This window comes from Gambusia affinis, linkage group LG20 (genome assembly GCF_019740435.1).
Source record: "Gambusia affinis linkage group LG20, SWU_Gaff_1.0, whole genome shotgun sequence".
Taxonomy (NCBI): Eukaryota; Metazoa; Chordata; class Actinopteri; order Cyprinodontiformes; family Poeciliidae; genus Gambusia; species Gambusia affinis.
In genome coordinates, this window is record NC_057887.1 from 17,796,432 (window position 1) to 17,914,580 (window position 118,149).

The window sequence follows — 118,149 nt, forward strand, 5'->3', positions numbered from 1 at the left end:
CATGCAGCTATAATTTGCATTCATGTAAAAGTGACGCATCAGCGCTTTTGTCTGCCAAGAAGTCTAGAGGTCTGTTTTTTGTATTTTTTCACTATTTAATAGAAAATGGCTTTCATTAACAGCGGCAAACCAAAAGGTGTTGACAGCGATGCACCGAACTTGTCAAGCCGATCACAGCCTGCTTTTGGAGCCGATCACAGCCTTTGCCTCCTGTTTCTCTAATTAGGCACACGCTGGAGGCGTCATAACAAACGCTGAAACAGGTTTGTCCTTGCCTAATCTGGGGGAACTCATTTTTAAGGTTATTATGCAAATCAATACTGTTTACAAACATGAAAGCCGAAGTCCCATTTTTGATGTGCCACATCGGTTTTCGAAGGCTTAAAGCCCCGGCTCGGCAGGTGTCATGTCAATAACAACCGGAGATCGATCAGAGCCGGCGTCTGAGGGGGATTGGGACAGCGGGGCCTTGAGGTGCGGAGGGACGGGGCTGGGGGTGGATTTTCATCAGCTAAACACTCAGCCACAGACAGGACACAGCTTTAAATCTGCTTTGGGTGGACGCTGGAAAGATAACATGGCCATTGTTGTTCTAAAGCACAACAACATGACCTGCTATTTATAGTATTTTTGAGATCTAAACATTAAAATCGTTTTGTTTTTTTTAAGATCATACAACTGAAAGCACAGTCCCAAAGCTCCTTTATGTGTCTCCATTTTACAGTAGAAGGAAGAACTTCAAAGTCTGTGGACAGAAACAGAATAAAAACTGGATTTGGAAGGAAGTTTGCTAAAACTACTATTTTTTTTTTTTCTATGAATTTAACATGCCTGCTTCATTATCTAGTAAATTAGATTTTTTTTAAGTGATATTTCACATAGTAAATTATTTAGGTAAGGTAAGACAATTTAGCACATTTTCAGGAACAAGGCAGTTCAAAGAAAATATAAAGAAAACAACAAACCAAAAGAAAGACAAAAAGATAAAAACCACATGTTGGTTCCCCGTGTTTAATAAGAATAAGCTGTTTATAATTTATAAACTAGAAGGGGTTTCTCTGGATTAGATTAGTGAGAAATTTAAGGTTGAGTTCTAGATTAGTAAAAGTAGATGTTGGTTCTCCGTGTTTGATTCTTATTATTTCTAAGTTTGTTCTAAATTTGTAAACTAACAAGATTTTTACTCCGATATTAAATGTATAAAGCTAAATGTTGGTCTAAAGTAATAAGTCCTCCACAATTTATAAAAGCAGATAAATGTTGGTATAAAGGGGAAAACACTCTAAGAAATCATTTTTTACAGAATCACTGGCAGCAAAATGATTTAACTTTCTGCTCTTGATACTTTTCCTGAATCTGTCATGCTCTTGGCCTTACTGCAGGTTTTCTAGGATTTACATCTGAGGTCAGATGGATTTATGTTGAATTTGTGCCTAGTGAACTATTGAATCATTATCCTGCTAAAAGACCCAATGAGAACCTATTTTCAGTCTTTTATTTAAATATATTCTGGTGTTTCAAAGACTTTAGGATGCAATGTAATCCATCCACAGCATCACAGATCCTCTACCATGCTTAATCATTTGTGTGAGGGTTTTTGTCCCCTTTATTCCTCTTTTGTTTAATACCAGAGTCACAATTCATCTTCACTAAGAACATGGCTCCAGTTAAAGTCACATTTGACTTTAAGGAATGAAGAAAAGACTTTCTTCTGACATCATTCATGCCGCTTAAAAGTTGTTGGTAAACCCAAAGATGCTGTTTTTGCAGCTCTCAAACAGCAGAGTTTGGACAGCGATTAGGATAGTAAGAATCATATTTACGGTCCATGGTGGCAAGGAAACTTGAAATCTCATCCAACCTTGTTTGTTGCAGCACAAAGTGGGGCAAACAAATTTTTAATCATTGCTTTGGTGCAGAAGTTCAGAAAAGAAGCTATTTTCTTATATTCTAAAGATCAGCACACTTCTGCCTTACACAAACAGCATTTTCTGTTATCTTTGCCATTTTGAAAAATGTCTAAGGATCCAAATTCAGGAGCTGCATTATCTGAAAGCTGGTTGTGTCACAGAAATGCGGTGGATTTCCTCTAAATACGGTCCACAAATGTGTCGTCCTTTTCCTGGATTCAAAGAAAGGGTGGGGTAGATCATTCACAGCCCACCCTATCCCAAGATTCATTGTTGTTCTTGAAACAATGGCGGACAAAGTGGTTTACATAATTATAATTTCTAACTAATGAAAAAAATCAGAAAGATCTGAAACTCCATTTTTACCAGTTTAGTGTTTAGTATCATCACTAGATGTGATGATACTAAACAGCTATTTTCTTAGCTGTTTTCTTGACCTTTACCATCTGCAAAGGTAAAGGTCGTAATAAATCTGAATGCTAGGTCGTCAAATCAAACCAGTCTTTGTGGTCCCTCGAAGGACCTATGTGTCACATCATATTTATACCCCATGGAAACGGAAAGGCATGAATTAAAAGTTCCTAGACACTCAGATCAAGTTTAAAATATTGAGAATAAAATGGAATTTTAATTGTATTTTATTTGGAATTGTTAGTGGTAAAATGTGTTTCTCTTTCTCTGTGGAATATAAAATGATTTTTATAGCATCTTTATCATGATTCCCACTCTGCTTTTAAGACCTAAAAAACAAAGAGGGAACTTGAACAATTTACAAACGCAACTGGTACAAACTGGGGCTCCAAACTTTCCTTTTATTGAATTGCTGGACTTTGCTTCAGCTGTCAGTCCTGAACAGTAAACATCTTTCATGACTTTTCCACCACCAAGCAGAATTCCACAAGAGCAAAGTCGTTTTTGATCTCTGATGCGCCACAATGTGCCGCTGCCTGTCACATGTACTCATCAACAACATACATCCCTGATCAACACATGGGGCAAGCTGTGCGAACGAAAGCGCAGCCTCTCCTTCTCAGTGTCAGACGTAGCAGCCTTTAGCCTTCAGAAGTTCAAAGCTCAGATGGTTAAAGAGAGCTGTGTTGTCTGTCCTTCCTGGCTCTAATATGTTGGCTCTATTTTTTATTCCAAAAGGCCAAAGGGATTTGTTAGTTTCTTTATTTTAAATTAAAATCAAAAGCATAAAAAAAAAAAAAACTGTCGTTGCTAAACTGGCTTTAAAGTTACAGCGGCCTAAACAGAAAACAGAAAATGCAGAGTTCTCCAAACTCAAACGCGGCCGTGGTTTTTAGTTTCTCGCTGCTTTTTCGCCCCAACAACTCAGGTCAACTTCAAATCTTTGGCTTTCTCCAGTGATTCCCGTCCAACAATTCATTTATCCCGTAATTTATTCATACATTTATTTGATGCTGTGCTCAATAGCATCTGACCTCAGTGCCCCACCATCCGGCTTTCCCTACTGAGGAAGAGCAAAAGCGGTCCCTACAGAGTGAGGGAACGCAGGTCGGAGGCAGAGTTTCCTTTAGGAGGGGGCAGCGGCCAATTCTCACAATGCAATAGTGTTAAGCGGGTAATCACAACATGGTAGTGGTGTAGCTGCTGGGGTCACGCATGTCGATGAATGTTAAGGAGGAACATTTTAAAGGCCTTCAGAATTACCTCTTGTATCAAAAAGTGACCTTTAGCAGACACTTCGACATGCTGCGATGATCAGAATTACAATGTGTTCAGCTTTAGCCAAGTTTCAGATCATGATGTACCATTCTGTCAACATAAATTAAAGTTTGGACACTGCAACATCGCACGCCAACAGACTAAACTTTATAAATCTGCTGCAAAACTAGGACCATTAATGTGTCTGATTTGAAAGTGAAAGTCAACTTTTCTTGTAGTAGTTTTTTAGCAGCTTGGATAAAATGTTTGTGTGTTGCATCTTGGAAAAGATGGAGCAAAACCTTCAAGATGAAACTTTACCCACTGTTTTCTGCTTATAGAGAAAAGTAAAATAAAGCTTCTCCTACTCATTCAGGGAGATTCGAGGGTTTTCCCAGATCAACAGGGATCTACACTCAGACCGTATTTTGTTTTAAATACACCTATTTCATTTCTCAAGCAGCTTAATGCATTTAGGCTTCTAGACATGGTGAAGATCACTTCTTGATATTCAAATTGAGTTTCAGAACGAACGGCTTTTGAGGAAAAAAGAGGAAATACTCAATGGGCGGCAGCTGAGCAGACAGGAATACCTGGAGCAGCTTTTTTTTTTTTAAATGCTTCTACTGGATTACAGTTTCATACCCACCAAGGTTCACTCCATCGTTAAACATGTAAAGCTCATTTTAGGTACTTTTTATCCAAATTGTTCTTCTTTTCATCATAAACTGTGAGCTCTTTCCTCACCGTAACTGACCAGAGTAGTGGCTGCTGGGTGCAGTTTGTATGACCGCATGTTGAGTTTTTTTCCCTCTGAATTTTAACTTAACTGGGAATTTTAAGATGGCTCTAGTCAGGAGTGTGAGAATAAATGAGTGATGGACTGTTTGCCTAATCCCAAAGATGTGTGGTTTGTGGGTTTTGTATATAAAAACTTAATAAAATAGTGAACTTTTAAAATCTGTACATTCCCACAGTGAAAAGATACAGGGCATAAAAACCAGTCTTATGCACCAAATGAGGTCTACTTGTATACGTACAATATAAAACATCCCTATAAAACATTGTAGATTTGTGTTTTAGCTTCCAGCATGGTTGTTTACTTGAATCTTTTTAATCATCTCCATCGTTATCTTTTAGCACCACAGCTAGGTTATCGTTTAGGCTTTGTATGCCTTTTAGACTTGATCTAAAAATCGAAAATATCATACTCCAATATTGCCTTTAAAAATAAAATATAAAAAGACTTACAGATCTATTTATATGATTCAGTGTCAGCTGGCTGTCTTACTTTTCTCCCCAGCAATCTGATGTTGAAATGCTACTGAAATTGGGGCTTTGGAAGTTAGAATACACACGGCTTTGCCTTCGATGAAAACTTTCGCTGTAAACTCGACGAAGCACCCGTGCGAGGAGTTCATCTGTTATCAGAGAGCGGGATAATTGTTGAAACAGGTGTAACTGTCGAGGTGTCAGCTCGTCTCTCTCTGTGTTCTGGTCCCCAAACCAACCTCCGCCTATGACTCCATCTCGCAAGTCTTTCAGACAACCTTGGTGTGATTTCTTGACAAAAGCGCGCTCGCTCTCAAGGTGCACTCGAGAGCGGAGTAGAAAGGGACAAAGACAGAGCCTCAGAGAAGACGGGAAAAGAGATGGATCTCGTCTCTAATTATGCAAGAAAAAGAGACTTTGTGAAGATAAAGTTGGCTGACACAAGGGCACACTGAGGGACACGCTCACTTTAGGAAGATTTTTCAAAGTGGGAGGCACAAATGGTTGTTTGCGCTATAAGCTATTGCTCCTAATTGGTACAAACTTAATGAATGCGGGGCGCTGTGTGCAGACAGATGCTTTGTGCAATGTGGCAGATTTCAGTGGCTGCGCATCTCTTTCCATCGCAGGAACATCAAGAAAAGAAGAACATTTGGCAGGTCACAAAATTATGCGAGGAAAAGGGGAAACCCAAGACGAAGAAAAAGAAGGAGGGAAAAAGTAAATAGTTGTTTATTTTTGTTGTTGTTGTTAATTTATGGGTGCCTATGAAAATGTGTAGAGTTATGTGTGTGTGTTTAGTAGTTCTCAAGTGTTTGCCTATTTGTCGAAGCCATTGCTTCTGTTTCGGCTTTCTTGCCTCGCCAGCTCTGTGGCTCTCAATTAGCGCACAGGCCTCAGGGACCTAATTAACCAGTTCAATTAATAAATTATTTTCTTAAAAATCCCATACAAGCCATTCTGACATTTGGGAACCACTCAGGAGTTGCTGGTTAGCGGAGGAAAAGGAAGAGAAAGAGGAAGGAATGATTAGCTTGTTTGCGATCTCTGCTTATCCCCCAGGTGGCTGATGCAGGCGACACAGTGGTGTGTGTGTCTGTGTGTGTGGCTGCATTGAGGGGAGCAGCCTCACAGAGCTGGGTCCCACAGCAGAGGGAGGCCCCCATGACCTTTTATCGAGTGTCCAATCAATAATGTGCGAGCGTCCATCTCTTTGAGTTGCAGCCTGAGCCGGAGCCTCTGAAAGCCCGCGGCCAGCAGCAAAGAGGGATGGGAACCGGCTACACAGTGGGCAAAAGAGTCCTTGGGGGGCCAGCAGTGGAACAGAACCAACAGCCTCATGTCATTTAGTCATAATGATGTCTTCCTTTAGTTGAAAAGGGATGGGGGAGTAAAGGCTGCAGGTGGGGGTAGCGTGTCAGAGTCAGCATCACTCCTCTTTTTGTCTTCGGTCCATCATCGTATTCTGCAGAAACATATTCTTTCTTTTGTCCTTCGTACAATCTCATTTATCTGGTCATATGTTCAGTCAGTCTGTAATGTACAGTCGTGTTGGAAAAAAAATCTACCAGATTTTTATTTCTACCCCGTAAATCATTTACTAGAAGGTGTAGTCGAGAAACAGAAAATCAGGAGACTCAAACGTTTTAGCATGCATGATTCTGTGGATTTGCTGATTAATTGAAAAGGGTGAGAAAGATGGGAACTGGAGTTTAAGACTTTGACTTGTGACTTCACTTTCATGGTTGGTCTGCGACTTATGCAACTGACACAGGCCACAACCCCAACAGCTCATCCACTGATGTTTATATTTTGCTTTGAAAGGTTGATCAATATTCCAGTGATGTCCATAATCAATAGGTTGCTAATTTATTAGAATCTGCTCATGTTAGCTGTAGCTTCAAAATACTGGTGTGTTTTCGACTGAAGGCTGCATTAAATGAGTTTGGAAAATATACTTAACTTTAGCTGCGTCCATCCGACTGCCATGTGACTTTTGAGAAAATTTTTAAAATGTCGCAAAAATAAAATTAAGCAAAATCGAAAGGTGCTTTCAGGAATGTGTTGCTAGTTGTAATTGTTCTGTCATATCAACTATTAATGACAATGTTACCTGCTGTCTGGAGACAAAGAGAAAGTAATGCAATTCTAAAACCTGCCGACGTTGGACACAGCTGATCAGTCATGTGAGGTAAATTTCCGCTTCATCAATATTTATTTGATTTATTCGTCTTTTGGAAAAGTCCAAACTCACCGAAAATTTTTTGCAAAATTGAGTAAGTAACTACAAATTTTGCGGTTTCCATCAACCTTTCGAAATCTGCATGTGAAAATCGTTGATGGAAACACTGCTTGTGACATTTTCTCACTACCAAGTCAGCAGCATCAATACAAGGATTTTTCTTTTCTGGTACAATTTCCTGTCTGTTGGTACATGATGAGAAGAGAAATAGTCACATCAAGAATAATGACATTTTAAATAGGGTGCATGTTTAACTCACACTTATTAAAGCCAGAAGTTGGGTTTTGTCAGATTATAGGTGGAGCTGCAAAGGGCACAAGCTTCAGGTCTTCAGTGTGAGCTCATCAAAGAGAAGATATCTGGCTACACTGCAAATGAATAACTTCAAAAATACGGCCGATTATGATTACCCATCAAAACAACCAATGCAACAACTGTGGGCTTACAAAAAGTTGCTGGGAACAAAGTGCCGTTCTCTCTGAAACTATGAGGAAGACGACATCATGTTGCTGGAGGAAATAAGTATTAAGGATGCCAAATTAACCAGGAACAATCCCCAGACTTTAATCCAGTAAAAGTCTGACCCTGTTATTTATTTTTTTTGAAAAGTCTAATATTTAATTTCCTCACTTTCTGTAGCGTAGTAACAAGTGTGATCAAATTTCCCCATGTTTCGCTCTAGAAGAGAAGGGACAGAATTCCTAATGCACTTGAGAGTAAGTAAATAAAAGCTACCATATGAACTTTACTCACTTTTTTTATTTCAAACAGAACCGTATATTCCCCTGTGAGCACCGTGGAACAGATGTGCTTGTTTAATTTGTCGCGTTATCTCCGAGTCCAGTTATTACAGGATCTGGTTGTCAGGCACTGATGGATCTGACTTTCATTAAACACTCACCAAACAGCCTTCCAACCAACTCCATTTGTCTCTAAAACATGCGATTTCTGACCATGAAATGCTCTTTTAGCAGACGAACGAGACTTGAAAGAACACAGCGAGAAATGATGTTTCCATTTTGTTTTCCTATAAAAATGTCAGTGAGGAGTCAATCACTTGAGTTCAAAGCAGCAGGGACAAAAAAAGAAAACGCAGTGATGATACTTGAGGTTCCCGCAGGCTGATTAAAGACTAAGATTAACCTGCAGGACTGTCACAAAGAGCAAAAACTGGTCCTTTGTATTATCTGCTAATGCACTATAATACCGTAAACATCTGCAACACTGCAAGAAGAGACTCAGCTGAGTCATAGAAGGATAGACAAAAGATAAAGTATTACATATACAGCAGACAAACAGAAAATACCTGGTGTAACAGCTACTGATATTTTATTTTTTATGTTGTTGCTAAAATTCAATTTTGTCTGCCAAATAGTTTGTTTTTTTTACATGAGACAGCCTAACAGTGCCTTAACATCTGATCCAACTTATCTTATTTTTGAAGTTGTATGTTGCCTTCACCCAGCAAAAGCTCATTTCCTGAGTCTTTTTTTTTTATCAGCTGAATGATTCAGGTCAAAGCTGAGTATCCTGCTCTGAAAATGATCAAAAACCGGGCAGCTAACATCAGAAAAGTAGCTAAGGTAAAACTGAAAACCTCAGAGAAGCGACGTCCTGATCCGTTTCAAAGTATTAGCTTGTGGTCTTAATCAAAGCAAGTTTAAATGAACGGTGTAGGTGTAGCTGCTGGGACTCAACTTCCACCATCTGTTGTGGTTTTACCCAAATTAGTGCATCTAGATTATCTTAATCCATCTTTGAGTGGCCTAAAAAGTGATACACGTATTTTTATTATTACTATTATAATTATTATTGACAGTTAAATTATGTGTTTATGTCTGTTAATTACCCAAGATTCACAATTTCATGCCTTGATAAGGTTTTCAGCAGTTTTTTCAATTTCTAATACTCAGGAGATTAAACTTTTCTTACGGTAATAAAGACTCATCTGGATGTCTCGATGATTACTAATCATGAAGCCATATCTAACGTAAAATTTTGGGTAAAGATCAGGGAAAAGGTCATTTATCAACTATTTCAATTTAAAAAAAGAAAAAAACTTCTCTACTTTTCAGTCAGACTTTATTAGTATTAGTTACTGAGACTTTATTAGTAAAAGTTTCAAATCACAGATTTTAGCAGTTTCACTATCCTCCTCACTGTGGATGTTTCTGAATTAAAGGTTGTGAACACATGAACACTTTTGTATGTGTTCATGCCACTGCAATACAATATTAACTTCGTTCCAACATTTTCTGCTAATAACTGCGGCTGAAAATTATTATTTTTTCCTCGTTTCTGTTGAGAATGCACAACTCATATGTCTAAGCACTAAACATGTTCTGACAGTCTTGTACCAAGATGTAGACGACGCACAAGTCAAATTGCTCTGACCTGTTTGTTCAAGCTAACTACCTTCAATGGAAGTCATCTTCATCACCAGTACACAGGAAATTTTTCAGCCTATTGATTGGTAAAAGCAAGGCGAGTATGAGTTAAAAGGGGATCTGAAGGTGGGCTGACAGAAGCAAGACACATGCAGGACCTCGAGACGGAGAGACTGCTTTTGTTCTCTGTCAGGTTTGACTGAGGCCTACTCCGCTCAGAGGTGACTGTTGCTCTCTCCACTGGCCTCTAACCCACCCCGGAGATCACTCCACTCAACTCCACTGCCTCCTCTTTGATGCAACCGAGGGGGGTTATTGTGTAAACATTTTGCAAGAGCATTCGAGCATCTTAATCTTCCATAAGGTGATCTTTGGAGTGGAGCAGCGCAGGGTGCCGATGTTCAGAGGAGCTCCCAGATGTAGAAAAGAAACGGAACGAAAAGAGGCAGAGGAAAAAAGAAGGGAGAGGAAAAAGAAGCAGGTTTGTGTACTTGCTAGAGTGCTGGGAGCTAGAGTTCACTACGGGGGCGTAAGTGTGTCAAGAAGAGCGCTTTTCCCCCGTCCGCAAGCCCCGGGCCCTCTCTGCAACATTAAAAAGCATAAACAGTCAATACTGAATGTAACTCAGAAAAAGAGCAAGAGAGGGAGCGTGGAAAAAAAAAGGAAACAAGTACGAGAACGCAAGGGTGTTTCAAGCGTTACACAACACAGTGAGATCAGAGGAACAGAGGCTGGGCTATGGTGTATAGTTGCAAAGCTTTCTGATGGTGGAAGGGAGCCTCTCCAAGTGAATCATTCATTGCGGGCGGCAGGGGTGTAAATACGAAGGGGAGGGTTGAAGGAGTGCGGGATCAAGGAAATGCACACCTGGTGCAAGACAGGGGTCAGATTGGACCCACTCAAAAGGAAAGGAAGCAGAAAAAGGGAGCGAGTTGTTTGGCATGCCTCCGTTTAGACAGCAGCACTGCTTCTGTTGGTGCGTTTGTGCAAAGCGGGACAGAATGGAGTAGGTAGAGGGGCGCATATGGTGGGAAGCTGCCTGTGCCGGTACGCATGCATGAAACACATGCCTCCCGTGCCGATGAGAGGAAAAAGGCTCGGATTGTTTGAAAAGTGAAAACACTTTGAAATATTCAACATTTTAGACTTCTTCCAGCTTCAAGATGTGAGGGTTTGTTTATCCGGGGCGCATTGTTCTCGCTCGTAAACTGCTCAAGAGTCTCAATCAGTCACTCCCTCTTTCTGTCTCTGACAGGGTTTTTTTCTGTTTGCTTTTTTCAAATATCTCCCAAACACTCAACACCTGGCTGGCTGACTTAGCAGCTGAAATCAGGAGAGAAGTGTGTGCATGTGTGTCTCAGACTTTTTTTAATCATCCATTCAGTCAGTCGTTACATAGTCAAACCAATGAATTCTTTCTCAGTAGTTTTTTCTTAATGGCATGTAGCTTCTAGGGGGCAGATTGGTGCTGAAAGACCCACAAGCATTTCATATTTAGCATCAGAAAGCATCTTGAATTGCATCCTTTTGGTCCAAATCTAGCCACCTTTCTGTTTGGTTAAGTTATTCAAACTTTGCATCTTTCTTCCAGTGATTATAAAATTCATTATTAAAAAAAAAAGAGATTTCTTTTGATTTTGCTACAGGAGATTTTAAGTAATATACTGGTCAACTTGCCTGATATTGCTTTCTGTGCAGGAAACCACAACTAGGAGTCATTTCTGCTGGTTGTTTCAACGCTGTTGCTTTTAGAAACCGAAAGTGAGCCAAAATACATCAGGTCAATAATCGCAGAACAGCCTTAAATAAATATAAACTACCCTGAACCACATTCAAGATGTTTATGCTTTTTATTTTCACGTTTTATTAAACGCAATCCCAGCTGCTTGGACAGGCGCCCCAGTGCCGTCCGTATACAATGCCAGATGAAATCTCACATTTCCTCGAGGATGTTTATAACAATTTCTGTCAATAAAAATTATAAAGTAAGTAAAGAATCTATAAAAAAAAAAACACTCTACACCAAAGCAATGCAAGACCATTAGGTTGTAATGATATGCAGGAGCCTGTTTGAGCTTAAGTGGAAACCTCGAGAATCAACTTTAACCTCCTGTAACATGTTTCACATGGAAGAATTATCTTCCATGTGAAACATATAGGAGAAAAGGAAGAAGAATAAGTGTTTTTTTTTTTTTTTTTAAAGGTTTTATTGGCTCTAGTGGCCTTTATTTGATAGTTAATTGACAGGAACATGGGTAATGAGAAAAGGGGGGAAGACATGCGGCAAAGGTCGCCAGGCTGGGAATCAAACCTGCGACGGCCGAGTCGAGGACTAAGGCCTCCTTATGTGGGTTGTGCTTAACCCCTGCGCCACCACAGCACATCCCAGAATAAGTGTTTTTGCCACAAATAAGGCCCCAACTACACTTTGGTTGCATAAGTCCAATTCAATTAAACTCTGGATAGTTTGGATTAAAAGGTTTGATTCATTTTGGGTGGCGTGTAATTAAACTCGGGTCCTCCTACTAACCTTGGTCTTGGCTCAGTTACAATGAACTTTGCAGTGGTTTGAATGCATATGTGAATGTCACGTGGACCAGAGGCCACTCCAACAGCAGGAAGCGAACTACGGCGCAGGACATTGTGGGTAAATATAACCAAAACAAATGTACTTGTCTGATGGTGATTATATTTACATAGACATTTGATCTCTCTAGGACTCGGAGGTTAGTAAGAGAAAATTAGTGAATGCCATCAAGTTCTGAAGTTCTGAAGACTCAATAAAGTCCATCGTCTGGAAATGGAAAGACTTTGGTACAACTGTAAACTTACCAAGTCATGACTGTCCGTCAGAGAATCAGTCAAGAGGTTTGCAGCGCACTCAACAACTAATGTAGCAAATGAACAATATTATCTAAATCAAATCAAATCTGTGGCTGGACTCCCACCCCGTCTGACGTCTGACAGCGCCTGAACTGCCTTGCAAAGAACGCACAAGAAAGGCGTTAAGCTGTAATTGCAGCCATGAATTTTATGAAGCATTGACTCAAGAGACCTGAATGGAAATGCCCACCACAAAAAATCTATTTCAGATTTTTGTATGTAAGAAATGGAGAAATCCTGTATCAGTTTCTTTCCACTTTTGCAAAATGCTGAACAATATGAAATTCTTTTGAGGCGCTTCAGCCAATTAGCTTTATGAAGGTTAAAATGTGTCTTTCTTTCTTTTTGCTGTATTGAACAATCTGTCAACTTAAAACCAACTTATCAAACTGTGGTTTGTGTGTGCAGTTAAACTCCTCAAATGTTTGCATTTTTGTTATTAAATAATAAAAAATATTTGAGATCAAGTGACATACATTAGATGTGACCTAAAACTTCAAATATGTATTTTTTTCCAAATAAACTGTGTCCCTTTTCACAATCATGTTCTCCTGGTTTACGGCTAAACAAAAAGTTACTTCACTGTAAAGTCGTGTTTGAGCCACTTTGCTGCCAGAGCTTCAGATTTTAAACATTTAGAGTTGGAAACAATATCTATGAAAAGTTGAAGAAAAAAAAAGTGATTTCAACCCCAATGGAAAGGCCTTTTCTTTCTGTTGTCAAACAGAATGACTAAACATGCTCATTCACATGCTCCCAGGGTAGGATGTTATTAATTTATCAATGTGCACACACACACACACACACACCCCTACAATGATTGACAATGGGATAAATTTTATTTGAATATGGCTGACATGAATTATGTAACTACAGAGACTGTCGGCTTTGTTGCCTCCCTCCAGCTCTTCGCTCTTCCTCCAAGATAACATACAGCTGATAATTTACAGTAGAATGCGTTGTGAAAGTATAAAGACAGATATGGCGGCAAACGCTCCCACAGAGAACAAGAAGCAGAGTTCTTCTGAGCAGAAGAGGGGAGAAGGTTGGCGTCGTGGCGAAGCTGCGGTGAGGTCGGCTGGCTGACATTTTTCGACACTTGGAAAGTGATTTTTCTCAAGTTCTGCTCTGATGGTAGTAGTGTGGTTACTTAGTGGACTGGGTCAGGCCAAAGGAAGAAAAAAAAAAAAGATAACACAACTGAGCACAAGTGAAAGAAACAGAAAAAATAAGCACAGCAACCCTCAGTATCTGATGTTGATAGCTGTGGCAAAATGCTGTCTTTGAAAGGCTTGAGGAAACAGACAATAGTATATTTTTTTTATTGTTGTTGCTGTTCTTCCAGGCGGCTAACATAAAAAAAAAAAACAGTCTGATTGGTCTGAAAAAGACTGTCAAATGTCAAGCAGATATCAAACAGCAGACATGTTTTCTTTTTTAAAAAAAGAAAAAGATCCCGGCAGAGGAGCAGCCTAACCTTTCAGCAGGTGAGAGTAAGCCAGTCAAGCCCATCATGAGCAACACTCCTCGCTCTTTTCACGGCTCTGATTCACATCTATCACTGTTGACACGAGTTGCTGAAATAAAGCGCTTCATTCTGGCGGTTTTTCAGTGTATCTTTTTGGTAGTTTGCAAGAGACAGGAACTGTGCAGGAAGTAATTTGACTATGAATAATCTTTAGGTTTTAGATCTAAAAATTACTTCAAGGGTTTTCTTCTTTACTCTCCCGTCTCATGTTTACATTTCCACATTGCTTGGAAAGATTTTCAAGATTGAGTCGTATTTTGGTGTTCCAGCTCTTGTCGCTGATGCCATTCTGCTCTTTCACGCTCGCACGCAAAAGCCAAGATGTCAACGTCCCTGATTTCTTTTCTTTTTTTTTCCCCCGAAGCGGCGAGACTTGTAGCTGCCCTTGTTTTCATGTGCCTCACTGAATCAATAATTACCGCTCAGTCACGCTGTTCAAACAAACTTATGCACAACTTCCACATGAACTTGTAGTTCTATTCTTGATATTCATCTGATATTATCCAGAGAGAGTATTTCTGTTTCCGTTTGTGCTCATTGCCGAGGGAGGCCATGGATCAGGTTGGAACAAGACGGGATTCAGAGACACTTCAGCAGACGGGCTGCGTCTGGAACTAAAGTCGCAATACAATGAAATCTGGGTGTGTAGGTTAATATCTACAGGAGGAAAATTATCTAAAACGTTTGTAACTACATAGAAAATTCAACATATCTTTACAGTGTTGTTCATATTGAGCAAATGTGAGCACGATGTGCAAAACATCAATGTGTGAGTTTTCTCCTGAAGTTTAGAGGTCCAAGTTTTCACATTTTTCTCAGTTGACGCTGCTAAGACTTGACTGGAAAGGTTTCTGAATCCTCCATCCATCTTACATCTTCCTCAGTTCAAATTTTCTTGCCAGGTTCTTTGCACGTTTTCACATTTATTTTGATGATTTATCTTTATTGATGAGCTCCAAGTGTACCATAGAGCTGTGCCTCAGGAATTTCCGGATTAACCTATTTGCTTTTTTTTTTTTGCTGAACGTGATTCCAAATTATTCACGGAAAAAAAAAGATAATTTGCAGATATTTTTCCATTGAACATATCTAAAATATCCAAAAGAAAATTCAGATTGAAGAGATGAAATACATGTGAGTAATGCCTAAAGAGTGAAGATAAAGAAATGTTAAGAGATGTTATCCGCCTGTAGTAACGCCAAGATGGTTTCCATTGTGGGTACTAATGCATTTTAAAGGATATTTGGTGCTATTAGTTGTTAAAATAGGCAGATATAATAGTTGTTACTGGATGTCTTAAAATCATTTCGAAGACAGTTCTGGTGCGTAATCCCTGCGAATAACAGAAGTCTACTTTAAGAAATTTTGGGCTTCATTCTGGACGTTTGTCAGCTTGATATTTTTGAAACATAAAGCTAAATCATGTCTTCATATGTCCACCTCAGCTATGAAACCTAGATGCTGCAGAAAACAAATGCTGCTTTTTCCTGGAAAGAGGAACATGAGCAGCTAAATGCTGCACATGTTCCTCTTTCCAGGAATATGAATGATCTAGCTGGGGTTTGAAAATAGGGGCGCACCGATTACAGTTTTCTGCCCAATCACGGATCACTGATATTTAAAAAGCCTGAGTTGCTGGTCTGAATTTGAGGTTAATATTCTTTTTTTTTAAATAACTGACAGGTGTTTTAAAGTCACAATACACCTTCAATTTTCCAATATTATTTTATTTAAGAACAATAAAACAATACAAACTTGTTTAATCTCAAATATAAATAAAAAGTTTAAAGCATTATTGCCCAAACTAAATTAACTAAACTTTAAAAAGTCACTTCCTTTAGTATTTCATTTTTCACATTTAAGAAAATGTTCTTAAGATTTCTACTAAGATTGATTTCACCTGCAAATATTGGCCAACTTCCTATCACCCAAAAGGAAATCAGAGCCAATCAATTGGTCGGCTTTTACATTTATTATTAGTCCAGCATGGCCAAATCAAAAATCTCAATTTCCTCCTCAGCATCAAACACTTGATGATTTTCTTTACATGTCCTCAACGACTGGGCCAGTAGGTCCCTGATATAGAGAGGAATCACCAAACATGCCTCTCTTTGTGTCCCTCAACCCTGAGAAATTTCAAATAATATCTGAGTTTCCAATTGGAAAACCATCAAGAACACCCTCTGAAATTCCAGCTTGGAAAGTCAGAAATCACAGAAGAATTTGAGTTTAACTCCCAACATGGCTGACTGCGTGTAGACGGTGGTGAAAGTTTCCAACACAAAACTATTTTCAAACTCTTTAGGGGAGTTGTATCCGGTTTCAGGAGAAGCACACATAGTCCTCTAAATATCTATTTGTGAACATTCCTTTTCTGTTTGAACACATAAAATAGAGCGAATTATGTTGCTACTGGAACATATTGCTAATGTAAATATTACCAAAACAAATAACTCCAACTGCATCCGTTCCGGCTAAAATGCTCTGAGTGTGACATCATTCCCAGGTCCAACATCTGAGAAAAACTGAACTAAACAAAGCAGCACAAAGTGCAATCAAATTAGTAAAAAGGTGGCTTTTGTTAGTGTGACATAATGTTACTGCGATATGAAGATTTAAAAGGTTTTGAACACATTGTTGTCAGGGGATGCCAACAACCTTTCTGTGTCTGTGTAAATAAAAATGTTTTGTTTTTTTTGTAATTTTCTATAATTTGCTGTTTATACAAACTGTTTCGGTGATGTCGTGTTGAGAAAGTATGTGAGCAGTGAATCATCAACAGTAGGGAACAAAGCTGGGGGAAAATATCAACTTCCTGCCCGCCTTTCTCCAACTCGAGATTAATCTAATTTGGTCTTTATTGAGAGATGGATAACAGCAGTTTTGTTTTATTTATGTATGTTTTCTTTCTCTTTTTTTCCCCTCCCTGCTCCCTTCCTTTGTTGCTTCTCCTCGGCTCCCTCTGACAAAAGACAGCCAGCCTGCCAAGCCCGGTGTTGCTCTGGGACGGAGCTGTCAATCACTCCTGACGGCACCCTGACAACATGTACGTTAAAATTTCAAACGGGACTCAAAGGCGGCGCGTGACAGCCGAGCCTTTGAAAGTGGCTGTAGCGCTCGGCGACAGCCAGAGGAGCGCGGATGGAAAACAAACTAGAAAACAACAGTGCGGAGGGAGAAAAGGAAAGAAAGTCTGATACACAGAGAGGGGAAAAAATAATAAAAGTTAAAAGCAAAACAGTGAAGAATGTGGGTCTTGATATGATGGAAACTGGCATTAGTTGCTCCCTTAGTGGATCATTGTTTTTTAATTTGGTTGAAATCCCTCCTGACAGACGCGCTCAGTCTTCCGGGGACGCTGCAGACGGCCCATCCGGGGATGGCGGCACCTTGGAGGGCCTCGCTCACATCTACCCCTTATGCATCTTGCTACCACAACCTCCAACAGAAAACAACTGTGCACCAATCTTAGCATACCTGATTGAATCTTGAGCATCTCTTTATTGCTTCACAATTGATTCCCAGGAGAAATGGAAAGCAGATGGCATGAATCTAACATGTTCTGCCTTAAATATCACGAAAGAAAACGGACAGCTCAATTTAGATTCCTACACTGCACGCCTGAAAACAAACATACGCCATCTGAGCACAATGTGCACACATTAGCTTATAGATCAGAGCACCGGCATCTTTTCAACAAGGCTAAACAAGCAGCCCTGCACAAAGGCCCAGGCTGTGCCAGACCCTATGGTGGAACTACCATCTCTGCAGTCCTGCAGTTTCTGCTCCAATCATTCAGTCGGCGTCTACATAAACAGTTCAAAAACACGCTCTCTGGATTTGAAACTGCTACAAAGCCACCAGATTATTGTCTGTCTGGTACTTTGTTCGACCATGCCGGCTCTGTGTTTGCCCGTCGAAGTTTGTTTGAAACAAGCTCTCCTAAAAAAACAACTCTGACACCACAGCATGCGCCCGCAGCTACACTGCGCGTTGTGGACGAGCAGCATGAGAGCTGCTGCTGGGACACAGGTCGTGTCAGCCTGTTAGTGATTTGTCTTTTCTTTTTTTGTTTCCAACTCCTCCCTGTGGTAAAGCTTTGTCGAACCGCTGATAGGCCTCAGAACAAACAGGAGATGTGGCAGTGGCACACAAAGAGGCTGAGCCGCGTGAAATCGTGCCATTGTACGGCTCGTGTCGACATACATAAGAGTCCGAGCTCACGTCCAAACATATGCAAGCAAGCAGACGCGCGTATGAGCTGCTGAGAGCTTTAACAGTTGTGGAAAGAACTTGAAAGAGAAACCCTGCAGACAGAAAATGCTCTGGCTTCTAGTGCCCTCTAGTGCGTGGAGCTGACTGGGAAACCGACTGAGGTTTTTAGTTACAACTGGTCAGAAACTGAAAAGCACCAGTGTGAGTTTGCTTCTGTATTCATATTAATTTATTTATTTTTCTTCCATTTGATTTTTTTTGTGTGTGTGTGTGTGTGTGTGTCTTTTAACAATCATGCTACATTTTCATTTGCGTTCATCAAATTTTTTTTTTGGATTCCAGTAGACCAAATGATGCCAAAGACTAAAATGTCAGGCCGACATTTTCACAAACTGAATTTAAACGTTGTTGGAAAGTACACCTATATTTAATTTATACTTTATTTTACAACTTTGTTGTCTATTGTTAGTTTGTACATTTTTCCTGCCTTTTAGCTCAGACTGTGGCTTTTATTCTGATGTTTTTGTATGCATAATATTTTTAAATGTGCTTTTTACATAAAATTGTTATGGGATGATGAGGTACTACTGGATGATTTTTATATTGGTGACATGGCTTATCACCCAGGGCATCATTCCACATGAGGGCAGCATAAGCACCTGGAAAAGGATCCTGGGCTGTATTTAATCCCCCATAGGATAAAATAAAATAAATAAAAAACACTGGTCAAACCCGAGCTGGAGGTTTCCACACTGAAGAAATATCTGTGAAATATTTTCACTGCTTTGAGACGTAAAGATTATATTCAACTGAGTGTGAAAGTGGTCATTTTTAAACCAGCTAAACCAAGTGCAACACAATGTTTCAAAAGTGTGCATATTTATGTAGTTAATGTCACAGAAATCTAAGTGGAAATTTCATGAACATGTTTGAAGAATTTCTCAATACCTAATTGTAAAAATCACAGTTGTTCCTCCAGATTCTGCCACATGTGATTAAATCTACATAAAATTTTAAACTGGGAAGTTAAATTTGATTTTAGTTCTGATGTTTTTTCTTCTCTTTAGTTTACTTCTACACACTTGCATTATGTATTTGTCTTTATTGCTTTCAAATTTTAAATAAAATCTGCCTCTACGATATAAATATGCTTATAAAATCAACAGTTTTTGTTTTGTTATTTTTTAATGACAATAAAGTTATAAAAATACATACATCTTAGTGTTATTTTCACACTATAGACTAATAAATAAATCATTAAAAAACATTTAAAGAATATCTGAATAAAAGTTGAAGCATTTCTTGATATTTTTTTTAAATACTGTATATCAGTTTAAAAGCAACTACAGATAGCAAAATGACATAATATTTGGATATTCGGCTTAAAAAAATGTGAAAAAAAATAATTATGCAACATCTCCCTAAATAGTTATTTGGGAAACGTTAAAACCACTTAGGAAAAGAAAATGACTGAAAACGAGAAGTAAAATCCAGCCTAATGCAGACTGAAACCTGCACCCTGTGCTGATGCAGTTTCCCATATTTAGGTGGAGTTTGTGGCTCTGAGGAGCAGCTGGGTCCTCCGGTGTGAGGACCCCAACGTGGTCCTAATTCACTTTAATAAAGAAGGCTTTTTGTAAACCCCCTTCATATACTTTTTGTGCATGCATGATGGAAGCAGCAGAGGTGGGATTTGAGAGGCACCTCAAAGCTCTGATTATCCTGAGTGTCCCTGCCCAATAATGTTACCTGCTGGGACAGCAGCACTGCTCCTCTAAATAAATTGCAAGTGGCCTTGGGCAATGAGAGGAACCTTCCTTTGATCTGCCTGACTGCCAACGAGGAAAATGTGCAGGCAGTCAATCAAGCTCTTAAGGCTTCGCAACAATGGAGCAGAACCTGGTTTATTATTTATTTTTTAAATTGATGCGTTTCATTATCACAAGGTGTCTACTTGGTGGGGTGGCAGGGGCCGCGGAGGGGAGGGGAGCGACATGATCAATAATTGATATGCGGTGTGAAAGAGCTGATTTGCCGCCTCTCCTCTGGTGCACTTGTCACTAGCTGTTGTCAGAACACATTTGCTTTGATGACAAATTTGAAGAAGTGAACAACAGCGTCAGATCTTATTATGAATTTAGGGAGCGGGTGAAAGGCAGGGGCCTCTTCTCGCAGCGGCTCTGTTTGTTCAGGAGGGCGCTCTGGAGGAATGACTACCAAGTGCTGGGGGTGAGTTACAGTCTTGTAAGCGCGGAGATGAGAGGAGGGGGTTGAACTTTTTTGTCATGTGTCAGTAAACAGCGCGACTTGTTTGAAAGGCACCTGGATTACAGGGTGAAAAAGTTGCTCTTTAAACCTTTAAAGCTTCGGGGTGTGGGAGATACGCCACGTCAAAACAGAGCCTGGAGATGAGGAGTGAGAGCAGCTGAAAGCCATCACTCCCCACCACCACCAGCAGCCTCCTGGGTGTTCATCTGCTGAGCGAAGAAGAAGTTGTCCTGCTTTTTTAACAGAGTTTGGGTCATGCTGCATGGTGGAGAATTTGAAATAGATTCAGAGCAGTAGAAAAAAAAAGACTTGGATGACTCCAAACTGTGCAAAATGTCCGAATATCACATATTTAGCATAATCCGATATTTACATATGTTGTAAAAAAATATTTAATTCCTGTTTTGAGTCTAAGAATAACAAAATTATTCCAAATGATAGAACACTGAGAGTTGTTTAGATTTGTTTAAATCATTTTCTTCAAAGTAAAAACTTGACAAAGATTCCCTTAATATTTGGTGTAATTACCTTTTAAACTGCATAACATGGGTCAAGCATTCTCAAGTACTTAGTAATTAATTCGGCTTTAATCTTAGGATCACGGTCTTCATGGCTGACATCTTGCGATGCTGCATAAACATTTCCAAATTGATCTCTTTACTCTCGGTGTCATCAAGTTCACAAAGTGCACCAGTCCCTCCTGCAGCAAAACACCCTCTCAATATGATTCCACCTTTGCTGTACGTCCCTCCAGTTCTGCTCAACATAATAATAGCCATTATGGACAAATATTTATGTGTTTTAGCTTCATCAGCTCACATGACATCAAGGTATTTTGCTTTTATCTGGTGTTTTATGTTGCTTTAAGAGTAATGGCTTCTTCCTGTGAGATCGGCTGTCCAGTTCATGCTGGTACAACAAATACTGACGTAAACATTTCGAACCAAAACATGTTCAGAATTGTTTGAAATTTGAAATTCGTTGTGTCCAATTCGCAGTCAGATTGTACAGTGTATGTAAATTTCTTGTTTCAGCTGAGTATACAGAGAGTGTCTTATGAAAGTATTAAGGGCCCTTTGGGATTTTCATTTTGAGTGACAGGAAGAGGACATGTGATTTAAGCAATTAAAACGTTGTAAATTGAAGCATGTAGATGTAATTAGTCTTTCCTGTTTTACCTTGTATAAAATCCTCCTAATCTATTTATAAATGTGACTGAAGTAATGACAAAATTCACTTATTGAATGGGTGATATTATATATTTTCCAGGCCCATAGTGCCATTTTACAGCACAATCAAATAACAATATCAACTTCAGCTGTTATAAAAATGCTGTATGTATCAAACAAAACTTAAAAGAAATCTGACTTTGCAATTTGATGCCTTAAAATTGAGTCTCTGTCTCTTTAAGAAGCTTCTACTCTTTCAGCTTGTCATCAAAAAATGCTTTCCCATTATGCCGTTTACAACCATTATTAGGAGTGTTGTGCTGGGAAGCAGTTTTATGATGAGCCCCTTTTACTCTAATAAAATTAATTTGTAACAAGGTGTAATGTAAATGGTTTCTCTGACAACCTTAGCTACGATGAATCTTTAATTGGCAATAACTGTTTCAGGGTTAAGAAGCTAACAAGCAAGCTTATTTGGACTGTTGCCATTAAACTAGAGACGCCAGTCAAAATTTATTTAAAATTTCAGAGAAAAGCAGCGAAACAGCCCTTTAATTTAGTACTTAAACATCATTAGCCCCATGCCAGTGCAAATCTCAAACACCGAACAAGCAGGTTAGCAACATAAAACTGATTTGGGGTGTAGCTTTCTTTGTTTGCTTGTTTTTCTCCAATTCTTGTGCCACTGTGCTGTTTTAAAGAATCTCCACAGAGCATAACCTATTATGAGAAAGAAAAGGAAAAATGTGATGGTTAACGTATTTTACAATAATATGTCTTTCAAAAATAACATATACTTAAAATATTTACAGGTTGTACTTTCTTTAAATACTTTTTTTATGACATGGTCTGTACTTTGTTTAAATATTTTTCTCATGGCAGGTTCTGAGTGCAAATTTAACAAAACTTTTAAAATAAACCCAGATGAGAAACTGTTCAACAAAAAAACTCAAGAGGAAGTGAGAAAAAAAAACAAAAAACACATCAACAATTCAACATAATTGACAGCTGCATCCATTTGCTCCGTCCAATCCCTCCGTCTCCACTCTGTTCTTCCAACACCATTTCCTCTTTTAATTATCCCCCCCACAAAAAAAAAAAAAAAAAAAAAAAAGATGGAGCACATCAGACGCATCGCGGTAAATCCCGGGCCTGGCACGGCCTCATAGTGGCTTCCGCGTCTGGCAGTCCCGATAGAGCCGGCGCGCTGGCAGCGACAAGAGAAGTAGAGGGTCGCCTGGAGATTTTCTGACGGGAAGAATTGCGAGGATGATCTCTCGGCAAAACAGAGAGGTCCTCGTTCTCCTCCCGGCGTGGGAGGCTTTTTTTTTTTTTTTTGGCAAAGCACTTTCTCATCATACCACATTTTCAGCTACCAGATTAGCCAGCTCTCAGGAGCAAAACTCACACACAGACTCCCTTGTTTACACCTCAGTACCATAATGTTTTTTGTAATGACTGTTCTGTAAAAGGGCACGTTGCAGGCACTGCAATCGCGGCTGCTCTCCTATCTCCCTGCACAACATTTTAGAGGTGAGACCTATTGTATATAGCTGGGACAGAGAAAGCATGATTTAGATTAAGGGAATGGGAAGTCTTTTATATTGAAAGAAGTCTCCTCTGACCTGAAATGTGGTTTTCACTGAGTGAATTCCACATTCTAATTACACATCACCCAGCCCAATGGATTTTTCTTTGGCAGGCTGGATGTTTCCACTCTGATTACTTTTTGTCAAAGTTTCTCCTCTCTCAGTGGGGCGCACATCAATCACCGGCAGCCATTCCGCAGGCTAACCGTGGCATCATCTCCCACGCGATTACACCCAATTCACATTGAGCTCCTCGGACACAGTGGAGCTACAAATAGCCCGTTGCTCTGTTTCCCCCCTTACCCTTTTCCCTCTCTTCCATCATCCTGAGATGAAGAGTGGAAAGCTCCCGCAGCGGGTGGCTTTCTTCTCCTCCTGAGGGGAACTGAGAAAGCAGGCGAGGGCCTCTGTGATGTCAGTTTCCCTTCAGGGTGGGGAGGAGACATCTTGTAGCGCAGCTAAAGATGATCGCTTGAGATCCTGAGAAACAAGGCTCCCCTTTCCCCTGGAAGCTGCAGGAGCATAGTGGGAGTCAGGGTGAGCTGACGCTCCTCCATGATGCAAATTACAACAATGGCAGTGGTAAATGTGGCAATCGGTTCCTCTTGAGCAAACTTTTAGTTTGTTTTGTTTTTTTTCTCTGTGAAAATGCTAAAGGTCAGGAGAGTTCAGCTTTAAGAGGAAACATTTTCAACTGAAAGTGCCAGAGTTCAGGCTGGCCCAAAGTTAACTAAGGCCCTAAGCAGAATTTGATTTAGAGTAACATCATCCACCAGCCACCACAAACTTCATTTTGTCTTACTTTTAAAAGCAGGAGGTGGGTCAACAATAAATCTCTGAATTAACTGTTTATCACATCAGTCATTCTCGATTGTTCATTTTAAAAATTTAGCAATTAGTATAAAATATTTTGGCAGGGTTAGTAAATAGTCAATAGTAAGCTTTAAGGTATTCAGAGAAAACCATTGGTGGAATAACAAATAATTTTAATAATAATAAAGAAAAAATTAAGTTAGTTTGAAAGAATACATTAGAATAATCCAGCATTTTCTGTCACAAATAAAGCTTATTTAAGTCTTTTGTTGTGAGGAGAAACCAATATTGGATCAGAAATTCTTGTCTCATCACTTTGAAGACTGTTTTAACTCAAGGTTTTTCTGTCTATCGTCTGAATGTCCTCTGCCTCAAATTAAATAATAGCAGAAATGAGTAGAATTAAGTAATTTTTCCAGTCCCCTTTTTCTTTTTTATTATTTATGCTTATCTGGCGTTCATGATGGAGTACTGCTCCAGGCTCCAGCTGAGCCAGTCTCTCAGCATCATCCTTGGACTCAGACGGACTCATCAAAATGAATTCTAGACTCTCCTGCTTCTGGAAACTTCACTCGCTCACTGGTAGAAATCTCATGAAGTGGTAACACTCATTAGATGGCATTGTCACCACCGACAGTAAGAAAAGAGGGGATTTAGTTCATTTTTTTGGCCCAGAGTAGAATTCACAAACCCTCAAATTTGGAGTTAGAGGACCTACCAGTTATTTATGGATTTTGTCAATGGAACTCCATAACAGAATAAACTCCTACCACTGTCCTCACCGTCATATCTAAAATGCATTTTGGGAAGCTGAAATACCCAGGCACAAAGTCTTTGGCTGGTATTTGCAATGCAGCCGATCCTAGAGTGGGATTCCCACTGTTAAGCGCTGATTGGGCGAACCTCAAAAGCAGCAGTAAAGAAGACTGTGGAAGTTAGTTGCTGCTGTTGTGTCACGACAGTTTATTCTAGTTATGCATATTGAGGTATATTTTTGGTGTTTTAGCTATTAAAGTTGATATTTAAATGGATTTTTAGGGCTCTTTGGAGCCCCCTGCTGGCCTGGATGCCCTAAGTAGCAGATTATTTCACTCATCCATCAGATTGACTGTGAGAGCATCGAACAAGCTCAACTTTTTTGTAATGCTGTTTCCCTCTTGTGAGTTGTATTTCACATTTGATAAGAATGATGAAGAAAATCCTTAATTTATGAACATATAAAAAATGTAAATATTTGTTCTTAATAGATTCTGATAGAACATTTCACTCCAAAGTAAACCTTTGCTCCAGAAACTCGCAAAACAAAACAAAACATCCCATTTGATCATCTACTACAATTACGTTGCACAGCGTGATGAAAGGATATCAATGAACTACTTATGTCACAAGAAAAGAGCAGCACTTCATACATGAAACCAGCTGAAGCCATATGGGAGTTTGGGGAGGATCAGTGATCAAAAAAAAAGCATGAAGCGTATCAACACTGTTTCTCAACATTTAAGCAGTGTCATATGGCTTTGGAAATACAGCCAGGATAGCTGTGGTTTTGCCCAGGAACACAATGGCTGTGTTTGTCTTTATACGCTGTGAAAAGCCAGGAAAGTGTAGATGGGGCCGGTGGGGGTGCGCAGGGTCTTTATCATGATGAAAGGCTAAAAGATGGGACTGACCTTTCTGGCACCAGCTGGGCTTTGGGAGCACAATGCCCGGCATCAACTCTTTCTGGCATTTTCCCCCTTCAGCTCTGGGCTACACTTACAAGCCAAACACTCAAGTCCAAACATCTATCATTTTGCACAAAGACTCAAACACACTGATGCCCCGAACCCCCTCCTTTTTTATATCACAGAGGAGCTCACACACCACAAAGTTCTGTATATCTGCAAACAGACCAGTCCCGTCTGGCATCACAGTGCAACTGCAGGCTATGGAAGCAGAAAGGCGAGAGTGGATCACTGCAGATTACATCAACGCAGAACTTCACTCGGCCCAAAGAATCATCACCACTTTCCTTCAACAGAAGCTAAGCAACACTTAGGCTTTCATCCAGAACACTCCAGTAAACTGTCTCTTTGTAGTCATTTCAGCTGTAAACGTTTACAGTTTTCCATCTAAGAAAAACTTAAAGCAAAAAAAATCACATCCTAGTTTGATGAGTGGGCCTCAAAAAGTGACCTGCACACCTCAAATGCTTTGTTTCTGGGGGGCCACATAACCAAAGGGCTTTGTGTGACATTTCAAAAGGAAGCATCACACTGTGGAACAAGGATCATGCAAACACAGAATAACACTTGTGTGCTGTTCATTTTTTTGTTTTTCTTTTTGACGACGGGGGGTTGCCAATTCTATAGGTAAACTCTAGCAGACAGGAGGTAAGTTAACCCTGGGCTCACACATAAAGGAAACTATGGTCGACATCTGAAAGGGTAAAGAGTAGTAGTCCCTGACGCGTCAAAGGCCTCATGGTCAGCAGGAGAGTATAAAAGGACCTGTAGGTGAGCGCAAAGCTACGGTGCGAAAACATCCACAGTCCTTCAGCCATGGGAAAGGTATGAGCTCCTCCCGCAGCAAGGAACCAGCCGGGGCAAAAGAGCAGAAAAGGAAAAATGTATTCTGTGTTGGAGTAACAGAAACAAAAAAAAGGGGGAGAAAAGTTACAAACTACAGGGTTCCAATCATTTTTCTCCTTTGCCATTTTGTACTTTTGCAATTTTTAGTCTTAGCTGTAAAAAGTTGTTGTCTGACAACAATGGAAACTATTTCAGAATTTCTTTTAAAAATGCAATTAAGTTTAATTATGAGTGAAGTTTGAGAATTTTTCTGATTTCTTTTTACAGAAATTGTTTTAAAAAAATACTCAACAACTTCAAAATGCACTGATATGCAATGGATAAGAACATCAATATGAAATGGTTTGTTTTTGTGTAAAAAATTGAAGGTTAGATATGAAGTAGAAACTGAAATATGTTTTCTCCAGGTAGTAAAAGACTGACCTAAAATCCAGACTGAATAAATATGAAAATATACACAGAATAAACAACTCTTCACCCATCAAGCAATAAAATTTCTGTTCAGATGGGCAGCACTGTATAAATTTGAGTTAAAATGCTTGCCTTCTTCTCCTCAGATTGTGTTTTACGAGGGCCGGAACTACATGGGCCGCCACTGGGAGTGCAGCAGTGACTGCATGGACACCTTCCGGCACTTCAACTGCTGCAACTCCATGCGTGTCAGCGGCGGCCATTGGGTGGCCTACGAGAAGCCTCACTACATGGGCTACCAGTACATCCTCGGCCCTGGCGACTACCCGGATTACCACTCCTGGATGGGCTTCAACAGCTGCATCCGCTCCTGCCAGATGTTCCCCCCCGTAAGTTTATCAGATGGACAGATCAGTGGCACCCCACTCCCCAACCAGCTCATTGACACCTCGCACATAAAAAAGCTGCTTTAGAAATACATGTCATTCACTAACACAGGTCATAGTTTAAAAGGCTTCTGCTTAGAAATCCAGTTAAGGCTGAGGCAGCTGTTTAGTACAATTAAGAAAGTTTTTGTCCATTTTTGAGAAAAATCTGTAATAACCCCCCAATTGTTAGCACAATTTGTTGATTTTGAGTGAATTTCCATGATAATTCTCAGGGAACTGGAGGAACTGATTGATATAGATCAGGAGCAGGAGCAAGCAGATAAAAACTGCATCGATTTGATAATTGATAATATTTAAGCACACTTAATGTTAATCTAGAATCTAGAGGCCCACATAAAAAGCTATGGCAGACCAGATTTGAGTTTGACATGTGATCTAAAGGTAGATTTGTAAAAGTACTTCCAAGGCCATTAAAACAGCATAATAATCAAACTCTGATGTCTTTCACTTGCAGTATAGAGGATCCTACAAGATGAGGCTTTACAACAGGCCCGAGATGATGGGGCACATGATGGAGTTCATGGATGACTGCCCCAACGTGTACGAGCGCTTCCATTACCGAGACATCTACTCCTGCAACGTCATGGAGGGCTACTGGATCTTCTACGAGCATCCCAACTACAGAGGACGGCAGTACTTCATGCGCCCAGGAATGTACAGGTCCTGCGGGGACTGGGGCGGCTTCAACCCCATGATCGGCTCTTTCAGGAGGATGAGGACTAACATGTAAAACTCCACCCATGCAATCATCAAATGAACAATAAACATGTAACTCTAAAACGATGTATTTTATTTTGGTGGTATTATTTGAAGAAGTCTATGCAATTACAAAATCATGCATTTCTGGCATTCATGCAGATACTGCAACTCTTACTGAGGACCTCAGGGGAAAAAATGCAGTTGTACAGTATTTTCCTGTAGACAGGCAGAGCTTTGACAGAGACAAAGCAGCTGCTACAGCTTACCATTCCTATAGTGTCCTACCTTGTATAGAGCGTACTGTGCTGACACGACAAAGCTTTGTGTCAAGCTCACAAAGGCCTGATCCCAAGCAGGATCTATAAAGAGGACCGGTCAGAAGCTTTGCACCCGATCTGGTCTGAACTTAACTGAACAAAGTCACAATGGGCAAGGTAAGCTTGAGTTTTTAAGTTCGGTAGAGTTACTGAAATGCAAATACTTGATTTGTAGTTTGTGGTTTTGAGTAATCACAAGTGAAATGAAATTGCGGATATATACCGATCAATAAGTTAGGAATAAGAAAAGCTGCAATGTAAACTACCAATATATAAAGTAAAAGAATGGAAATTAAAATGCAAAAACAAGTAGCAAAATACCAGTTTCTACTTTTGGGGATTGTATTAAATATAACTTTCTTATTTTCAACTCGGAATCAGATTTTCATTCTCCATTTAATTGAATCTTTGATTTTCTATTCAACTTTCCTTCAGGCACTTTATGTGCTCATTTTTATTCACCTGCCAGTCTTTACAAAACTTTTACAACTTAGTCATAAAAAAAAAATCAATAATTAACCTGATTTTTCAAACCTGAATCAGAATAGTACAGGTTTAAAAATCATTCAATGAAGAGAACCTATCCACTTATTGCTAAAGGACTAAAATCATTCTCTCTTTTTCACAAAGTACTGTAGAAGTAAACTGAGAATTTTGTTGAAAAGATTAAATCAATTCAGTGAAATATCAGATTCTTTACATGGAGTGATATATTTGAATGGTTATGAATGGCAGGAAATGCAACCTTTTAATCTGCATGAATTACTGCAGTGGTGTTGTGTGACGTTTCATAGAGTCACGTTATGTGACTCTATGAAACGTCACACAACACGTGACGTAGTGTGACGTGTTGCATGGCGGTGATCAGCCTATGGCTCTGCTGAAGTATTCAACCCTAACCATGAAGTATTCAAGAACCCCAGATTGCTTTCATAACACCCTTAATCACATGTCTTGTGGTCTGATGACTCTGGTCTTTTTCTTGAAAATACCGTATTACCTACCAAGACTTGGAAACTTGATATCCAAACAAGATTAAGTATTTACTTTTATCTTAAAATTGGGCTTCGAACCATAAAGTCAGACTTATGCCAACCCTGCAGTTCTCGCTGTTGCATTGCACATGCCACACCTTTTCCTTACACTCCACTTTCCATTAATGCACTTAGTACGCTCTGTGAAGAGTCTGGGTTTTTTTGGGGGGGGTTTTGGCAGATTGTTTGTGGATGATGTCATGACTAATGTATGACTCATAGTTCAGCAGTCTTTCCCATGACTGTGTAGGATACATTTTTGTATTTAGCAATATTTAGATTAACTGAGGAAACTGAATTTTCGGTTTTCTTTATAAATAAGGGAACATATTTGCATGCTTGAGATATATCACTATTTGTGTGTTGAGTCTGTATGGACTTCACTTTTTTCTTCAAATTGCTGAAATACTTTAGATGTAAGGGGATACTTTAATTATTGAGATGCTCCTGTACTTTTAACTGTTAACACTCATTGGGTCGGACAGAACAGATCACTGCGTTTCAGCCAGGGGTAGATTCTTCATTATTAGTGATCCAAAAAATAGAAAACAAAAACCATGTCAGTGATGGGCACTGATGAGTTTAACCCTTCAGAATTTGCAATTTCCAACACATATTTTTTATGAAATGCTTCATTGGCTGTTTATTGGTCTTGGAGTATTGGTCTTGGAGAATTTATTGGTATTTTATGAACAACCAGAGAGAGCTTGGAGAACGGTGGTGATACTTTAATGACCGACTGTCTTTTGAATGCAGATTATCTTCTATGAAGACAGAAACTTCCAGGGCCGTAACTATGAGTGCAGCAGCGACTGCCCTGAGATGCAAAGCTTCTTTAGCCGCTGCAACTCCATAAAGGTCGACAGCGGCTGTTGGGTGGCCTACGAGAAGCCCAACTACTCTGGCTACCAGTACATGCTGCACAAGGGAGAGTATCCCGACTACCAGCGTTGGGCCGGGTTCAATGACTGCATCCGCTCATGCCGTATGGTGCCTCCTGTGAGTTTTTAATAGCTACTCGATCCTGTTAGCGGTAAAGTTTTCCCTAATCGTGCAGCACTGAAACTGTCACTCTTTCCTCTGCAGTACAAGGGCAACTACAGGATGAAGATCTTTGAGCGTTCTGACTTTGCCGGACAAAATCTAGAGCTGGTGGAAGACTGCCCAGATCTCAACGAGCGCTTCCACACCCGTGACATCTCCTCTGTCAATGTCATGGAGGGCTACTGGATGCTGCATGAACACACCAACTACAGGGGGCGCCAGTACTTCTTGCGTCCAGGAGAGTACAGAAGGCACAGCGAGTGGGGAAGCACCAGCGCTACCTTCGGCTCTCTGAGACGTGTCACAGAGCTCAACTGATTTATAGTTCATTTTTCTTTTTTTACCCTCTCTGAGCCCCACTCTTTAACCCTTCCCCTTTTGTTTCTCAGGTGCCAGCTCTGTTGGAGCGTGGTCTCAGCTGTGTGGTCTACAAACCTGCAGTCAAACACTTTAATGATGGAGATTTGATCTATCTGAGGTGGCCTTTTGGCTTTGCTTGGTCGCTTTACATTGAAGTTGTTCTCCAACTCAGTGCTCAAACAAAGCTCACACAGAATATTAATCTTTTTCCCTTTGGTTGTCCCATCAAGAAAAAGATTTTGCCCGCAGGTCCTGAACCTTCTGTCCTACTGAAATCACAATAAATGAAAACTTAATGAAAATCAACAAAAGGGACTTTTCAATTTTTCGTTCTCCATCACAGCTGTTATTGTCAGATGATCTTCTCTTAAACTCTAAAAGCAAATGTGGATGCAAACATAAAGAGCAACCATTGAGGTCCTTGGAAGACCGAGAGTTTGCAATGGTCTATAGTGTCATTACACAAACACAGAGAGAAATTATCAAGGAAACAGAAGCTTATTCTTTGAAGTTTGCTCTTAAAGACAAAAAGAAGAGAATCTGAGGATGGGCATGTTGGAGTCTTTATGAGATCACATGGTACAGAGTGAGAGCTTCGGGTCCATGAAAGTTGCCCGTGTTAGATCATCACAAGACCAGTGCCAATTCAAAGAGCCAGAGTCAAAGTGGCCTGTTATTAGCCCCAAGCATCAAGCTCTCTCAGAACAAAAAACAAAACCCCATCCACATCCTCCGCTCATGCATTTTTCATCACACCCAGATACTCAACCCTTTCAGAAATAAATATCAATTATTGAAATTGTTAATTAGACGCCGCGTAATTGGAGAAGATACACATGAATAAGTAACTTTGACCATTAATTATTGATTTAAAAAATTTGAAGCCCAGCAGGGAAAGCACTTGAGTGCCTTAAGATCAAGCTAAACAAGTAATATGAGTTTTGGCCTTGAGTAATGTTCAATTAAAGAAGTGCAGTGATTTGCCGATGGTGTTTTTTTTTTTACATCCTCGAACAACAACGCCCAGTGGACAGAAAAACGTCAACAGGGTTCAGCAGGGGAACGGTTGTGCCGGGTTCTTGGGGCACCGATGGTTAAAGATGACAGAGGATGTCCAGAGACAAAACTGTGAGGTTCTTTAAGCAGACGTGAGACAGTGGTTTATGATATTAATTAAATTAGTTGATGAGGAATTTGACTGTGATTCACAGGGGCTCAGCATACAGACATTTAGTATAAATAGATCAATTTTAAGGGACATTAGAATAAGGATAAAGGAACTACAGTGCATGGACAAGTACTTATGCATTCATGGATAAAAAAGAAAAATAACTAGATGGATTTTATGTTGTTAGCTGGGGATCGGCACCAGCACCTCTCCTGACCCCTCTAATGACAAGGATGTTCAGAAAATGGATGGATGGATTTTATGTGCCCTTGTTCTGTCTTATACCTTTAGAGATGTCAGAAAAAATCTAATACAATAGCTTAACTTTATTTCCAGTTAATCAGATTTAATATTATTCATGGCAGGTGTGAATTTAAATCCAAAAGTTGCTCAACAATTCATTTGCAACAAACAAACTTTTCCATTTTGTTTTCTTTGTTACGTTTTCTTTGGTTGTCTGGTGAATTGTCCATATGTTCCAGTAAAGCTGGGGAAAGTTTTGAAATCACTGCACACGTCTTACATCCATTCTATATATTATCTGCTGAATTTTATGTTATACAATCATAGAAACACTCTAAAGACACTTTCTGGAAAACAAAGGCTATGACTCATTGTTTAAATGATCTTACTGCTAATAAAAAGTGATTTATTTTTTATTCCATTTCAAAATACATCACAGGGTTTTGTGCTGAAAACACTAAATGTATGCACTCACACCTAAACTGCATCAGCTGGATCTGCAGCTAACTTTGATTCATTAGATTAGGTAAAATAAAACACAATGCACCAAAGAGCTAATCCTCATTGTCCCTGCATTGTTCCTTTTCTACCTCCAGTCATGATGTTTTCAATCACTTCGCACATAAAAAGGCCAAAAAAAAAGTGAGATCCGACTTTTCTCCTCTTCTTCATCTCTGAACCCTTTGGACTTATGACAGGAAGCTGATTGAAGGGTAAGTAGTGCATTTTGGAGAATGAATTCTTTAGATGATAGAAAAGAGAGAAAGATGGGGGTAGAAACAGAAGAAACCCAGAACATAAGTCTGTGATTCCATTATTAGTCTCAGTTCTCCTCTTCTCTCTTTTCATTTCTGATGGCTGGATAATTAAACCTCTGTAGTATTGTCTTCCATCTTCCTTTGCCCCACTTCCAGCAACGCAAATTTCCCTATGGGCAACTTTAAAAAGGCCCCCTTTTAGACATCTGTTTTTCTGATCAGCATGACTTCTCTTCCCCCTTCTTCGCGTTAATTTGTGTTCTTTGTAAAAGTAGAAAGACTAGATCCAGGACAGCAATGAGCATACATGTAAAAATCCTCAACACTTCAACAGCAGGAACAAAAGGAAATCAAAGAAAGTAGGAAAAAGAAACCCCAAATATTCATCCTCAACTTTTTTTTATTTTATTTTTTTTTATTCTACATTACTCTCATTAAAGAACCAAAAACCAAACCTTAAACGTGCATCGCGGAGACATCACAAAGGAGCTCAGGAGCTGAAGCGTTGCATAGCTTCACTTAGCAGTCTGATTCAGCCCTGCAGCTTTAAAGAGGAATGCTTGTCAGTTAGCCTTCCCAGCTCTGACAGAGGCTCTGGGCACCATGAGGAACAAGCAGGAAAGCAGCACAATATTCAAAAATGAGCACAGCTGGCAACAGCAAATAAATAAAAAAATAAATGTGAAAAAAATCCATGATTATTTATCCTTGACACGGTATTTTATTTTAAAAAAGACATGTAAAAACAACCAGTTTGTAAAGCTTAAATCAGATTTGTCACACCTGAAATTATCCAGTGTCTAATTTTTCCAAAATTGCTTAAAGAAATTCCAAAACATGAATTCTTACACTGGAAACAAAGCAAGTAAAAGAATATTTGCATGGAAATGTGCAGCTGGACCCAGAAATGAGAGTCTGAAAATTAAAGCAGACAAAATGTTTCTTGTTTCACAGCATTCACTTTATTACTGTCTTTTTAGGAAAATTTTCTTTGCAGCTGGTTGAATAACGAGGAAAGCAAACACAATCACTACAGGTAGCTGTTCCACAGCAACATGTGGAACAGAAAAATGAAGCCAAATGTGACTAAAAATCCTCTGATTTCACATTACTATCCCCCTCTCCTTCTTCTCTGGAAGTTTAAAACATTTTCAAATGTCTTAACATAAAAATCTCACTAAATCTATTCATAATTGTGTCATTTAATTTGAACATGTTGTCTTTGTATTTGTATAAAACAACCTTTTCTTTTAAATATCAGGAGAGGATCCTAAAGGAACTGCCTCCCATTCCACTTTTAGGAACCAGCAGTAAACCTGCAGTCTGAGGGCAAAGTCCTCTGTTAGAAACAAATAAAAGATTTCTGATGCATGGCAAAGCTTGATTATTACATATATGGAGAATCTTGAATTATATTCCAGGTTTAACATAGTGCCAATGAACAGAAGCTAAAATAGAAGAAATATGAACTCTCTTTTCAACATTTTGGATCAGCTGAAGCTTTTAACAGCACATTGTGGATGTCCTGATAGTAAACAATTATTGTGGTCCAGCCTGGAACAAATGCATGGACTAGTTTTTCAGCTTCAGTGAATTTCATTTTGGGACATTCTGAATATGAAAGCAAGAAATCCCAGAAACTTGTTTAATAAGATATTAAAATTACATGGTCTGCTCAACTATATAACTATTATTATTTACTTTATTATCGGAGGCCATAAAAATAAACCAAGTAGTTTATTTTTCCAAATAATCTAATCTGAGAAATTCTGTCTTTTAAAAGAAGATTTTAAAGCAGAAAGTTTAATGTCATTCCAGTTTTTATGTTTTTAAGACATGCCTATAATCTATTTAACTGATTGGATAAATGTAGCTGAAAGTCACCAGCTATATTTAAATGTATTTAATGATTTTAGCCAGTGGAAGAACATTATGTATACTAAAGAGAATTGGCCCAGTCACTGAACCTTGTGGCACTCCAAAAATAATCCTTCATTTAGGCATTTGGTAATTTAGCCTGCTGCTAAATTATCATGGAATTAACAGAAAAAAATAAAACGTTTATAAACTCTGTCATTGAATGAGAATTATGTGAACAAAAAAATAAATATTACAGTTTTAGTAAGCGGCTTATAAAACATCAATTAGAGCTTTTGAGAGAGGACACACGATCGAAGCTAACATGAACGCTAGTGTCCAGTTAAATTCTGCTCAACAGGGATGTTTTCATGGAGATACTTCCTGCTGCCACTCTCAGAGAAATCAGCCACCGTGTGACCATCACCTCTCAGGACCCACTTGGTGGTGAGGAGTCCCTCAAGGCCCACAGGGCCCCGGGCATGAATACGGGCTGTGCTAATGCCGACCTCTGCTCCTGTACACCAAAACAAACACAACGACAACAAAACAAACTGTACTAATGGAATGACAGCAGCAGGAGGAAATTTACACTTTTTGTCAATGCTTTGCAGTTTTAAGTATTAGGTCACTGATCTGATCTTTGCCAGTTCAACTCTTCCGGACCGAACGTGTCGGTGACAATCTAGCTAAATTTGCAGTACCATAATTCCACCACACGCTGCGCTATCTGAAAAATTCCAACGGTTTCCGAAAAGGGAGACTTTCCAGCCAATATTGAAGTTATTATGGTAATTTCACTCCCGCCGTAGCAGGGAGTGGAAAAAGTTTTTTTAATAGACAATAAATTGGAAAAATAACTTGCTTGATGTTGAAAGTTCCTGTTGTTATGGAGAAAAGGGCAAATACATTTACTCAGAGGACATTTAAAGAACTGCATACAATTAAAAAAAGCAAAAATATCCAGATGGAGATTTGAAACTTGGGTCAGAAATGGTTAAAAAACCAAATCTACAAAAACACATTTCAAAGTTGAAGTCAACATGGAAAGGCAATGTCTTCAGGAGCTGGTACAACCTTTCACAGCAGTTAGTAGTAAAAGGTTCCTACAATTTTTTTCTTTAATATTTAGGTTTTTCTTCATAGTTTTTATAACATAGGAGTACATAGTTGCGATTTATCATCACTTGTTTTATTTTCATTATGTGCTCAACAAATTATATTTTAAAAATGGGTCAAGAAAGGTTCTGATTCGGCAGTTTTAAGTGAACTACCACTTAAATTCATGGCATTTAGCTATTTGAGGTTTAAGTGAGAACAAAATTCTTAAACTCCAGTTAGTAAGCATCTGATGTTTACATAATAAAATGTTTAAAGAGTTTAACAAAATGCTGAAAAATATTGCAGAGTGACAATTTAAAGCAATTAGAAAATTTTGCATAAGCTAAAAAAAATTAAACCATCCTTCCCACAATTCCAAACAAGCCTTCTGATTAGAAAACACTTGAATTTGTAAAAGATTAAAAGTTACTAACCAAGTCCAAAGCGATAACCATCAGCAAAACGAGAGCTGGCATTCCAGAAAACACAAGCACTGTCCAGTTGCTGCAGAAACCGTTCAGCCGTCTCCTCTGGAAAAAATATGAACATTTACTGAAACAACCCTACATCCTGGATTTTAACTTCTAAGCAGAGGATATCACACATATTTCAGGTAAAACACTGAATTCACTAACATGCATAAAGCTGCACTTTATGGTATCGCGACAATTATGAAAAGAACCATGTAAAAAATTATGGACAGTAACTAAAAGTAGACCCTACTGCTGCAGCACATTAGTTTTTAACACAGAAAGCTCATTTTGGTGAAAGCAAGCAGCAAAATCTGTAGAATTTAATAAAATTTTAAATAGTATTTAAAGCCAACTTAACTGTAAATTTGCCACAAGCATCTCATGACCGTAACGTAAATGACTGATTTGATCCAGCTTACTGTTAGACACCAAATCTTTGTGAGTTTATTATAGTATAAATGCATCTTAATAAATTTTAATATTCTTAAAATACTTTTTTTCCAGTAACTAAATTAAATTTAGTATATTATATACACAGAGTGATGTAGTTTGTTTATGTCTGACTAATAAACTAAATTACTCAACTTACATTCTTGCTGTTGTTAAACAAGGTGATTGGTCATAGAGATTGGCATTTAAGCATAGAAATAGGAAGTTTAGTGGAAGGAAGAAGTGTGCGCAGGCAACTGTAACAACCACAACCTTAAGAGTAATGTTTTGGAACAGAAAGGTGAAAAATAGAGCCATGCTGTTAGTTAGTAGTCCAAATCATTTGGAAATCAGAGTCCAACAAACAGGAGGCAAAATGAAGATGCACAGAATCCAATTTGTTTGAGGTCTAGTGTGACGTTTCAGCAATCACTGATGACATATACTGTACAGCACATGGGTTAACTTTTCAGGAGAGAACTATTTTCACATTAAAATAGAAATTATAACATTTTATTGGTTTTATGCGTTTTTGTAGATTTATCAGAAAGTGAGTTTGGGTTTTCATTAGCTGTAATCCAGAATTATTTTAAATAAAAATGAACAGAAATAAATATTTAAAATATACAATTCTTAGTAACAAATCAATTTATGAAGTAGAAGTTTTTACTGGCAGTCTAATTTATCATCTTTATACTGAAAGCAATGAAATAAGGGTCAGTTGGAGCGCAGCATGTTTCCTGGCCACTAGATGGCAGCAATTCATCCTCCACTCCGTCAGTTGATCATCAAAGTAGAAATGTGTGCTTAGCACTTTGTTGTTGCCTAAAAGAAAAATGCAGCTACTTTTGTTATAACGAACTAAAATATTCAGATCAGAATATCCAATGTTGGACCCACACAGTGAAGGTGTGCACTCATCCTAACAAGAAATAGTCACTGCTCATTAAGTGACATGTAAGGGAGAGTTTATTCATTAGCTACAAAGGAATATTCCCTTCTTGAAGAGCTAGTGTAGCTTTACCTAGTCATGCTCACGTAAAATACACGTAACAGTAAAATCACTGCTCCACTCACTGTTTTCTGTGACGATAACGTCGGTGTGGGAGCTTCCGTACTTGTGTATATGCTCCACAGCCTCCTCCAACCCGTCCACCACCTCCAAGCAACACTCCAAGTCGCTGTACTCTGTGCGTAGGGAGCTGGCTTCTGACGGACTGAAGGTCAGGTAGGAAGCAAAGCGTGGGCCTGAATGAATCTTCACCTGATGAAACCACACAAAACATTACTTCACTAGAACTAGTTAGTTTTTGGTCAATTTTTGAATAAAGTACTTTAAGAAATCAGGTTGTGCTACATTTATTTTTGCAAATGTGAGCTACATATAATATAAAAGCCAGAAGCACAAATGTCTAGAGACTGAATTTATTCATTCACCTAATATTTAAACATGAATTGTTCCCTTCCAGATATGAAAAGTCCTTCGAATTTGATTTCTGTCAGTTAAATTTGTCTGTTGGCGCCTATTAGAATTAGAGTAGGCACAACATTGACATTACCAAAGACCCTTTCTATTTGCAAATATGAAAAAGGCACCCTTAAGGGAGACTTTATAGAATATATGTGTATCTTTATCTTTACAATACCCTCCAACAAAATACTCAACTTTTAATGTAAGTATATTTTAAAAAAAACACGTCAAAAATACATGTTTTTACCAGAAACACCAGTTTTAGTACTCCATTGGATTGTCCTAAGTGGTAACCTACGATTTCTTCAGTTCACCCCACAGGTTTTCTATAGGAATTATAATATTTCTCTTACCTGTTCAATGCGCAACATTTCAATTATCTTGTCAAACATTGGAGTCCTGAGGATTTCTCTGTGAATTAGCAAAGTTTCCATTGAATTGCATGCAGCTGGGTAGTCACACTTGGAGTCTCTCACTGATTGGGAAAAAAAAGATGGGGAGACTGCATTTCAGGTGCACTAAACTCTGAATATATTACACCTGAATATATTACTGTTCCAAACAGTATAATAAGTTTGGGAGAATAAAAATGAAACAGGCACATGAATTTTAGACTTTGTGAGCTGAATTTACAGACCGATTTTTATGACTTTATCAACATCAGCGTCTGCATCGACATAGACGTGGCAGATTCCCTCACTGTGGCCCAGGACTGGGATGCCCTTGGCTGCTCGCTGAATGTCCCGCACCAGCTGTGACGAACCTCGGGGGACGATCAAGTCAATCATCTTGTCCAGTCGGCAAAGATCCTCTACTTCCTCATGAGTGTTCACCTGGAAAGGAGCACCAGAAGACAAACGTTTATAGTGCCATGCAAATCTTTTCCAACTCCTTTGTTTTAAAATGTTGTCAGATTACTCTACATTTTCCAAAAAATATTAATTTGCCATCAATAGATGAATAGAAACAGTTTTACCATCTGTACCGCCTCTCTGACTCCATGCTGAGAAAGTGCTTCCTGAGTGAGCTGGTGCAGGACACGGTTGGTGTTGGCAGCTTCTTTGCCACCCTTCAAGAGAAGAGCATTCCCACTGGCTATTGCCAGAGCAGAGACCTTGATGAAGAAAAAAGGTGTAACATTCCAAAAACAGGCCTTTGACACTTTAAGAATATCAGAATACAGATCAGATTGCTTGCTTGCAACAGAGAAACAAGTCTGGACCTCACACCTTTTTGTCTTTCCACATTGTTTAAGTAGTCACTCAACTTTGCCCTATAACTTTACCTGTGGCAAGCAGTCAGGACGGGCTTCAAAGATGACCAGAAGAACCCCGATGGGAACAGTGACCTGCTCCAGCTCTAAACCGGGAGCCACCCTTGTTCTTCGCACCACACGCCCAACGCTGTCCTGAGCCGCCATGGCGATCTGACGCAGACCAACAGCTAAACTGCTTAGCTTACCCGATGACAGGCTGAGACGCTTCAACATGGCTGAAGGCAAACGTCCTGGTCAAAGGTCAAATCATGCGGAGAAGGGAAACTGTGGTGAGGTTAGGAAAGTTGTTGGTTCAAGAGTTTGATTTCATACGGCTGAAGTTTTTCAAATTTTTGCATCAAAATTAAATGTTGAATTTGGTGGCTGTATGGCACAATACAGACACTTTGGCTGACAGACAGAATGTTTCATGCACAAACTCCAATATGCTACCAAAATACACTGGATTTTACAAGGATAAAACCTGCTAGAAACTGAAGATGTGTTTATTGGAAAGATTTCTTTTCTGGTATGAAAGCCAACAAATAAAACCACGTTTTTTCACAGAGCCGCTACGAGACAGTTGTCCACTGTAAGCCAAAGTAAAGGTGCCGCTACATTGATGCTTCAGTCGATTCCTTTACTGATAATTTTGCCAAGATGAACTGAAATAGGCTTGGAAGAGCTGGTTGAGTTTTCCACTGTAGAGTCACTGTATTGCTTTAAACCAGCACAAAAAACTAGGCTACGTCAGAGAAAACTGAAAAAAAAAACAGATGAAGTATGCTCACATAAATAGATATAGAGCACCACAGGCATGTTGTCCTGTTGGAAGGTGCAAAAAAACTATAATAAATAAGGTAAAAAAACAGGACCTGACAAATTTGATGAAAACCTGTTGACTCTAAATGAATATATCTAGAATTATTTTGGACAGCAAGAAGAACAGATATGTAGAGACTTAAATTTTTACTTCAATGTGAGCTCTTGGTCGGCCCCGTCTTTTCTAAATGGTCCTGTTACCTGCGCTGACAGCCATCTTCATGTCCATCTTGTTTGCAGCCAGAATTTCATTTTTCCTTTCCGTCAGCAGCTCTGCTAGATGGCAGATGATCTCGCTTCTCTGACATTGCAGATAACAAAACACAGACAGAGTACATGCTCAGCATGGGGCAGATCTGTCTACTAAAGTTCAGAGTTTCTCTGTAGCTGACAAGGTAGGAAAGCAAGTAAAATTACAAATAATGAAGGTTTACAACCTGCAAAGTGGCATATAGAAACAACAAGATGACATGTTTTGATTGAGATCCATTCATCACCTGGTGTGGATGAAGAGATGCCAGGATTCTTCCTGAGTTTCTGGCCATTTCTGTTTGCTCCTCCACAGATGGACCTGGAACTAAGAACAGAGTCCAGAATGAGACAGACTGACAGTCGTATAAAATCTCTGATCTGATCCTGAGATGCACCAAGAAATCTGCCAGAAATTGGGAGTCCATTTTCTTGTTGTCATTTCTGATTGGTAATTGGCAGGTCAAATGCTGAAATATCACATCTGCTTTACTCACTTTTGGATCAAAACTAGGACTCCCTTTTTCCTACAAGGTCATGGATATATGCTGCATTGCATAAATGAAGAAAATCTTATTAACACAACAAACTAAATATTTATTTGCTCTTTCACTGGAAAAACTAAACAAGAATCGACAGATCAGACCTCAAAGAAAACCAGATATTGGCTTGGATTAGATTTTATTCAAACACACCAGCAGGTTTGACCTCAGAGAAGAAGGTTCCCACTTTCTTCCCCTCCACTATGTCAGTGATTACTTGGCCGGTTACTTTGGGGTTTGTGCCGTTTGCAATGACCACTGAGGTGCCTCCTTGCAGCGCCCAAAGAGCTGCCTTAACCTGCAAGACAGTTACACAAATGCTAAACAAGTTTTTCTTTCTCATAAGAAAGACAAAAACAAAGAGTTAGATAAAACAACACAGAATAAACCAAAGCACCTTTGGTTTTAACCATGTGATCTCTTCAGCACCACACTTTTTTTTTCCTTGTTTGAAATGCAGCTGGTCACTTAAATTCCTCATAGAAAAAAAAAATACTTTTAGCAGTTCCATTTTCTCATAAGCAGAAATAACCTGCTAATAATTTTATGCTTACAAATGATAGAGAGACTTGTAACAAACCTTGGCCTCCATGCCTCCAATCCCAACTCTGGACTTTGTCCCGTAGGTGATGGACTGCTGGTCTCCAGGGTAGAAAATGTCAATGAGTTTAGCATCGTTTGTTCCAGGTGGGCTATTGTAAAGCCCTGAAAAACAAACGGTCTAATTCAAAAAGTACTCTTCCAAACCAATAAATCTGAAACAGTCGGAGCTCAGAAACTTGCCATTTCAACCCAGGGGGTTAAATAAAGTTTCAGTAGAGACATTTTACCAGTAAATATGGAATTTCATCTTTCATTTTTCATCAGAGTAAAAAGGAAAAATATGAATGCATATCACACTAGTACTACTACATATGTACAAACTCTGCAAGTTTTACAAAAATACTTGTATGTGCATTTGGACGCCATAGCAAAGTGAACTTTAGAACTCACTCTTAGAATTGAGAGACATCTAAATTAATTACAAAAAAACAAATTTACTAAGCTTTGTCCAGAGCAACATGTAAAAAGATTTCTAAGGCATTTCTGAGGCTTTAAAGATGATCCATGTGTTTCTATGTGACAACCAATCAGAACATAAGAGAATTCAAATCCCAACTTTCAGTTAAACTTGTAATCTTCTATCATCAGGGTGAACAGAAAATAAAAAATTCTGATTTGTATTTGTTGTTTCCACGTGACACAGAGTTGCAAAGTCAGACTGCGTTATTATAGGTGACATTCATACCTTCAACATCAGAAAGCATTATGAGCAGGTCGGCCTTCATCTCCACAGCCAGCCGCGCTGCCAGACTGTCGTTGTCCTTAATGCTGATCACCTGATGAACCAGAAAACTGCTGATGTTCACAAACTTTCAGTTCATCTAGATATTTTTTGAGAGAAGCACAGCACACACTAATAAAGACAAGTAAATAAGACAAAAGTAATCTTTTCATTGAAGTAGCAGAATTTTGTAATGAAAACAATCCAACCTTAAATTAACTTTGACTCTAGAAGCAAACTTTAAATTAGTCACTGGGTCTTTAAGCAAGATAAAGTTCAGGGACATTTAGCCCAAAGTAAGACAGAAACGGTTGGCCAGACATTAATCTTCCATCATAGATATGTATATATGTACACATACAGCAGGGTTTACCCCAGTGTATTATAAGCCTGGTGGGCTGCCAGACTTATAATACACTTATAATACAGATCGCTGTTGAAAAAAAGAAACGGGATTAAGGATTTTCATGTCAGCTGCAGCTGAGTTTGTGATCTGAGTCTGGATGTGAGATGAGTAAAGTGAACCGTAAAGAAATTAGGTCAACAAACATGATGATGAATTAAAGAAAATGCCACTTATAATACTGGCTCATTGTAGCCAGTGGTCTGATTTTTGCACGTTCCCTGATCAGTGCATCAACTATAAAAACTATAAACCCATCTTTCTTTCAGAAATAATTCTGTCTTGCTAGTAAAATGCTAACCGCAGACAAGACGCTTCCAGTCCTGCTTCTTAAAAAAAATATATAAATGTCTATATATATACAGTACAGACCAAAAGAAAAACTCCAAACAACTTTGGAAAACAATTTCAGTTGCTCAGTTCAATACTCCAGTTCCTCAATTCCGACGTCCATCAAGGCGCCTCGAATGATTAAGTGTCACGGTCAATAGCTTGGGTCATGCAGAACTGATCTGATCGTTTCCATAGCAACGAGCAGAAGCGAGACATTCCCCCAGAACTTCAGTGAGGTCATTGTAGCTATGACCTCATCTATGACATGCGGTTCCAGATCAAAGAACTTCTGAGGTTATAAATGCTTGTATTTCCAGACATCGGTTCATATCCAACTAGTTCTTCGAAGCTCTACAGTGTGTGTTTTGCAAGTATTTTCAGTATGGAAGAGATTTTGGTCACCATGATTTTTCCCCTTGGTTTTGGCCTTGGGTATTTGGCTACAACAGGGATGAGGAAGGTTTTTGACAACCTACTTCCCGGTAGCAATTTAGATAGAACGAGCGTTCAGGAGGAGAGGGCTTCATCTGAGTACGATATTTTTGACTCGTATCTCTTTGATCCATCCCCAGCTCAGAACCAAACCTCCCCGGCTTGGGAGGTTTGCCACCCAGTTGACGAAGTTTGCGTCTCTGGTTACGATCTTTTTGACTCGTATCTCTTTGATCCATCCCCAGCTCTGAACCAAACATCCCTGGCTGGGGAAATTTGTTGTGAAAAGGAGTCTGAGTCTGAAAGCTCAACTATTGCCTTGAAGACGACGTTAGACAACACCATCCATGAAGACAGCGTGGTCCAGACCACTGTCCCAGGGAACGATCTGGCCAATCTTCCCAAAGAGCAAACTTCTGCAGCCGCAGAGGTTTCACAGCAAACTGCAGAAGTTTGCTTTGAAGAAACAGCTGAGTCTGAAGCCCTAAGTTTGGCTTTGATGAAGATGTCAATTGAGGACACCACCCAGGAAGAGCACGTGGTTCAGACCACTGTCGAAGGGAATGATCTGGCCAATCTTCCCAAAGAGCAAACTTCTGCGGCTGCAGAAGTTTCACAGCAAACTTCTGCAGTTTGCTGTGAAGACACAGCTGAGTTTGAAACCTTAATTTTGGCTTTGATGAAGATGGCAATTGAGGAAACCACCCATGAAGAGCGCGTGGTCAAGACCACTGTCGAAGGGAATGATCTGGCCAATCTTCCCAAAGAGCAAACTTCTGCGGCTGCAGAAGTTTCACAGCAAACTTCTGCAGTTTCCTGTGAAGACACAGCTGAGTCTGAAGCCCTAAGTTTGGCTTTGATGAAGATGACAATTGAGGACACCACCCATGAAGAGCACGTGGTTCAGACCACTGTCGAAGGGAATGATCTGGCCAATCTTCCCAAAGAGCAAACTTCTGCGGCTGCAGAAGTTTCACAGCAAACTGCAGAAGTTTGCTTTGAAGAAACAGCTGAGTCTGAAGCCCTAAGTTTGGCTTTGATGAAGATGGCAATTGAGGACACCATCCATGAAGAGCACGTGGTTCAGACCACTGTTGAAGGGAATGATCTGGCCAATCTTCCCAATGAGCAAACCTTGGGAAGATTGGCGGTTGCGGATGTTTGCTGTGAAAAGGAGACAGCGGAGTCTGAAGATTTTTTTGCTTCGATCCAAATGGCATTAGAAGACAGTAGCCATGAGCAAACTTCCCCGGCTGAGGAACATGTGATTTCTGACCAAAACAACGACAGTATATGGGAGTCACTTTTGTTAATGCTTTTAAGTTTCTGTTTATTTTGGTTACCCTGGATTATTCTGTATTATGGTGGTTTCTTCATGTTTTTATTTGTTATATATTCTTCATGTGGAATTGCTTATTTATTGGGAACATAAAGCCAGTCATTGAGAGCTTAACTTTAAATTCAATTACACTGTAACATTTTCTGTTTCAGTTTAAATTCAAAAATACTTTATTGATCCCAAAGAAAATTAAATGTTATAGCTCATCAAGATTCTTCAAAGAGCCATTGAAGATGGCGGTGGCTGTTGACAGGAAAGAACTCCTGAAGCAGTCTGTACCACACTGAACTTGAAGAAGCCTCTGACTGAGGATGGATGGTCTTCCCTTCCAAAACAGCCTTGTGAAGAGGATGGTTGGGATTGTCAGTATTTTCTTCATCCTATGAAGATTCCTTCTCTGCATTATCATCTCCAGCGGTTCCACAGGATGTCCTCAGAATAGAACAAGAACAGAACCAGCCTTCTTTATCAGGCTGGTTCACGATATGATTCATATCTTTTGATCCATCCCGGACCTTGAACCAAACATCCCTGGCTGGGGAAAGTTGAATTTAAAGAAACAGTAAATGTTCTGAGTCTGAAGCTCAACTTCTGCCTTGAAATGACTGGCTTTATGTTCCCAAGACACTACCCATGAAGAACGTGGTCCAGACCAAATGCATGAAGAAACCATCTGGCCATAATCTTCCCACAGAGCCCCAACCAGGCGCTCTCAACAACAGAACTTATAGAACAGTGGTCCCCAATCCCGGGCCGTGGGGTGTTCGTCGATAGTCGGTCAGAAATCAACATGTTGAAAATGCCCAATTTTAGATTGGAGTGTCGACGTTCTCGTAACAAACCACACAGTAGGATGATCGGTTCCGATCTTCAGACTCAGAACATTCTAAGACTGTGTCAAAGACAAACATCAGGAACCGCCAAAAATGTTTCAATTCTGCCATTGGGAAGATTGGCCTGATCATTAGTTCACAGTGGTCTTGACCACGCCTTCATGGATGACGGTTCACCCTCCTACCAGCTTCTACTGGGCAGACTCAGTGAATTGCTTCAAAGCAAACTTGACCAGGTTTGTCTGCGGTGATAAAGCAGTTGGGACCACTGTTACTTATGAAGATTTGCAGCATCTTGCTGCAAACCTTGAAGATCTTAGCTCCCTCCAGAAGTCAGGTGTCTCTCAATTGCCATCTTCATCAAAGCCAAACTTCTTCAGACTGTTGTCTCTTCAAAGCAACTGTCCAGTCTGTTGTGCCAGTTGAACAGAAGTTTGCTCTTTGGGAACCACCTCCAGATCTTCTTCCTGATGGAAACAGTGGTTTGATCTAATCCTGTCTTCATGGGTGGTGTCAACAATCAACTCCTTTGTTGGAATAATTTTAACTTCATAATCAGATAATAATAATAATAATTTCAGCCAGGTAATGTTTGGTTCTTAGCTAAATAACAACAAAGAGATAATATCAAAAGATCGAACATTAATACAATATGGCTAACTGGATGGCTATTACTACTACAATTTATGTTTTATTAGAGCTATGGATCAAAGAGATACACATGTACATTACATATCATAATGAAGTCCTATAATTGCATTACGTATGCATGTGTACATCATATAGGTTGCATTATTGTATGTTGTAGCCAACATACATGTACATATAAACCTAAGTGAAAAATACATTACATATGCATTACTTCCATACTGAAAATACTGTGCATTACACACACTGTAGAGCTAAGAACGTAAAGTTGGATATGAACCGATGTCTGTACATACAAGCATTTATAACCATGTACGTAGTTGCATTTTGATCTGAACCATATGTACATATGCATATGTGAGGCATATGTGTACATATGACCTCACTGAAGTTGCATATGTAATGTACATATGCTCACATATACAACGTCAGATGCATATCTGCATGTACACATGTAATGTACATATGACATTATTATAATCATTCGTACGTGTGCACATTTGATGGATGCCGAATTGAGGAACTGGCATATTGAACTGAGCAACTGTGTAAATTGTTTTCCAAAGTTGTTTGCAGTTTTTCTTTGGTCTGTACTGTATATATATAGACATTATATTTATTTTTTAAGAAGCACTGGAAATGCTAATCTTTTCATGTTAGCATATTTACTGGCAGGACAGAATTATTCCTGAAAGAAAGATTTTTATAGTTTTATAGTTGATGCAAGTTAAATTTAATCAGGAACATGCAATCAGACCACTGGCTACAATGAGCCAGTATTTTAAGTGGCATTTTCTTTAATTCATCATCATGTTTGTTGACCTAATTTCTTTACGGTTCACTTTACTCATCTCACATCCAGACTCGGATCACAAACTCAGCTTCAGCTGACATGAAAATCCATAATCCCGTTTCTTTTTTCAACAGCGATCTGTATATAAGTGTATTATAAGTCTGGCAGCCCACCAGGCTATATAATACACTGGGGTAAACCCTGCTGTATGTGTACATATATACATTTATATGTATTATCATGAGTAATATATCATTAGCATCATAATTATTATCTTTATATCAATAAGAATTATTATTATTAGTAGTAGTAGTAATAATAATAATAAGCAATATTCTTATTTTCATAACTTGATTTTCTAAGACAGTTTTGTATTTTATTAAAGCTCTGCATATTTTATATGTTTGGTAAAATACAGAGTTCTTTTGTAATTTAATTTTAAATAAGTATTTTGATAAATTCATTACAAGTTTAATTCCAGCAAAAAATTAATTTGTAGACTGAGCAGAAGAGAAAGTAGCATGAGAAAGAATCAGCTCTCTGGATGATCTGAAAAAATTTTGCAAAAATGAGTGCTAAGTGTCATGGTCATTGGTTGTTTGGGTTTTTTTATGACTATACATTTGCTCTACATTCAACATCATTTATGTTGATCCTCAGGCTGGTTTGTGTTTATTTTGCTTTTTGAATTCAGCATATACAGTAGCAGAGCAGTAGACACGAACTGCAACTGATAACTGATTTATTTTCCATCTGTATTATGGCAACAGATGGTTGCACTTCCATCGGTTGCCCCATGCTGCCTGTAGATTTACCCCGTGCAGGTCGCTGTTGGGTTCTGGTGGAGGTACCACTGCATCATTGGTGTTGATGATGGGAACGATGTTCATGCGCAGAAGCTCCTGCAGTGTGCTGTTGAGGTTCTGCCTCTTCTCATCATCGTGGAAATCCAGATTCGTCACAAGAACCTGAGGAAACAAAAAGGATTTAAGAGAAAAAAAGGGGCAAATGAAATAATAGTTATTTAAATGTTTGAGCCAAGGAATTAAGTTATCTGAGTACCTGTGCAGTGCATGTGCTGTACTGAGTGAACATGGCTTCATACAGAGCCATTAGCCCGCTCTGTCCAGCCGCAGCGCAGGCTCGGGCCTCCAGTGCTGGGACAAACTGCAACCAAAATGACACCCAGCTGGTAAAAGCAAGAATTAGTGTGCAAAGTTCAATTTATTGTAGATTTATGGGTGAATTTTTCTGCCATAATTCAAGAACACACATTTTCAGTTTGAAAGCAGGATTTCATGCCTTTCTTCTGAAAACTAGTAGTTACTTGTACTCAAACTTTCTGCTTTCTTTCAAATATTCACTGTGCTTTCTCAAACCTTTCTCCTCGCACTCAAAACTCGCCTCTGCTCAGCTCAAATCTGCGCTTGCTAACCTCTTTGCTCGCTTACAAATCATTTCCTGCTCGTGCTTGGAACAAAAAAGTACCGTCTCCTGGCAACCTCTCAGCCAATAGAATGAATAAAATGAAAGTATTCTATTAGGTGCGTTTGTTTCCTTCTAGCTGGTGTGCCTGTGTGGCTACTACCAACCTGCACTGCCCACTGAATGTAGGGAGAAACAAGGATCTCAGCTTTCTTTGCATTACATCCTAGTTTTAAATTTTAACACGCTCCACAATGTTCCTAATATTTCCCTTACCATCTCTTTATGCAGACCATTTCCTGAATGTAGCGCCTGTCGGACGCTTTGAGACAGAAGGATCTCATGTCTTAACCTCTGCTTGCCAAAAGCCACGGCTCCACTGGTGATGATCATCATCTCCCTGCCCTGATTCTGCAGCATGGCCACCTGAATATCAACACAACCAGTTAAAAATACAATTGATACCTTCTATCAACGATATATATCATTTGATAGGTTTTAATGGTATCAATATATGTTTCTGATGAAAAAAAGAGACCATAAAATGAATTTTATGCTAATTTATAGTAAAGAAATGTAACTTTAGTAACTGGAGACTCACCTGCTCCACAATTGAAGCCAGTCGCCCCAGAGCCAGACCACATTCATCGCCACGGGTGACCACAGCGCTTCCTAGTTTAACCACAATCCTCTTGGCCTTACGCAGTTCGCCGCGATGTGCGTAGGAGCTGCCATGGACTCTATTACTGAATTCTGTAAACAATAAGGAAACCTAAAATTTTCAAATCAAATACAGAAACAATTTTGCTTATTTACTGAATTTTTATCAATGATGAAGACATGATTTAAACTCCAGACTTAGCTCTCTGCTAGTCTTTTAGCTGCCTTGTTCCATAATATCACCATTAATGACAAGTTGAAGGACCTGGTTTTATTAGAATGACTAATACAATCAAACTAATATTAATTCAAAACTAAAAAAAACTTAAAATTATCAATTTATCACTAAAGTTTCTTTACTCTGTAAGCTGTGAATGCTTTACTGTGTTGTATCGCTCTTTTCCATGAATGAGACTAGGAGAGTGAAGGTCTTGTTTTAAATCTTTTTGTATCCGAGGGAAACTGGGAATAATGGCCTTGTGACTGCCACATCAGCAGTGCAAGCAGACAAAAAAACCTTTGCTGACACCACACATCTTTCTGCACCAATGAGGCGCCTGAGTGGATGAGGACAGGGATCAGGCACAAACCCAGGGCATACTTTATCAGAAATGTTTCTGTGGACACAAAAACCTTAAGAGCTTTTATAAAGGTGCATGATTTAAATGCAACTGCACCAGTCTGTATATCCATTTTTATGAAAAAACATGTTTTCTAATCTTCTAGTTTAACATCACTTAGTATTTCTTCTAGAAAATTTCAATATATTCTGAAATATGTACATTACACAATATTCTTTTACAGAGAATAAAATGACATGTTGTACTTTTGAGGATTAAAATACTGAAAATACTGCTAAAACCATTTAGACTGCCACTGATAAATAAGTTCAAGATCATCATTATTTATATATAACATTTCTTAAGCCAACAAAATCTTACAAAACTAAAAACCAAACTTAATAAATCAGATTTATAAATTAATTATTTAAATTAGCCGTTTTCTTTTTGTTTGTTTGTTTTTTTTTATCTGATGGTTGTTGTCCCACTTTGCTGTGATATTGTTCACACAAATTCAACAGACAATTGCAACATTAGGTAAAGGAGTGTAGTCTTGCCTTGAGTCAGATGTTTGATGAGAAACTGGAATCTCTGGGGTGAAATTTTTGAGCACAGGTTCAGCTTTTGCAGCAACATGTTCAGTTTCCCTTTTATCTGAGAAATAAATATATGTACAGCAATTTAAAATAAGAAATAATATAATGAAAATTTATAAAATGTGTTTATCAAAATGAAGGAGATGTAATCGATGATGTGGCACGTGTACATTAAACCCTAAAAGCTTGTTTTATGAATAAAGTGAAAATAAGTAAGGGTTTTTTCTTACTTTAAACTTCTGAAGTTCCAGCATAGAAATTGTGTTCCTGTTGCAGTTTCGATTAAATCTTCTTCACATTCTTGGACTATTTATTTCTCTCTCCATGACTGACGGTGTTCAGTGAGCAGCAGAGGGGAGAGCCACATGTCAGTAACTCCTCCCTATAACAATACCCGCTGCTGATTAACCAAAGGCTGCGTTTACGCTGCAGCCTGAAGTGACCCAACTCCGATTTTCTTCACGTCATGCGACCTGTATCTCATCTTTTCATGACAGTATGAACAACATAGGTCGGATTTCTTTCGAATGCGACCCAGGCCACTTGGATATCCGATACGTATCCGATTCAAATGTGACCGAACGTCCAGGTCGAATTCATCCGATTTGAACGTCACTGATACTCGACATACCTCACTATTCAGCATCCTGATACGCCCAAGCGGGGGGGAAAAAAACAACAACCCTGGCAGACTAAAGCGACAATTAAGTTGTTAATATCCTGGGTACAGTTGTAAAACAACCTCAAAGACGCAAGCTATGTTCCACCGTTAGCATCCATGTTTACTTCCGCAAACGCTGAGTACTTCTTCTACTTCATGGCGGTTGGCAAATCACTGAGCACGCTCTCTATGTGTGACGTTTTTGCGACAACTACTGCGCATGCGGGACACTTTCAGATCGTTAGCCGTTCACACTGGAGATCAAACAGGTCGCACATATTTGGAAGTGTGGGAAAAAAAAATGGAATTGGGTCACTTCAGGCTTCAGTGTGAACGTTGCCTAACCATTTGGAAAATATTTTTACAGGTTTTTACCCTGCTTATTGTAAACGAATGATGATGTTATCTGCTTTAAATTTTTGAACACAGCCTCATTTTAAAAATGTCTCACTGAGAAATTGGTCATTTCTATGTAATCAGTAGTTATGTTTCATTAACAAGGTAAAAAGAGCAGAAATGTCTTTTAAAAAACCAAAGTAAGGGGAAAAAATAGCAGCATTTTGAAAAACAACCAGCTAAAAGAAAAACAATATTTTAGGACACAATCAGAAACAGAAAGCAGAGCAACTGAATGTTGTGTGTTTATGTAACTGGACATGAATTGGATCTGTTTGTCTCTCTTGAGATAACATTTCTTCATAATTGGTGCAATATAAATCAACTTTATTCAATTGAAATAATGTCTTTCAGACTCAATAAAGATTTGCTGGACAATGTATCTTTTATTGGGTTGGTGTGTACAGGATCAAGTACAAGAACAAGATATTAAGTTCCCATTTATGGAGATTTTAATTTTGTCCTTTGCTTTATGATCTGATCTTTCCAGTGTGATCTTTCCATTTCTTTTTACAAAGTAAAATCTGAAAAGTGTGTTGTGCATTAAAACAAAGTGCAAACAATCAACTACACAAATCACGTTTTGTGTGTAATTTAAATTCAGTATAAAAACTACTTCGCAATTGAAAAAAATAAATAAATAACTCTTGGAGGCTGAAAAATACCTGCGACTGGTGCAACGGTTTACCCAACAACTCAGCAATGCCACAATGCAATGTTTCAGATTAAATAATATTAAAGTTTAAGAATGGTCCAGTCAAAGTCCAGATTTAAATTTAACAGATTTTTTTTATCTTCAGAAGACCTCCTGGTGTAACCACAGTGACAGGTGTTTCCACTAAATGTTAATTCAGGAAGGCTGAACTGATTTCCACAAAAACACTTTTTTAAAACTTTGTAGAAAAACTGTAAAACTTTATGTCCGCACAATGTTCCACATTGTGTTGTTCTACCAGAAAAAAGGAAGTTTGCAAAAGTACTTTTGCACTGAACCTCAAGTTTGTTTAGATTTCTTAAATTTTAAGTCTCAAAGTTTTCACCTCCTTTCACACTAGCCGTATTTTTTTCAAACAACTTTTTCTCTCAAAAATGCACTTCTGCTCGCGGAAATAAACTTTAAAATAAAGTCAGAACCTCTGACCCGTCAGCCTGATTAGTTCTTTTAGAAACTGGCCACCTTTCATTTCCTCTATGTGGCGATGAAGAAGTCAAATTGATCAAAGTTTCGTGTGTACCTGCACCATCCTGCTGCGGCTACATGAAAAGTAACCCGGAGCAGAGTTGACTGACACAGTCGAAACCCCCCCACCCACTGCCCCTGGGACCACAGATAACTAAATTGGCTCCACTGGCTCTGGTTAAATGTGTGTTATTCCATTATATGAGCCCTGCTCCTTTATTCTGCTCCCTGCTTTTACCCTTTATCTGTTCTTCTGTGATCCTCTTTGCTCTTTTATCTCTTCATCTGACTCATGGGAAGGAACTGCTCTGCACCTTTCTCCTGCCTCTTTCTAATCTACTAACTGCATTTGTTTATGAAGGTCCGCGTCCGTGTGACTGCGCACGCAGCCGCGTTGTGTGTTTTTGCACAAAGTTTACCTGCAGGTTTGTCCATTTTGATTCTGACTGGTTGTTTTTGGGGTTTTTTTTGTTGTTTTTCATATTTCTTCACGACTCCTTTAGAATGAGATTATTCATTTATATGTAATTATGTGTTCATATATTCATCGTTACTTGTTCTCTGATCGCCCTGAATACAATCAGTCTTAACACTGAATCTGATAAAACAGAAATGTATCACACCTGCTTAAGAAGAATATTCATAATATAAAGATGAATACATTTGCAGTGGAGTGATGAAATATTAATTTTTGGAGTCTGTATACTTATATTTGCTCCATGAACCTGAATTAAAAAAATAAAGCTTGTGATTTAATAAGAGTTGTAAATTAGTGTTTAATAAGAGGGCAACTTACAGATCAGTGCTCACTTTGATCATTATGCTTGACAGTTCATCATGTTCAGATATGAACCCTCATTTGACAGCTCCAAACCTACTTCCTGTTGTGATATATTTAAATTTCCGTCTCATCTCACATTAAAACTGGACTAAGATTCAGTTTAGTGCTGAACCCAAAGCGTGATTTATTGAAAATAAAAACCTGAACTTACCAAGCAGGTGGTGTGTCAGGAAGAGAGCAAGTCAACAAGGTAAAACCAGACAGGAACAGGAAAGAGTTACTGAATGTGGAGCAGCAGTGGGCCGAGGCACCAAGGGAGACAGAAAAACACAGCAGAAAATCATTTCTTTAACATAGAGAGATGAAAAATTAATGCAAGTACAAGCAAGTAGAGCAAAATAAATGCTCAAGAAACACATAGCTAAATAAAAAAAGGCAGAAATAACTCAAAACATAAAAACTGAATCATTGAGAAAAAAAATGTCTCCATCTAATTTATAGGTGCCAGGCTAGAAGCAGGGGCTTTTTTCTTGGCCAAGATTAGTAAGGAGTGCTTTACTGTGGACGGTATTCCATCAGAAGACGCCCAAACTGGTTTGGGAATAAGCACATCAAAAATTTGAATACGTGAGTTGTATAATCACTCCACTCTCCAAAAAACAATGGGTTCAAGACCACCCTTAAAGATTTAAAGCAAATGTTTCAACACAACGCGTTAAACAAAAGTCAGAAATGATTAGTAAGTAAAGAATGAAACAAATACAATAAATCTTAGATAGCTTGAGCCACCAGTGCATCTGTTGTACAGAATTTGAGCATTTCTCAACTGTTTGTTTTTTCCTAAAGTAACTATGAAGGTGGGAACAAGCCTGCAATAAAACTGCCACAGGGGGGCAGAACTAACACCCCCACCCTCAGCCCAGATAAGGTAAAACTGACTAGTTACCTTGTTAATAACTGAAAAAGATCAGAGCAATCATACTGTTCCTGGTGAGAAATACCATTTGTGTGTGAAAAAGTTCTGTCCGAACCAAACATCAAGGGGAAGAGCTGGCATTCACAAAGTAAAAGGTAGAAAGTGTGTGTTTTTTTCAGAAGTATATATGTAAAGATTGAGGAACTTGTCATTCTTGAGCAATGTTTTGGTCTTTTGTGGTTTAATAATTTAGTTTGATGTATTGTTACGTTAATAACATTCAAATGTATTTCTCTTTAATATATAACTTCTGTTGAGCAGAACACAGAAAACAGAGGGTATGAAATAATGGTCTTACCCTAAATGAATATTATTCCATCCATCCATCCATTTTATATTCACCCTTTGTCCCTAATGGGGTCGGGAATGAATATTATTAAATTTTGAAATTATGTTGCTTTTTTATGATAATCTGAGACCTTTGGCCTTCAAGTCCTCGTCAAACTGCTTGGTTAGCTGATGAGACCAGACTTTCCCTCTCAGTCTGCTAGAATTGGAGAACATTTGCAAGGCTGAGTGTGCAAATATTGTCAAGTCAAGATGTGGCATGTTGATAGACAAAGGAGAAATCAAATTAAAACATCTTCTAGAAATGTACTTGTATAGATCATGGCTTGAAAATACATGTGCAATGAAGTTTTAACTTTTTTCTGTGATTTAAAAAAAAAATTATTTCATTAACATATGCACACTGTTTGGTGTTGAGAAATGTATTTCCATCCAGGAGAACTTACTCTTTATTCTACATATTGTACCGGAATATCAATTATAATGTCTCACTGAGAAAGAAATTAGTAATTTCTCTTATAAAAGTACATCCTAGACTGCAGAGAAGGACCTGAAGGGCCATCAGAGTAGTGCATTAATGGGTGTCGTGTTGGAGGATAGCCCCTGATCCGATGGTATCAATGCTGCAGGGCAGAAAACAGAGCAAGTGAACAAATGCTATCAGGCGGAATGGGCCAAAAAGAAAACAAACAGGATCGCTATCTCTGCAAGAGTGGCCCGAAGCACACACGCACACATAATAGCACAGATACACCAACACACACAGGTATAAAAGTCAACTTTCAAGCGTCAGCAGCACACCTGAACACGGACCAACTGTAAAGACAGAGGTGAGGAAACGTGATGGAGGAAAAGGGAAAAGAGAACAGCATAGCAGCTATGGCAGCCTGCTACCAGAAATTTGATCCTGCAGCATATTTGCAGTACAACTACACTCCACCACGTGCTGATTTTACAAGAAAAGACAGCATCGTGCCTTGGAAACTGGCCTGTTTACACAGAGCTTTCACTGAAGGTAATATATTTGTCATAATGTAATTACCATAGTATGGATGTGCTACCATCTCACTATAACCCATAACTTTTGTGTACTGTCAGAAGTTTTAATGCAATGTCCTTTTATTTATTTTTTGTCCAAATAGAAACACTCAAGTTAACCTGTTGATACGGTTTGATCAGAACTTACCTAAAATCACATCTGACGTGTTTAAGAAATGTTGAACTTCTGTGCTCCTCTAAGGTGTCTCTGTTGCAACTTTGCTTCTTTTTTCTTCTCCCTCTTCCTCCCAGGGGATGTGAGCGGTGAGCTCCTGGTGGACATCGGATCAGGTCCCACTTTTTATCAGGTGATGAGTGGCTGTGAAGTTTTCAACAAACTGATCCTGACAGATTTCTTGGAGATCAACCGACAGGAGCTGCGGCGCTGGCTTCAGGATGAGGGAGGATGCAGCCTGGACTGGACTCCCTACTTGGAGCATGTCTGCAAGCTGGAGGGCCGACGGTATGAAAGTGTCTTGATAAAAAGAAATGATTTGCATATTTTGACAGACTATTACCTCAAATTTAAATGTAACAGGCCAACACAAAGTAGTGCATTATAAGGAACTGAGGGAAAAATTATTGTCGAACTCAGACAGTGTGCTATTTATATGTATGTAAAGTATATTAATGTGTCAGAATTATCCAATCAACGTTCATTCCAATTGAGAATGTGTGTTGAGACTATAAATCGCGCTCACAGATGTTCACCATCCTTTTGGACTGAGCTTTAGGAAATTTACAAATAACCCTGGCCAACAGTTTTGGGCGTTAGATGTGCCAAGATGGTAGAGTAGAATCCCAAAACACTCATTTTGGGCCTGAATACAAATACAAAAGCTCTTTGGAAACTATGGATATTTTCCCTTCCACTTCAGTATGATGCACTACTTTGACTTGAACTATAAAATAGTAAAATACCATGAATTTGAGGTTAAAAATTGGGCTAAATACAACTGAACAAAAGCGTCCGCAGTCTACCAGTAGCAGGGAATTGTGTGCACAGGGTAACTTTAGCTTAAGTATTGTACTACTTTGTGTTATTTAACACAGAGAGGGGTGCTAAAAACTTGAATAAAACTTATGAATTAACTTCTAAGTAGGGTCAAGTTTTACAAAATCCTGCTAATGATCCAATAATTTGACTTAAATGTTTCGAAGCAGTAGAACAATGAGTCAAGGAGTTTGGGTCTCTCCTCTAACACATAAAATCACGAATCACGATATATTCATTAAAGGTGTATGAATACTTATACGAAACTCTATTTGTTGCCTGATTGCATGTAAGTTGATGATTGTTATGCGCTGTTTTTACCAGGTCCTCAGCTTGGCCTGAGAAAGCTACCCGGCTGCGTCAAGTCGTGTCGGACATCCTTCCGGTTGACGTGCACTGTTCCCAGCCTGTGGCTCCGGACTCGCTTCCGTCAACCGGGGCCGACTGCCTGGTGTCCTGCTTCTGCCTGGAGAGCGTCAGCCCCGACCTCCCGGCCTTCACCAGGGCGCTGGGTCACATCGGGAAGCTGCTTCGTCCCGGAGGCCACCTTATGCTGATCGGAGCCCTGGGAGAGAGTTATTATTTCGGTGGTCCAGGGGTGAGGATCCCTGTGGTCCCCCTGAATGAAGCCCAGGTCTGTGAGAGTTTGAGGGAAACCGGTTATACCCTGATCAGGCTTGAAGTCTACACTCTGCCTCAGGACATGCGGGTTGGAGTTGATGATGTGACCGGGGTGTTTTTCGCAAAGGCGAAGAAGGTTTAATTGAGGTCACTGGCGTGGATGTGGCGTTGCTGTTTATTAGTCAAATATAAGTTCAGCAGTCAAATAAATTCACACTTGTTTTTTCTTTAAATGAGAAGTTAGTTTAAATGTAATTGGAGAAAGAAAAAATCCTCAAAACTAAAAATGTTTTCTAAGTTTCTCGGACTTTAGCTGTGAGGAACGCAGTTAAAGACTGACCCCTGCTGGCGAAATACGGCTACTGCAGCTGACACAGAAATCTAGTAGTCAAAACATTTTGTCATTTGCAAAAGTTAGTTTTATCTATCTATTCTGTGTTATATCCTTATAAAATATAATGTCTGTCTTGTTCGCTTATATAAATATGCTCCATAAATGTTTATCCAGATATTGAGAAACCATAACATGATGTGAAAAGCCTAAAAAATATATAATTTAGAGCAAAATTTAAAAAGAGGTATGTTTTACTCTTCTGTATGGTGAAATTTATCTGCATTTCTGGTGTTTAATGTTGTGCAATTGGATAAATTAAGCACTAGATGTCACTTTATGGCTATTTATACCTGAAAATCAAACTCAAATAATGAAAACTACTTGATATGCTTCCTGGTGTGGTCACTCCTGTTCCACCTATAGACTCACAGTCAGTACATAACAATCCTGAAGTGCTGGAATACAGACAGAAAGTAACTGGACTTCTTGGTTTGGTTCACCTCTTATTCAAAAAGCTTCGTCAGATTGTCATAATGGGTTTGGATTTCTAGGCTTACATGTCGTTTTGGGATCATAATGACCCACTGCATCCTGAGTTCCCTGGTCCAGAAAAACATGAGGTGTTCCACATGTTTCAAAAAGTCAGTGGTTGTAGAACCACCTGAGAAAGAGTTAAGACTGCAGCATCACACACTGAGATAAAATCTTTACTCTGCTATAGATTTCTTCTGGTTTGCCATACTTAAGTGTTTTAGATCAGAGGTTTTGAAATCATTTTCATTTTGGGCCATATCAAAAATCTGAATGTTCTTAAAGGGCCAGTTGTGCCAAAATGTATTCACAAAACCAATTCAACTGTTAAAATATCAATAAACAGCTTTTTGTTTCAGCTTCCAATAAGTGTGAACGTTTTTTGACACTAATCATTCCATCCAGGATTATGATTTTTTTGGTGGTTTTTTTTTTAACAACCAAAATCACAGATTTTGCGCCAGTAATTTTTAAATATGTGTAAAGAATTTTTATATTTATGAGTGACGTTATCTTTTTATTAATGGCCATATCAGTCACGGACTATAATTTTACATCAATTAAGGCTGAGGCAGCAGTCACTTAAGCCCAATGATTTTGGCTAATTTTGAGAAAAATTGCAGTAAAAATCTGAGAAAATGTGGGAATTTGTAGACTTTGTGTGAATTTTGCACATTTGTTGAAAAACTGGAGGGACTTATTCATGTAATTCGGAGTCTAGAGGGCCACATAAAAAGCTACGGCGGGCCACATTTGGCCCGTGGGCCTTGAGTTTGACACATGTGTTTTAGATACTCAAAAGTTAATAATACCAGACTAAATATACAACCCATTTTTTTTCTCTTAAAACTAATATGTGACATTCTTCAAAGTGGCACTTATGTCAAAACATTCTGGACTATTTAATCTGTTAGTTACACAAAGAAAAATCTTTTATTGCATAATTGTTACAGGCAGATTGTTCAATCCCACTTAAAGCAACAACTTGTTTGAATAGGTTTATTAAGAATGAATCCATTAGTAATATACACAGGTTAATATATTATATACAGCTTAATAAATGACCATTCACACTTTTTAGGTAATTTATTTAACTGTGTATTTAACTGTATAAATACACAGTTACTAGGTAACTGTGTAATTTATTTAACTGTGTAGGATTTTCGATGCCAGTTAAAAGTGCTTTCTCAACTTGATCACATTTGCTATAGTGACCATCTTACAAAAGCCTGTTGATAATGTTCCAGCAGATAAACATGGCTAGATTATCATGATTAGTTGGATTAGTCCCCATAATTATTAATATGGCAGCTGTGTAGATGTGATCATCTGTTATTCATCATCTTTTCTCCATCGACCTTTTGTGCAAATATTCAACAAAGTTTGCATCTCCAGAGTGAAATGAGTGAAATTCTGATAATCTATGACCAAACATATATAAGTAGCGATTATTGTAGTTGATGCAAATGTTAAATATATTTATGTGGCACTTTGGTGTATGTGGTCTATCATTTTAATTTACAATTTGTAGCCAAGAAAGTAAAATACAGCTAAAAATCTGACATGGTTTTCCTGTTTTGATGTGTTTACAGCTGACATGGAATATTTCTCCAGCCTTCTTGGCTGTCTCAGGTTAAACTTTAACCCATATCTGCTCATTTGCATTATTTCCCGATGATTGTATGTTTCCTCTGCTCTTTCTTTTTTCACTTTCCGCTGTGTTGTTGCATGCATGCATGCACACACCTGCAGACCTAAAAAGCACATATGTACACCCATGAACACGCAAAAAATGTCCACACATGTGCGCATTCTCTACAAACTCTCTTGGCCAGTTGTCTTCTTTTTGTCATTCCCCCTTTCCTTCCTCCAGTTCTGTGGTCTCGGCTCTTGTGGCTGAACTTCCCAGCAGCTCACAAAGATCCGTTGAAGGTTCGCTTTCTTCTCTTAAATCTGGTGTGAAAGAAGTTTTAAATGGAAAATCACTTCCTATTCAGTAAAAGTTTCGGTATTACATGGAAAATTGTGCACCACCCACTTGCAGTTGATGCTGCCTGCTGCTTTTCCTCATCATCGTGTTGCTCCTCTTCCTCTCCAGAAGAGGGCGCTTCTCTGTCCAGAGACTTCAGGTGTGCCTCAGCCAACATCTGGACAGCTGGAAACGCAAATCAGTAAAACAGAAACTCACGCTAACAGACAACAGATGAAAGGGTTCATGTTTTTGAAGTTTGGGCTAAAAGTGTTTAACTTATAAAAGAGGAAAAAGAAAGATGGTGACTTTATCATGTTTGAGTGCTCAATACATTGTTTAAGGACTGAATCAACACACTGACCTCTAAACATGTTTACATCCTTATCTACAATTATCTTGTTCTCAAAAGTTCATTTTTAGCTAACATGGTCAGGGAACTAATGCTAAAATGTCACTTGTCTTTGTTCTGTAGTGCTGCTATTTTCTGTCACAGATAAATAACAAAACAAACCGTCTGCCTATATGACGTAACCCAGACCATGATTCATCTGATCAGATCAGGCACAAGGGAGTACATATTAAATATAAAATAATTACATATAATTAACCAAATTATTTAAATTTCTAACTGGGTTGGTGGAGGAACTTAAAGTTAAAATACCTTATCTTCATTAAAGTATCAATATCAGCAGTGATTACTCATCACCGACAGTGTTAATGTCTTATAAAACGATTTATTTTCATCTGCAATGTCACAAGGTAAGCTAGTCATTTCATCTGGTCCTCCAGCTGTACTTTCCAAAACAGCAGAGCTCAGATCATGAAATAAAGCTGTGAGATAAAACCTGGGCCAACAGCATGGTTGGAAAAACTGCCCTACTAATATATGAATACATTAAATTGTTCCAGTGTTTTAGTGCATTTGTTGACCTTCTCCAAATGTTTGTTTATTTCTGCATTTATTTTTAATTCTGGTTCTCCATACATGCTCATCAATTATCTGCTAAAATGGCTGACAAACAGCAAGAGAAAAACAAGACTTATCTCAAAGAATGTAAAGACTTCTGAGTCAACATCTACCTTTTTGCTTCCTTTCTAGCTTCCTGTGACGGCTTGCTGTACTACAGTGCTAATTCTACTTTGTGCATTAACGGAAGCAAAAAGTGGAAATTCAGCCTTAAAGGAGGTTTTTTTTTATTTTATTTATGTCTTCTGCTGTAAAAGTACTGCATCTAGCAACATTTCTGTCAGCATTTCTGCTCATGAGGGATAAGCAAGATTTTTTTATATCCTCAAGATTTGCACAGTCCATTTAAAAGTTTTTGACTAATTTCTTTGTTTTATGGGGAAATTAAAGAACCGGTTTGTTTTTGTTATTTCTATGCCTTAGATCAAGGAAGCAAAAGACCTTACGAAAATGGTGCCTTCATATTTAAAATCTTAACCCAAATCTTTATCATCTCTGGGCAAAATTATTAAAATCCAGCAACAACGCAGCTCGTTATAGAGACCAATATGCTGTTTCTTAGATACGTTAAAAGCCTGCTGTCATATAAGGGACACTAGAGCCCACAAAAAGACCCCCGGTGGGAAAAAAAAAAAGTAAATTTGAAGTTATTGCGCCATTAACAAACACAGAAATATTTTTGCTAGCATTAACAGCAGCATATCTGCGTATGTGAAAGAGAGCATGTTGCAGCTGCAGCCCCTAATCCAGGATGATCCAGAACGGACCCACAGCTGTTTTTGCTCCTAATCTGACATGGCACACTGATCCACACTCATAAGCGACACAGAAACCAATAAATCAGACTGTTTTTGGATACAAATGTCTGGATTTTGACAGACATGTTCCAACTCAGCATTTGATTCTTCATTCATGTTTGTGGTATATGAGGGCACATTTGCAAGATAATCTTAAGAAAAAAAAAAGGCATTTACCTTTAAGTGAGGGTGGCTGGTACGTTGCCATGTGAACCAGTTTGGCTTTTGTGGATCCATTTTCACCCAGAACCCACTGTGGAAGCAATGAATGAGAATCACTGTTCGCAGCAGACAGATGTTTTCGTCAACATCTGGGGAGTGGGGTAAAACAGCCCAGCATTATCTTGTTTTTGTATGACATGCAAAAAATGAAAATGAAAATTAAAACAGAGATGTGTTTTACTTGTAACTGGTGGCTGGAATTAAAAGTAGAAGGGATGACGCAGAAAGGTTGTTACTTTTGTAAATCAACAGAAAGAAAGAAGATTTTTGGAGTTTTATCAGTATATGTCTGGCAGAGAAAGCAACTCGAACTTTGTTTTTTTTAATAATTTACATACTTATCATTTTATAATTTTTTTTGTACCCCTCCAGGGGGTCTTTTGTGGGCTTTAGTGCCTCTTATATAAAAGTAGGCTGACAGAAAAAGGGGAAGACGTGCGAAAAACATCGCCGGGTCCGGGAGTCGAACCCGGGACAGCTGCATCAAGGCCTCCAAACATGGGTCGCGCTATCCCCTACGCCACCACGGCACGCCCATCATTTTATATTTTAAATTTGTAAGTGAACAGAAATTAAAACGAGGATTTAATATGAGTTACTCAACTTATCTGACAGGAGAGCTGGTCTGCTTTTGTGGAGATGAACACTCACAAAAGTTTGCAAATCTCTAACTTTTTTCACATGGCAACCACAAAATTCATTTGTATTTAGTTGGGATTTTGTGAGGTAGAACCAACACAAAGTACTGCAGGATGAATGACTTTCAGTTTTTTTCCCAACAAATTATTGTCTAAAAAGTGTGGTCTGCATTCAGCCTCTGTAAGTCCATCCATCCATCCATCCATCCATCCATTTTCTTACACCCTTTATCCCTAATGGGGTCAGGAGGGTTGCTGGTGCCTCTCCAGCTACGTTCTGGGCGAGAGGCGGGTTCACCCTGGACAGGTCGCTAGTCTGTCGCAGGGCAACACAGAGACATACAAGACAAACAACCATTCACACACACACACTCACACCTAGGGAGAATTTAGAGAGACCAATTAACCTGACAGTCATGTTTTTGGACTGTGGGAGGAAGCCGGAGAACCCGGAGAGAACCCACCATGCACAGGGAGAACATGCAAACTCCATGCAGAAAGTTCCCCGGCCGGGAATCGAACCCAGGACCTTCTTGCTGCCAGGCAACAGCTCTACCAACTGTGCCACTGTGCAGCCCGCCTCTCTAAGTAAACACTTTAAATATTATATTTTTCTCTGAAATTACAGCTGCATCTGAAAGTTTCTACCAGTTAGTCTTTTCTGAATATCTCAGTCAGACTGAAGGGCGAGCTTCTGCAAATTCATTTGAAATTATTGTGGCAATTTTTTAATTATAAGTAATTCCAGCTCTGACAAATGTCGTGATCAAAAACCTTTTTCCACCACAGATGCCAAAAGAAAAATTGTCTTAGTTTAATTTAAAGAGAGCATCTTTTTCAACATCTTTTCTGTTTCTCTTTCTGAAGTTAAATGCTTGCACCACATTTTATCACGGTGTCAGAGGAAAGAGGCTGAATGCAAATGTCACAATTTTTAGATCTTTATATGAAAAATATTTTGAACATTGCCCATTATTTTCATCCACTTCACTTTGTGTTGATCTGTAAAATAAAGTCTGATGTTTGGGTTTTTAATGCAACAAAGTTCAAGAAAAAAAGAAAGTTCTAGGGGTGTGAATACTTTTACAAGGCCCTGCATTTATATGGAAAAGATATTTTAACATTAACAACGTTTATAACATTAGATTGTAGTTGTTACATAAAAAACTTTTCTAGTTTTAACATAAAAATTTATTTCAATATAAATTGCAAATAATCCAATGCATACTTTTCTACTGGAAACAGCTATGTTCATTCTTAAAACAATTTAGCATCTTTACAGCTTAAATTTAGAAAAAAAACTGTCTCTCATTTACATACTTTCTTTATAAAACACTCAATTTCCACACTGTGTAATGGTGTAATAAAAAAGAGTAGCAAAACAAATGAAATCTGCAGCTCTTCATCATGAAAGAAGATTAAAGTTTAATATAAAAGTTCTCTGGGTTGACTTGTTACTCCTTGGTGATACCTGATGCGAGCTGCTGTCCTCCTCTGGTGATGGCGGGTCTGTCAGTTTGAAGAGAGTGGCAGGTGTTGGCCTCCGGCGTCGAATCTTTGCAAAGACAAAAAGAGAATTTTCTGTCTTTATTGCTACCGCAGCGTGTAAGGCTGCGTACATTTCCATTGTTTATGAGTTTGCAACCAGGACTTTTTGCTTTTGTTCTGGAGTTGGGGTTCTCGGTTCACAACAAAACACTAAACTTGTTTCTTTCCTAAACGCTGTCATAGCCTGTCATGTCCTCCATAATGCATATAATCGTTTGAACGAATTACTTGGTGATCTTTAGGCATTTGTACCTAAGGCTTGATCAGATAAGTCGAGGTTCACAGATGTCTTTCTGATTTTTGTCTTGTTTTTCTGGATTTTTTCCATGAAGGTTTTAGGGTTATTCCAAGGGTAAAACCTTAAAACTCATCTACAGATGTGATTTTTTTTTTTTGATCTAAATGTTTAATTAAACCTACTGGAGAATCCTGAATATTTTTAATACACCCCAATCTTTAAAATATATTTTAAAAATATATCAAAATGTATTATTTAATCTGGAATATAACAAAGTGAACTAATTTGGGTCGTCCTGACGTAAAACAGGAGACATTCTGTCTGATTCGATGTTAGACGATGAGAAAAATGTAAATGTAAATATCTTGTGTATGATATTGTTCTTTCCAACACAACACAAGTTTTGCTTCGTTGTATGTTTATTATCACTGGTGGACCTTTGATCTTTACCTTGATTGTCCTTTTTTTTCTTGCTATGAGATGTATAACAGCTATTTGTTATTTACAAAGCAATGTGAGTCATCGGCTTCAAAAGTTATGCAACTTATGAAGTGCAGAACAAATATTCAGCTCTTTCTTAGCAACTTGTCCAAAAATAGTTCCTAGCAGAGGGACCCCAAACTCTATAAAGTAGGTAAAGTTTCCCCACTTTAGTGATTCAGTGCCTTGCTTTAATGTCCATAAAATGCTTTCAATTTTAAATATTTTTATATTTAAAACATTGCTTTCATTACTATAACACCTGCACCAAACGTTTAAATGCATGGCTTTTATTTCCAAATATATTATTTCTGATTTTCAGGAAATATTTATTTTTGTAATAATACCTTTTCAGGCTCTAGCGTCTTACTACACACATTATTTTATTGCTAGAACACCTGCAGAAGGAAGGACATCAGTGTAGGCATAATATATGTGGGCGGCTCCTTCTACCGCCTCTGCTTCCCTCCGTTTGACAAATTTATCTTGCAATCTCTTCAACCTAATGTACTGCTGATATTTGAGAATATGATTCAAAAGAATCACAGAAAGAAATAGACAGAAATCAAAATCAGTACCTTGTTTAGGCATCTGTTTGAGAGCTCTTGAGATATAGACCTTTGTTGCAAGTGGAGGCATAAGGTCAAGCTCATACTGAATGTTCTTGTTGTTATGAAAATCTGAGATACAAAAACACCAGTGGGAGGCAAAGGCTGTGTAAAATGTTTTTTTTTTACACATGTACACAGCAGGAAGTGGAATTTCTTTCCTTGTTTTAGAAATTCAGCACATTACATTTCCATGTAGTAGAAACAAGGTTATGGGACGGATCCTGCTGGCCCTCAAGGTTTTCCTGTGCTCTCCTTTCTACACCTGAATGTGTTTCTCGATTTTCAATGCTGCCAAACTCGGTCAATATTTCTGCCTGATGAAAACCAAAAGTTCAGCTTTTTTAAATTAGAAATTGACAGTAGACACATAAAAAAGACTTGTAATACTCAGGGTTTCCCCCAGTGTATTATAAGCCTGGCGGGCCACCAGACTTTACTTGTACCCCCACCAGGCTTATTTATTTAAGTCTTTTTAAAATGTTTACATTTTTAAGACTTTATAGTTGGTGTTCAGGTATTAATCTTCCAATAACACATAATTATTAAGTTATATTTTCAAATTTTTTGTCAACTTTAAACATTTTTTAACTCAAAAACACGACGGGCTGCTGGATGAATGACTGCCCCGGCATCCAACCACCAGACTTAGCAAGTTTTCCGGGGGAAACTTTGATACTGTAACGTTATCTTCTAGCAACACGGTCAATGAAAAGACGGATGACTTTACAGTCAACCAGCAGACAGTCTCTGACAAGAAAAAGGTCATGGGTAAACAAGCTGATTGTTTCCAAGCAAAGAAAGGGAAGATTGAGCGAAATAAAATAAGTGTACAAACATTTATTGGGAAAACTGAGAATTAAAATCTATTCAAGAAATTGTTTTAGATCCCAAGATGTGGACTGTGGGATCTATTGTTGACATATCCAGGATTTGGTCAACAATTGAACCATAGAGACAATAATTGTGTTTCCATTAACATTAAAATCGTGCAATTTGACATTTTTAAAATAAATTTGCTTCATGGAAAAACGTCAATTCTGGAAAAAACCAAATTTTTCATTGTAAAGTTTTGGCACTAGAATGAGGTGGGATTTTGGCCGTATCAAAATTAGTGTACTTCACAAAACTGTAAATTATATCTTAATTTGCATCACACAAGTCTGATCAAACATCTGATCAAAAATTGGATGTTACTACTGGCAGAATAGACGAAGAAGACAACAGGAAGTGGTAGAAGGATCATGGCGCTGCATGTTTTTTTATGTTTTAATGTGTGATTTCAATTGCATTTCTTTTGTAATGGAAACAGCACAAATACATAATTGTGTTTATTCAACTTTAGCTGAATATCAACAAAGTTTTACGTTAATTTTTAATGGAAATGCAGCCAGTGTCAGAAGCATTTTACCTGGGCTAAAGAGAAAACTACTTCATGTTGTTTTCACCCGATTCTGACCCATTGATCTGGATGTTGCAGCCGAAAAAAGGTAGTTTTTTGCAGTTTGTTTTTTTCCTGATATTAGTGAACAAATCGCCTCAGTTTTTTTGTCGTTATCAGACAGGAGGCGGCTCCCCGTAGTTTCTTCCTACGCTTTAGCCCATCTGCTTTGAGGTTTGACATGCTGTGCATCACTATCATTATTCTGTTGTTGGCTGAAGTAAAGACAGTTGGACCACATTTTGTACAAGATTAATCAAACTTTTTGCCGTTTTTATTCCGTTTCATGCAAACTAAAAATCAAACTTCCACACTCTGTGCTACAAGTAAGAGTTAGTCAACGATTAAGAGCAACATTTAACCTCAAGAGTCTAAAATTACAACATTTATAAACCATAAATGCAGTGTGGGGGTCAGATCTGGTTCCTAAAGAGGCTTTCAGAGAGATTCTCAATCTCTATAGTAGTACAGATGAGAGGGTGGAGGCATAAATCTCTTGTTGTGTTCATATAATGCTTTTATTTACTGTGTCTAGTCCAGTTAGCCTGCAACCTGTTAAAGAACAGATGAAAAAAGTGTATAATTTGTATTTAACTTGTAATGTTGCACGAGTGAAATAACTTTCTGAATATGTGTGAAGCATCTTGTTGAATAATGTCTCTGCTTGTGGTCTTTTCTGCACTCTGAAGTCATTTTCAGACTAAAAGGTTCACCACTAGGGCGTGCTCTGGTTAGTGTAGAGGTTAGCGCGCCCCACGTTTGGAGGCCTTCAGTCCTCGACGCGGCCGTCGCGGGTTCGATTCCCGGACCCGACGACATTTGCCGCATGTCTTCCCCCTTCTCCTTCCCCCTTTCCTGTCAGCCTACTATGATAAAAGGGACACTAGAGCCCACAAAAAGGACCCCCTGGTGGGGAAAAAAAAAAAAAAAAAAGGTTCACCGCTGTTCCATGTTTTCTCCATTTGTGGTTAACAATTCTCACTTAATTCCTAGAAGTGTTAATGAAGAATGTTAGAAAGGGATCAGCTCTATAAGTATTCAGTCTTTGCATTCATTTATTTACTTGCTATAAAAATTCCTTGAACATGTGACTTGCTATAATTATCAAAAAACATCTAAAATGAAAATCTAAGCGTTATTCCAACTTCCAGAACTTCTGGCTAAAACTGTGCAACATTTCATACAATTTCTGCTGCATGCAAATGCCATGCTTATTAACTGATGACCAAACAAATATTCTGTTGTTCCTGTAAACTAAATAACTTCCCGTCGGTTCATGTTTGGAGCTCTCGGATATTCTGGGGAGAAATTTAGTTCTTGGCTTTAACTGCCCTTGCCCTTAATTCAGGCCTCAGTCATCCCCAGCTAATCTTTTTTTTAATCTGCAGCCTCCTTCCTTGGCTGATTCTTTCTCAACTTTTAATGCTTTTTCTTTTTTAAAATATTTTAATACTTAACTGCCTTCTAGAAAACTGGGATATATTGGGAAAATAAGAAGGTCACAGGCGTGCTTAAACTGCTGAGCTCCATTTCTAGACGTTAAACAATGACCAAATTCCTGGAACTGATATCTGACTTCATCCAGTCGAGTAACTTGCATGCACTTGGACATGGCCGTACTCAGTGACCTCTGGACTTGCTTCAGGAGAACAACCCAGAAATTGTTTTGGCCCCTAACTGTAGGAGTTTGAAGCAAAAATGCACTGTAGCGGGTAGGTCTCAATCTCTTAGATTACGTGTGTCAAACTCAAGGTCCGGGAGCCAAATCTGGCCCGCTACAGCTTTTTATGTGGCATTCTAGACTCTAAAGTGAAACATAAATGGAACCGTCAGAATAACAGTGTGCGTAAATATTATTTTATCAATCAATTCAAAGCAGTTTTTATCGGTCCACTGCCAAATTGCATCAATTAGGCTGCGTTCACACTGCAGCCAGAAGTGACCCAATTCCGATTTTTTTTGCCTTAATTCGTCCTGTATCTGATCTTTTCAAGACAGTCTGAACAACACAGGCCGGATTTATTTTTTTATGCGACCCAGGCCACTTGGATATCCGATACGTATCCCATTCAAATGTGGCCTAAAGTCCAGGTTGCATTCATCTGACCTGAACGTCACTGACACTCGACAAATGTCACTATTCTGCGTCCTGATACGTGCAAGCGAAAAGAAGAACAACAACCCTGGAGGACTATAACGAGGATTAAGTTGTTAATATACTGGCTCCGGTTGGAAAACAATTTCAAAATCGCAAGCTATGTTCCACCGTTAGCATCCATATTTACTTCCGCAAACGCTGAGCACTTCTTCTTCTTTATGGCGGTTGGCAAAACACTGAGAATGCTCTCTATGTGTGACGTTATTGCGCCTCTACTGCGCATGCGGGACACTTTTAGGTCGTTTGCAGTTCACACTGGAGAACACATACTGGTCGGATATATTTGGAAGTGAACGGCCACGGCATAAAATCTAATTTGACAAAAAACATTGGAATTGGGTCACTTCAGGCTGCAGTGTGAACGTAGCCTTAGTCCCTCCAGGTTCTTGTGAATTACAGTGGAAATTCACGCAAAATCAACAAATTCCTGTATTTTTTCACGCTAAAGCTTAATTATTGCAGATTTTTTACAAAAATGATGAAAAACATTGGATCTAAGTGACAGCTTACTTCCACCTGCAGGTGGCAGTATTTATTGCTTCCACTGAACAGCTTCCTAAGCTTTACTTAATGTTGAGTTATAATCCATAATGATACAGCGCATCATGAAAAGTCACATTCACCATCATACATAAGTGCAGATATTTCTACATTACAACACTTTTTTATTGCAAAAAGGTAACAAAAACAATCACAAAATCCTGGAGGGGCTGAAAAGATGCTGTCTAATTTTAAGAATTTATTTAGGTTTTAACAGCTCAATGGGTTTTATCAATACATTCTGGCACAACCGGCCCTTTAAGAACATTCATGATTTTGATTTGGTCCAAAGGGAAAATGAGTTTGACACCCCTGACTCAGATGAATCAATGAACCTCCCAAACAACAAGGCTTAGCAAAGCAGCAGAGTTAGCGAACCATGGCGAAAATGAACCAACTCTGAACAACGGAGGCCCAGGAGTCAAAACTAATGAAATGCAGGTGGTGGCAATTCTCAGCCCAGGGGGAAAGACAAGGCAGAGAACCAGATCAGCATGTAGATCTAGGAAAAACAGAAGTTCAAGCAACTTATGTAGTAGAAAATACAAAAAGAAACATAAAAAGCTAAAAACAGAAGCAATTAATCAGAAAGTGAAGCTGAAAAACTGCCAAAACAGTTTTCTTGGAAGGAAAACTGGCTTGAGCGATTGGTGGAAATATATTCATGGAAAGACTAGATGAATACTAACAAGGTGAAAAGAAACCACTGAATCTGAACCGTATGCATGTGAGAACGTAAACAGGACCAAAGATCAGATCCAAATAACAGCATAGTGCCTGACAAAAGTGTTTTTACATTTTCTAATGTTTTTTTAATAGGACTTTATGTAATGGACTGATAGTGAAAAAAGTGATTTATTGTGTAATATTCAGACTCCTGAGTAAACACCTCAATACTCAATCACAGTCTGGAAACTGAAATCTTCATAGTTCTTTCTGATTGGATGGACAGCATACATTTCATCACCTCAGGTTCACAAGTAGACTTAGGTCTTAACTTTGATTAGACCACATGTGTCAAACTGAAGGCTCTTGGGCCAAATCTGGCCATTCGTAGCTTTTTATGTGGCCCTCTAGATCCTAGACTGAACACTAAGTGTGCATAAATATTATGTTATCAGTCAAATCAATGTAGTTTTTGTCAGTTTATTACCAAATTACATCATTCAGTTCCTCCAGTTTCTTGAGAATTATCGTGGAAATTCTCGCAAAATCAACAAATCACCGCACTTTTTTGCGCTAATACATAATTGGGAGTTTATTGCAGATTTTTCTCAAAAAATTGTCAAAAACGGTCTTATTTGTACTGAAGAGCTGCCTCAGTCTTAACTGATGCCAGATTATAGTTCATGATCTACACAGCGAGTAATAAAAAGTCACATTTACCATCAAAAATAAGCGCAAATATTTGCAATATTTGATTTTGATTGCAAAAATTCTTTAAAAAACTTATTTAATGGAGGTACTGAAAAGATGTTCAATAACATTATTTAATATTAATAATTAATTGATGTTGTAAAAGTTTGTGAACAGGTTTTATCAATACATTCTGGCAAAACCGGCCCTTTGAATGAAAATGACTTTGACATCCTTGGATTAGACCATTTTAATCCATGAGTATGAGTTCATTCCAATTCATTATACAGTTTTAGTTTTAACTGTATGTATATTTAACTGCTTTTCTTCCTCCACTGATTTGCATTTGTCTGTATCCATACTTCAGCACTGATCAGCTTCCCACAGCATGATGCAGCCACCACCATCCATGTGTAACTTGTTCTTTAAAAAAAATCAAGGTGATGAGCATTAGTTTTTGCTAAAACAAACAAAAAAAAGGGGGGGGGGGAGTAATACTTTTCTATTTTACGACCAAAAACCTTATTCCTTCACAAGTTTCATGTACTTCATACAGGACTTGTGGTAAATTTTAAGCAATCTTTGGAGAGGATAACTGTACTTTGGTTTTCTGATGTTCTCCTACTGAAGCCTTTACTGAACAATAACAAACAGATTGACTCTATTTTCTAATGAGGTTAGTTCTGCCGGTTATTATTTGCAGTTGACCTTATATAGAGTTCATGGAAAAGGTTCATGTAAAAGGTACACTTCTTTACATTTCAGTTACGCACTACTTTGTGTCGATTATTTAAAATCCCAATAAGATAATGTTGTTATTTGTGGTTTTAATGTGACAACATGTGAAAAAGTCCAAGGACTAATTTAAGCCACTTTTGCAAGCCTCTGTGACTGGAGGGTGCTAAAGCAAACGATGACACGCTTCTGCTCTAGAAGGGCCAAAGAAAGTAGTCCGACACTCTGGGGACAAGTGAGCTATAAACAGCAGATGTGCAAGAAGTATTTGAGTGGCTGGTGATGATTGATTTATTAGTTTATTTATACATTCCAGGAAAGAACAAGCCTTCCAAACAGATGTTTTTTTGAAAAGTTTCTCATCATCTGACATGGCACCTGTCTCCATCAGTAAGGTTTCGCTCCAGGCAGCAGAATGCAATCTTAGGGCTACAATTAATGGCCATCATCTTACACAAATACAGTTTATTCCTCTGAAGGCCTGCATGTTTCACCTGCACTTGATTTAGAAAGATTCAGCCTCAGGCTCATGGCTCATTTTACATAACAAACACACACACACACACACACACACACACACACACACACAGCAGCTCCTCTCTTTACATGAGTAAAAACATGACCTTCTTTCCTTTCACATATGTGCTTATGGTGCTTCTGCTATGCTCAGACAAATCTCATTTTCAGCATTACAGATGGCTGCTTTATCCCTCACTTCTTCCTCATCCTCCACTCTTTTGAAGGGCAGACAACTCTCATTACTTTTAAAGGCTCCAAAAACTATAAAGCAGAACAGCTCAGCTTAATCCTAGAGCTGCTGCCCACAGGGTAATGTGGAGTGAAATGGAGTTTGGTGAAGTCTTGCTCGCCTGTTATGTAAAAGCATTTTAACCTCAAACTTCTTTAAAAGTCTCATGCACCAGGAATATGTCTGCAAAAACAAACGCAGCAAAGTATCTGAAACTACCAATAGAAATTTTCATTAAATGTCCATCATTATGACCTTGACCTTGATCTGACCTCACCATGTGACAAATACACATTGGTTCTTTTTAGGTCATTGCTAAAGAAACTAGTAGGTGTTGGATCCTACCATAACAATAGAAAGTTGAATGGAAGGAAAAAGTTTGGTTTATAATAGTTTACTCTGTGTGCAATGAGTCTATATTGGTGAACATGGAGGTAAATTAATACTGTTTTGTATTTTTTGCGTGTTATTTACTAGTTGTGTCGCAGTTTGACGTGGCTGCAGATGGGGTCGGTGTCACTCCGCCGCTGCTAGGAGACGTCGGTTGTGGAACGGATGTTTCTTTTTCTAACGGCTGTGTAGCGGTACTGCTAACGGAGTTACTTTGTAACTATCATTAAATTAAAATGTTGCGGACTCAATCACAACATCTCGCTTGATTGTACAAACCTTTATTAAATTGCCAGGTTGAGTAACATCTTGACTATATTTTGCAGAAGTTTTCCAAATGTATCGTCCACATTCGTCTCCAGGTGGTTTTCTGTCTGATTTTGTCCTGGACTCTGACTCGGTAAAACCAAAACTTAAATTTTACTTTGATGAAGTGATATGGATGTATAGTTGGAGTCATTGGTTATGGAAGTGTGGCCCAAAAGTTTACATTTTGCTTAATCCAGCCATAAAACATTTTTACAAAAGATTTTAGGTAATTTTAGTCAGGACTGAATGTTTTCTTTGAAATAACTTCACTCCCCAAGAGCTACTATCCTGATGTATCCCTTCTTTAGCATATCTGAATTAAACGATCCTCTCCTTATTAGGCTTCCTTCACCTGACTGATACCTGTGAGATCATTTTGATTTGTTGTAACCTCAGCTAAAGTAGCCAAATGACCAAACTGTCGCCATGTGAACTGAACTCAGTTAGATACAACGTTTATTGCAACTTTTTGTTTGTTTCTCTCCGACTAATTGGTTTGGTTTGTAGAGAAAACATAACCAATAACAAAAATGTAAAAAAATAAAAATTAAAAATTAAAACTGGCATGTGTACTGCGCTTATATAACTTAAAATGCGAACTTTATGAACTGAATTACTGGAATGCTGAAACTTTTTAATGATATTTTAATTGACTAAGATTCGCTTGCATTGCGTTTAATTTAATATATCGCGATAAACTTTTTATTGTTCCACTGTCTTTCAAAATCTACCGTATTGGCCACTTTAAAACTTTAAACATTTTAACGTCCCTGGAGGCGTTAAACACAGGTTTATCTCTAGACATCACGCTGCGGGGCCTCACCATCTCCACCTGTCGCGGATCCAGCTGCAGAGGTACGGAGGACGGGACAGAGAACTGGATCTTCCTCCGCGCATCCTTGTCCGCCTCTCGCTCCATCATCTCCGGGTCTGTGGGCAGCAGCGGGTCCATGGCATTCAGCCTGTCTCCTCACCGCAGCTGAGCGCACCGACGTCCAGCTTTAAAAACCCAGGCGGGTTCTGTGCAGTTTGTGGTTAACTGTGCGGTGGTCAAATTGAAGCAGATGCGGGCGAATAAAAATATTTGAGTCTCTCTGAAAGTGACAGATTCTCCAGCTTCCTCTCACTCTCTGGCGCTTTGTCTGTCCTCCCCTCTCCCACCCTCTGACCATATGCCTGTCCCGCTGTGATTACTGACCTGTTCTACATAACGAGGAGAAACCGAGCTCTGCGATGCTTTCAGCTGCCGTCGGAAATTCAAAATTCAAAGTGGACGAACTAGAAATGTCGTTTTACGTGAGCTGAGTAAGAGGTTTTCGTAAACGACACAGTTGCCAGTCGTGTATTATATACATTTGCCTTTTCTTCAAAAATCTGTAGGCTATTACATTTAGTAGGCTATTATTATCTTTAGTTATTATTTTGTTTTCGAGAGAAATTTCACAAATAGGGACTGATAACACTCCAGTTGCGAGCTTTCCTAAAAAAATTATATAACCTTCAAAGTATTTTATTTTGATTTTTGTGAGATAGGCCAACATACTGAAGCTTTGCCCCTTTTACTCAGATACCCTTCAGTAATATCCTATTTTTTCAGCTGCTTTTTATGTCAATAAAGCCTAGCTGTGTATAATATCAATCCAGCTGTTCTTTGGAGGCCTAATAGAGAACATTAGTTTAGCTTTTCTTCATGTGGAAGCTCAGACCCTTCAGTATTTGTAGAAAGATGCTGCAGATATTCTAGACGGAGGTCGTGCTGATCACCAAATTCCAAAACTCAAATCAAATTGTAAAATAAATTGACTATTAACTGCATTTCTTATAATCATAGTTAACACTTTATCCAGTATGTTAAGGAGCATTAAAAGAAGTAACACTACGCACATTTCTTTAATCAATTTGTATTTATAGCAAGTCGCCACGAGAGGGCGCCAAAAGGCAAAGGTTTGCTGTTTACTTTTTTAAAGTTAATGTTTATTTCAGGATCTCCATTTTACACTTATGGTTAAAAACGCAGGTGTTACAGCAAGGCGTGATGTTAAAAAGTTGCTTAATGTGTTTGTAAAATTCCTCGGTGTAGAATCATAAAGCTACGAAAACAAGTAGTTGTTTGTTATTGTCAGCAAAAAGCAAACAAATCGCATGTCGCTCCACCACCAGTCATCACTTGCGTGGAAAGGTGCATCTTTATGAATAGATCTCACCAGTCAAATTGTAATAGCTTCTTGTTACCAGCAGATGTCACCCACATCAAAAATATTAAAGTCCTAAAATGACAACCTGGAAAGGTTCTTTGTAAACAAAACCAATTACCTTCAAAGTTTCTAAATCTACGTCCTGGTAATGTATTACTTTTACATTTCATATTTAATATAAAAAAGTTTACTTTCTTTTTTAACTTTATTGTCATCTTATTTCGCTCTTGAAACACAGTATGACAAAATCCGCTCTAGATTTATTTCTAGAGATGTGAATGAGAGATTTTTCCTTTTTTTGGAAGACAAAACATTCATATTTAATAATAAATTAAATGGGAGAAGACATGGACATTTGTATTGTTATTGGGATAAAGTTGTGAAGTGTTAAAGCTGGGTTAGGTTAGGTTAGAAATCAATTTGGAAACCGTATGAAAAAACTACAGGAGGCTTTTAGTTACTCTGAAGGAGCTGCTGACATCACCAGCTCCGGTGGAAAAATCAATCAAATTTGCTATTTAGTTCTGAAAGCTGACAGAAAAATGAAAAAAGAAAATATTTCTTTGTTAAAAGAAGCCTGCGAGAAATTGTATTTTTTTGTCACAACACATGTGGAGACATAAAAACTTAAAGATAAAAGTGTTCTGGTTCAATGAGAATAAAATCAAACTACATGCAAAATGCAGAAAACAAAAGACCACATTTTACCCTGAACACACCATCCCTGCAGTGAAACTGGTAGTGGCAGCATCATGTGTCATCAGTATCATGGCATGCATCTCTTCAACAGGGACATGGGATCTTTGGTGCCAAAGAAAAGCCTCCCATGATGCCTTGCAATACTGGAGGGCAACTTGTTAGAGGCTGCCTGGACAGGCCACCAGTCCCCACAGTTAGAAACCAAAAAGAAGTGGAGGAAGATTTGTATGTCTGTTTCATAGAAGAAAAAATCTTATCGGGTTAACTGTAGACCAAATGATGACTGGAGCTTGTTCCTTAAGAAAATCCTTGTGATTTGAAAAATGGAAGTGTGCTAATTTAATAAATCCAAGCAAAGTGTCTGCCCTGATTGTTCACATTTGTGTGGAACCTGTTTCACGTTGCCCTTGGCTACATTTTTATCAGAAGATAGGAAACAACATTTTGCCTGTTTCAGTAAAAATAGAGAGAACTTGCTCCTTGGTTACTAAACTGTGCATCAATAATATGATGGGGATGATAAGCCCGCTTCCCCTGGCTTTCTCGCTTATTATTCATTCCCTTTCTTATTCCTTGACTTCTGCTCCCTCTCTGCAATCTGTGCCTCTGCCACCTTTGGCACCATCCGCCCACATGGCACCTTTGCCAAGCCTGGCAGCACAAACGGGACGCTCTGCTTAGCTCAGTTCAATTGACTCGTTTAGGCAATTGCACCCTGACTCTGATCTCAGTCGCTGCCCGGTATTTTTTTCATCCTTAGCCATTGAGTGGACATCGTGGATTTTTCTTCCCCTTTAATATCACGATCTTCATTTTATGTATTGATTGATATATTTTTCTCAATCAAGAGCCAGAAGTACCAAAATAAAAAATCCTATTTCTATACACAATAAATTTCATGTATGTTGATATCAAACTGCATAGATAAAGAAATTCATCCATAATTAAGTGATACATGTGTATAGATATATTTCAAGGTTTCCCCCAGAAACTTGCTAAGCCTGGTGGTCGGGGCACTTGGGAGTCATTCATCCAGCAACCTGCTGTGTTTTTGAGTTAAAAAATGTCTAAAGTTGAAAGAAAATTTGAAAATATCACTAGATAATAATGTGTTATTGGAAGAGTGGAAGATTAAGATCTGAATACCAACTATAAAAATGCAAACATTAACAAAAAGCAATGTTAAGCCTGGTGGCCCGCCAGGCTTATTATACACTGTATTTATACTCTATAACAATGTCTATGGTGCAGGTGGATGTTGTAGAGCACATGTGTCAAGCTCAAGGCCTGGGGGAGAAATCTGGCCCGCCATAGCTTTTTATGTGGCCCTACAGACTCCAAATTTCATCAATAAGTCCCTCCAGTTTTTCACAAATCCATATAATTCACACAGAATCAGCAGATTCCCATATTTTGGGGGGATTTTTGAGCAAATTTCTCTCAAAATTGACCTAACACACTGGTTTTAAGTAACTGCTGCCTCAGCCTTACTTGATGTGAAGTTATACAATACAATGATTAATAGAAAGTCACATATGAGATCATACATAGCTCAAATATATAATGTATACTTGATTAAATTACATGCTAAAATCATACTCTGAATTTGTTCTGAATTTGTCAAATTCAGAACAATAGCTGATTGGTTTTCCTATTGGTTGTTCTATCCATCCATCTATCCATTGTCTATACATTGTTACCCTTGTAGGGTTACAGCTGGTATCTGTCTCTGGCCGTCAGGGAGTTAAAGGCGGGGTTAGCTCTGGACAGGTCACCAGTCGGTCAAAGGCCAACACTGACAAGCAATTACACACTCACACTCAATGGCAGTTTAAAGTAATTAACCTAACAGTCAGATTTTTGGATGGAGAGGAAGCTGGAGTACCCAGAGTGAACCCAGGCCAGGATCTGAACCCCGGGCCTTCTTGCTGCAAGGCGACAACGATACCAACTGCACCACTATGCAGGCCTGCAGCATTTTCTGAAATACTTCTCTATTTTCTTCCAGTTTTTTTTTTTTTTTTTTTTTTTTTTTTTTTTAGCGCACTGGCATATTAAGGTAATCATTTACATACTATTTCTTTCATTGCTTCACAGGGGCACAGTTGGGTTCTAATCCTGGGTTCAGATCCCAGTCTGACCTCTTTCTGCATGGGGTTTACATGTTCTCCAGTGCATGCACTCTGGCTTCCTCCCACAGTCCAACAACATGCCTGGTTAATTGGTCTCTAAATTATGTTTAGGTGTTTGTGCATGGTTGTTTGTTTTGTGTGTCTCCGTATTATGGATGCTCACTTGTTCTTGATGGATAAATGGATTTATTGAAATGTGGGACACTTGAACCTCCAGACTTTTATATTCACAGGATATAGTGAAATTATCATATTTAGATTTTGTAAATGCTCATCAAGCTAAAAATTGAACAAAAATAATTTTAATAGTTTTTTTTTTAAAATAAATAAATTTAGAAAATTAAATTGTGGCACTTATATGACTCCATACACCATACACAATTGCAAACTAATCAAATATATCCACAAGTATTTTAATTTATTATATCAGAAATACAATGTATTTATCAAAACAAAATATTTATTAATGAAATATGTATTTTTTCTGTATGTTCATTTGAATATGTGCATTTGTTTATATATGACACATTTAGGTAGTCATTTAATTATTAATTTTCATTTAGGAAATTGTGACATTTATGGACATCCATAAATCTGCATTCCGCCAATATGAATAATTGCATGGTGAAATAATTGCATCTCGTCTACATATTTATTAATGATACATTTATCTTGTTAAATATTTGTGAGCTAATTCTGTCGTTTCCCTCTTTAATTACATGCTGAAATTTATGAACCACCTTCAAACTTTTAGTCAGTAAAATAACATATTTTTATGTGACACATTAGTTAGACTGTTTATTAAAATACTTGTCTAATTGCTTACCATATTGTTACATATTGGCACTATCAGTAGATCATTATATACTTGTGGCACTTTTGCACTTCCATAAACCTACTGTTTTTGTCAGTTACAAAATGTTTAGTAATAACATGCTTTTTAACTAAATATTTATTGAAGCGTGTATTTGTTTGAAATTTCAACTACAATTTGTAGTGAATTTTGACACAATTTCTTTTTTTCTTTTATTAATTTGCATTAAATTTAGCTCTCGTGGACCGCCATACTTTTGGACAAAATTGTGGTTTTAAATTTATTGCTTGAATCTTATTGTTTACATTTCCCCTCCCCCCAACCCCCCAAGACAAAGGTGAGTAGATTTTTTCATTCTACAGTATATTATTAATCCATAGTAACCCTGGAGTTGTCACTGTCTAACGGTGCTCTTTGTTTTGCTGTAGCTGCACAGGATCAATCAGAAATGTTTTTATAGGCTTACTATAATTATTTCTAGTAAGGGGATTGTTTTCCTACACCCCATATTTGAGATTAACCCCGTTTTCCCCAATGATAGCGGCTAAAAGAAGCATTTTTATTTGTGCCATCTCGCTCTTATTCCATTTTTCCTTTCAGCTCTGTGACAGATGGCGAGTCCTTCTCCCCCGGGGGAGTGGGGGAGCTGGGGTGGGACAGTCTCTGTGAATGCGGCCGCATGTCAATCACCGGCTCTCATGTGATGGCTCCTGCCAATGACGTGCCAGCCATATGGGCCTGGCATCAGAGCTGCTATGTAACCCACCCGGTCCCGCCTCTGAGGTGGCACACGGCTCCCTCTCCGCACGGCTTGTGCAGCAGATACAGACAGATCAGCAGCAGCAGCAGAGGATCCGGACAGAAACGGAGTGGCAGGAAACAGGCGTGAGAGCATCCACGCAGCATCCCCGCAGAATTCGCGCAGGGCGTGTGGATGTGATGCCCACCCGGAGAGAGATGGTGTAAACAAACCAGCTTTGCCCCGTCACTGAGCTCCACCGCGGAGGTAGGTTAACCATCTCCTGTTCTGCTCTGCCTTTGTGCTTGTTACTCCTGCAGCGACGGAGAATATTAACGTCTCAAAGCAAAAATACCTGGAGATAATTCAATGCCTCATTTTGCGCTTCCTCTCTGATTAAATCAGACGAGATCCTAAACTCATTTCAAACCCCCTCAGTGCTGTTCTTTATGCATTCTTGCAAGTTTAAATGAAAAGATTGCAGTTAAATAAATCAACACAATTGGAAATATATTAATTTTTATAGAAAATGAGCATCGGGGGTGTAATTTATTTGTGGCTGCATGGGTGCACGTGTGTGTGCGTGTGTGTGTGTGTGTGTTCGTGCACGACGCTCGTCAGAGCCACTGTGGGGGTTGAATTCTCCACAGAGATACACGGGCTAATTGACAAGGTATTGGTTGGCATTAATTACATTGTGCTTACAAGATTAGGGAGAGGAAAAAAAGACACCCCTGGACTTCATAACCACAGCGGAGCTCAGAAACATCCGAGAATTTTAGGGATTAAAATTTTATTTAAATGCACAACTTTCCTATTGAGCCCGACTTACAAGTCTGTGTCAGAGGAATCTGCTTCTTGTACGGATTAATTTCGCCCCGCATGGAGATGTCTTTCTATCTTTTAAATTGATTTATTTTTTTCCTAAGATATTGGGATTCCCAATTAAAATAGGAAAAGGGTTTATGAATATAATATTACTCTAGCTGGTACAGTTGCTCTAATGCTCTAATCCTTATATTTCTAGTATCTCTTGCGAGTTTGTTTGGAATTTCACAAATAATTTAAGTAAATGAGGAATCCCGAGAAAGCTTTTAAAAATATATTTCCTTAAGAATGCGTTCATGCGCAAAATAAATGTTTTGGATCTCGTTTTCTAGGTTATTCTGAGGCCTTGTTGTGCTGGAATTTCTAAGGGGTGTCACTTTTCCTGCAGCTGATATCCGTAGCTCGAGTGCGTCCCCCGGGAATAAGCTTATGCTGTCCGACACGTCTCCTCACACAAGTTTAGGCCGAGGAGCGTCCGAGACTGACGCTGCAAGCAATTAAATATCAACCTTTCATCGAATCTGAATAGAGACATTTAATGAGAATAACAAACACCCGATGAGTGGATGAAAAGCAGTCAGGTCTAATTACATTTTCGAGATTTTTGACACAATCATTGTTTGGATTTAAGATTTCCATAAATATTTTAATCGTTTCAAACTGGATTGCTGAACAAAATAGACAAACTATTTTACAGTTTTCTTATTATTGTTAGAATAAGTCGGCCACACACCTGAAGGCTATAAACTCAAAACACTTTCTGACTTTTTCATCTTTTTCGGGCAGGCCAGTCCTTGTCTTGGCCTACAGTGAGAACAGAGCTCATTAAAACGTGTCGTCTCGTTTTGCAGAACACACCTGAGTGCGTAAACAGCCACAGGGCCGCAGCGTCATAATCGGTGCAGGTCATTTCGCCCCATTGCCATTTCGTAGCTAAGCAGTTGATCGTTTCGTACCCGGTTCTTCGGGTTAGAAACCCTTTTTTCTCCGGGACTTTTAAGGACGACAAAGAGTCAATTGGTGGCCCGGATGGAGAGGATTTTACACCCACTTTGACAGCCAGCGAGGAAAGTTGCTAATGAGTCACAATGGAGTCCATTGGCCCAAACGAGAATCAGCCAGTAAAAGGTGCTTTTCGCTTCACCATTTAGTTTTTTGTACCAGACTTTTCAGGGACGAAACGAAACTCATTGACAAGTGAGGTTGATATTGTACCCCTTGGGTTAATCTGTTTACATTTAGGTTAACAAATCTAATTTTGTTTAGTACCTGTTAACAAACCATTTTGTACCATCTATTTTTTATTGTAAAAAAAAAAAAAAAATCTCAATAGGGAACATTATTAAAATATTACTGTAAAAAGTGAATATAATAATCTGTCTTTTTTAAATGAATGTATTTTATTATTAAAAGCCAATATGTAAAATTGGAAATCACTACTTTTAAAAATAATGTACAATAATGTCAGTTTTTAATCAGTTATTTCATGCTTTGTTTGATGAAGTGCATATTTACCTATCTATCTATCTATCTATCTATCTATCTATCTATCTATCTATCTATCTATCTATCTATCTATCTATCTATCTATCTATCTATCTATCTATCTATCTATCTATCTATCTATCTATCTATCTGTTCATATTTTTCATATCTATCTATCTATCAGTTCATATTTTTCTGTCCCATAATGACAGAGCCGATTCTAAGGTTGCATGGGGCCTCGTGCAGAATTGCAGTTCGGGCCCCACTCTCACCTACAACCCACTACGTCAGCTCCAGTAACATGTCTTTGAAACTGTCAACACTTGGCTGTTTGATACAAACAAATTTTTACAACACATTTTAATAACATACAGGCAAGACATCATTTGAAAAGAATAATTATAACCACAAATTATTAAACTAAAAAAAGGTCTTTAACATTTGTTAGACCGCAAAGACACCACCACAAACCCAAGCAGGACGAATGATAAAATGGTGAACTATAGAGAGATTAATGTATGACTAATAACATTACAGTTAATAGAAAAATATGTTTCTCTCACAACTAATATTTTTTTCAATTCGTAGAACCCAATTTTTTATTTTATTTTAAACATCTTAAGACTGTTGAAAAAAAATGATACTCATCAATTTTCAAAATAAAAAGCTGGCGCATTGTTAATTAAAATAGATTAGAAAGCTTTAAGTTTTCTTTGTAGTCCAATGCTCTTGGTCGACCCCTGCTGGCCTGGGGTGGTGCATACAAGCCAAACAGCAGTTTAGTTTTCTTTGCCTGTCTGAGTATTTTGTCTGAAGATCTATTTCCATGTATTCTTGTTTGATTTCTATTGGTAGATCTTATTAGAGTCATCCAAATTTCCTGACATTAGACAATCAGTATAAATTATAAAATTGCTGTGAATCCTAGAGAGGTGTGGAAGGTGGCTCCATTTTATAAGAAAAAGGTATGAAGTGCAGAAGAAACAGTTAAATAAAGAACCAAAACTACAAAATTAGAAAATGGCCAAGAGGGGAAACGACCAGTTCGTTTATTGGCCCCTAGTTTTAAATAGAAATATAATAAAATATTTTTTCAGGAAATAATAAACAGTCTAATGCAAGAATACGTGTGAGGCATTCTTTTTATAATTCAGAGATCCTGCTAAAAATGTAAAATGATTTTGAGGTGCGTGGTTATGAAATGTCCTGTTTGTTTGCAGGAAAACGAAGGGGGGAGATGCGGAAATGGATACCAAATTGTTACGAATTAGATATTTACGTGGTGCCTACAGGAAATTACTCTAGTTGGTTGCCAAGATGAATACGAGTTCACGCATTGTTGCTAGAAACGACTAAATTTCGTAACCGAAAAGTCAGATTCTTCACGACCCAAGACATAAAGACACAGAGTGGTTAAAGAGTGAAATGAGCAGCACCCCCAATAGAAAACAAATAGTTAAAGTTTTCATATAAGGTATGTGAACAAGATGGTTTGTTTGTGACGAGATAAATGGAGTAAGAAACGGATCGTCCAGCTGAAGAATTGTCTCTGCATCTTACAGGTTGTCTGCCACAATGTTGAGCCGTCTGTTCAGCGAGGTGCTGCCGGACGTCCAGCGGTTGGCGGCGGACTGGGTGCAGGACACCGACAGCGACGGATGCAAGGTGAAGGAGGAACGCGAGCCGTGCCACCTCGGAGAGGACGATTTGGACGAGCCGCGGGAGGGCAGCAGCCGGGCAGAGTCCGAGATGGCCGAGGACGACGACGATGAGGACGACGATGGCGAGGAAGAAGAGTGCGGGGACGAAAACGGCGGGGATAAACCGAAGAAGCGCGGCCCGAAGAAGCGCAAGATGACGGCGGCGCGCATGGAGCGCTCCAAGTTGCGGCGCGTGAAGGCCAACGCGCGGGAGCGCACGCGCATGCACGATCTGAACTCGGCGCTGGACAACTTGCGCAAAGTGGTTCCGTGCTACTCCAAAACCCAGAAACTCTCCAAAATAGAGACTTTGAGGTTGGCCAAGAATTATATTCTAGCCCTCGGGGAGATTTTACGCAACGGGAAACGTCCAGATGTGGTGACCTACGTGCAGATGTTGTGCAAGGGCCTGTCCCAGCCTACTACCAACCTGGTGGCGGGCTGCCTGCAGCTCAACACCAGGAACTTCCTGACCGAGCAGTGCGCGGACGGAGCCCGCTTCCACATGCCCAGTTCTCCGTTCTCAGTCCACCCCTACCCCTACCGCTGCTCCCGCCTCTCTAGCCCTCACTACCAGCCCGGAGCCGGAGCTCTCAATATGCGGGCCCCTTCCTACAGCGGCTCCGGGTATGAGGCCGTGTACATGCCGGGCGGGACGTCCCCAGACTACAACAGCCCGGAGTATGAGGGCCAGCACAGCCCGCCGGTGTGCCTGAACGGCGGCCTGTCCGGGAAGCAGCAGGAGTCCTCAGACACAGACAGGAGCTATCATTACTCTATGCATTACTCCGGACTGACCACATCCCGGCCTAATCACGGCCTACATTTTGGACCATCGGGAGCGCGCAGCGGAGGCGCGCATTCAGAAAACATCCCACCTTTCCACGACGTCCACCTGCACCACGACAGGGCGCCGCCATATGAAGACCTGAACGCTTTTTTCCACAACTGAGCAGCTCAGAAAAGGAGGGGAGCAAACTACAGGCTCACCGACTCCACAGAGACAATCCTAAAGAAAGCGTTTATTATTTAAAAAAAAAAAAAAAAAAAAAAACAGCAGTCGGAGCTCCTACATGATTACCTTCTGTGTGCCACCTCTATACTGTTGTACATCCTATCACAAAATGTGTCCAGTAAATTATTCCTGTATGCAGAATGAGTGCAATTTAAAATGTGAAAGTCAAGAAGAGACATGTTGTGACAAAAACAACAGAAATAATAAAAAGAAAAGGTGTTTTATAATTGTCTGAGTGGAGCGATCTTATTTTGCTGTGAACAATAATAAATACATAAATAAATACATTGTGGCTTATTCGAGTACATTAACATTTTAAGAAGTATCCGGAGGAAATGTTAGATTAAAAAAAACCCATGTTTGTCATTATTAATTTATATCAAACATAAAGAGTCCAGTTAAAAGATAAAGATTGGGGTTATGTCCACAAATGATCTTTTTAGGAAGTATGCAGGAGATTTTATTTTTATGTTTGATCAAATAACATCTCTGAAAATATGCTTCATCAGGTACAAAATTTAAGAAGGTTATAGAGCATTTAAATTCGCTATTAAATTGATTTTGGACAGAAATATCTGTCTTGACTCGTTGCTTAAAAAATATGTAGTTTCAGAAATTACGGAATGATTGCGAATCAAGGCGACCATCATTTGATAAAATGTAATCAGATCTTTTACGTGCAATGCGCACAAGCCGGCAACAAATAAGCTGGAGTCCGACGCTAATTAGCAGAAGCGCATTTTACCGACGTACAAACGCAAAAGCTCATGAAGGTGATTAGTTTCACAAGCAGAAGTCAAAGGAAATTAATTGTATTCTGCAAAGTGCACCCACAGTTTAACATTTCAAACCTGTTGCTTAAAGGGAAACGTGTAAAATGCCCCCGGAAAGATCCGAAGAAGATGAAAAATGTTCCAATTTATCCAAAACACAAAACATATGTGAGATATGTGAACCTGACCTAACGCATCTAAAATGCGCAGAAATCCTACGAAATCTGTCAGGAGTGCAACTATTAGGAAGGAGCCTCTATTAAAATGAGGAAAAACATGAGCAAATACTGCAAAGTACATTTTTGGTGCAGATTTTCTCTTCTTTCTTTTTATTTATTTTAATTCAACATAGATATTTTTCGTGACCTCGCGATCACGTGCGCGATCTTCTCATCGCTGTTTTTCCGGTGGAGCAGGTGGATCTGATACCGATCATAAACTAGTCTGATTCATCAGGTAAGTGCGGTTATATAACGGCGTGATGCAAAACAATTTCATATATTTTATATTAAAAAGAAAAAGCCGACATCAGGGACTTTTAGGCTAAGTCAAAATGGCCACAACTTGAACTACTTCGGCACAAACATTCCATCAAAAGCTCAGATTTGGTATTGAAATTGCGCAAATGTAGAAAATAAAACTTAAACTCTCCCATTAATCTAATCAGTATAAATTTGGTCTTGTATTGAAATCGCGTTTCGGATAGTTTGAATACAGATTAGAGAGTGTGATTGCTCAATAGCGGGAGCCGGCACCATGTTTTGGACCGGAGCCCCGGGCCTCATGTGTTGTCACTGACATCCAGGGGTAATCAGTAGCTGGTGGGCACAGGGGAGAGAAAAGTGACCCATCCAGCTCCGAAACGGGCCAGACTTATTTGAGTCAAAATTTGTATGTAGATTCAACTAGATCAAACATTCTCAAATATCTTTGTATAATCCTTTATGATTTCATTCAAGCGTAAAAGCTCGAATGGACTCACCAAATAAACAAAAGTATCCGAACTAGAACCAGGCAAGTCAATGGGCCGCCGGGTTAAAGCTAAAGAGGCCCAAAGCTGAGTGGACTTTCATTACAAATACAAAAGGTTAAATAAACTGCAACTATTAAAATGAAAATGAATCACAAAAATTAAAGCTAAATAAATGAAATAATCACCTTAGAGTTCAACGAAGCTGTTTGCGTGAGTATCAGAAGAAAACATGTAGGAAAAGCCAATTTGTCGTAAATTGAGTATTAATTACAAAATGATCAATATTTACTTCATGAAGCTACAATCATGCTTAATGCTGGGATGAAAGACGCGTGCTTTTATAATTTTTTTATTAACTATTTGTCAGAATTAACCCTTTGCAGCGTCTCATCACAATGTGCTTAAAATTTTATAGATCTTTTTTTAATCTACAAAAGATTAAATTCACTGCTTTTCAACCCATTAAATGATTCCATCAGCTGATGGGACTAATGTGAGCATTTTGGACACTTGTAGCCGCTGAGCAGTCTAAAAAGAGATTCTGTCTATTAGCTGTAATTTAAACATTTTGTGCTATCAAAACCTCAAATAAATCCTGTGTCAGGGTGTCTTAGCTGAGTGTCCGTTTTTATTTAAAGGTCTGGCCTGAGAGGGCGAGCTGAGGGTTTCAGGTTGTCGCGTCTCATACATTATTATTATCTGCTCTTTCTCAATTTGCCCCCCCTCCAGTGAAGACCGGCGGCGGGTGGCACGAAGATTTGATGGCGCAGCGCAGAGCCAAGTCGCTAAATGTCTGCAGAGCACCAGTAAAGCCAGAGACCGGTGGAGAGCCCACCATCGCGGACGACCCGGTGCCAGCTGCGCCACGTGGCAGCCAGGCGGCCCCTGCCAAAGGGGGCCCTTGTGGGAGGGACCCGGTGTTTCTTTCCTAATTCACTCAGCATCTGTTCATTATTCTCCACCGTTATAGGAGGTTGAGTGTCCACGCGTGGCCCCATAAAAAAAAAGACCTTTTTCCTAGTTTGCGGTCATGCACTTGCTGAGAACTGGGGAGAAGCATGAAGGACTTGTTTTCATGTATCCTGCAAGAAACCTTTACATTTTTACTAAATAATAATAATAATAATAATAATAATAATAATAATAATAATAATAATAATAATAATAATAATAATAATAATAATAATGTGCAAAGTTAAAAATATATAATGTAACTTTATTTTTATTAATATTAATTAAAATGTCTCTCTTGAGTTAAATCCCAAATTAAAATTTCCCGATTCTGTTTGTACGTGACATTAAGGTCTGACAGCATGTGGTTACTCTAAATATCTGTGACAAATAGGCTTAGCTGACACGTCTGAAATGCATAAAATCGATTAGTTTGGATCCCAGTCATTGCAAAGCTGTCCATGTGAATGTTTATAATAATACCACTCAATTACTGTAATTGAATAATCCACCCGATGGGTCAGTTTCACTGTTTTAAAAGTGATCAGCTGATTCACTACAAACCTCATAAGCCCATCTAGGCAAGTCCAGTGTGCTGAGCCCTCCATCTGGGCAGTTTTATCCCCCTTTATTCAATTAAACAAACATTTATCGGATTAATTATGTGGGGATTATTTGATGTTGGGAAAAATATTGCAATTGGGGAGGGAAAAAAAAGAAAGCTAAAGCAGATCAGTCTTGTATAAAAATGTTTTATTACTGTGGACAGATGAAGGTGAAAATCCCTCAGTAGGGAGCTCCTGTGGGGCATTGCCTACATGCATGATGTATGGAAGACATGTTTTGTTTGTGACTTCCTCCTCACTGGTTGAACCGTTCACTTAGCTGATTTTGTTCTGGCTGCACGCAGAGCTGAATTTGAGAGTGACCTCCACTGCAGTGGGCATTGGGTGCCACTACATCATCACTCAGCCTCCTTGCCAGCTTGAGCGCCACGCCCCAGATCTGTGGAAATGGGATGAAGCTGAAGCTGGCATGGAGCGAAATTCCACCGCATCTCTGGGAACAATGAAAGCAGATGAAAGCAGTGCATGTAGGAGATCATGTAAAGCTTTTGTGCACTGACAGAGAGGGTCCAAGGCCCTAAAAAGAATTTAATTTAGAACTCACCTTACATCAGATGATCACTGATCATATGTTAACACAATGCATGCATGTTTTCTTTCCATATCCTTTATTTTGTGCAATGTTTTCAATGTTTTTCATGTTTCTTTTTGATTTTCGTTTGGTAGTTTATGCATCACAGTTGTACTTTTTTTTTTTTGCATCCTGCATTTCACAACAAGAGACACATTTGATGTTGCCTTTAAGTAAAAATCCGAAAACTGCCTATCGCTCGCGGATCTATAAATAGTTAAAGTGTGAATGGCACTTTTGCCCAGCTCAGACACAAGCAACAGAAAACTATAGGTTTTCCTTAGGATGCAAGTGTTGCTTATATCACCTGTGAATTGTAGCAACGGCATTAAAACTGGAAGGAAGTGCGAAGGCATCAAAGCTCTCTGGTCAATAACATATTTAAACGCTTACAAACTTGGGTTGTGTAAATAAAAAAGACAAAAGAAAAAAAAATGACGTGTTTGTGCGGTGTGGATCCTGTGTTATGCATTGTAGGGTATAGAGGTTGTTGTCACTCTGCACAGATGGTGGCAGAGTTTTTTATTTATTTATTTTAAGGAGTGGTGGAGGGGTGAGGAAACAAGGAGGGGAGTGATCCACGACAAAAAAAAGAAAAACGCAAAAGGAAAGGCGAGGAGGAGGGTTGCATCTCTGATGCTGCCATGCCACGGTCACACGGGCAGCAGTAATTGGCCTCCATATTGAGGGGTTTTGTGGTGCTGCAGGGTGGGCAAACTCCCAGCTGGACCTGTCAGATGGTATTCAATCCAGCTCATTGCCCTCACTCCTATGCTCTTCTCTCTTCTCTATCCTACCCTGGCGTGCTCACTTCTTTTTGTTCCTCTCCTCCCAATGGCCTTTTTTTCACCCATCTTTACCATCGCTGCCTCATCCCACTCGCAAACTTTACTCTCACAGCTCCTTTTTTTAAAATCACACATTCGTCACATCCACACAGCACATATCCCCTCCCAGCATATCACTTTTTTTTTTTTAAATCTCCTCACTTTCTCTTTTTCACATGGTCACTTCAGTCTAACACATTTGGAATCTTAAAGTACATCGCACTCTTGCAGAGCTCCTCCGTCTCTGGTCACCCACGTGTTAAAACACACACACCTACACAGTCACAGAGTGTGTTTTCATCACCTCAGGAGGACGTCACAGCTGACTTACGCTAACCTTGATCGTACTTTTCCGACAATGTGACACATTCATGAGTAATACAAGTGTACAAAAGTGAACACATTTTTTTTTTAGATGAGTCTCTTTCTTTCAGACGGTGACTCTAGTTTGCAACTTGCACTCGAGTTGGAGATTCGCGTTCTAAAGTCTCAAGACTTGACTTTGACTTGAGGTCTGGGATTCAGTAATCCATCCATCCATCCATCCATCCATCCATCCATCCATCCATACATCCATCCATCCATCCATCCATCCATCCATCCATCCATCCATCCATCCATCCATCCATCCATCCAACCTTGTCCCTAGTGGGGTCTGGAGGGGTGATTCAGTAATCAGGACTGAAATTGAACTGGTACATTAGGATTATTTCGCATCATGAATCTGTCCTCTTTGAGTAACTATGCATGTGAATGGTTGTCATGGTAATGCTGCTTATAGTATGTATTGACTCCATAATGGCTCTTGACACTAGCTGTGTGTCTCCTATGTGTTCCTGTTCTGAAATCAGTAGTTAGGACTTTACTGTATTCTGCTGCATCATGACCAGGTGCATCACTTTTTCTTGACAATATACTTATTTTTTGTATTATTATTAGGCCCGAGCAGCAAAGCGCTGCGAAGGCCTATTGTTTTTGTACTGTTTATTATTAGGCCCGAGCAGCAAAGCGCTGCGAAGGCCTATTGTTTTTGTACTGTTTATTATTCTTTATTATTCTTCCACCCAAATGAATTGCCTTTTTGGAGGCTTTAACATATTCAAAAACTCACCAAATTTGGCGGACGCATAGAGACTGTTTAAAATTTACGTATTTTAAGGTTGTCGCAAAAATCGCAACAAAAATGGCTCAACAGCGCCACCTAGAAATTTTCAAAAGACCCTTTTCTATTCACTTACTTTGTCGTAGAGACTTGAAATTTGGTACAGTTGTAGAGCTCCCCAAGACGCTCAGAATTTACAATTATTGTCATAGTCCAAGTATCACAGGAAGTCGGCCATTTTGGATCGAAGGTCACATTTTGACCCCATTTTGGCCGTTTACAGCATTGGTATTTGATCGAACTCCTCCTAGGGATTTCGATTGATCGGCTTCAAACTCGGTCAGTCTGATCATAAGGCATGGCCGATTAAAAGTTATCAAAACGGTGACTTTTGAGTATGCTGAAGGGGGGCTAGCGGGGGTCAAAGTTCACCAACTCGCCACGAAACTCTAAACAGTTATAACTCCTACACTAAAACTCTCAGAGGAACCAAACTTTCAGTGATTGAGCATCATGGGTTGACCTAAAATACCCTGGGGTCAAATGATGACATCACTAAGGCCACGCCCCCTGAGAACAGGAAGTGTCATGTTTTACTGGGAACGGTCCCTATATTACACCTTTGAACTAATCAACATGAAACTGTCATAACAGACAGGAAACATGTGGCTCTATAAGGGATTCCAGCCCGACCGGCTTTGATGGAGCAGGTGGGCGTGGCGCGTGGCTAAGTGACCTCTAACGCCGCTGTCATACGCTTGGCTCTGAATTCCACATTTTTGGGCCAAACTTCTCCAAACTCACTAGGATGGATCTTTATCCACCCCCAAGGAATCCATAATAAAATTTGGTGGGCGTGGCCTAATTTCTATAGCGCCCCCTAGAAAATTTTAAATGACCGGCCCGAAGCCATGCTTTAACCTATAATTACAAAACTTCTTACACATCTGTATATTGTCCTGATGTACAAAAAAGTCTCTTGGATCCATGGTCTCAACCCAACAGGAAGTCGGCCATTTTGGAATAAAGTTCCAAAATTGACCCCATTTTTGATGTTTACAGCCTTTGTATTTGATCGAACTCCTCCTACAGTTTTTCAGATACAGACTTCAAAATCGCTCAGCACACACTTGAGGCATCAAAGGTGAAAAGTTATCAAAGGAATTGTCGTACTTCAAAGTATGTGGGCGTGGCTATGTGTCAAACTTTGACTATTCGCCATGAAACATAAAACTCTTATAACTCCTACAGTAAAACTCTCAGAGGAACCAAACTTTCAGTGATTGATCATCATGGGTTGACCCAAAAGACCCTGTGGTCAAATGATGACATCACTCAGGCCACGCCCCCTGAGAACAGGAAGTGTCATGTTTTACTGGGAACGGTCGCTATCTTACACCTTTGACCTAATCAACTTGAAAGTTTTTCCAGACAGAAGACATTCTGGTGTATTTTGGATTCCAGCCCCGACCGGCTTTGATGGAGCAGGTGGGCGTGGCGGCGTGGCGAAGTGACCTCTAACGCCGCTGTCATTCGTTTGGCTCTGAATTCCACAGTTTTGGGCCAAACTTCTCCAAACTCACTAGGATGGATCCTTATCCACCCCCTGAAAGAAATCCATAATAAAATTTGGTGGGCGTGGCCTAATGTATTTATGGCGCCGGCTAGAAAATTTTAAATGATCAGCCCAGAGCCATGCTTTAACCTAGAATTACCAAACTTGGTACATATGTGTATCTTTTCAGGACGAACAAAAATGTCTCTTGGAGCCATATTCTAAATTCAACGGATTTTCTGTAATTTTAGATTTTTTAGAAAAAAAATTTTTTTATTCCCATTAAGTCCTCTTGGTGTCACTGTTACTCCACACATGAATAAGGCGAGAATTACACAGTATGAGAGAGGTGCTGTAATGGCGATATTAACCACTTGGTGTCACTATCACGCCATACATGACTGTGTACATTTTTACCACTGCAATTCCCAAAGATGCATCTGTGTATTTTGTAGTTCCACAGTTACGTTGTTTTCGATACTTCTGCTGGCTCGTTGGGATAAAAATAGCCTCCACGGATAACATTAACGATCAATCCTTCCTTAATCCCGTCTGCATGTGCGTTTTTATTATGTAAGTATACATTTCCATCTCCTATATTTGCGTTTATATCACTTATTAGCACTAGAGAACTGAATATGACGGTTGACAGTCAAGCTAACGCAGCTAAGCTATCGAAGTGCACCGAAGCATGCAGGATTTTATCGGAGAGAGCAGCGCCTGCAGCTGCACTCTGCTTATTAATTTTCCCTGAAGTAAGAAAAGAAGAATTTCTGATATTTTTATTATTGAATCATCTTTATAATTAACAAAATTGTGGAGAAAAAAAAAAGATTCTCTGTCAAAACATCTTGTACGTAGCGCACGCCAAAGCTTAAATCTTATTTCTCAGTTCGCTTTTTTTATTTGAACCTCCGGTACTTCTAAGAGCGGTTTGCATCCCAGCGAAAACATCTTGTACGTAGCGCATGCCAAAGCTTAAATCTTATTTCTCAGTTCGGTTTTGTTTATTTGGTGCTTTTTCTGTAAGCTAAAAATGAATAAGCAGAATTTGAACCTCCGGTAGTTCTAAGAGCGGTTTGGATCCCAGCAGAGATTTTTACTGTGTGCGGTTCTGGCTCGATCTTTAGCACACACGCACGCACGCACGCACGCACGCCTCCATCCCCCCACCCTCGAAGGGTTGAATATGACGGTTGACAGTCAAGCTAACGCAGCTCCCTTGTTTTGACTTATGATGTTTTTTTCAAAAATTGCATAGAAACGAATGAAGAATTGCCTTAATTTTCATGCTAATAATGTTGTAAAACTGTTGTTTGCAATATTTTTACATCAGTTTAAGAAATTTACAGTATATATTGTAATTCTAAATTATAAAAAATATTTTTGTAAATATTTGACATTTTCACAGTGAATTTTTTATTTATTTTTTCAAATCGGATTTTGTTTGAAATCAAAACAAAATTTGTTTTGATTTTGATCAAATCAAATAAAAATCAATGATTTGAATGAACTTTAAACTCATTCTTAGAGTTTAAATTAGAGTTTAAATTAATTTTAATTTTAATGCCATGGCTCTTCAGCATTTATGTGAGCTTTAAGGGATTAATTTTTGCTTTGAGATCTGTTTACTTTCTTCCTAGTTAAAGAAAGCACATTTCAGCAGCAAGGCATTTAAAAGTGCTTTACACCAAATCAAAGACAAAAACACAATGCAACATAGAATCAACAATCAAAACAAAACATCAAGTCAGGTTTTGTCAATACATTTGCAATTTATTACATTTCAAATACAACTCTAAACAAGTGGGTTTTTAATTTAGATTTAAAGGAAGTCAGTGTTTCAGCTCTTTTACAATTTTCTGGAAGTTTGTTCCAGATTTGTGGTGCATAGATGCTAAATGCTGCTTCTCCTCATTTGGTTCTGGGGATGTAGAGCAGACCAGAACCAGAAGACCTGAGAGGTCTGGAAGGTTGATACAACAGCAGCAAATCTTTAATGTATTGTGGTGCTAAACCATTCAGTGATTTATAAACTAACAACAGTATTTTAAAGTCTATTGTTTGAGCTACAGGGAGCCAGTGGAGGACTTTAAAACTGGTGTTATGTGCTCTATCTTCCTGGTTTTAGTGAGAACACGAGCAGCATTATGGATCAGCTGCAGCTGTTTGATTAGTTGGACAGACCTGTGAAGTTGTAATAATCAATGTGGCTGAAGATAAACGCATGGATGAGTTTCTCTAGATCTGGCTGAGACATTAGTCCTTTAATCCTGGAAATGTTCTTCAGGTTATAGTAGGCCATCTTTGTGACTGTCTTTATGTGGCTGTGAAGGTTCAGGTCAGTGTCCATTACTACTCCCAGGATTCGGGCCTGATTGCTGATTTTTAGTTGTAATAACTGAAGCTTTGCACTGACTCTAGATTGTTCCTCTTTAGGTCCAAAGATAATAACTTCAGTTTTGTTTCTGTTCAGCTGGAGAAAGTTTGGCACATTATCTGTTCTAAGCATCTGTTCTGTGTTTGGATGGGTTCTGAGTAACCTGGTGACTTTAGATGTGCGCTGCTGCACCACCTGGATAGAATGATTAGTTCATTAGCCCCACCCACTACCCACAGAAAGTCACCATTTTTTCCTGCAGTATGTCTAACTTTTCTCTGTTTTTTATATGGATTTAATCCAGTGCAAACCCACTTAAAATGATAAGGTGATGACATCTGTCAATGCTGGCTGAACAGTGTGGGCGTGGCCAGATGGCGAATGTCAGACCCTCGCCATATTCATACGATTGTCTTTAAATCACACATGGATGATCCGATTGGAACCAAACTTGAAATGTAAGACCTGTGGTAACCTTTAAAGAGCTCAAATGTTTTGAAATGTAATTTGACTCCACTGCGCCCCCTAGGTCAATCCATCCGCTATATCTCCGCCGTAAATGGACCGATCTGCGCCAGATTTTTTGTGAGTCGTCGGGAAGCGCTGCGAACGCATTCGGCGTGTCGTGTGGCGGGCGATCGGGGAAAGGTTCGAACGGCTCGCCGGCGGGCGCCGGCTCTGGAAACGGTGCGAGAGCTTCCGCGGCTGCTGTAACTCCGCGGTGGCCGGCGAGCCGGAGCAGCGCTTGCTGCGAGGGCCGCACGAGGCTGCTTGCAGCTTTAATTATTATTATTTTCCCTCCAAATGAATTGCCTTTTTGGAGGCTTTATCATATTCAAAAACTCACCAAATTTGGCAGACACATAGAGACTGTTTAAAATTTACGTATTTTAAGGTCGACGCAAAAATCTAAAAAAAAATGGCTCAACAGCGCCAACTAGCAATTTTCAAAGGACCCTTTGCTATTCACTTACTTCGTCGTAGAGACTTGAAATTTGGTACAGTTGTAGAGCTCCCCAAGATGCTCAGAATTTACAATTAATGTCATACTGCAAGTATCACAGGAAGTCGGCCATTTTTGATTGAAGGTCACGTTTTGACCCCATTTTGGCCATTTACAGCATTGGTATTTGATCGAACTCCTCCTAGGGATTTTGATTGATCGGCTTCAAACTTGGTGAGTCTGATCAGAAGGCATGGGCGATTCAAAGTTATCAAAATGGTGAGTTTTTGAGCATGCTGAAGGGGGGATAGCAGGGGTCAAAGTTCACCGACTCGCCACGAAACTCAAAACAGTTATAACTCCTACACTAAAACTCTCAGAGGAACCAAACTTTCAGTGATTGATCATCGTGGGTTGACCTAAAAGACCCTGTGGTGAAATGATGACATTACTAAGGCCACGCCCCCTGAGAACAGGAAGTGTCATGTTTTACTCTGATCGGTCGCTATCTTACACCTTTGAACTAATCAACTGGAAACTTTTTCCAGAGAAAGAAGACATGTGGGTGTATTTTGGATTCCAGCCCCGACCGGCTTCGATGGCGCAGGTGGGCGTGGCGGCGTGGCGAAGTGACCTCTAATTCGTTTGGCTCTGAATTCCACAGTTTTGGGCAAAGCTTCTCCAAACTCACTAGGATGGATCTTTATCCACCCCAATACAGGAATCCATAATAAAATGTGGTGGGCGTGGCTTAATTTCTTTATGGCGCCCCCTAGAAAATTTTAAATGATCAGCCCCAAGCCATGCTATAACCTATAATTACGAAACTTCTTACACATCTGTATATTGTCCTGATGTACAAAAAAGTCTCTTGGAGCCATGGTCTCAACCCAACAGGAAGTCGGCCATTTTGGAATGAAGTTCCAAAATTGACCCCATTTTTGATGTTTACAGCCTTCGTATTTGATCGAACTCCTCCTACAGTTTTTCAGATACAGACTTCAAAATCGCTCAGCACACACTTGAGGCATCAAAGGTGAAAAGTTATCAAAGGAATTCTCGTACGTCAAAGTATGTGGGCGTGGCTATGTGTCAAACTTTGACTATTTGCCGTGAAACATAAAACTCTTATAACTCCTACACTAAAACTGTCAGAGGAAGCAAACTTTCAGTGATTGATCATCATGGGTTGACCTAAAAGACCCTGTGGTCAAATGATGACATCACTAAGGCCACGCCCCCTCAGAACAGGAAGTGTCATGTTTTACTGGGAACGGTCGCTATCTTACACCTTTGAACTAATCAACTTGAAACTTTTTCCATAGACAGAAAACATGTTGCTGTATTGAAGATTCCAGCCCCGACCGGCTTGGATGGAACAGGTGGGCGTGGCGGCGTGCCGAAGTGACCTCTAACGCCGCTGTCATTCGTTTGGCTCTGATTTCCACAGTTTTGGGCTGAGCTGTTCCAAACTCACTAGGATGGATCTTTATCCACCCCCTGAAAGAAATCCATAATAAAATTTGGTGGGCGTGGCCTAATGTATTTATGGCGCCCCATAGAAAATTTTAAATGATCAGCCCCAAGCCATGCTTTAACCTAGAATTACGAAACTTGGTACATATGTGTAACTTTTCAGGACGAACAAAAAAGTCTCTTGGAGCCATGTTCTAAATTCAACAGGTTTTCTGTAATTTTGGATTTAAGTTCACTGTTCAGAAATAAATATGTGTAATTCCCTTTAAGGCCTCTTGGTGTCACTGTTACTCCACACATGAATGTGGTAACCTTTAAAGGGCTCAAATGTTTTAAAATGTAATTTAACTCCACTGCGCCCCCTAGGTTAATCCATCAGCTATATCTCTGCCGTAAATGGACCGATCTGCACCAGATTTTTTGTGAGTCGTCGGGGAGCGCTGCCGAACGCATCCACGTGTGTCGTCTGCCGGGCGATCGGGCGGGGAAGGTTCGCGACGGCTCCCGCTGTGGCGAGCGGGCGCCGGCTCTGGAAACGGTGCGAGAGCTTCCGCGGCGGCTGGAACTCCGCGGTGGCCAGTGAGCCGGAGCAGCGCTTGCTGCGAGGGCCGCACGAGGCTGCTTGCAGCTTTAATTATTATTATTACTTTAACGGATAATGTCAAATTTGGACTGCAGTTTTGTTGATTCTGTAGAGAAATCTCCAGCCAACATCTTCAAAAACTTTTTAACATGTTGACTGATTTGATGAACAAACGCAGAACTTGACTAAGATTATATAGATGTATATATGAACAAGAACATGTGGTGAATTTGAGTGAGGACCGGTGTTTTAAAATCCTTTCATTATTTCATTATCCTGAACTGAATGTTGAAAACACTCATGCTTATCATATGTGGCCACGCAGCATAAATGCAGCTGTTCTTCAAAGGCCCCAGAGGTTCGTTAGAGAACATTAGTGGGGGGGAAAACAGCATTATGAAGACCACTGAATGAATTTTTTCTGTATTTTCTGTTGGTTAAATTCATGCATTCATGAAAGAATGTAAATCTTTAAGCAACAGTTTACCAGACAGGTCACTGATAACATTGTGGCGATGTTTAATTCAGAGTTAGGTTGCAAAACAAAACCCCAGGATATAAACACCGATCTGTTCAAAATGGAAAGACTATGAAACAACTGCAAACACACCAAGTTGTGGTCAACCACAGCAGCTCCAATGTTAATCTTAGCACTTATAAAAGTGTGTAGAAAATACTGGCAACAGAGGATAAACACGTGTTACAGTTTATTTTACCAATAAATTATCCTTTTGTTGTTGTTTTTAATTCGGGGTAGAGGGTGGAGTCATTTTAGTTTTTCTGCAAATGTGAAATCTAAACAAAAAGATAAAAAAGTTGCTCTGCTTAAACATTTACTTCCAATTCAAAGTGCTGAGAAATTCTTAGTAATAAAAAAAGCAAAGCGCTGGTTATGCTTGTATGAGGTTTTATTTTAAATTTTTTATATTTTAGGATGAACATTTCCAAACCTGGATTCTGTTTTTCACGCTAGAGTTTCCTCTGTAGTCGGGAGCATAACATAATTATTCGTCTGGACTAACACACAGATCATTATCAATTCAGCAACCCCCTGGGCTTGTTATGCCAGCTCTTTACTTTTGCAACAAGACGGAAAATAAACACATCACACAAATGAAGTGTTAACAGTTAGCACCCTCAGATCCTCTCGAAAGTGATGGAAAAGACCAATTATTTTAGCTAATTGTAGGCTTAGGTTTGCTCCACAGGTGTTCTTGGTTCGCTGACTTCAATTTCTCCAAGTCAAATAAAAAAATCAAAGATGTTGCAGTCAGGTTCAATCTCCTGTTTTATTTGTCCTGATGTTATTTTAACATGTTTCACCTTCTCTTTAGCAACCGTAACTCAAAAATCCTGAGAAACAAGTTTCCTAAATGTTTTTCTGCAGTTTCCATGCTGTGCTTGTGGAAATACTTTAAACAGCAATCTGACTGAATTCAGAATGCTCCATAATAGAGGAAGGAAACTCTAAAAGATAAAACATAGCACATTTGCTGTTTTAAAATCAATCTTCCTAAAAGTCTTGCTCTCTCATCAAATAGAGTATTTCTACATGACAAACAAAAATGTTTGTTTGCAACAATAACTGCAGCAACTTTGAGATTCATCTACAGTAATTTGTAAGCAACTCAGTGATTCTCAAAATTTACTTGTTTTGTCTTTGCATCCATATGGAGGACAGGAAAAAGCATCAGATTTTTTTAGTTTGGGCTGGGCTTTTCCGTTTGATATATTATCAGCATATCTCGGTGCAGCTCTTTCTGCAGCGAGTTCGCATGCTCTGCCCATCAGTGCCTGGGTACATGAAGAGTTAAAAAGATTAAGACTAAGATGACAACTCACCCTGGGTTAAAATGAAGGAGAAAGACAGAAGGCAAGAGACGGGCCCAGTCTGACCTGCAGAGGCAGCTCATTCTTGGCGACAAAACTACAAATGCTTTGTCATATAAGGGTGACAAACACTCAGACAAATAAGAATAAAACTATTAAAAGATTTAAAAACAAATACTTTAAAATGGAAGCCAGTGAAGGCTGTTAAGATAGAGTTATTTACTCCCCTCTGCTTGCAGTAGTTAAAAGACGTGGCAGTATTTTCTACCAGCAGTGGATGTGAGACATTTTAACACCTACAGAAAATAAAAATTGCATTTTTGCAACATTTAGATAACGCTACTGCATTTAAAGATCAATCTATTTTTAGTTGGAGGTTTTTGAGACTGGCTATATAAAAACTATTGAAAAGAAGAAGTTGAAAAAAGGGATTTTTTCTAAAGGTATTTGGTGGAAAAAGCTCCAAGTTGGCAAAGCTACAGGATGTACTAGAAAACTGAAGGCTGCAACATACATAAACAGAAATAAGTGCATTCATTCTTTAAATACTTTGCCGTTTATTTAATTTTCCCCCTTCCATATCTACCTGCTTCCCATTCAGGGTTGCTGATGAGCTGCTACCAGACTCTTTTTATAATTTACTTGCCAAAATTATATATATATATATATATATATATATATATATATATATATATATATATATATATATATATATATATATATATATATATATATATATATATATATATATATATATATATATATATATATATATATATATATACATACAATACCTTGTAATATCACAGTAAATAAATAAACAAGTCAAAGTGAAAATCTGATTTGGGAAGAAACAGGATTAGCTGGTGCGTCCGAAATGAGTGTTTCCTGTGGAGTGTCCTTGTGCTGTCATGTGCTGCTTTGAGGAATCAGCAGTGTGGTTGTAATGGACTAATGAACAGCTGTCACTGAATTTAAATACTCTTTCACACATACAGAGATTGTCACAGCTAGTGTCCCTCCCCTGCACATGCAGATGCTTACAACACGCACAGACCCTGACACACACGCACACACACACACACGCACAGACACAGAAATATTCTCGATGTCTTTTGTAGCTGGCTTTAACTTAGCAGCTTCCCACAGGTTTCAACTTTGTGTGGCTCTGACCTCTAAATGTGCATTTTTCCCAGTACACATAAAATGCTTGCTTTTATCAAGCCTTTGATCTAATATGGAGAGGCTATAAGCTGTGGCGGTTTCTTCATAAAAGGAGCAAGCCCTTCCTTCTGCAGCTGAGATGTGTCTTAAAATTTCCCAATAGCAAAAAGATAAATAACTGAAGTACAAGAAGGAGGATAACTTGTGACCAAGCACCCAACCCCGTCCCTAATGCTGCCCTGGGTAATCGCCCATTTGCCCTGAATCAGAATTGTTCACTTTTTGCAGGTTACACAACAAAAACTTCCTTTTAAGACCTAAAAATATAGAAAAAAATCCTCCAAAAATGGCCTTATGCAGTGGCAACTACTTCGGAACCAAATAAACAAATGTTCTTGTAAAATAAAAATTTGGTTGTCAACACAAATCTGAAACAGCAGGACCTCTAAAACAAAAGAACCATTAATGGTACATGGACTATGTCAACTTTTGTTGGGGTGGCAAAATGGAGCAATATTTGGGATTTAAAATAACTAACCATGCTTTTAAAAAATGCAATACAATCAGTTTGTGATATTAGAAGTGCTTTCTTAAGACACACATAAAAAACTTTTCAATCACTAACAAACTGGCGCAGCAATCAGCATTACCAGATCATTTTTAGACGATTACACATCACTTTGTGGCTACATTATTAACACATAAAACTGAATGATAATGAAATGGAATAATTACAAACAGTGTCAACACACGCTTTGGCCGAGTATTTCCCCGCAAACATACATACATTTTCAAATGCACAGAAATCATAAATGTCCATCATTGTGCTATTTATCTATTCATACAGTAGATACATATTTATGAAGGTTCAGAAAATTAAGTTCTTTTAAATGATTAACATTTAAAATGCTAATACAGATTGTTTCATTAGAGCAAATCATAGCTACTTGTTTTCCTCATATAGTGACTCCATGTATTAATATATAATTATTATGCACAAGAATTTACTTTTTAAAAAATTTATTCAACAGATCACATTATGTTGCAGTCTGAAGATCCCATTTCATAATTTCAGACGGCTTATTTATCAGTAAAATAATAGTGGAATATAAGTGCATGTAACCATGTTTACCTCTGTAAATACAAAGAAGTGATTTACGTCTTAAACTGTTTGATTATAAAAGGCAGCCACATATGAGACTCTGGTAATCAGAATATTATATACAATAAAAAGTTAAATTGATCACATGTTTGATGTTCACTGTGAAAAAACAATGTTGCTGCTGCATGTCTGCCAGGTCACCTGCTACCAAGAAAACAACTGTAAATTACTCTGGATGTGTGTTTACATTTTATCTCTCCTTAAACCGTCATATTCCAGAGAACTTGATTACTGATTTATGACAACTCAGAAAAATTGTCCTATTTCAGGGTTTCCCCCAGTGTATTATAAGACTGGCGGGCCACCAGGCTTTACTTGTGCCCCCACCTGGCTTAGCATTGTTTATTTACTTAAGGTTTTTTTTTTATGTTTGCATTTTTTAAGACTTTATAGTTGGTCTTCAGGTATTAATCTTCCAATCTTCCAATAACACATAATTATAAAGTGATGTTTTCAAATTTCCTGTCAACTTAAATCATTTTTTAACTAAAAAAACACTTAGCAAGTTCTGCGGAAAACCTTGCTGTTTTATTGTTTTGAATCATCTATTCAAAACAATAAACAAAATCTCATATTGTCTAATATGACAATTAATGACAAACTATTGAATTTCAATGACAAAATTCATCTTCAGCAAATGATACTGCATAAAAATGTTACCTGTTCGCTGTGATTTTATCATCTATATTTTTACGGTGTGATTATTGGCTAACTTTATTAGTTCTAATTTAACACAACCCACTAATATTTGTCATACAGAATAGTTTTAACATCTTTTTTTAAGACATTAAAAAGATCCTCCTGGTTCAGGTTTTTACAAAATGGAGTTCTGTAGAATGACGAGGGTCCAGATCAAACTAGAACAATTTTAACCAAATATTTAGTTTAACTTACTGCATTTAGTTTAAAGAACATATTCAGTGGTTGTTTGTGAATATTTTATATTTCCCACACTATCTACTTTGTTCTCAGTATAACTCTCAGTTCAACTTTTATTTATTTATTTTTTCTTTTATCCTACTCAGCTTCTACTTGGATGCGAAGACGAAGTAAACAAAATGGAGAGTGTGTCCCAGTGGCACGGGGTGTTGACATAGCTGTCTGCTGCTGCTGCTGCTGCTGCTGCTGCTGCTGCGTTCTCAGATTTAACAAAATTATCATAGGAGGAAAGAAGAAGAGCTCTCACTTCACTGCACACCAGGGGTTAAGAAGGATTTGAGGGTGAAATAAATGGAGACTGAAGGGCTGTGAAACCACTGGCTCATATGAAACACATGTTCATGCATATGCACACATGGATGCATCAATTTCTTTACAATTAGGTCCTCCTGAACAGGTTTATCACCTGATTCAAATGAGTTATGTCTCAGCTTATTTTCATTCTTTGTGAATCCATACAAGCTGAAAATTTACGTTGCCTCAACCATTTCTGGTTGACATTTTTCACTTCAGAGATTGGACAGAAGTCAAAGGAGTATGATAAATTGAGTCACAGTAATTATCAAAAGCAAACACAGGTTGGCAAAATGTCTGACCATTTTTATTCACAACATGTCACAGCAAATAAAACATTGTTATGTTCCCAAAGACAAATGTCTGTTTGAAATAAACTGCATAGATAAATAGATTACTTTGACTTTGTGTCATCTGATGTTTTTAGTCAAATGTGTGCGACCCAAAAAGGAAAGCAAAGTTGTTTTTAATAAACTTAGTAAAGTAGTGATACAAGCAACACAAAAGTACTGTGTGTTATTGTTTTCTTACAATTTGAACCCTGAATGAAAACCACAACACAAAAATAGTTAAACAGACTTGCGTAGCACCTTCTTGGGCGTAGATCTGAGCTCATATAGGAAGTGGCACAGGTATCACCAGTCGTTGTTGCAGGGGCAAAACGGTGGTGCAACAAGAAACATGTCAGGAGCATGAAAAATCATGACATTATGTTTTAACACTCGACATCATAATCTTGTAACAATAAATCTTTCCTTAAACTTAATCAGGTGCTTAGGTGATTACAGAAACTGTTTTGTTACTCGTTTAAACTGCTTGTCAGAAATAACAGCAATTTATAGTTTTATAAATAAAATAAAAACTGAGTCTGCCATGAAACTTACCTGAGTGTAACCACTCTTGCTCCATCGGCCATGCGAGTACAGCAGGATAGCAGTACCTGCTTTGGGCTGAAATGTGACGTAAACCGACTGGCGATAAGGGAAACTAGGTTTTCACCAAGATAATGGAAAGAAAATTTTGTAAAACTGAAAAGCACTAATTATATTTAGAACCACAATTCAGCTTTCTGGAATACCTGCAGGCGGGATGCTGTAGGTAATAAATCAGCTGTTCAGACACTTACATGCCCCCCCCTCCCAAACATACAAAACACCACCACCAAGAAGAAGCTCCTGCACCAGTTAATTCTGTCTTCATGCTTCGTAATTTGAAGTTCCTAAATTCCACTGAGCCAAAATCAAAAGTGCACATACAGGGTTTTGCATGAGTATTCACACAATTAACTTTTACCACATTTTGTGACATTACAACCACATTGCACTGTATTTTACCATGATTGTATGTATAGACCAACACAATGTTGCACATAATTGTAAAGGAGGAGGAGATTCAAAATTAAACACTGGGAGGCATGGTAGAGACAGAATCATTCTGTGGGAAGAAGACCCGCTTGAGCGGCCTCATTGTTGTGGACACAGACATTCACTATCCAATATGGTTGAGATTGAGCTAGATTTGTCTCCAGATCATCAAATACCTTCTACTTCACAAGAAAGCACTACTTTGTCACATAAAGTTTCTGTAAATCTACTTTAATGTGTGGCTGTGAGGTTACAAAATGGGTGCAAATGTGTTTTCAATTGCACTGTACCTTAAATTTAGACCTATTTTCAGGCATTATGTCCATCATAGGGTGGGAGAGGGCCGCCAAACGAAGAAAACGTCTCTGTGCCTCATTGTTACCTTAGACTGGAAGCACATCAGCTGCCACATTTGATTGAAAAATCAAAACCAGAGAGAGAGAGAAAGGGCAGCCATCGCAGCTGAACATCAGAGCGAATGGATGAGTGTATCAGTATCCATCAGGATGAATAAATCAACACTTTCCTCTAAATTAATCTCTCTTAAGTTGAAATTTTATTTCGGATGAGCTTGGACGTCTCCATGGTAACAGGAATTCCACCACAATTCCCAAGTGGGTCTAACAAGCAGCGCATACGGACTGTCGGCGTGACACGCTTTGCGCGCGCTGCATCCGCTCTGCACCTGAGCGCAGAGAAAGGCGAAAGCATTATTCCTCCAGAAAAAAAAAAAAAAAAAAAAAAGAATAAATAAACTGAACAGGAGCTTTGACTCATTGTTCACGTGAGAGACCAAAATGTCACATTCCTCAGTGAACTGACAGCTCATGGGTTCTGGTTATTCTTCATCTGCTTACACACACACGCACACACACACACACTGAGACATGCAAAGAAGCAGTGCACTTTGAGTCTCTGCTGTTTTCTTGGTCTTTCCAGTTGGCGGTGGCCAGACGCGGCAGAGCTGGCACAGCCAGAGTCAGAGTGCCAGAGGGAACGGAGCGCCACATGGCACGCTCATGGCGGGGCCAGCTGGGGGGGGGGGGGGAGGGAGACATGATGGTTGAATGTGTATGTGTCTGTGTCAGAAAGGGTGGAGGTGGTGCGGTGGGTTTTTTTGCATCTTAAATTCCACAACATCTGTTCAATAGGCTGCACCCATATACACCAACGGAGCTGGTGTGTTTACAGGCAGCAGTAGGAATGGGGGGGAGGTTGCATTGTGCATGTGTGTAAGCATGTGCTTGCATAGGTGTTGTGGGAGAGGGGAGCTAATGGATGGCAGGATATTTGAAAGCGAGTATCAAATTTGCTGCTCTTGGATCAGCAAGTTTCAGAGCATGAAATACCGCCTAGCTCGAACAAGAAAACAGCACAAAAATCAAACAAGAGCTATTAAATTCCCCTCACATATGGCCGTTTTGCTCCAGGCTGATTTACAGTCTCTGACGTGAGGATCATAATTTGTAGTTCATCACAACAACTGGGTTACGAGTAATTGAAGCATCATCTTCACTCGGTCTCCATGCCAGTGAACTAGCTGTGTTCTGGCTTGTAGGGGAGAACCATCATTCTGTTCTGCAACGCTGGGAGTCCGCATGCAGATAGAGTGGGCAAAGAAATGAGGCAAAGGTTTCTAACCTCGCTTGGTGGGAGTCAGAAATCTGATTGACCCCTCTCTTGCTCCGATGCAAGCACAGGAACACAAAATAACACACATGTACGCATCTAGATCCCCTCCTCGTCATCCCTGCTGGCACTTTGGGGAAAAAGTGCCTCCTCCCACTCCCATTTATCTGCCCCCCACTCCACCTCACACTCCCACCCGTGGCAGCCGACGTCCCTCGCAGCGTGGCGTACCATCTGTTGCCCCCCTCCGCTCCATCCCACCCTCTCTCAACACAATCCCACCCTTCTACACCTTCCCGTGCCATCCTGCCCATGCAGCCGACTCAAAGCGCCACCAAACTTCAACGTCTACCAGTTTGAAGAAACTTACATAGACACAAATACCAGTTTAGATTATTTAGCAGCATCTTTCTCTAAAACATTACACCTGCCACACTTAGTTACTCCAAATCATAAAGCTGCAGAGATGCAGCTTTATGATACACCGGCAAACTGCAGATGAAGTTGTACTGCAGGAGAGGACACAGAAGGACTGCTGATTGCTCTCATGAATGTTTAATCTGTGAGGCTTTAATAGGGATGAAGTCTGTAAAATCTCCTCCAACACCTCCAGGCTAAAAGTGAAGCCATGCCAAAAGCCTAATTAAATGTTTTTTAAACCTTTCCCCTTGGAGAGGGCACAGAGCAGCTTCACCCAAAAGTGCCTCTGTGTCAAAAAGAGGATACTTAGCATGGGCCGAGCGTACCTGACACAACTTCTCAAGGGCAGTTTGCTGCACTGTTATGTAACAGTGTAAACTTGTTGCAGAACTATGATTTTAACACTTAGCAACAGGCAAAAGCAAGTTTCTGTTGTTAAAAAGCTTGAAATATTTAAGATGCAAAAAGGAACATTTTAAAGTGATTAATTGTTATTGGATTTTGACAAATTTGGGAAGATGAGCGATTATTTGATTCCTTCGACAAATGAAGGCAATTATCTGTGATTTCATTAGTACTCTTGGTCCTGTTTGGGTTTTACATTTTCCTGTGTCACCACATCACCATTTCCCTCTGGTTTTGCACTCTAAACCTTGAAAAACATGTCAGATTAATATATCAGGCAACTGCAGCTCATCCAATCTGCTGTTGTCAGAGTTCTGCAGGGGTTGTTGTTTTGCCCTGATTGCTGCTCTGCTGCCTTAAAAGCTGCTATGCAGGCAGAAGGCTTTTCCCCTCTCACTACTCAGATTCCCACTTGGTTTGGTTTGTATCTTATGGTTGGGTTTTGTTAGGTTTGTTTTGCATTTGTTTATTTTTGGGTTATCTATGAGCAATCTAATTTGGTTTCTCATTTCAGGTATTCCTTTTCAGGTTTTACTTCTTTAGTATAATTTAATAAATTTCTTTTTCTTGAAGTCAGAAAATTCTTGTGTGGTCTCCTGTAATGTTGCCCCACCAAACGAGCCTGGTGGACGTAACACTGTGGGATCTCGTCCAATCTATCTGGACTAATTATGCTTGAGCGGCCTCATTGTTGTGTCCAGATTGCAGTTACATGCCCCTGACTTTGGTTTCTCTGTGTTGCAGGTCATTTGTATTTCTTTTGAGCTAGTTTAAGGTCTTCTGTATATATGTTGGCGATCCATGAGGATTTTTGCACTTTTGTAGGGGGCTTTTGTTTTGTAACAGGTAACTCCATTTCCTTTTCCTTGAAGTCAGAAAATCCTTGTACGCAATTCCCTTTAATGTTACCCCACCAAACGATCCTGGTGGACGTAACAGTAATATATCAGAGTATTTCTGAAAACATTTCAGTCCATAAAATAAAAACTCATACCCTATATATTCATCATACATAGTGATATTCTGATAATTAAAACTAAATCCCAAATTTTGGGAAATTGAAATATTACAGAAGACTATTTAGAAATATTCCATGTAGGGTGCTGCTTGTGGATTCATTACTTGGTCAGGGCTTCTTTTGCATGAGTTGCTATATCAGTGCAGTGTGGCATGAAGGAATCAGTCTGTGCCTCCGCTGAGGGGCTAAAGAAGCCCAGGTTGCTTTAATAATGACCTCCAACTCATATGCATTGGTAGATCTGGTGTCTCTCATCTTCCTATTAAAAATACCCTTTAGTTCCTCTGAGGAGGACTTGTTCCCCATGCAGCATGATCATCATCCTTGAGCCACCTACAGGTGCCTTTGGCAGTATGAGCAGGTTAAGTCCTGCTGGAATAAGAACTCAGAGTCTCTGTAAGGGTTGTCAGCAGAGGGAAGCATTAAGGACTCTAAATTTTTGCGGTAAATGTGAAGATGACATGACTGCCTAACTCATCACTGACTGTGGAAACTACATCAAGCTAATTGGATTCTGAGCATTTCCACTCTTCCCACAGACAGAATTTGATTTCTAAATAAAATGCAACATTTTATCTGGCAAGAGGACTCTGGATTACTGAACAACAGCTCAGTCCTCTTTCTCCTCTGCCCTGGTGAGATATCACTGTGTGTGGCACAGCTTGGAGACCACATGTTACAGCTCATGTCTTTCTGAGACTTTCATTTTTGAGGTGATCGAACATACATTAATGCATAGTTTCCAAAATGTTCCACTTTTTTCCCAAAAGAGTTTTGGCCTTGGCACTCTTCCACATATGTTAGCCTTTCTAGTCTTTTTCTCACAGTGGAAACGTCAACACTGAGTCCTTGTGGCCTTATGTATAGGTCTACTCATTTAATTTCTTCAAATTAAATAAAAATAGTGTCAAACGTTTGTGCTGGTTTGTGCAGCAAAAATTTTCAAGTTATTATTTAATGTTTACAGAGGTCATCAAAGGTCAACACTCCACCACCACATTTACAAAATTAAGCAAATTTGGTGTAAATCAACTGAGCTACAAATTCTGTAGCACAAATTCTGTAGCACAAATTCTGTAGCACAAATTCTGTAGCACAAATTCTGTAGCACAAATTCTGTAGCACAAATTCTGTAGCACAAATTCTGTAGCACAAAGAAAGGCATAATTCATATTAATTTTGTTGTATTTTGTTAGTATTAGGGCAAAAAGCAGGCTGATCTCCAGTAAACCTTGGAAACTTAAAAAAAATCTCAAAAATTACAATGGCACAAAAAATTCTTGCTGCACAAACGCAGCACAGTTGATTGACACAACTCTGATTTGATTTAGTAAATGTGGACTGGCTGGTTGACCTTTGATGACCTCTGGAAACATTTATTACCTTTAAAATGGTAGCATTTTAAACTGTTTAACACCAGTTTCCTTTAGTTTGAAAATGTTGAATGGCAACCATCGCTTTGAGGTTCTGTTGGAGTAAAGTGGTTTGGTTGACCATTCTTGAGAATTGAATGTTTTCTCCCTTTGTGGATAATATTGGTAACTGGTTTGTTGGAGTTTCAAAGCCACAGAAATGGCTTTGTAACCCTCTCCAGACTGATCAGAGTCAATAACTTTATTTTTCTCATCTGTTTTTGAATTTCTTCAGGTTGGAATACGATGCTTTGCTGTTTGAGACCTACTGGCCGTCTTCGTTTTGTCGGACGGGTTCAGCCTGACTGTTGTCACATCGCGGTGTGCCAGGTGAAACTGACGTCACCTTTCCAAAAACTCTTGCTTATCAGCACAGAACATTCCAATTTTATCCTAGTTATTAAAAAACAATAATGTACATGCTTTTCAATAAAGATTACAATAAAAAGCAGTATTAGGAGAATTAGTTTCCTAAAACTCAGTATAGTCACGTGTTATTCCTTTCCTACTTGAGGCTATAACAATAATAATATAAGGCTTGAGAGCTCATATTTGATAGGCCCATATATGCAGTTGGAAGGATGCGTCTCAACAGAGGAAGATGGATAGATTAACGAACGGACCACTGAAGTTTGACCATTTATCTCAGGTGTATAAGGAAGAGCTCAGCAGTGACAGCTCATCCATCAGCCGCAGGGACTCCACTCAGCCTCCTGGAACAGAACCAAAACTCATTTCCATCCACTCGCTCCTCTTCTCTCTCCTGTCTTTCTCCAATTTGGACCACATTTTACTTTTTGTTTCACCTGTTTTGGCCAAACTAATAAGGAAACACTTGGTTAGAAAGACTCAAATACAAACACTGCACAGACAAAGGGACATGGTTGCAAACTTCACGAAAGTGAATGGCAGGAAACATGGGAATGACTTCGAAGAACACGTGAGCACATATATGGGGAAGAGAGAGCGAGGGCAAGGTAAGCAGCTAAACAGCAGCTGTCGACTAATTCCTTCTCAACGCTGTGCTTGTGCTCTGATTAAGAAAGCGATCTGGCCTTTAATTTTCTCCTGACACCAGCTAATACTCTGTGTCTCAATCGTCTGGTTCCTGGTTCACAACAACGAGGCAACAGCTTGTGCAGAATGATCAAAAGAGAAGCTTCAGAGAATCAGAACTTAAAATAAAAACTAAAAGTACTCCACACATGGCTACCTAACTGGACTCTGCAGAGGTGATAGCTGTGGTCAACATTTTTTCATAAAAGGCCAGATGAACTCCAGCCCTGGATGCAAATAGAAGGACTTTTAAAAATGGCGTAAAACTATTTGACCTCTAGATTTAACTGTTTTTGCCACTTTTGGAAACAAACACTGCGACTGAGAGTTTGTAATAATATGCTGTATCTTTTACATCACTGTGGATGAATTTCAGCCGTATTTAAGATTTAAGTCCAGACTTTGATTATGTGACTCCAAATTCTGCTTCCTTCTTTCTTGTCTTTAGCTACTCAGGATTAGACCTACTAGTGCAAGGTTTGTGCTACTGCATAACTCAAGTGCGTTTGATTGTCCTACAAACTGATTGTGGGGCAATCCCAGGATTTTTTGGCAGAGAGAAGAACTACAGCCAATCTTCCAGTTTGTAAAGCAACAAAGCAGTCCCAGACCATCACACTGCCACAACCATGTTTGACTTCAGGCAATGCACTGATTTGTTTGCTTTTGTTTTTGTTTTGTTTTTCTGAAATGCTGTCAGTTTTGTGTCTTGATTATGGAACAGAAATCATATTTTCCAAATGGCTCCATTTCTGTCTCACCATGACACAGAATACTTCTTCAGATGTCTCTTTCATATTGATAAAACATGAACTCTGACCTCAGATGGTTTGTGACATTATGGTTGAGTTGTCATTTCTGGAGAAATTTTAGTAGACTCTCCTCTGCTGAGAAGGTCCAAAGGTTTTTTTTTATTATTTTAAATAGGGACATGATCTGTTTTGGTTTTTTTTTGTTTTGTTTAAGTTGTTTTTACCTACTTCGTACTGTCAGACAGGTAATTCTTTTGATTTTATTATTCTGGCATCAATCAGTCCAGAGTGAGATTAGCTAAATACAACTAATACGCCAAAAAAAACATTTGATCAGAGTTAAAAAAAAATATATCTTAAATGTTTAAGCATAACAAAAAAATGACCAAAAAAATCATACAATTACAAACATTCCCAGACAATAAGTCTGTCCTGTTGCATTCACAAAAATTAGAAATTAGTTTTGTTTACTCAGTATTTATTAAGTAACTTTTTGAAAATTAATTCCATCATACTTCTACCTGAGTTAAATTATTTTAAAGTAATGCTATTTCTCCTTTATTACAATTCAGCTTATGATAAAATTAAATTTTGTGTTTTTACACAAGCTTTATAACAAGATGATTTCCATCTGCTAAACGTGATGTGAGATTTGGAGATCAAGCTAATTGTACAGTAAACATTACAAACTGTCAGTGGAAGTATTCTGCACTGTTGTAATATTGTAAGTAGTGGTTTAAACACCTTTATGTTCTGAAAACATATTGAGAAATGTTTGTTTATTCTGCCTAACTTTGTCTCAGTGTTATTTACTTTTAATATTTGCGTGCATTTATATATGTGTCTGATATAACTTAGTAAAATTTAAATAAGACGTTATGATCTGGCAGTTGTTTAGAATTTAACTAGATGTTTTACAAAAACTTTGTTACTCTCTCAACAATTATTTTTGATAACCACAATTTACTTCTATTTGAGTAAGGTGGAAGAAGAGTAAAGAAATGCTTCAGTACAATTTTAGCTACTCTACTGAGGAAGCAGAAAATTGTACAACCTATTTTTAGATTAGGACAAAACAAGCCTGAAAAAAGATGGCAGCCTTGTCATTAGAAAAGCATCTGTGGGCATAAAGGAAATTATTTTTGAAACATTTCTATCAAGCAATTACATTAAAAGTCAAACAAATTTGCTCATTTAAAAAAATGTTTCTTTTTGACAATTTCTACTTGGGTTACGAATGCAGTTTATGAATAGCTCCATCTGTTGTTCTGACCAGAAAAATTAAAATTAAAAGACAAATACAACAACATCTGGATTTGCAGTAATTCTGGTCATTTGTCTTAATGCAACAATATTTTATTACTCATTTTCAATCAATGATATCTTGTAGAGTTCAGACAAAGCACACTTTATATTTACTGGCAGTCCTGAACAATATGTGAAGAACATTATGAGAAAAATATTGAAGCAACCATGGCCTAGCTTTGACCTCAAACCCATAGACAATTTGTGGGGAGAGGTGAAAATGTGTGTGTGAGCAAGGAGGCCTAAAAACTGGGTCTTAGTTTCAGAAAACATTTGTGAGATGCTTGTAGAAGGAGGAACAAAATGTCTAACCCACATTACTAAGGAGATGTGTGCAGAGTTTTGGAAAAAAAAATCAGTGAAAGCAATTCTTTTTGTCAAAATTCATGGCATTTATAGCCAACACTTGTGCAAAGACTTTAATCACATCTTACCTAAAACAGGAAACATCGGCCTTGTTTAAAGTTAAGCAATGAGAAAAAATCTATTTTGAATTTTTTTTTAACTACCGTGTATTTAAACATTCGGTTTCAACTTTATGTCCAGTGCCATTATAGCAAGTTTATATTGTACCAGTATATTCAATAACACTATAGAACATTTCAAAAGCTTGCTATGAAAGCAGTAAAAGAAATGAAATCATTGATTTGTAGTAGGAATAAAAAATTATCATACTGTACTCAAACACAGCTTCTTCAAACTTGCTCAAACAAACACTCTAAGCACAGGGGATTATTGAACTTGACATTCTCTTTTTGCTTTGTTTTTTTTATAAAGTGGCAGAGCAAACATTCAGCTCTCATGATCTAGATCCGAGGATTTGCAGCGGGACAGACGCAAACACGAGAGCGAACCATAAACCTCAGGCAAACACGAGGTGTGCGTGCGTGTCTGCCTGCCTCTTGGACTGCCATGAGCAGCGTGTATGCGAAGGAGAGGTGGCGTTGCTAGGAGCACCAGGTTGTGTGCAGACAGTGGTAACAGAGCAGAGACGGCAGCATCAGCAGCAGTCTGGCAGTGGAGAAGAAAGGAGTGGAGCAATGCCAAAAAGATTCCCCCTGAGAGAGGGAGAAAAGGAAAGAGACAGACAGGAGAGGGAGAGGAAACAGAGAGGCCATGCTGGTAGTCATCACTGAAGGAGGAAAGGATACTTTATACATTTAATCTATATATAATACTTTATATACAACTGAGAGGGTCAATTAAAAAGTAAATAGGGGCAGCAATTTAGCTTTGACGGCTGTTCTTGCATGGATGCAACAAAAATGGCGATGAAGCAGCAGGAGGGGGAAAACGGTTTAGCGAAAAAGAGGGAGACAATCTGTTGGGGCTCTTGTTCCCCTTCGCTCTTCGTGTCACCCATCAGTCAGAGAGGCTATTTCCAACCAGTTCGTGTCACTTCCTCACCCCTTCACGTTACCCTGCTGGGTCCTCTCCCCGTTTTTCTGCTTTCTTTCTCTTTCCCGCTTCCTTCTTCTTCCCCCCGTTATTCCGCCTTTAAACGGAAAGAGCCGTGTGAACAGCCTATGCAAATGAGATGGTTATTACCCCACTGCTCATCAAGCCGCGCAGAGGAGACATTAATAGGCTGATGAATATGCATGTGAATTTGTTAATTAAGTTAATTATTCTGCTGAAAATGCATTCGTCTTCCAAGGACATCTTCCCCAGGATTTCAACCTGCTCCGCTCATTAGTCATGCGATATTTCATACACAGAGTGAGAGAGGGAGGCAGACAGTGGGAGGGAAAGCCGAGACAATGTGTTTTCAGCTGGGGCTGTAAAAGTATGGGGTAAAAATAATGCATTTCAGTGTCATCAGCCGCTCACAATGGGATGTGCAATAACTGCCCGTAATAGCAAACCATCACATTGGTTTTCAGTTATGGCACATTATGCTTAAAAAGTCCTAGCAGGAGTTTTCAGCATCCTTTCTCTGCACTTGCTTCCACCTCACTGGTTACTTCTCCCTAATTGCTTATTAAAACCCTCTTAAATGAACTTTTTTTGCCAACTTTCCAACACATTAATTAATTGTTGTAGCCAATTAAGTGCCGTTGTGCAAATGAGCCTCATCACAAATGGTCCTATAGGGCTAACCCCTCCTTTTTCCATCTTTCTCTCCTCGTCTCTTGCTCTTCCCTCACTTCACCACCCTCCCTCCCCCCGCTCATCTTCCCAGCTGCCCCACACACTTCAAGGCAGTCGGTGCCAAAAAGCAGAAACTGTGTCCTGATAATGCTTCACTGTTTCCTGGACTCCTTCCAGGCTTTTACGCTCACTGATCTCAAACTTGTACATTGTAGGTGAAAAGCAAGCGGCTCAGTTGATTCCTTTTGTCTGGCACATTTCTACAAAGAGCATCTTAATAGGACCGATTCTCATCCAAGCACCAAGCCGTACAGAGAAATCTGTCGATTGCACTGTCTGCTTAATTTGTCTGGTGGCCACAGATTGTCAAGGAGGCTTGTACGTATCAAATAGTTTATCTCCATTCACAGCAGGTAAGACGCGAGGTTACCTAGAGAGGCTGTGAAAAAAGGAGGGTAATCAACTTCAAAGCACTCCATAAGGTTGCCAAGATGTTCGCACGTCAACATCCCGGCTCTGAAACCAAAAAACAAGCTGGAGAAAGAGCTGCTAAACAAATGCTGTAAGAAAGTGAAGAAGAAGAAAAAAAAATCAACCTCTCTCTGGGTTGTTCATGCTAAATCTGTATGTGCACATGGAAAAACATGCTTAGTGACTTTTTTATTTGTAAGTAAGAGCATGTATGAAGAAGTGTATGTAGCTTGACATTGTTGGATACTCTACGTTTGCTATTAAAGAGCCACAAATGTCAATTTTTTGATGAAAATAATTCAAACATATAGCAGACATACTTTGGGATAAATATAAAGGCACATTTTTTAGCCTAAATTTGTCCAATTTCACTTGTGGGGTTCCCCAAGGTTCCATCCTCAGCCTGCATTGTTTTTCATTATTGAAAGATAAAACAACCAATGACAATTTTAATATTACCTGAAACAAAAGATATCAGAAAGGCAGTACAAGCTTAAAGGCAGTTGCATAACAGATCAGGGCTTTCAAAGATGAAGATCAATGTAATAGAAAGTCACTCAGAGCTCCTTAGCATTCAACCCAGGGTGTAACTTTGTGTTGCAAGTTGGTGGGGACAGAGGCCTTTTCTTTTCTGGTTCTAAGAATAAAGTCAAAACTTACATGTGAATGCCAGACAGTCTTATTCGATAAATTATGATATGATGTGTCTTTAATATAGCAAATAATAAAGATGCAAAACCTTTTTTGGGTCTTATTGGAGCAGTTGGTGAGTAGATAGAATATCTTACTGGATCCTATAAAATGTGATTTATAGCTGAGATGCTGATGTCTAGATATGTAAAATATATATTCTCTCTGCTAATAAATCTATAGTTTGGTTTCTGTCAGTTCTAGAAACAAAAGAGAACAAAGCAAATTTCTCTTTGTGGTGGTCCATAATTACATTTTACTTAATGGGAGCCGTGATTTAAAATTTAACAAACTTTGTCTTTATGAAATATTTTTTATGAAATATTTCATCGTATTTGATGATTCCTCTGAATATCGCCACGTTCTACGAACAAATGATGTAATTTGTCCAGGGGAAAAATGTAGAAGACTCGTTGCAGACTCGTTGCCATGGCAACCAGTAAACAACAGCCCAGGGAGCGCAAAGCAATTAACACTAAAAAATAAAACCCACATAAACATTTTCCACACAAAAACGGACGTACAAACACCAAACAGAACATTCTGTCCTTTGCACATTTATGTTTTTGAATTTTCATTTTGTGATCATCAGGAAGTGATCGCCTGAACACTGGCGGTGGTTGATTAGCTAATTTAAACGCTTGCGCTTCAGATTATCTGTTAGAAAATCTATGTGGGTCGCCTTATTTTTGTGTTAATTGAACCGAAATACTCCGAACTGCGCAGCAAGAGTATATGCTAAGGTGATAAAAGTTAAGCTAGCATTACTAACCAACTCTCCACTTTCTATATATATTTTTTAATTAAAGGTTTTTACTATCTTGTGAAATGTGATCCCTTTAGACCTCGTTATCTTGCTATTATAGTGTTGACAACATCAAAACTTTGCGTCCCTTTTTCAGATTTGCTTGACTGCGTGACGCAGTCTGCGTCATTTCCCGACCACCGATATTCCTGACTCAATGCAAAGCAGCATGTGGCGCACATCGCGAACAGTAAGTCACGTGATGTCCAATCCAGTCGATCACTGACCGGACTTGCCATTTACGTTTTACAAAGGAATTTTAAAAAGCAATACCTGTCTGTTAATGCTTTGAATACAACATATATGTAACTGGGCACCTTTGCCGAGTTACAGAGATGAAGGCACATAAAGAAAAAAAGGTGCAGGAAATATTGGTGGGGACTGTGCCCTTCCTGCCAGAGTTGATGGGGACATGTCCACACCAGTCCTTCAGGAAGTTACGCCTATGCATTCAACTAAAGCTGTGACATTTTGTTCTGACCTTGGTTTTAAAAACTGCATACTATTACCATCTTAAAGACAAAGTCAAAGTACAGTCTCACTCCTCAAAAGCTGTGCATGTTTTTTCCCAGTGGTTTAGATATTTGTGATATTTTCTCTGCTTGCCTCTGTAACTAATTGATCAGGCAGCTGCCATCCTAATTTAAATATTGCTGCTAGTCCAAACCAACAGCATGAAATCCTGAAATCGCTGTTCCTTGTTTGTAAAAGGGTAGATTTTATGAACTTCAAATCTTACAATGAAATGTTGAATGGTCTCAGTCCTAGAGACAATTAGGAGTTCAAAAACTGGAGAAGGTAGCATTTAGTTTTTTTAGCTCTGGAACTGCCTGATAACATAAGATGTGCAGAAACTGCTAGGACTGAAAACATTTTTGTTTACTGTTGTTTTGAATAGACATCTGTTTACTTTTGTTCCTTCTTTGCGCAATCAAAGGTTCCAGAGTCGTCTTGAGAAGAGAGCCAGCCTTTCTCACCAGCTTGTTGAACTTTTTAATCTCAGTGGTTCTGATGCTGCAAACCCAACAGGTGATGGCAAAAGAGATTGTACTCTCTGCAGCTGATCTATAAAATACATGTGGCATCTAAGTAGAAGTCGGCTCAGTATATCATATTGTTATATAATATTGATACACCTTGACCACCTCCATGTCTTCCCCCGTAATGGAAAAGGTTTGTGATACATTTCTATCAACTGGAATCTACAATCATCTCTTTTGTTTTGATCACATTCAAGATGAGATCATTTTTCTCCACACCACACTCGAGTGCTCTCCACACAGCATTTTGTCCATCTGTGATACGCACAACCATTTCAGAGTCATCTCAGTATTTTTGCAGATGTCAGAGGGAAAAGGAATGGTGAGAGTACAGTCCTCTGTGGTGCTCCTGTGCTTTGGACAACCTGGTGAGACATTCAACGCTTCAAAGCACTTTGAATTTCCTTTGGTATGAATGGTGCTGTACTAATTTGCTTTGTCTAATT

The 118,149-nt window shown here is 38.9% G+C and overlaps 6 protein-coding genes across 9 annotated transcripts; 4 read left to right on the forward strand and 2 right to left on the reverse strand.

Moving 5' to 3' along the window:
• The first annotated feature begins 26,459 nt into the window (after positions 1-26,459).
• On the forward strand, positions 26,460-28,155 carry crygmxl2 (crystallin, gamma MX, like 2). Its single transcript, XM_044102037.1, has 3 exons — positions 26,460-26,493; positions 27,072-27,314; positions 27,829-28,155. The coding sequence occupies exons 1-3, from the start codon at positions 26,485-26,487 to the stop codon at positions 28,102-28,104; spliced, it is 528 nt and encodes a 175-aa protein (XP_043957972.1). The 5' UTR covers positions 26,460-26,484; the 3' UTR covers positions 28,105-28,155.
• Positions 28,156-28,468: 313 nt separating this feature from the next.
• crygmx (crystallin, gamma MX) lies at positions 28,469-31,134 on the forward strand. The gene is made up of 3 exons (XM_044102166.1): positions 28,469-28,507; positions 30,181-30,423; positions 30,511-31,134. Exons 1-3 carry the CDS (start codon positions 28,499-28,501, stop codon positions 30,784-30,786), a joined length of 528 nt encoding a protein of 175 aa, XP_043958101.1. The 5' UTR covers positions 28,469-28,498; the 3' UTR covers positions 30,787-31,134.
• A 2,330-nt stretch (positions 31,135-33,464) lies between these two features.
• aldh18a1 (aldehyde dehydrogenase 18 family, member A1) lies at positions 33,465-51,179 on the reverse strand. Of its 3 annotated transcripts, XM_044102933.1 has the most exons (18): positions 50,773-51,179; positions 50,504-50,600; positions 49,328-49,479; positions 49,003-49,152; positions 48,364-48,468; positions 48,117-48,269; positions 42,485-42,575; positions 41,777-41,901; positions 41,350-41,494; positions 40,903-40,982; positions 40,607-40,706; positions 39,614-39,834; positions 39,305-39,442; positions 38,966-39,161; positions 38,682-38,803; positions 37,935-38,121; positions 36,390-36,485; positions 33,465-35,371 (listed from the first exon to the last, which is right to left on the reverse strand). In XM_044102933.1, exons 1-18 carry the CDS (start codon positions 50,794-50,796, stop codon positions 35,187-35,189), a joined length of 2,367 nt encoding a protein of 788 aa, XP_043958868.1. In that variant the 5' UTR covers positions 50,797-51,179; the 3' UTR covers positions 33,465-35,186. The 3 variants fall into 3 exon arrangements, with proteins under 3 accessions (XP_043958868.1, XP_043958870.1, XP_043958869.1); XM_044102935.1 differs by lacking the exons at positions 49,003-49,152; positions 49,328-49,479; positions 50,504-50,600; positions 50,773-51,179 and adding an exon at positions 48,681-48,765; XM_044102934.1 differs by lacking the exons at positions 49,003-49,152; positions 49,328-49,479; positions 50,504-50,600; positions 50,773-51,179 and adding an exon at positions 48,575-48,665.
• Positions 51,180-55,541: 4,362 nt separating this feature from the next.
• On the forward strand, positions 55,542-58,661 carry LOC122822990 (phenylethanolamine N-methyltransferase). Its single transcript, XM_044102165.1, has 3 exons — positions 55,542-55,839; positions 56,115-56,325; positions 57,181-58,661. Exons 1-3 carry the CDS (start codon positions 55,668-55,670, stop codon positions 57,617-57,619), a joined length of 822 nt encoding a protein of 273 aa, XP_043958100.1. The 5' UTR covers positions 55,542-55,667; the 3' UTR covers positions 57,620-58,661.
• Positions 58,662-59,277: 616 nt separating this feature from the next.
• Positions 59,278-74,701, reverse strand: LOC122822989 (protein phosphatase 1 regulatory subunit 1B-like). Its single transcript, XM_044102164.1, has 5 exons — positions 74,313-74,701; positions 64,410-64,493; positions 62,256-62,331; positions 60,381-60,497; positions 59,278-60,295 (listed from the first exon to the last, which is right to left on the reverse strand). The coding sequence occupies exons 1-5, from the start codon at positions 74,439-74,441 to the stop codon at positions 60,192-60,194; spliced, it is 510 nt and encodes a 169-aa protein (XP_043958099.1). The 5' UTR covers positions 74,442-74,701; the 3' UTR covers positions 59,278-60,191.
• A 5,390-nt stretch (positions 74,702-80,091) lies between these two features.
• Positions 80,092-86,181, forward strand: LOC122822896 (neurogenic differentiation factor 2-like). Of its 2 annotated transcripts, none has more exons than XM_044101966.1 (2): positions 80,092-80,335; positions 83,944-86,180. In XM_044101966.1, exon 2 carries the CDS (start codon positions 83,957-83,959, stop codon positions 85,031-85,033), a length of 1,077 nt encoding a protein of 358 aa, XP_043957901.1. In that variant the 5' UTR covers positions 80,092-80,335; positions 83,944-83,956; the 3' UTR covers positions 85,034-86,180. The 2 variants fall into 2 exon arrangements, with proteins under 2 accessions (XP_043957901.1, XP_043957902.1); XM_044101967.1 differs by lacking the exon at positions 80,092-80,335 and adding an exon at positions 80,338-83,855 and having other exon boundaries at positions 83,944-86,181.
• Positions 86,182-118,149: the final 31,968 nt, after the last annotated feature.

Excerpts from the sequence above, each read along its gene's own strand:
- crygmxl2 (XM_044102037.1), top strand. Across the intron at positions 27,315-27,828 it reads CCTGCCAGATGTTCCCCCCC|TATAGAGGATCCTACAAGAT; the intron begins GTAAGTTTATCA and ends TTTCACTTGCAG.
- crygmx (XM_044102166.1), top strand. Across the intron at positions 30,424-30,510 it reads CATGCCGTATGGTGCCTCCT|TACAAGGGCAACTACAGGAT; the intron begins GTGAGTTTTTAA and ends TTTCCTCTGCAG.
- aldh18a1 (XM_044102933.1), bottom strand. The coding sequence starts at position 50,796 with ATGCTGGAACTTCAGAAGTTTAAA. Across the intron at positions 49,153-49,327 it reads TGGCTTCAATTGTGGAGCAG|GTGGCCATGCTGCAGAATCA; the intron begins GTGAGTCTCCAG and ends GTTGATATTCAG. Across the intron at positions 38,122-38,681 it reads AAATGTTGCGCATTGAACAG|GTGAAGATTCATTCAGGCCC; the intron begins GTAAGAGAAATA and ends TGGTTTCATCAG.
- LOC122822990 (XM_044102165.1), top strand. The coding sequence starts at position 55,668 with ATGGAGGAAAAGGGAAAAGAGAACAGCATAGCAGCTATGGCAGCCTGC. Across the intron at positions 55,840-56,114 it reads ACACAGAGCTTTCACTGAAG|GGGATGTGAGCGGTGAGCTC; the intron begins GTAATATATTTG and ends TCTTCCTCCCAG. Across the intron at positions 56,326-57,180 it reads TGCAAGCTGGAGGGCCGACG|GTCCTCAGCTTGGCCTGAGA; the intron begins GTATGAAAGTGT and ends TGTTTTTACCAG.
- LOC122822989 (XM_044102164.1), bottom strand. The coding sequence starts at position 74,441 with ATGGACCCGCTGCTGCCCACAGACCCGGAGATGATGGAGCGAGAGGCG. Across the intron at positions 62,332-64,409 it reads AGGACAGCAGCTCGCATCAG|TGGGTTCTGGGTGAAAATGG; the intron begins GTATCACCAAGG and ends TTGCTTCCACAG. Across the intron at positions 60,296-60,380 it reads GCAGGCAGCATCAACTGCAA|ATTTAAGAGAAGAAAGCGAA; the intron begins GTGGGTGGTGCA and ends CTTTCACACCAG.
- LOC122822896 (XM_044101966.1), top strand. The coding sequence starts at position 83,957 with ATGTTGAGCCGTCTGTTCAGCGAGGTGCTGCCGGACGTCCAGCGGTTG.